The 135,607-nt window shown below is 45.6% G+C and overlaps 20 protein-coding genes, 3 long non-coding RNA genes and 1 pseudogene across 33 annotated transcripts; 17 read left to right on the top strand and 7 right to left on the bottom strand.

The window, feature by feature from the left end:
- The first annotated feature begins 47,493 nt into the window (after window positions 1-47,493).
- LOC9662366 (antimicrobial peptide 1) lies at window positions 47,494-47,950 on the top strand. Its single transcript, XM_002982894.2, has one exon. The coding sequence runs from the start codon at window positions 47,570-47,572 to the stop codon at window positions 47,909-47,911; it is 342 nt and encodes a 113-aa protein (XP_002982940.2). The 5' UTR covers window positions 47,494-47,569; the 3' UTR covers window positions 47,912-47,950.
- A 70-nt stretch (window positions 47,951-48,020) lies between these two features.
- LOC112350896 (putative pentatricopeptide repeat-containing protein At3g01580) lies at window positions 48,021-51,327 on the top strand. The gene is made up of 2 exons (XM_024687916.1): window positions 48,021-51,163; window positions 51,227-51,327. Exon 1 carries the CDS (start codon window positions 48,031-48,033, stop codon window positions 51,148-51,150), a length of 3,120 nt encoding a protein of 1,039 aa, XP_024543684.1. The 5' UTR covers window positions 48,021-48,030; the 3' UTR covers window positions 51,151-51,163; window positions 51,227-51,327.
- A 55-nt stretch (window positions 51,328-51,382) lies between these two features.
- Window positions 51,383-53,851, top strand: LOC9662365 (monosaccharide-sensing protein 2). The gene is made up of 5 exons (XM_002982893.2): window positions 51,383-51,487; window positions 51,555-52,121; window positions 52,182-53,014; window positions 53,075-53,262; window positions 53,322-53,851. Exons 1-5 carry the CDS (start codon window positions 51,409-51,411, stop codon window positions 53,761-53,763), a joined length of 2,109 nt encoding a protein of 702 aa, XP_002982939.1. The 5' UTR covers window positions 51,383-51,408; the 3' UTR covers window positions 53,764-53,851.
- Window positions 53,852-58,606: 4,755 nt separating this feature from the next.
- On the top strand, window positions 58,607-59,403 carry LOC9662055 (outer envelope pore protein 24, chloroplastic). Its single transcript, XM_002982892.2, has one exon. It carries the CDS (start codon window positions 58,624-58,626, stop codon window positions 59,347-59,349), a length of 726 nt encoding a protein of 241 aa, XP_002982938.1. The 5' UTR covers window positions 58,607-58,623; the 3' UTR covers window positions 59,350-59,403.
- A 144-nt stretch (window positions 59,404-59,547) lies between these two features.
- LOC9662364 (endonuclease MutS2) lies at window positions 59,548-62,814 on the bottom strand. The gene is made up of 20 exons (XM_002982769.2): window positions 62,718-62,814; window positions 62,499-62,628; window positions 62,317-62,439; window positions 62,094-62,261; window positions 61,958-62,041; window positions 61,859-61,909; window positions 61,743-61,802; window positions 61,610-61,689; window positions 61,436-61,562; window positions 61,311-61,370; window positions 61,070-61,264; window positions 60,933-61,019; window positions 60,734-60,881; window positions 60,554-60,681; window positions 60,457-60,504; window positions 60,274-60,401; window positions 60,129-60,211; window positions 59,973-60,076; window positions 59,847-59,917; window positions 59,548-59,794 (listed from the first exon to the last, which is right to left on the bottom strand). Exons 1-20 carry the CDS (start codon window positions 62,795-62,797, stop codon window positions 59,647-59,649), a joined length of 2,103 nt encoding a protein of 700 aa, XP_002982815.2. The 5' UTR covers window positions 62,798-62,814; the 3' UTR covers window positions 59,548-59,646.
- Window positions 62,815-63,319: 505 nt separating this feature from the next.
- LOC112350886 (pentatricopeptide repeat-containing protein At4g02750-like) lies at window positions 63,320-65,221 on the top strand. Its single transcript, XM_024687866.1, has one exon. The coding sequence runs from the start codon at window positions 63,320-63,322 to the stop codon at window positions 65,219-65,221; it is 1,902 nt and encodes a 633-aa protein (XP_024543634.1).
- A 391-nt stretch (window positions 65,222-65,612) lies between these two features.
- LOC9662363 (light-inducible protein CPRF2) lies at window positions 65,613-66,611 on the top strand. The gene is made up of 2 exons (XM_002982891.2): window positions 65,613-65,944; window positions 66,000-66,611. The coding sequence occupies exons 1-2, from the start codon at window positions 65,725-65,727 to the stop codon at window positions 66,500-66,502; spliced, it is 723 nt and encodes a 240-aa protein (XP_002982937.2). The 5' UTR covers window positions 65,613-65,724; the 3' UTR covers window positions 66,503-66,611.
- Window positions 66,612-66,987: 376 nt separating this feature from the next.
- Window positions 66,988-68,273, top strand: LOC9662362 (uncharacterized isomerase BH0283). Its single transcript, XM_024687942.1, has 6 exons — window positions 66,988-67,088; window positions 67,169-67,369; window positions 67,424-67,693; window positions 67,757-67,918; window positions 67,994-68,077; window positions 68,132-68,273. The coding sequence occupies exons 1-6, from the start codon at window positions 67,038-67,040 to the stop codon at window positions 68,246-68,248; spliced, it is 885 nt and encodes a 294-aa protein (XP_024543710.1). The 5' UTR covers window positions 66,988-67,037; the 3' UTR covers window positions 68,249-68,273.
- A 13,165-nt stretch (window positions 68,274-81,438) lies between these two features.
- LOC9662361 (protein FRA10AC1) lies at window positions 81,439-84,042 on the bottom strand. Its single transcript, XM_024687977.1, has 12 exons — window positions 83,896-84,042; window positions 83,770-83,837; window positions 83,227-83,305; window positions 83,075-83,158; window positions 82,985-83,024; window positions 82,884-82,929; window positions 82,765-82,823; window positions 82,562-82,629; window positions 82,411-82,500; window positions 82,294-82,358; window positions 81,814-82,246; window positions 81,439-81,765 (listed from the first exon to the last, which is right to left on the bottom strand). Exons 1-11 carry the CDS (start codon window positions 84,033-84,035, stop codon window positions 82,185-82,187), a joined length of 801 nt encoding a protein of 266 aa, XP_024543745.1. The 5' UTR covers window positions 84,036-84,042; the 3' UTR covers window positions 81,439-81,765; window positions 81,814-82,184.
- Window positions 84,004-85,108, top strand: LOC9662053 (smr domain-containing protein YPL199C). Of its 3 annotated transcripts, none has more exons than XM_024687976.1 (4): window positions 84,004-84,361; window positions 84,439-84,737; window positions 84,818-84,887; window positions 84,954-85,087. In XM_024687976.1, exons 1-4 carry the CDS (start codon window positions 84,015-84,017, stop codon window positions 85,015-85,017), a joined length of 780 nt encoding a protein of 259 aa, XP_024543744.1. In that variant the 5' UTR covers window positions 84,004-84,014; the 3' UTR covers window positions 85,018-85,087. The 3 variants fall into 3 exon arrangements, with proteins under 3 accessions (XP_024543744.1, XP_024543743.1, XP_024543742.1); XM_024687975.1 differs by having other exon boundaries at window positions 84,948-85,087; XM_024687974.1 differs by having other exon boundaries at window positions 84,818-85,108.
- A 249-nt stretch (window positions 85,109-85,357) lies between these two features.
- LOC112350923 lies at window positions 85,358-86,247 on the top strand. Of its 2 annotated transcripts, XR_002993942.1 has the most exons (5): window positions 85,358-85,369; window positions 85,437-85,561; window positions 85,618-85,745; window positions 85,808-86,037; window positions 86,108-86,247. It is a non-coding gene; the product is annotated as an uncharacterized LOC112350923 (long non-coding RNA). The 2 variants fall into 2 exon arrangements; XR_002993941.1 differs by lacking the exon at window positions 85,358-85,369 and having other exon boundaries at window positions 85,376-85,561.
- A 309-nt stretch (window positions 86,248-86,556) lies between these two features.
- LOC9662052 (pre-mRNA-splicing factor srp2) lies at window positions 86,557-88,202 on the top strand. Of its 2 annotated transcripts, XM_024687973.1 has the most exons (3): window positions 86,557-86,975; window positions 87,059-87,620; window positions 87,668-87,785. In XM_024687973.1, the coding sequence occupies exons 1-3, from the start codon at window positions 86,644-86,646 to the stop codon at window positions 87,677-87,679; spliced, it is 906 nt and encodes a 301-aa protein (XP_024543741.1). In that variant the 5' UTR covers window positions 86,557-86,643; the 3' UTR covers window positions 87,680-87,785. The 2 variants fall into 2 exon arrangements, with proteins under 2 accessions (XP_024543741.1, XP_002982933.2); XM_002982887.2 differs by having other exon boundaries at window positions 86,560-86,975; window positions 87,059-88,202.
- Window positions 88,114-90,023, bottom strand: LOC9662359 (probable E3 ubiquitin-protein ligase LUL2). The gene is made up of 3 exons (XM_002982766.2): window positions 89,257-90,023; window positions 88,647-89,172; window positions 88,114-88,582 (listed from the first exon to the last, which is right to left on the bottom strand). The coding sequence occupies exons 1-3, from the start codon at window positions 90,021-90,023 to the stop codon at window positions 88,274-88,276; spliced, it is 1,602 nt and encodes a 533-aa protein (XP_002982812.2). The 3' UTR covers window positions 88,114-88,273.
- A 108-nt stretch (window positions 90,024-90,131) lies between these two features.
- Window positions 90,132-90,625, top strand: LOC9662358 (NADH dehydrogenase [ubiquinone] iron-sulfur protein 6, mitochondrial). Its single transcript, XM_002982886.3, has 3 exons — window positions 90,132-90,263; window positions 90,327-90,411; window positions 90,477-90,625. Exons 1-3 carry the CDS (start codon window positions 90,162-90,164, stop codon window positions 90,584-90,586), a joined length of 297 nt encoding a protein of 98 aa, XP_002982932.2. The 5' UTR covers window positions 90,132-90,161; the 3' UTR covers window positions 90,587-90,625.
- A 101-nt stretch (window positions 90,626-90,726) lies between these two features.
- On the top strand, window positions 90,727-91,893 carry LOC9662357 (nuclear transcription factor Y subunit C-2). The gene has a single exon (XM_002982885.2). The coding sequence runs from the start codon at window positions 90,999-91,001 to the stop codon at window positions 91,788-91,790; it is 792 nt and encodes a 263-aa protein (XP_002982931.2). The 5' UTR covers window positions 90,727-90,998; the 3' UTR covers window positions 91,791-91,893.
- Window positions 91,894-92,112: 219 nt separating this feature from the next.
- Window positions 92,113-96,694, top strand: LOC9662051. Of its 7 annotated transcripts, XR_002993937.1 has the most exons (13): window positions 92,113-92,225; window positions 92,772-92,834; window positions 93,113-93,747; window positions 93,914-94,104; window positions 94,202-94,343; window positions 94,607-94,807; window positions 94,903-94,985; window positions 95,072-95,185; window positions 95,237-95,415; window positions 95,486-95,666; window positions 95,754-95,963; window positions 96,030-96,435; window positions 96,508-96,694. It is a non-coding gene; the product is annotated as an uncharacterized LOC9662051 (long non-coding RNA). The 7 variants fall into 7 exon arrangements; XR_002993938.1 differs by having other exon boundaries at window positions 93,113-94,104; window positions 94,607-94,764; XR_002993935.1 differs by having other exon boundaries at window positions 93,113-94,104; window positions 94,903-94,960.
- On the bottom strand, window positions 96,674-101,525 carry LOC9662050. Its single transcript, XM_002982765.2, has 2 exons — window positions 97,906-101,525; window positions 96,674-97,344 (listed from the first exon to the last, which is right to left on the bottom strand). The coding sequence occupies exons 1-2, from the start codon at window positions 99,175-99,177 to the stop codon at window positions 96,826-96,828; spliced, it is 1,791 nt and encodes a 596-aa protein (XP_002982811.2). The 5' UTR covers window positions 99,178-101,525; the 3' UTR covers window positions 96,674-96,825.
- On the top strand, window positions 97,253-97,780 carry LOC112350922. The gene is made up of 2 exons (XR_002993940.1): window positions 97,253-97,362; window positions 97,427-97,780. It is a non-coding gene; the product is annotated as an uncharacterized LOC112350922 (long non-coding RNA).
- Window positions 101,526-103,473: 1,948 nt separating the features above from the next.
- LOC9662356 lies at window positions 103,474-107,792 on the bottom strand (annotated as a pseudogene).
- A 168-nt stretch (window positions 107,793-107,960) lies between these two features.
- Window positions 107,961-109,447, top strand: LOC9662049 (UNC93-like protein 1). Its single transcript, XM_002982883.2, has one exon. It carries the CDS (start codon window positions 107,999-108,001, stop codon window positions 109,385-109,387), a length of 1,389 nt encoding a protein of 462 aa, XP_002982929.2. The 5' UTR covers window positions 107,961-107,998; the 3' UTR covers window positions 109,388-109,447.
- A 107-nt stretch (window positions 109,448-109,554) lies between these two features.
- Window positions 109,555-111,626, bottom strand: LOC9662355 (equilibrative nucleotide transporter 3). Its single transcript, XM_002982763.2, has 9 exons — window positions 111,468-111,626; window positions 111,275-111,379; window positions 111,051-111,206; window positions 110,781-110,924; window positions 110,610-110,715; window positions 110,379-110,554; window positions 110,166-110,320; window positions 109,848-110,106; window positions 109,555-109,781 (listed from the first exon to the last, which is right to left on the bottom strand). Exons 1-9 carry the CDS (start codon window positions 111,516-111,518, stop codon window positions 109,674-109,676), a joined length of 1,260 nt encoding a protein of 419 aa, XP_002982809.1. The 5' UTR covers window positions 111,519-111,626; the 3' UTR covers window positions 109,555-109,673.
- Window positions 111,627-112,032: 406 nt separating this feature from the next.
- LOC112350847 (pentatricopeptide repeat-containing protein At4g02750-like) lies at window positions 112,033-114,687 on the top strand. The gene is made up of 2 exons (XM_024687778.1): window positions 112,033-114,249; window positions 114,407-114,687. Exons 1-2 carry the CDS (start codon window positions 112,089-112,091, stop codon window positions 114,454-114,456), a joined length of 2,211 nt encoding a protein of 736 aa, XP_024543546.1. The 5' UTR covers window positions 112,033-112,088; the 3' UTR covers window positions 114,457-114,687.
- A 758-nt stretch (window positions 114,688-115,445) lies between these two features.
- Window positions 115,446-118,107, top strand: LOC9662353 (F-box/kelch-repeat protein At1g55270). The gene is made up of 3 exons (XM_024687978.1): window positions 115,446-115,928; window positions 116,000-116,630; window positions 117,271-118,107. Exons 1-3 carry the CDS (start codon window positions 115,745-115,747, stop codon window positions 117,983-117,985), a joined length of 1,530 nt encoding a protein of 509 aa, XP_024543746.1. The 5' UTR covers window positions 115,446-115,744; the 3' UTR covers window positions 117,986-118,107.
- Window positions 118,108-124,222: 6,115 nt separating this feature from the next.
- On the bottom strand, window positions 124,223-125,962 carry LOC112350884 (pentatricopeptide repeat-containing protein At4g02750-like). The gene has a single exon (XM_024687865.1). It carries the CDS (start codon window positions 125,960-125,962, stop codon window positions 124,223-124,225), a length of 1,740 nt encoding a protein of 579 aa, XP_024543633.1.
- Window positions 125,963-135,607: the final 9,645 nt, after the last annotated feature.

The following is a 135,607-nucleotide window of genomic DNA, read 5'->3' as shown; positions in this document are numbered from 1 at the left end:
AACTTATTATGGCATGGGGTTCCATGCCATTGTATTAATATTAAAAGACAATTCTTTGAGAGGATTTGCATTATACTAGAAGTGTTACAGCATGTTATTGGAAGTCTACGAAGTTGTTTTATTAATAAGGGGAAAGTAAAGATTGAATGGGGACTTGGGCTCCACCTAGACTCGCAGCAACTGAGCCAATATTAAAAGGATGGAAAGAAATTGGATGACGATGACAAGGAGAAGAGAAAGGTGAAGCAGTGGCAGGGGGAGGAGAAGTGATTGAGTAGACATTTCCTTGTTTTAAATAAAATGGCATGTGCCTCAATGCAGTTGAATTTTGTTATATTTATATACTATATAAAGGTTTGGAAACCTTATTTTACAAGTGGGATAATGACAATTCCCACTTTAACGAAATAGAGCTTTCAATGGTTTGATACTGAAGGCTCACCATGCCTTGCCCATCCTCTAAGGAGCATAGTCTCTCCAACTTAGAGACTCATTCGACCACTTCAGCCAAGTCTCGTGAGCATGATAGAAGAGAGTTCCGCTCTGCCTGACAATGGTGTAGTTGTAGAGGTATGATCCCCCAGGTTGGATCGGGCACTGGGTGACATAGGCAGGTCCATCGGCCCAGCAGGAGAAGAGTTGCCGGATGCCGTGCCTGTGAGAAATCCAGCGACTTAAGTTCACGACGAGAGAAAAGGATCTCTACGCGGGGAAGGAGCTCACCAGTGCATCGTGATGTTATACGGTCCATTGTTGGTAACATTGATGAGAAGACGGTCACCTTGGTTTGCAAAGATGACCAGACCGGGGTACCGAGCTTGTTCTTTAGCAAAAGGGAATACCTCTTTGCTTGCCTGCTTTTGTGACTTTGCTCCAGCAGTAGTGACAAGAGACTTCAAGTTGCAAAGTCGCCTCACGTTTGTCGACCGGATCTGAGCAGCAGCAGCAGCAGCAAGACAGTGTCACTACTGCTGGAGCAACAAACAAAAGCAGGCAAGCAAAGAGGTATTCCCTTTCGCTAAAGAACAAGCTCCCTTATAGTGAAGTTGTAGACACGAGTTGTGGAAGTAGTAGAGTCGGCGGCGCTTGAAACACCGGCTGCAACGAGCAAGCCAATTGCTACGACGAGAATGCGGGTGTGGATCTCCCTTCCGGCCAAGGTCCATAGTAACTGAGACTAGATGTCCCCATCTCATTCACCACATCCTTGGTGCCCTTCGCACCAAAGTGTTCAAGTTAGATATGCTGAGCCACACTAAGCAATTTAACCGTGCATCACGACTCCGGAGCATCCCCCGTTTGGCGGTGTGCCCAAGCCAGTCTCCCCACTGAGAGTCCATGACCACCGAAATATGAGTGTCCTCATATTCTAAACCATCACCACGCCCTAGTGAGTTGGGATTCGAACCCAAGCACTAGAGGGTCGGGACTCGAACCCAACCTCCGTATATGCATCTACAGACGGCATCACACAGGATGCCTGGCGTGTCTCCCCACGCTGGTGCACCAATTTATACTTAAAGCACGCTACAAATCACAGCTTAGGAACCTAGTTCCATTGCACTGCCAAGTCCTCTCACTTGACAAGTCTGTGATCATGCATGGACTCCTCCATGCTTGGCCTATGGGCCACCCCTTTGAAGTTGGCTCCTTCAACTAGGGTATTCGTTCCCTCGACTTGCCAATCTCACTTAGCAAGTCATCCGGCCACCGTAACATAGTTCATGCATAAGCGTGAAAGTCTTTAACCATCGACTTTCGTTCAAAGCCCTCTCTTTGAACACTTGGGAATTACTTCCCTAACCTTGATAGCCTCACATCATGGCAAGCTTCAAGACCACGCTCTTGCTATGCCACTCTGATTTCGCGCGCTCTATAAACCATTTACACTTGGATGTCTAGGTACTTATCTACCTAGGGGAACGTTCAAGGAACTTTGTTCCTTAGCTTGCTAAGGTCTCTCCTTTCGCAAGCTTTTCAATAGCCATATAGTCTAATATGGACTATCCCATGTTTTAGACTATCCATGGCATCCCGATCGCTAGCAACAACATGCTTGAGCACCTATTGCTTGCACTCCACTCCCAACTTGCATAACCATGCTCACCGAGATACTGAGATGGAGTTTGTCTACGCCTGTTCAGTTCGTCATCGGGTGGCGGTTCTACGTCGGGGCTTATAATGCTCTACACCATGGTTCGGCCAACATCGACGTTCTCATAGCTCTCGGGACAAATGCTGCGGACTTCTACTCTGTCTACTCCGCTTTAAGATCTGCGACGACTCATTTGAAGGGACAGACTTTTCGAGACGAGTTCAATTCTCATATCTTTTATTCCACTAGGGAAGTTCCTGGAGGTTCTGGCCAAAGGGAAAACGTCTGAATCCATCGCGAAGCTTATGAATCTCACGCCTGATACAGCCATTCTCCTGATGCTGGACGAGAAGGGAAAATTACTTTCGAGCGAGAAATCATTACGCAGCTCGTACAACGGAATGACGTCGTCAAAGTTTTGCTTGGTTCCAAGGTGCCAACTGATGGAGAGGTGATTTGGGGACAGAGTCATGTGATCGAGAGCATGATCACTGGTGAAGCTCGGCTGGTCGCAAAACGAAGTGGTGACAAAGTCATTGGTGGGACTCTGAACGAAAACGGAGTGTTACATGTCCGCGCAACGCATGTTGGATATGAGACAGCTCTTGTGCAGATAGTTAGACTGGTCTCTTGGTTATGCCTATCAATTCCTATGGTCCGGTTCTATCCTTTACTACTTGTTTTTTGGCCTTATACATTTCCTTCGGTCATTCTCCTCTAGGCTAAGAAGATAACTTTGCACTTTCTACTATGCTTTTGGTAAGTATTCATAGGGATGAACCTACCCTACAGCCTAGGGAGTGGTTCCTCAATCCGGGTTTGCTCACCTTGTAATCCCACACATTGGGATCACTGTTGCTACTTATGGGACTTTATATGCCCATCACTAGCCTTGCTAAAATTCTTTTTTGGCTTTGTCTAATTTGGGTAGATGGACTTCTCTCGTCTCCGCAACCTTGGACATTTGGATAGCACCTTCTATCCATCATTTGCTAAGAACTTTATCCCTTGGGCATTATCCATTGCCTTCATGATCCCAAACACCACCTCTTGGTGTTCTAGAGTGCTTGGGTATCCCAATGATAGCCTCTTTGGCAATGAGTATTCCCTTTACGACATTGATTTAATATCTCGCAACATAAGCAATTTATCCCTCATAAGGGTATATCTAACTTCTTTATCCCAATAAGAAGTTAGTTACCGTCTACTAGTTTAACTAATTATTTTGCACTTTTTGCTTAGTTGCCTCATAGTTGTTAAGTCCTACAACTCATTGCTGGTGCTTCCATACCTCTATCATTATCTAGGTCACCACACTCTAACCACATGCCTTCCAGCTTATGCTATGCCATTCCCATTTCTATTGGGATTCCTTTAGAAGGGGTTCTTACGAACCGTCAACATGACCTCAAGGCAATACGCCTTGGTATGTTTGGTGTCTCTACACCATCAGCTCAATGAACCTACTTTTATGACACTTCTTACTTGTGTCTAGGTCTTTTGCCAAGACCACTACAATTGTCTCTTATGCCAACTATCCATTAGCACTACACCATACAGTTCACGCACAACTTTTAGCCAAAGTTGTGTTCTTCCAGGAAACTCTTTCCCACAACTTTAGCATGGCATATTTTGCCACCAATGAGATACCCATTGTTCTCATACTTGGATTTTAAAATCCTCCCCATCTTTTGTGGGGCACCACACACCTCAATCCAAATGTTTCCATCAATCCCTTGGGATTATTCCTTGACTCGATTGGAGTTATCTTGTTTTTTGGACTTGTTAATCCGACGACCTATGAGGTCCTACTCTTAAGGTGCCAGCACACTAGAATACAACTCCTTGTATTCATGTCCTACTCACAAGGACCATCTTTGCAAGTATTACTCTGACACTTGATTTTGTCCTTTAGGGGTAACCTTTTGCCCCTTATGACCACTTGTCCATGTGATGAGAATACCAACTCCATAAGTCTAATTCAAGACTTGGGGCGTGATAGCCCAGAGAATGGCATCCATGCCACTCAACCTTAGCACTTGGTCCAAGTGCTCCATGTGTCCAATCCCATGATCGACACCCCAAGGTACCACTGACATATCAACCCGTTACGCTAAGGCCATGCCCATTTACCTTGGTCATACTGGTGGTCCAACAACACCTGCTTTACAATCCCATCTCTCAAAGATTGGGTCATCCGTTCATTGAGTGATCATCCCAGATTCACTCCTTAGCATCCTTAGGATGCCCGCAGACATGGGGAATAGCCTTCCCCAATATCTCTTTTCCGGTCCCCACTCAGTCCCTTTCCGTCCATGGCCGTGTTTGCCAATACTGCCACTAGATCAAGGCCCACAGGCCTGACCGCTAAGTCCACTAGCCTTTGGGACTGCCTCACTGTGCGACTGTATGCTTTAGCCTCAAACAGGTATGTCCATAGTATGCTTTAGCCTCGAACACTTTGCCCATATATTCAACATCTAACACTGACATCCACAAAATGCAAAATGAGCATCCAAGGCTTGACCACGAAGACCACAATCTTCGGATATTCACATTGCACTAACGCTCTTCTTCAACCACTTTCAAGATCCAATATGAAGCTAAAACACTTTAAAAAAAAAAAATGACATGAAAAATCAAGATTTAAAGAAAATTTCCTCTTCACTCGAAATAACAATGCCACTTCCACTAACAGAAGTGCTAGTAATGTCAATGCCTCAACTATACATTTTCTCCATCCAACAATCTACTTCAAGTGCTAACGGATCAATTGACAAGCTATAGCAAGTGAATGCTACAACCTTTTTCTAACACTTTATGGGCAAACCCTCGAGAAAATAAGATACCAACTTAGGCTTAGCATAATGGATCACCATTCGAGAATCTAGTCAAAGCTACTATAATGCTACTTTGTGCAAATAGACTAGCTTCACCATCAACCACTTTAGGGTTGATCATCGTTTAACTAAGCAACTTCGTAAACACATTGCTCACTATCACATGGATATGATATAGAAATCATAATGACTTGATCATCAATTGAGCAACACTAAAAGCAATACCCATGTCATTACTTTAAAGGTTTATGTGATTATCAAGTGCCAACTTGATTCAACAAAATGCAACATAAATGCTACACCCCATCAATAGAGATTTACAACACCTAACACCACTAACTTTTGTTCACAACACAGACAAGCTCATGCCACTCTCTTTCTGACCAAACTCAAAACTAATCAAACACCAAGCTATTCAAGGAGCAATAGCAAGGTTCCCCAGAAAAGAATTGAGCATTGCAACTCAAGTCTTCAATAGCAAGCATAGACAAGATGGTTTAGCACTTCACCGCTATCTATCCCATAACTCACCATTTGTAAGACCATCATAACCAACATGCATCAAGATAGGGACTTTTGATTGCATAATGTGAACACGAGCAATGAGTCACACTTCGTTGCAAATCATATCTCCAAGGAGAGAAAATGATTTACGTGTTTGATCCTTTGTCCCCGATGACTCTTTTTTCGGTCTCTACTTTGACTAAACTTCAAGCTTGCATTCATATTGCCTTCAGTCCAATCCATGAAAAGTTTATGAGAGAGCACGGTAATGACTACTTGAATTAATAGACTCATCCCTATAGTCTTGATTGATACACTTATAATCATGCCTAGGAAGGATCCACTAGTGCCGTGCTAAATAGCTATGGACCAGCCTATTTGCCACTCATTGCAAACCCAGGGAAAGTTTACTTTCACCTACGGTACATGGAACAACACACGGAACCATTGGAATAATGTAAGCGATTAATTTTTCCATTCTACTTTAGTCACTTAACCACACCTTTGACCACTTGGAGGAGTCTCATTCACAACCTCCATAAGTCCCATTTAAGACTTGGGGTTTGCTAGCCCCGAGAATGACATCTATGCCACTCAACCTTTGCACTTGGTCCAAGTGCTCCACGTGTCTGATCCCATGATTAACATCCCAAGGTACCACCGACCTCTCAGCCTGTTACGTTAAGGCCATGCCCATTTACCTTGGTTACACTGGTGGTCCAACACCACCTGCATCGCAGTCTCGTCTCTCAAAGACTAGGCCATCCATCCATGAGTGATCATCCCAGATCCACTCCTTAGCATCCTTAGGATGCCCACAGACATGAGGAATAGCCTTCCCCAATATCTCTTTTCCCTCTCCCCACCAAGTCCCTTTCTGTCCATAGCTGTGTTTGCCAACACTGCCACTAGATCAAGGCCCACAGGCCCGACTTCTAAGTCCCACTATCCTATGGGACTTCCTCACCATGTGACCATATCCTTGGTCACTGCACTAGAGGATTGCTCCTCTTTTTTTTCACAGTTTGAGACTGTGGGACAACATTTCGGAACACTGTGGCCTTACGCAAGCCTCATGGGTACTCTCCCCATCTTCCGCCTTTTGGTGCTCTACCCATGGGTTTAGAGTGAGGTTCCGTTGAGCCACGCCAGGTATCCAAGTAGGTAGTGCCACCCACACTTGGACTGGGAGCATCGACCATTCGATCTCCCAGGGGAACTAGAGGATGCTCTTGAATACTTCACCAAGTTACTTCATTTGTCGGTCCGTATTCACTCTAGCCTTGGACTTCCCAGTGGTTATCCCATCACCCAACACCTAAGTATACCCGTCCTGGGCCAAACTGGCCTTTCCTAGCCAAACTGGCTCCACTGGAGTCCTCCCCTTTACTATACTTTTGGAGCTCACCAAACCCCTAAGGGTTTGGGAGACAAACGCTTTGGGCTTTCACCTTTTAGCCATTGCACTTTGGAACTTTTGGTCTTGACTTCTTAATGACCACTCGAATCCAACTCAACTGCGATAAACTCACCAATGCATTTAGCTAGTACCTCTGAGCATGCCTTGAAGAGGCTAGCTATACATGATCAACACCCAGTTGAAACTAAAGTGAAGACTATGAGATAAATTCATATTGGTACACAACCTCCACTTAGACAAAGCTATAGTATGGGTACCAACACCTTAACTGCAAAAAACTAAGTTGGACATCACTATCCTCAGCCAAGGTGTAGGGCCACCAAGACTAAGTCAAGATCAGTGAGAGTTCACTACTCTCATAGAGTCTAACGAAATGCAAGGTGCAACCTGCCACCAAGCATAACGCTACAAAAGAAAAGCACAAGGGTCACCCTTCTTAGAAAAGCGCAACGGCCACTTTTCTACACCAATTCTAGACTCTATCCAACTCAATTGCCTTAGCCTCAAAAGTTAGCATCCCTTTCGGGTCGCATCATACAAAATACTTACTAAGGTCTAAGCCAACCGAAGTCAACTCCAACCTTTCCACTAGTTTGTACTAGCTTACGAAAACGGAATGGTTTTTGAGCAAAATGATCAACAAATCAGCCATTGGAAAATTCTAAGAAAATTTGTGAAAAGTTTTCCATCCTAGAGAAAGAATAACTCTAAGTCCAGGAATACAAACTTTCAAGACTCAACCAACTTCTTCCTACCTACTACTTCACATAGATTCACCTCAACACAAATTCTCATGATCCATCAATATGCTTAAGTATCGAACATCTTTTGCCTATTTTTCCGATATCCAACACTGACATCCGCAAAATGAAAAATGAACATCCAAGGCTTGATCACGAAGACCACAACTTCGAATATCCACATTGCACTAACACTTTTCTTCAATCACCTTCAAGATCCAATGTGAAGCCAAAACACTAACAAGAAAAATGACATGAAAAATCAAGCTCTAAGGAAAATTCCTCATCACTCAAAATAACAATGCCACTTCCACTAACACAAGTGTTAGCGATGTCAATGCCTCAACTACACACTTTCTCTATCCAACAATCTACTCCAAGTGCTAACAGATCAACTGATAAACTATAGTAAGTGAATGCTACAACCATTTTTCCAACACCTTATAGGCAAACTCAAGGAACTAAGGAACTAACTCAAGCTTAGCATAATGAGTCACCATTGAGAACTCAGTCGAAGCTACTACAATGCTACTACATGCAAGTAGACTAGCTTCACCATCAACCACTTTGGGGTTGATCATCGTTTAACCAAGCAACTTCGTAAACACATTGCTCATTATCACATGGATATGATATAAGTATCACAATGACCTGATCATTAATTGAGCAACACCAAGAGCAATGCCCATGCCATTACTTCAAAGGTTTATGTGAGTATCAAGTGTTAACTCGACTCGACAAAATGCAACATAAATGCCACACTCCACCGATAGAGATTTATAACAGTGAACACCATTAACTTTTGTTCACAACATGGACAAGCTCGTGCCACTCTCTACCCGACTAAACTCAACACTAATCCAACACTAAGCTACTCAAGGAGCAATAGCAAGGTTCCTCGAAAAAAAATTGAGCATTGTAACCCGAGTCTTCCAATAGCAAGTCTAGACAAAATGGTTTAGTGCTTCACCGCTATACATCCCATAACTCACCATTTGTAAGACTATCATTTCCAATATGCATCAAGGTAGGAACTCTTGATTGCATAATGTGAACACGAGCAATGAGTCACACCTTGTTGCAAATCATCTCTCCAAGAAGAAAAAAGCTCTATTTCGTTAAAGTGGGATTTATTCAGTAAAATGGGACTAGGTACAAATTTTCAAGTATTTGAAAATGACGTGAAATTATATGTTTTTTGTCCAGGGGCTAGACATATCTAGGGCATGGTGACTAGCACGGTGACTTTGTGTCCAGACTGAGTCCATCTGGTTGTATAATAAATCTCATTGTCAAGGTGAACAAGCCGAATCTGAAGCTAAAGAAGAGCGATGGCATGCGTGCACACACTATTTGTTTGTTCATTGAGCGTGTGGTGAGCTTTCCAAGATGAACGTCATTCCTATTAGCCAGACATATAACTTAATGGTGAGAACATTTAGATATTATTCAATGTTATCTTTTTCTAACGAATCTAATTGTGAAGGTGTAGCAAGAGGCATTGCTAGTCTGGAGAAGTCATTTAACTCATTTGACCCTTAGTGTATTTTCATGAAACTAAATAACATTCATATTATTAAGGAATTTCTCTAGTACCTTTTTTTTACGACATAGAGGCTTGCATTTCTTTCAAAGGTGATTTAGTAAAAGGCCTGAGGGCAAATGCCATTCTATTTCTCAGACCGGTATTAAGATATACTAGTGCAAAGGGAAAAAGGTATTTGGTGATCAAGTAAATGGCATGAGGGCACACGCTATTATAAGCCTAAGCGCTAGTGGACACCTCCTTTTTGGTACTCTCAGCGGTACTATCATTCTTCTCCGGGTCAGTTGTTTTGCTTTGGATTGTTGTCTCTGACGTTACTGGGGCGTTTTCGATAGTTGTTAATGTTGCCGTTTGTTCAGAAAAATGATCACCTGGAGTATAGTATGGGGAGTTTGGAAGACTTATATATTCTACATCTTCACCTATCTCCTTCTCCGTCTCCTTTTCTGCCTCACTTACAGATTTTGTGCTTGCCATGAGAACGCTCTTCACCCTAAAATATGGAGTTCGTTGTGTTATAAAAGGAAACCAACACACACGCTGCAAGGGAATGATGGTACATAAAGCACGTAAGCCCACAATATGGGTTTATGTGCCATTAATATGGGCCACACGCCATATTATTAGATTTATGCACCTGTGATTGGTAAATACATATGTCACATCATCTTTGTTTTACCTCACACACTATATCAGGCCTAATAAACCATATCACATGTGCGCACATGCTATATATATGGAGAAGTATTATGCAAGGATAGAAAAATTCAATGCATGATTGTGGAGAGCAATGGCATGAAGCCACATGCTAAATAACATTTTAGAGAAAGAATTAAAATAAAAACATGCAAACAGTACTGAGTGGACCAAGACTTAGAAGTGCACAATTGAATGAGGTATTTCTAATAAATATTTCACTCACCTCATATAGGAATGGCTACCACTCTCAAATGGCGTATCACCTCATGCCATCACCTCGCAATTTGTTATAACAATCCGATGAATTCATATTCGGCTTGTTCACCTTGAACTTTAAGTAAGATTTGCTAGAACAACTAAGAATTTATACTTGTTATTTGTATCATCTCACCTAGGAATGGCGTAAGGCCACATGCCATCACGCCTCCTCTGATTCAGATTCGGATTGTTCACCTTGAAATAAAATACATTAGAAACTTAGTAAAGGAATATTAATGAATCTCACCTTGAACCCGGGTTATGAATGCTCTTGCTGCATCTCTTGCATGGTCTGGCAAGGTGATGGTGGCACTCTGCTTCCACATCCAACCATGCACAACATTATCTACCGATATGCTCATGTTGGGATCCCTTGGATTCAGCACCCATCTCTTTTCTAGGCAATCCTTCGTATATCCGGAACTTGGCTTGAACCACTCCACAGTTACATTGAAGGAGTTAGTTTCCGCGTCCTCCTCTGCATAAGTGATGCAGCGCCCCACCCATATCATTTGTTTTCTATTACTGGGTCTGACAAGCACGACCAGTCCTTTGCAGACCTGTACTGGATTGAATGCTGAATCCGGCTTCTTGTTCCTTGGCCCACAATAGTGATCCTCAACATTGTTATCTGTCACTGCATTTCCAGAGGACATTGTTTCGCTACTATCTGGTGCTCTGGGTTCTGGCCAAAAGGACTCTTCCAATTCTTCATATACAACCGGCCCATTTTGGATAGCAGATATAATCTTCTCCCAGTATTCGAGCAAAGGCTTGCACCTCTGAAAATAGGATTCTCCACCAAACACCAACCCCCTCTTCCAGAAGGCAATATGCTATCTAATCCCGGCCACTATACTTTCTTGGTCTTTGAGTCCATCCAGGTGCATCGGCCGTGGGGAACCCTGAGGAATCATAGGTTCCCCAGTTATGGGATCTCTCTTGAAGAGTTCAATGCCGTCCACTGGCAGCCACACTGTGTCCCATTCTCTCATCTTGTACCTCATCACTGGAGCACCGTCACGCATGCTGAAATGAAACTGAAGAGGCTTGGAGTGGCCAATCAGCGTTTTGGATCCGTCCCTGATGTAGCCTCTTACAAACCCCTTAAAGTCTGGAACCTCTGTCACAAGGGCAGCTTCAACAGTGCCTTTGATGCAATTTTGGAATTCATCGTAGAGTTGTGGGAGGGTGAGGACATTGGATCGCCGGAGGGACTCTGCCAAGTGACTGAACATGGCATCGACGTCTTCATGAGTGTGCCCAACCATGAGAAAGCCAAGTGTAACTGTCTCAAATATGCCTTTGGCAACAAGCATCACCAAGTACGCGAAGACGTACATGTTTTTGTTCTCACTGCCAGCATTGTCTGTTTGGAGCAGAAGATGGGGTGGAAGGCCATATCAGCCGCAAGAACTTCCTTGAGATTCTGCTTCGTTTGGATGAGGCTGTGCATTCACCGGGCAACCAGCCTCGTCGGAATGGCATGAGGCCTCACGTGATAACCCTACAATCTGACGGCCAACATATTCACTGGGATGGCATGGGGCCCCACGCGATACTGCAAGCCTTTGCTCCTCCTCCAGCTAAACCCTGTATGGGGTTCGATTGACAAGGGCCGTTCAGCTCAGTCTACGCACTTTGCAGAGACCTTAAGTGTTTTGCTAGGGATGCAATCATCATGTTTGCACCCCCGCCACCCCATAGAGGTACAAAGAAGTTCCCATAGTTCTGGGCACCATGCCCATAAGTGATTATGCCAAACAGAGACACAGGCAGCTGCATGGATGAAGAGATTGCCTTGGGGGCAGGATTGAGTCGAGGTAAGCACGTCTTTTTCTGGTCCATTTTGTCATGGATGATGCAGAGGTAAGAGTTAGGTCTCTCCATGGAGAGAATCCTGTTATGATAATATGCAGTCCTGCAGCTTCTTTGCTCGATGTTGTGGTTGAGCCGCCTTCTAACCAACGTCTCTCGCTCTTGAGCGATGCAAGAATTCTTCGACAAAGCCATTTTCATAGCAGTGCACTCGTCACACTTTGAAAAGCTGGAGTACTTTCCTATACTCACATCCCTGAACTTGTTGCTCCACAATCTACTAAATCTAGATTGGCTCAGCTTCCTGTAGCCATTACTCTGGAGTTCCCGATTCACATCTTCCAATATGGCCCCCTTGGTATACATGGAAGGGAGAACTCGTTGGGTGTCTCGAGTTCCATCTTCCAAGAGGCGGGTTTTATGTGGTTGCTGCTCGCTACATGTCTCGACAAACCTCTTGAAGATTGCCTCTCCATATACAACATGACCCCTGGTTTTGTGAGTACCGTCGTTCCCATGGACTGCCTGTTGAACCCTTTGTTCCTCGAACTCAGTTTTGATTCTGTAGAATGTGGTTCGAGGGACTCCATAAATGATTCTCCATGCCTTCATGCAGACCAAACCCCTCTGGAAGACCATGCCCCCCACCTGATGTTCTGAAGCATCAACAGATGACCGTAATGCCTCATACACAAAATTGCGAGCTGCCTTCCAGGACAATGTCTTGTATCTTGCTCTCTCCTCTTCAATAGCATCCCAATCAGCATGTTGACAGCACCTCCTTTTGCAACAAACAACTGTCGAGACCATTCGAACCTCCATCGCCATTTTCTGCCTTTTCGGTTCGTTTCTTAGATCCCTTTGGCTGCGCTTTAGGAAGGTGTACTTTCTTTTCCCATGAAGAGATGTTCTGTCATCAGTTGTAGTGGTGTTTGATTGTGAATCCTTCACATTTTCAAACACTAAGTGCCTCAATTTCCACCGCACAATGCTTCCAATAGTCAGACTGTTTTCTTTTGTGTCAACAACCTCTAAAATCGCAACTCCAATATCATCCCAGCCCAATTCTTGATTAGCAACTGCATCTCTTGGATCGACAACTGTGGCTAAGCCCTCAGCTACCACCTCCCCCTCGGGGTTGTTTAGAAACACCTTTGCCTGAATCCATGTAGCACGGTTCTTAAGATCCACGGAGGGAACATGCCTCGCACTTGCGGAGGCCATTCTGAAAGTGCAGAAAAGAAGTTAAGACTATACAAAAAATGATGGGAGAATGGCCTAAATCATAACATACCAAACAACCTTAATAGCATGAGGCCACATGCCATTATTCAAACATGCTATTGACACCCACGTGAAATTTCGCATTCACAAAATTGGCATGAGCCCTCATGCCATCTTGATATACACACAGCTGCAGGCAAGTAAAAACATACATGACAATACGCTAGCCATGAAATTGCAAGGGCCCAAGATGGCATGTGGCCTCATGCCATTTCTAAATGTGGTCCTAAGCCATTCCATGGTGAACATACCAGGAAGCACAAGTGCCGAATATCAAGAGGAAGCGGTAGCCACACCAAAGACAGTGCCGCTCGCAACACCGCAACTACTCATAGCGCCGCTCGCAACACCGCAACTGCTCGTAGCGCCGCTCGCACAAACTGCCACTCGCATAAACTACCGCTCGCAATGGCGCTCGCAATGCCGCAACCGCTCATAGACGCATAAACCACAGCCCACAACGCCGCTTACACAAGTAGCGCTCACTGCGCTCAGCGGAACCAAGAACATGGCGCACAAAAATGATAGACCTAGGAATGAGTTTGAGAATTCAAAAATAACACACGCTTGAACGTCACATCAAATCCTCTGACAAACCAGATCTTATAATTCCTCTGACAAATTTCAAACTGAGTAGCTTCTAGACTTTGCTGTCGGAGGTTGAACTTTGTCACATCATGTCCTTGCCTCGATCCAGCTGTGCCATGTCAGTGATTCGAACTTTGCCATGCCATGTCAGCGATCCGTGCCAAGATTATTCGCCGTGTAAAGGAATAATTATGCTGTGTGTGTACGTCCATTTATGGCAATATAAGGCCACACGCCATTCAAAGAATAATGCTAGTCGAGCATTTTTTGGTGCATTTTTGGGTTCAAAATTGCATGAGCCCACACGCTATAAAGTTTACCTGTACCAAAAATAGAAACAGCTTTATTTACTTGGGAATTTAAGTGGTTGAGGTATTTTTAAACTTACAAACACATGCCCTACTTACATTCCTTTGGTTGCTTAAAATTCAAAAATATTATAAACCTTTCTTTTTGCATTTTCAATGTTTTCAATTATGGTTTTTGATTTTCGCAGGACTAGCCTAGTAATCTATTTGCATCCCGTCATGTTTATAGCTAGCTTTCGTTTGTCCCCTTCACTAGCCTGAGATACATCTGCTCAGCATCTGCCTCTTACAGCATTTGCCCAGAAAGGGCATCTTTCTTCATGCAGCATTTGCCACATGTTTAGGGTTTAGGGTTTAGCAATTCAGTAGCTTGATAAACATGCAAATACAGAACTTGATGTAAAATCCTTTGATATGTCACAATGCCCCTAGAACCATAAACACATTTCAATAGAGAGGGTCCTTTTATTTCATAACAGGTTTCTTGTGATCCCGCATCTGATTGTGATGTCCCTTTGCAGTGTCGATGGAAAGGTCAATGCACACCAAACTGTAGAATCTTGGAGCAAAATAACGGTCAGATCTGTGGCAAATGCCCCTGAAACATTGTAAGGCTCGTGTGGTCTCATGTGGTGTCCGATCCAGATGCTTCTTTGCAGGGTCATCAAGAAGGACATTGTATACCATTCTTTATTTAGTTGAACATCTGGCATTTTTGGAAATACAAGATGCTTTGGAATATCCAATCATGCATGGTATAAATATAGCGAGGGTATTAAATGATATCCCAATCATGATCTTTCTTTTGGATTTCGCGTGCATGCAGTCCGAGGAATGATGACGTTGCGGATTTCTTTTGGATTTCACGTGCATGCATGCGCGCGGCGATCCAGAAATTAATGGTGGCGCCCAAGTCCGAGGAATGATGTAGCGCATGTGATCATGGGATGAGATTTGGATATACTGTCACCGTGGATCCTTGGAACCTTGGGGGATAAATGGGGATAAAATAGCCACTAAGGGCTCTCTCATCAAGCAATTGCCCCTTTTCCAGTTGGCTTAAGGGGAGAGAGATAAGGTGCGCTACAGTTGGTATCAGAGCAAATGGCACGGGTTCGATTCCCATTGATTAGTGGCTATCTAAAATATAATATACCCTTGAGCAAGGTATATTCCTACCCCTAAATTTGAAATCGTATGTAGTGAACATCCATGCGTACGTCCTTCCTCTTGTGTGGAGTATCCACGGACGAAGGTATCCATCGTGGGACTGCGGTACGGGTGGATGACTAGTTGCCTCACATGGAATAGCTGGTCTACACAATGGAAGGATTGGTAGATTGAGTGCGGAAATGGAGGTGCTGGTTCCCCTTGGCTCAGTAGGGGTTGTTAGTCAATAGTCAATGAGGACATTGACATCTCTAAAGGGGGGGTGAGTGTAGCGCATGTGATCATGGGATGAGATTTGGATATATTGTCACCGTGGATCCTTGGAACCTTGGGGGATAAATGGGGACAAAATAGCCACTAAGGGCTCTCTCATCAAGCAATTGCCCCTTTTCCAGTTGGCTTAAGGGGAGAGAGATAAGGTGTGCTACAAATGATGACGTGGCGGGATTACCAACCGTCGTGACATTTCGCGCGTGTGAGGTTAGGTTTTGCATCGTACTCGCGCTCGCATCGCGCTCCCACTCGCGATCACGCTCACATTCGCGCTCATCTACCTTCTCTACAGGTTTCTCGTGTGCATTGGCGTCCACTCGCGCTTGCATCACACTCGCGCTCGCATCGCACTCGTGTGCATCGGCGTCCACTTCAGTTTGTAACTTTGCCGCCAACTCCGCCGCCCACTCCGCCACCCACACGCAGCCCACTTGGCATCCCGGGAGATTTCAGCGCCACTCTCCAACTGTAAGTGGCAGAGTAGCCTTGCTGCTACGATCCGCTGCACACACAGTGCACATTCGCCAGCGAGTCTGGCCTTGATTGTCACGGCCTCCATTCGGCTTCAAATGGTAAGTCTTTTAGGCCAAGTAGAAAATGGCATGAGGCCACATGCCATTCAGTAGCAACATTGGCATGCACCGATTGGGCTCTTGAGTGCAGTCCGGTTACAGATGGCGTGTAGCCTCATGCCATCTTAGGATGCAGCCTCAAGACATCTGATGCAGTGGTGAATGGCGTGTGGCCTCACGTTATTTCCAGCTGCTAGCTTTTCATCTGTCAGCTCTAATTGTTGTGCATTTCTGAACAGGCGAGGAATTGCGTTCTTCTTCCAGCCACTGTCAATGTGGATGCAGAGAAGGGGGAGGAGCTCACCAGTTGGACTTTCGGGATGGAAGGCGAGGATCTGAGGCTGTACAACACAGATGGTGGGAGAAAAGAATGCATGGGGATCCTCATCCAAGTGACAGACACTCCATGCAGTTCCATGCAAGAATATGGACTGGCACTTGTGGTAGAGACAGCGTCCGCCTTCAAGATCCACCTTGCACATCCTAGCGGCTTCCCGGAGGGGGGCAGCGGCTATGAGGAATTCCTAGAGGGAGCTAGGGAGAGGTTGTCCAGGAGGCCCACAATTTCAAAGACGCTGCGGGTCTATGAAGATCACATGGAATCCACGGACCTCACCTACAGCGATGTTCAAAAACTATATTCCAACATTGAGCCGTTGAGAGTGCCTCCAGTTCGCGAAGCGAAGGGGAAGGGGGTCGATCTGGAAACTACCCCGAAGCAGAAAAGGGTGGTCAAGCTCAAGCCGACGTCCGACTCTCCTGCTCCAAAAAAGAAGCTACTCGGTGATGCCATTGCCTCGGGTTCGAACACTACACCCACCAAAAAGAAGAGCCGCAAAGAGCAGAAAGAGCAAGAAGAGGCAGCAAAAATCGTCGCAGATAATAGTACTTGTTACTATTCCAACAAAGTATATACAATCGACGTGAGCCGTATCGACATCCAAAGCAAATACAACCACAGGCTAGTATCTGATGAGTGGGTGGAGAAACTGAAGCAGAAGATGCTGGCAAGTCCAGTAACACCCGACATCGCAGACGTGATCCCCTACTACCGAACAATGAAGGGCGAGACGAGGTTTCCAGACTTGATCAATAGGAAGGTGTTGGACGATCAGAACATCCGGTTCTATGCCGTCTCCGGGCAGCATTCTAGTTTGGCGATGCAAGAGATAGTTGTGGATATTATGGTGGGCGAGGAGGTGAAGAAAGTCTTCAAGACAAGAGTTGTCCGCCTGATAAAAGGCAACTCGCCCCTCCGATCTATCATATACATCTCCCACACGCAGAATGTCAAGCAAGAAACGTGCTACAAATCGGGTCTGCATGAGACATTGGCACGAACACGGAAGCTCTGGGTTCAACTGAAGAAGCCACAAAAACTAGGACAATGACGTGCATTAGCAACTAGCGCTTGGCAGGTAAGCCTCGTTGCATGTGGCATAGCATGTGGCCTCACGCCATTTCCATTGCAGGAATTCTCGAGTCTTCTCTCGAAAACATTGGGGGTCAATGACACACTCAGCATCCATAACATTCTACTCGCGACAAAAGTTGTTTTTGACAAATGGGTAGATGTGTTGAGGAGGTACCGTGATGGGGAGTTGCTAAACTCAATGGGTGTGGAGGACGGCCGGAAGCTCAATGATTTGAAGCTCAACGCCTTGCATTTCTCGCGGTCTCTAGACGACGACGACCTTCTGACAGTGGCTAATGCTCTTCTACGTGGTGAGGTAGTCTTCAACAAGACCAAAATGACTCCCGGCCATATTGTGACATACGAGGACTTGTGCACGACTCTGAGAGCTCGTGCGCTATTGAAGGATTGGATCTTCGAGCAAGTGGCCGTGGAGAGGGTGAGCATCGACACCACGCAAGAGATGATGGAAGAGTTGGAGTTGTCAAATGAAGACATCGACGAGTACATGAAGGGGGCCCCCAAGTTCATCGATCTGCTGCGGGATGCCACGAAAAGTAAAGCTGAGAAGTTGGATCAGTATCCAAATTTCATTAAGAGGGATGTCGACTGCCGGCTTCAGAAACAGCTCGACCCCGCAGCAGAGGCCTATCGAGAACCTTACCGGGTATACGTGAATTCGGATGAGGATCAAAGGTGGAGGAGCATCGTTTCCCGCGGAGATGAGCAGGTCAAGAACATCTTTTGTGTGATGGACTTCACAAACGAGGAGATCACTCATGCAGACGAAGTCAGCTCCATCATTGACTTAATGGTGGGACTTGCGGAGGTGAAATCTTCAGTCCACTATATGATCTACGACTCTGAATCCTATCACAAGTTCTGGAAGGCCTTGAACGAGGTGAAGGCTCGGTTGAAAGGCAAGGAGATGCGGGAGATCCATGGGATAATGGCTAAGAAGAAGATACCGACGAATGTCCGCATCTTCACACTCGCCCTTGTTATTGGTCCTGCAGTAGAGTGGGACTGGAGTGACTTCCCAGCTTCGTTCGACAAGGCCGATCGAATTGATCTGAGGGAGGTCAATTTACTCGTGCCTGAGGAACTGAAGACGGCTATGGAGCTTTCGAATCCAGAGAAAGCTCCAGGTGCAGCCTGGGAAATGCTCAGCTGGGTCTTCAACGCAATAGCGGGTGGGTCACTTGCTTCCGACTCTAAGGGCAAATGCGTTGTCGAGTACAACTGCGGTGGACTATTCTTTCGAGCTGCACTACTCAAGGGTGTCCCGTGTGTTGCGGTGACAAACTCCATTGAAGAGGTGACTTCAATGGAGCATATAATTACAGTTGCCAAAGAAAAACAGTATCTTCTCTGCGAACCTGGTGAGTACGCACTTTAAGTTTAAATGTTATCTCACAAGCTCTGTATGCAGGAGCGTGGCCACCCCCAGATGCTGAAACGGCGTTAACAGCTACTGTTGAAGATACCCATGTTGGGCCGAGCTCACAACCTGCACAAGGTAAGGTCACGTGAGGCCTCACGCCATTTTGATTATAGATCGTTGTGAATATTCAGACACGAGGACTGAAAAGCGCACTGGTGGCGCGTCGAAGAAGGACAAACAGACAAGCAATAGGAAAAAAGGAGGTACAAATTATATTTGCAATGGCGTGTGGTCTCATGCCATTCCTTGCAGGAGACACTTCTTCAAAGGCAAAACAGGCAAGCACCAGCCAAGCTCAAACTGACAGTGGTCATAAAAAGCGAAAGCACGTTGGACAGTCGTCGGGATCAGAGGCGTTTGATTCGAAAAGGAAGAAGGGCAACGAAAATATGATAGGTAATGCCTCGCGGTTATGGCGTGTGTGCTCATGCCATTCATTGCAGATCAAGGGCTGAGTGAAAGCAGCCAGTCACCACCTCCTGACTCAGATTCCTATAGCGGACTCCCCTTCCCCAATCTCAATGGAGAGGTACAATGGATGAGGGATGCTTTTCAAGTCAGGGCTACGTTTTTCTCATCTCGTCGTCTTCAAAGGGTGCAAGAACGTGCAGAAACCATGTTAAGACAGTCGAGTGAGGATACGGTCCTAGGTCACGCACTAAAACAGGCTATGGATGTCTTGTATTTTGAGATGGAGACTCGGCCAGATGATTTTCCCAAGATGGTCCTGGAAGAACAAGCCATCCAGCCTGAGCAGCCTATGGAAGAAATGCAGGAGGGGGATGAGGAGCCAGAGAAAGATAATGAGCAGGAAGAGCAGAAGGACGAAGAGGAGGACAAAGAAGAGGAGGACGAAGAAGAGGAGGACGAAGAAGAGGAGGACGAAGAGGACTTGGATGGTCCTCACAATGGTGATGATCACAATAACGACGACGACGATGATGACGACAATGGCCAGCCTGAGGTGGCCAAAGAGCAGCGGAGGAAGGTCATACAAGACAAACCATCAGGTAAATAATAGTACATCCATTCCTAACCTTTTACCATTTCTAACATTGTCCATGTAGGTCGCAGAGCAAATGGTAAGTAGAGATTATTCAGTTGAATTAAGATACAAACTCTAGCCTTTAGTGTCGAGGAAGGATAGTGCCAAGCAAGGGTCGAAACGTATGTCCAATCCTTCAGAATCAGCAGTGCGCCCAAGTGATATCGGTCCTATTTCCTCAATAGCAGTTGATGGTAAATATAGTATAGTCGATTCAATGTGCTAATGAGTTTGTTTTTAGTAGCCAGTAGGGAGGATACCATCTCAATCGAAGGGAGATATTTGGACATGCATATGGATCCGCCAGTGGACTCTACTTGCCTGCAAGAGTCATCAGAGCTGGTGGAGGCTACTATCCATATCAACGCCAAGCAAGCTGACCACGCTCCACTTGATGCTGCCTATACCACTGAGTTAATCTTGTCCACGTATCCAACTGACGGTGACCAGGTGCCATTGGACCCGCATGAGGCCGCCCCAGCCGCCGAGCCGGTCATATCCTCATTTCCAACGGACTCAACGTGTGCCCAATCGTCTGACTACGCGCCGTTGGAACCTCCCTACACCGCCCCTGCTGCCTGTTCGGTCATGTCCACTTTGCCAACGGAGGCACCAGTTGAAATGGCGTGTGATCACACGCCATCGGAACCACCCCATGCCACTGTTGAGCCAGTTGTACCAGAGTCTACAGCTGAAATGGCATGTGCCCACACGCCATCGGATGCGATTGACCCCATATTGCAGAGGAGAGTATTTCCGCCCTTCACGTTTCCTCGACCAAAACCCTCTCAACGACCATCGGGAGCACCATTCGCTAATATTGTAGATGGTAAAATTGACTTGTACCACGTTTTATGCTGACGCATTTCATTTCAGAGTCACGGCGAAGGTACTGTATCGTTTTTGATCTAAATGGTGTCCTTTTCTCCCATGAGCGTGGTTCGTCCTCGAATGTCACTGCACCCTCCAAAGCCTGCGGTCGCAAGTTGGTCAAAAGAGACAAATTCACATTAATCACATGGGAGAAACTGCGAGATCTAATAATGACCATGCTACACTTAAAACAGAGGGCTAGGTTCAATTTGCAATTGGGAGTTTGGACATCCATGATGCGCCACAATGCATTAACGTTGCTACAGATGATGCACGATCAAACACGAGTAATATTACCATTTGACTTTCTCCTAACGCAGGAGGATTGCTTGACTATGGTCCATGTGAGGGGTAGCAAGCCCATCTTCGTCAAGCCAGAGGCTTTAGTGATGAACCGGACTGCTAGGTCAAGTGAAATCCTCATCATCGATGACTCGCCGATTAAAACTGCAGCGAACACGCACATATATGCAGTGCACCCCATCTCTTGCAGTATGGAAACTAAGGAGAAGAAACCGTATGTTCTGGGGGACCTTGCAAAACGGCTTGGAGCGATGGTGATAGAGAACCGGCCAGTCCAGGAGGTGGCTGCAAAAATCAACCAAATGGCAGATGGAACGGTATATCAGAAGCCATTTGATCAGACAGACACCAGCCATCATTTATGGCATGTATATTGTCTAGCCAAGCACTATCCGCATCTCCATAATCTGCTCAACCGGATGGGTTCTTCGACCATTGAACATGAGCATGGACGTATTAGAGAAAAGATGGCATTACTATTGGGTTTAAATCCTGATAGTGTGGAGAGTGATGAAATTCCAAGATTATTGTATAAGCGTTGGAGGCAAAAAATAACAGTATAAGATGGCATGTATTTATTTAAAAATGTAACTTATTATGGCATGGGGTTCCATGCTATTGTATTAATATTAAAAGACAATTCTTTGAGAGGATTTGCATTATACTAGAAGTGTTATAGCATGTTATTGGAAGTCTACGAAGTTGTTTTATTAATAAGGGGAAAGTAAAGATTGAATGGGGACTTGGGCTCCACCTAAACTCGCAGCAACTGAGCCAATATTAAAAGGATGGAAAGAAATTGGACGACGATGACAAGGAGAAGAGAGAGGTGAAGCAGTGGCAGGGGGAGGAGAAGTGATTGAGTAGACATTTCCTTGTTTAAAATAAAATGGCATGTGCCTCAATGCAGTTGAATTTTGTTATATTTATATACTATATAAAGGTTTGGAAACCTTATTTTACAAGTGGGATAATAACAATTCCCACTTTAACGAAATAGAGCTTAAAAGACGATTTACGTATTTGATCCTTCGTCCCTGACAACTCTCTTTTCGGTCTCATCTTTGACTAAACCTCAAGCTTGCTTTTGCACTGCCTTCAGTCCAATCCAAGAAAAGTTTATGGGAGAGCACGGCAATGAGTACTTGAATCAATTGACTCATCCCTACAGTCTTGATTGATTCACTTATAATCATGCCTAGGAAGGATCCACTAGTGCCGTGCTAAACAGCTACAGACTAGCCTTTTGCTACTCACAGCAAACCCAAGGAGGTTTGCTTTCACCCACGGTACAAGGAACAACTTATGGAACCACCGATAGGCTAACATTAATCCTGCGAACTCAAAGTGTAACCTCGAGTTGCTAATGTGCCTCACTCACGAGCCCAAGCGCAAACTCGTGCAAAATGGTACACCTCAAATCCATCTTGCCAACTCAATCCCTCTTATGAGCCCAAGAGCAAGCTCACATTATTATGGTACAAAAAGGTAACCAAATTCATACCTAAGGAACGATTGCGAAGCCTTTTGCACCCAAACGTGTACCCACTCGGATCATTGTTTTCATTTCTGTGTATGCAACGAGACTAGTTGCCCAATCTCATTGGCTGAGACTCATCCTCTGATACCAAATGTAGCGCACGTGGTTTTTACCCTTTATCCTATAGTGGTTTACCATAGGATCACACCACGAAGCGGAACCTAAACCCTCTTTATGCCACGTGTCAATGCCACGTGTCCATAGGACAGTGGTGCAGAACCCGAGGTTCAGGGCCTTGGGCCATTGAACGAAGGAATGGTGCCAAACTCCCAAGCGTGGAGCCAAGGAGTGATGGAATCGAACCACGGAGCAACTCTGGAGCATAAAGCCCAAGGAGCAACTCTGGAGCATAAAGCCCAAGGAGCAACTCTGGAGCATAAAGCCCAAGGAGCGAAGGGACAGGAACCCGGAGCGACTTGGAACAGTCCTAGAGTAACTAGCATCCCAATGCCAGGACTAGCACGCAAAACGGAGCCAAACAGAGTTTGGCGCTATTTCGGCATACCGGTGGCCTAACGTGGGCTTAGACCCAAGCCGGACGCAAAACAAGGACAAGCACGCAAGTAGGAGCTAGACTATGCCTCAGGTTGGTCGGCCATGCCCGATCTACCCACTATCCCTACTATACATTTGAAACCCCCCATAGCCCCCCCCCCCCCTTGAGGAACACATGCTTTGGGCTTTCACCCCAAGCCTCCTTTAGTATCAAGAGTTAGTCTCTGGGATAAGTCCGAAACTTACTAAATATGGAATAGCGTTAGATTGCGAATTTGGACACGGGATGAACACCATTGTGTTCAGGCCGATCTCTACATTCCGTAGATATGCCAAATGAGCAAATCTGGACACTTTCCATAAATAGCACTTGCGACTGAATTGAGACTAATGCTAAGGGCATGATAGCGAGGGTGTTTGGCAAACACGGTAAGCTATCATTTAGCGAATATTGAGGGACCAATCTCAATATCGCGGGGGTTCCCAACACTAGCAAGTGCATCATCACCGTGTCAAGTCTGTTTGACAAATGACAACTTAAGATTTCCTTCCTTAGTGCCCTTCCGGTCTAAGTGCACATGTGATGACCAGTTTCTCAACTAGCTTAGGCAGAGACTAATAACGGGTCCAGCAATACCGACCTCTTGCCATCGTGGCAGTAAGGAAAGAGTGTCCATAAGGACTAGCCGACAGGTAACTTTCGATACCTGAAGTCACATTTGCGACACTCTCTTGTCATAAATCATAATGTGGAAATACAAAAAAGTGCTCCTTACACAGCCCAAGGCATTAGAGGTGGTTCCCAACTTTAGTGTCAAACACTTGATCTTTTGCCTCTTTAAGCTTGAGTGAACATGTTGACTCATAGTAGATAGAAGAAAAGTTGAGGGGCAAACTTGTCCAATCCATGTGCAAAAAGTCAACCATGCTATACCAGCAAAACGATCTTCTCTTTGGCACTATATGCATTTGCTGCAAGCCTTTAATGCAGCTACAAAAGTTTGAGAACCAAGCCTTTCCTCTGAAAAAACTAGCACAAACTTCCACCTAGTTCCCCAGATCCACTAGCGAGCTCCCCACAAAGACCTGACCAGCCTTTAAGATCTAAGCGTGTAGAGCTTTTGTTTTCTCCAAGAGATTGCTTTTGTTTTGATCTCGTCTTGGAGTTTTCTTCTGGAATATATGTTTAAAGACAACCTTACAGGTGAATGGTGTCACGAATGTGACTTTGGGTATCAAAAGATATTTGTCGACCAATCTTTATGGACACTCTTTCCTTACTGCTACGATGGCAGGAGGTTGGTACTGTTGGTCCCTTTTATGGTCTCCACTCAACCTAGTTGAGAAACTGATCATTGCGTGTGCACCTGATTAGTTGAGCATAAGGACGGAATTCCTATATGCTATTTGTCAAGCATACTTAACCTGGTTAGAGAAATTCATTCGTTGACTTGCACTTGCTAGTGTTGGGAACCCCCGCGATATTGAGACTAGTCCCTCAATATTCGCTAAATGATAGCTTACTGTGTCTGCCAAACACCCTCGCTATCATGCCCTTTGTGTTAGTCTTATTTCAGTCCCAAATGTTAATTATGGAAAGTGTCTAGATTTGCTTATTTGGCATATTTACGTAATGTAGAGATTGGCTTGAACACAATAGTGTTCATCCCGTGTCCAAATTCACAATCTAGCACCATTCCATATTTAGTAAGTTTAGATTGCATGTCCGACCACCTGAGACATTAGTTTGGCTCCTGCTGGGCTGTGTTGCTCCTTGTTCTGCGTCTAGCTAAGCTCAAGCTCCATGCTGCTCTAGTCGGTGGGGTACCCTCCTCCTCGCGTTAGACCATCGGTATGCTAAAATTGTGCCAGACTCCATCTGACACCATTTTGCGTGTAGCTGTTGGATACGGAGAGCTGGTGCTCATAGGATTGTACCAGACCCTTGTTTTGTAACATAACGGGCTTGGAGTTCAGCACCAAATTTAGGTGCGCTACATTTGGTATCAGAGAAATTGTCTTAGCGATTCCTATCCAACTTTTGTCAAATTTTCTAACTCAACTTGCATACGCAGAGACTTTTCTAGTAGATCCAAAGCAACCTGTGTAGGATTAGTTGGATTGCACCATTTGGTAATAATGTTGTATGCATGTTCAGTTATTGATAGAGGCATGCATGCAACTAGCGGGATGGTGAAAAGGAACCGTGCTGATGACACTGAAACCTCTAGATGGGCGAATCTAGAGGAGGAAACTCCTGCTAGAGATGCTGCAAAAGAGGCTAAGGCCGAGTCAGAAGAGGAAGAGCCCGATGCTGCGGCACTGCAGCGTATGGCTCAGGAAGTTGAGATCGAGAATTTGCAAAGGGAGATTTGCAAATTGAAGAAGGAGAACAAGAAGAGGAAGAAAGAGGCTGAGGCGGCTAAACCAGCTAAGCCTAAGCAACCGGATTCCTCCTCAAGTTCTGAGGACGATGAAGTTTGCAACCGCCCCCGGTTGCATGAGTTTCAAAGTTCAAGCCTCCGAAACCACCCAACTTCAGAGGCATGCGAGACTATCAGGTTTTGGAAGACTGGGTCTACAATATGGAAAACTATTTCATAATGGCAGACGTAGATGATCATACGAAAGTTGCGTGCGTGCAATCCTTTCTCACCGATCATGCCAAAACTTGGTGGCGCTAGATGTGTGCTAAAAAAGGGCAGACTAGAAGTTGGACCAAGATGCGGTCTTGTATCCGTATGGAATACTTGCTGGATGAACTTGGTCTGAGACTTTGCGCGGAGCTGCGGTGGTTAAAGCAGCAAGGGGACCTTATGCATACGTTAATGCGTTTGCTCAAAAGCGCATAATGATTGCAAATATGAGTGACGAAGACGCTCGGAGTTATTTTCTGGAGGGTTTAAGTTCACTTTCTCGCAATGAGATTTTGAAGTTTAAGCCGAAGACGTACCTGGAGTGTAAGGAGGCAGCACAGCAAGTTGCCTTTAGTCACTCACTCATGGAACAATATCAGCAACCATATGCTGGTAACTCGAATAAGAATAAAAATTCTGGGAATAAACAAGGTGACCGGAAACAGAAAGTGGAAGGCAGATTCCGCCCTGGAGGCTTACAAGCAACAGTTAACAAAGGTGGTGGTGGTTGGAGACCACCAGCAACTTCTTCTGGTCGTAGGCTCTCTGTTCCTCCTCTTGGTGGGTACAAGCAGCAACAACTTGCAAAACCTGCTCCTAGTGGAACAGGTAGTGTGGGTCATTGCTTCCATTGTGGAGAGTCAGGACATAAGTCCTCAGAATATCCCAACAAGCATAAGACAAGGTCTCAAGTTAATGTCATGAGGGAAGACGGTGGTGGTGAAGCTGAAGGGGTTGACGAGTTGGTCAATGCAGACTATGAGGAAGAGGAGGTGAGTTACTTTCATTGCTTTCCTCAAGTTTTTCTTGCAATTAATGCAAACACTGATCCATTGATGTTTTTGGTAGGCTTTGTCTGCGGACACCAAATCCGAGTGATGATTGACATAGGAGCTACGCACAACGTGATATTTGAAGACTTAGTTAAGTTGTTAGGATTGAATGCTGAGCAAATGTCACCTATGCACTTCCAGTTTGCGAAAGGTGGGCAAGTAGCTAGAAAGTTTATGAGTGATGTTCCAATAAAAATATCCAAGTGGAAAGAAAGAGTGGACTTGGTAATGTTGAAGATACCAGATTTTCATATGGTCTTTGGTATGGACTTCTTCAACAAATATATAAAAAGGATTTATGGTGCTAGACAAAGTCGTATCATGTTGAAGTCAGAAGGACGTCCCGATGTGTCTTTTCAGTTGCCAAAGCGTTCCTCAAAGGATTGGGATGCTAAGTTCTTGACTGCGAGGGCCGCTCAAAAAGCAACTAAGAAGGGATGTTGGACCTTTTGGGTTTAAGTGATGGAAGCTGAGAGTGTTGGTGACTTAATTCAAATCGGCGATGGGGTTGATCCTGTACCAAAGAAGATATTGGAGTTGTTGGCGAGGAATCAGGATATCTTCCCCAAGGATTTGCCACCAAGGCTACCTCCTAGCCGTGAGGTTGATCATCGGATTGAGGTTATTCCGGGTTCTAAACCACCTATGAAAGCTCCGTATCGTTTGAACATCAAGGAGATGGCTGAACTCAGGAAGCAACTCACGGAGCTTCTTGACAAAGGTCATATCCGACCAAGCAAGTCACCCTATGGAGCACTAGTCCTTTTTGTTATGAAAAAGGATGGAACCATGAGGATGTGTATCGACTATTAGGCACTCAACAAGATCACGGTCAAAAATAGTTATTTTTTCCCTCGCATTGATGACTTGTTTGACCAACTCTTAAAGGCTAAGTATTTTACACGACTTGATTTGCGGTCCAGTTATCATTAGATACGGGTGGCAGATCAAGATTGTGAGACACAAAATCCCTAGGCCCCAAAGTGGAGCTAGAGGGGTGCCATGTGGTAGTGGCCGAAGCGAAAACCAAACGAGCGTAACACGTTTGGACTAAAAACTCCGACTTGAAAGGTCAAGAGCGGGAGTGGAACTCCCAACGAAGTGCTCAAGGAACAAGCACGAAGCAAGCAATGAGTGAGCCTCTAGAAAAGGGACACAAGAGGACCAAAACATGACACATGGAAGTGTCCGAGGTGGACCCAAGATGGATCTGAGACGGAGTCCAAGATGGACCCGAGACGAAGTCTGAGATGGAGTCCGAGATGGAGTCCAAGGTGGACCCGAGACGGTGTCCGAGATGGACCCAAGATGGACTCAAGATGGAGTCCGAGATGGACCCGAGATGGAGTCCGAGATGGAGTCCGAGATGGAGTCCGAGATGGACCCGAGATGGAGTCCGAGATGGACTCGAGATGGAGTCTGAGATGGAACCAGGACCGAGACTGAGACTGAGACCGAGACCGAGACCGAGTCCGAATACTAATACAGGTAGTTGGGTGAAAGCCCAAAGCGATCGTCCCCTAGGGGGGGGGGGGGGGGGGGCTCCAAAAGTATAGTAAGGAGAGTGTGGGGGTTGGAGCTCAGTGGAGCCAGTTTGGCTAGGAAAGGCCAATTTGGCCCAAGAAGGCCATGATACCTAGTGTTAGGTGATGAGCTGACCACTGGGAAGTCCAAGACTAGAGTGAATATGGATCGACAAGCGGGGTAGCTTGGTGAAGTGTTCAAGAGCTGGCTTTAGTTCCCCCGAGAGATCGAATGGTTAATGCTCCCAGTCCAAGTGTGGGTGGCACTACCTACTTGGATACCAGGCATGGCTCAATGGAACCTCGCTCTAAGCCCATGGCTAGAGCACCCAAAGGCAGAAGGCGGGGAGAGTACCCATGAGGCCCGCATAGGGCCACGGTGTTCTGAAATGTTGTCCCAAAGTCCCAGACTGTGGAAAGGAAGAGGAGTAGCCCTCTACTGTGGTGACCAAGGACACAGTCACATGGTGAGGAAGTCCCAGAGGACCGTGGGACTTAATGGTCGGGCCTGTGGGCCTTGATCCAGTGGCAGTGTTGACGAGCCTGGCCATGCACAGAAAGGGACTTGGTGAGGACCGGAAAGGAGATAATAGGGAAGGTAATATTCCCCAAGTCTATGGGCATCCTAAGGATGCTAAGGAGTGGATCTGGGACGATCACTCATGGATGGATGAGCCAGTCTTTGAGAGACAGAACTATGATGCAGGTGGTGTTAGACCACTGGTGTGACCAAGGTGAAGGGGCATGGCATTAGCGTAACGGGCTGATATGTTGGTGGTACCTTGGAGTGTTAGTCATGGGATCGGACACGTGGAGCACTTGGACCAAGTGCAAAGGTTGAGTGGCATGGATGCCATTCTCGGGGCGAGCAAGCCCCAAGTCCGGAATTGGATTTATAGAGGTTGTGAATGAGACTCCTCCAAGTGGTTGGAGGTATGGTTAAGTGACTAAAGTAGAATGGAAAAATTTAGTCGCTTACAACTTGGTATCAGAGCTGTTCCTTAATCTGACTCTTATTGATGGCCAAGTATATCGCCACTTGTATTGGAATTTGAAGGTCCTAGGTGTGGACTTATCTGCAAGGAGTAGCACGTCGAGAGGACATGGCTCTCCACTCAAATTCATACATGAACTTGTGCATAATGTGGTGGATGGAAAAGAGCCAGTAAGGGAACAACTTTGGGATCTTGGGAATAGTATAAAATTTCCCTCAGAGAGTTGAGGATGTGATTCGGATGAGCATTTGGCTTAGCAAACTAGCTAAGGTAGTTGTGGTAAACAACTATAGTTGGGATCACGGGGAAGATAGAGACTCCAAAACAATAAAGGAGTCACAAGATTATCCTTACATAGTTAAGGCTGATGCTCATGAATGTGAGATCGGGATTGACGACTGTGAGAGGTCAAGTACGGATAAGGACACGAGTCCTTGAAATGGTAGCTGGGGCTACCTTTTATAAATGCTGAAACAAACCCAAGGAATTGGGGTGTGCTCAAAGGATGAGTCGGTATTCTCATCATATGGACGGATAGTCCTAAATGTCAAGACCCCTGACAAGATCAAGACTGGAAAATGCAAAAAGACAAAGAGAAAAACTAGTGGAAACAAAGAAGAGGCCTTAGACTGGTGTTGATTCAGATTGTGGAGAAATGGAACAAGGCTAACCTATATATACTATAGGTTGATGAAGCTCCACCACTCTTGGATCGAGGACGGCCTAAATATAGCTGAGGTCGAGGAGGCGCCACATCATCATCAGGAATGTGGCCTGAGACTCAGGAATCGGGAAGTGTCTCGAGAGTCAGGAATAGGGAAGTGTCTCGAGAGTCAGGAATAGGGAAGTGTCTCGAGAGTCAGGAATGTGGTCTGCAGGTCAGGAATCCGGCGAGAGTCAGGAATGTGGCAAGAATTGGGGGATTCCTGACAGCACCCCCTCCTCAAGAACGAGTGGAACGAGGATGTGAACGAGAACGAAGAGGAGGATGAGATGAGCGGCGAGGGATGGGAGATGGAGAAAAAGAATGAGGACTGGGACGAGAAGGATAGCGGCAGTAGAAGTCCTGAACAAGGTCAGGAGAATGAATCAGGTTGTCCGCAGGTTCCCAAGTGCATTCCTCAGGTCCGTAACCCTTCCAGTCCACTAGATAGTAGAGTTTAGACCGTGAAATCTTGGAATCAAGGATGTCCTGAACCTCGTACTCAGACCCATCCTCGAGCTGCACTGGTGGAGGCGGAGGAATGACCCGATTTGGAATAGGACTGGGAATATAAGGCTCAAGGAGAGAGGAGTGAAAAACGGGGTGAATTTGATATGAGGAGGGAAGTGCAAGGCGTTAAGTCATAGGATTAATGATGGCAGTGATAGGGAAAGGACCAAGGCGTTTGAAATCGAGTTTTGGACAGGGCCTGGTGGTGGAGATATTTCGCCTGAGGAGCCAGACTTTATCCCTGATATTGTAAGGGGGACAATCCTAACGATGGACATTGGCAAATGTTTTATGAGATTCCTGAGCACGATGGAGGTGGAAGGAGATGGAGTTGTGGATTTCTTGGAGGTTGGAGATAAATGCCTCAGAGCGGGGATTTGAACAAGAGGATTCAGATGGAGAAGGAAGTGAGAGATTGAATCGGGGATTTCGGCCAGAGTTCGCAAAGAAGGGGGAAACTCAAAGAGAGGAGTGAACAGAGTTGTTATAGGAGAACTCAGCAAGGGGAAGGACATCGAACCAGTTATCCTGATGATAGTTGATGAAGCACCTCAAAAATTGTTCCAACGTCTGAATCGTTCGCTCGGATTGCCCATCAGTTTGAGGATGATATGCCGAAGAGAGGTTGGCCTTCACTCCAAGCAGCTGCAAAAACCGTTGCGAGAAATGAGAGATGAACTGAGGCCCCCGATCCGAAACCACATCTGTAGGAATCCCATGAAGTCGGAAAATTTCCCTGAATACCAGTTTTGCCATGTCCTCGCCCGAAAATTCCTTGGTACATGGCAAGAAGTGCGCCATCTTTGTGAAGCGATCCACCACGACTAAAATGTTGTTGAAGCCTCCAGAACTCGGAAGATCACTCAAGAAATCCATGGAGATGGATTCCCAAGGACCTGAAGGGACCGGAAGGGAACGAAGCAAACCTGAAGGAAAGTGGCGAGGTACCTTATTCCGGGCACAAGTGTCACAGGAAGTAACAAAAGCTTTGATGTAGTCGTCCATGTGAGGCCACCAAAAGTCCCGTGCAACTAGCTCATAGATTTTCGCAATGCCGAAGTGACCAGCAGTCGAGCTATCGTGGTACGCCATCAAGACCAACCTTCGAGCATCACCTTCAGGAACGTAAAGCTGCTCCCCACGGTACAATAAGCCATCTAAGAACTCGAACTCATCAAATCGCCGGCAGTCGGGAGTCACTGGGTGTCCAACCTGAAGATGGGGGAAGATGTCGCTAGCGAGATCATCGAATTGAAGATCATTTCGGATTGCATCCATCAAGGAGGAGTCCTGAGGCGCCAGGGAAATTGCCATAACTTGAAGCCGATCAGGACCGAGGATAACTTGATCCTGTTGATCGAAGGCAGGATTACCAGGCCTGAGACTGAGATAGGAGTGCCTTGAAAGAGCATCAGGAAGGCCTTGAAACTTTCCAGGTCTGTACTTGATAACAAAGTCAAACCGACTCAGGAATTATGCCCACCTTGCTTAACGACGGCTTAAAACTCGGGAAGTGGCAAAGTACTCGAGATTTTTGTGATCCGTCCAGACTGTTGTTTGATGGCTCGCCCCCTCCAAGAAACGGCGCCACTCTCCAAAGGAATCCACGATGGCAAGGAGCTCCTTGTCGTGGATTTCGTAATTGATCTTCGCAGGCTAGAATTTCCGAGAATGGAAAGCGACCGGATGAAGTTCGTGATCCGCTCCGAGTTGAGACAGCACAGCACCAATGGCAAAGTCGGAGGCGTCAGCCTCGATGAAGAAAAGTTGTGAGGAATCAGCATGGATCAAGACAGGAGCAGAACTGAAGGCCACCTTGAGTGTGTCGAAGGCCTGCTGGGCAGCAGCAAACCAAGAGAAGGGAACATCCTTGCGAGTGAGATGTGTGAGAGGAAGGACAATGTCAGAGTAGTGATCAATGAATTTGCGGTAGAAGTTGGCGAAGCCAAGGAAAACCTGAACGTCCGACATTGATTGTGGAGGCTCCCATTCGAGAATAGTCTTGACTTTGGCAGGACCCTTCGTGATACCCTTAGGAGTGACAATGTACCCAAGGAACTCCACAGACTACTGATCAAAGGAACATTTCTCAAGCTTCGCGTATAGGCCGTGTTCTCGCAGCTTTGCTAGCACCTTGCGTACATGTTCGTCATGCTCCTCCTGAGTTTTTGAGTAGATGAGGATGTCATCGAGGTAGACGATCACCATCTGATCAAGAAACTCTCGAAAGACGTCGTTCGCCATGTGTTGGAAAACTGCTGGAGCATTTGTCAAGCCAAATGGCATGACAGTGTACTCGAAGTGGCCATAGCGGGTTCGGAACGCAGTCTTCCATTCATCACCAGGCCGGATCCGGATCAGGTTGTATGCTCCACGGAGGTCGATCTTGGTGAAGAAGCGGGCACCGCCGAGGCGTTCCAACAGGTCCGAGATCAGGGGCAGCGGATAACGGTTCCGAACAGTCACCTTGTTCAAACCTCGGTAGTCGATGACTAGCCGCAAGCTCCCATCCTTCTTCTTGACAAAGAAGACAGGCGCTCCAGCCAGGGACTGCGAATGCTGAATGTAGCCCGAGGCAAGATTCTCATCCATGTACTCTTTGAGGGCCTTAAGCTCGGACGGGGATAACCCGTAGATAGGCCCTACGGAGGTGACGCTCCTTCCTGTAAATCAATGGGACAATCATAAGGCCGATGAACAGGCAGTACACTAGCTTTTTTCTTGTCAAACACATCCCCAAAATCATGATACTTCTCAGGAAGACTGACAGGAGAAACATGCAAAGCAAAAAGAAAAAGAGGTTCTTCATGAAGGAGTTCTTTCATAGTGATTGTGGAGATAGGAGGAGGTGTACGACTAAATGGAATGATGAGACGAGGATACGGTCCAGTGTAAGATGGAAGAGAGGAAAAAGAAGAGGGTGAAAACTTTATAGAGTCAGGAACAGAACCCCGATTTGAGTTTAGGGAACTTTTCCTGATTTGGACTCGATGAACAGCAGGGGAAGCCGTGGGAGAGATGAGCTGTAATTCCTTCCAACAGATCTGAGGCTGATGTAGTTGGAACCATGGAAGACCAAGCACCACAAAGGAGGACTTGTTGTTGATGATGTTGAAGGCGATATCGGTGACGGTGGACCCGATGTGTACTCGAACGGGCAACGTTTCCCTAAGTCCAGAAGATGGAGACACAAAATGCCCGCCGATGCCTTCAACCCTCAAATCCCGTATGGTAGGAGAAAGAGGAACGTGATGTTGGGCAGCAAAGTCCATGTCCATGAAGCAGGAAGTTGCACTTGAGTCCAGTAACGCCAGAGCCTTGAGTCCTGATTGTCCGGTGAAAGAAAGGAGACATGGGACGTGGAAGTTGCGGGAATTGGTGGTGGCTTTGATGAAAGGTGGTGAGGAGCTTGATAAAGAAGAAAAGTGATTTTTATTCGGGGAGTCCAAACAGACAGCTCCTACTCTGTTTGGACAGGGTCGTTTCCCGACTGCAATAGAGGTGGACTTTGAGGCAGAGTGAACTCGAGCAGTCGAGGAGGCTTCTTGGGACATACAGCTGCTTTGTGATTAGGATCAGCACAATAGAGGCAAAGATTATGAGATATTCAACATTGCTTCTCAGCAGGACTCAACTTCCCTCTAATGAGTCGGGGAGTACCAGAAATATCCATCGGAACCGGAGCAGTAGGTTCAGGAGTATGCCCCGAAGACTCAAGCTGGGATTCCTGAGTCTGGGACAGAAAAACAGCGGCGCGGCGACTTTCCTGACGATGTTCAAAGAGACGATTGTCACATCTAACAGCTTTGTTGATGGCATCCGACAAGTCCTTGGGATCCTCCATGGTGAGCAACAAATCCTTGACACCGTTGTTGAGGCCGAAACGAAATTGGTCAATCAGGGCCCGCTCATCCCACTGAGTGTCCAAAGCAAGGAGTTGGAACTCTGTAGTGTAGATCGAAGCAGGACGAGACCCTTGAGAGAGACATCTCATCTTTGTGGTAGCAGCCCGAACCCGATCCGTCTCGCCAAAACATGCTTCGAGCTTCTCTTTGAACAATTGAAGATCCATCAGCTCTGGAACCACGATCCCTTTCATGCTCTTCTCCAGAAGAGGAGAAAACCATGACAAAGCTGCACCTTCGAGCAATGTCCCAATCGCGCCGATTTGAGACTCGGGAGTAGGGTACCGCCGATGTTGAAGTGCGAAGATCAACTCCATCTGGTTCAGGAATTCACGAAGCTCCGAACGCTTGCCTGAAAATTTTGCCGGGAAGCTCACCTTCGGTTCAGGAACTTTGCTGGATCCTTGAGCCGAAAGTGAAGCAAGCTCCTGCTGCATGCGAAGAAGGGTCGCCTTCAGCTCGGTATTCTCAGACTGGATTTTTGCAAGGACTTCAGCAAAGAAATCAGGATGGCTTGGAGACTCCATTGGCAAGAAGAAAGAAAAAAGGGGGAAAAAAAGGCAAAGGTAATCAAACAATCAAAACGAGCTAAATCAAAAAATGAAAAAACACAATCTGAATCAAACTGTCAAGACCCCTAACAAGATCAAGACTGGAAAATGCAAAAAGACAAAGAGAAAAGCTAGTGGAAACAAAGAAAAGGCCTTAGATTGGTGTTGATTCAGATTGTGGAGAAATGGAACAAGGCTAACCTATATATACTATAGGTTGATGAAGCTCCACCACTCTTGGATCGAGGACGGCCTAAATATAGCTGAGGTCGAGGAGGCGCCACATCATCATCAGGAATGTGGCCTGAGACTCAGGAATCGGGAAGTGTCTCGAGAGTCAGGAATAGGGAAGTGTCTCAAGAGTCAGGAATGTGGTCTGCAGGTCAGGAATCCGGCGAGAGTCAGGAATGTGGCAAGAATTGGGGGATTCCTGACACTAAGGGGCAAAGGTAGCCCACAGAGAACTGAAAATAATAAAGTGTTAGAGTAACACTTGCAAAGATGGTCCTTATGGGTAGGACATGAATACAAGAAATTGTATTCTAACGAGTTGGCACCTCAAAAATGAGACTTTATAGGTCATCAAATTAGTGAAGTCCAAAAATGCGAATAGAGTCAAGGAAAGACCCTAAGAGATTGGGAAAAAAGCATTTAGATTGAGGTGTACTATGCCCCACGAAGGATGGGGAGGATCTTAAGATCCAAGCATGAGAACCGTGGGTATCTCATTGTGGCAAAATGTGCCATGCTAAAGTCGTGGGAAAGAGTTTCCCGGAAGAACACAACTTTGAGACAAAGTTATGCGTAATCTCTATAGTGCAATGCTAATGGATAGTTGGCATAAGAGACAACCGTATTAGTCTTGGCAAGGACCTAGACACAAGTAAAAAGTGTCATAGAGGTAGGCTGGTGAAGCCAATGATGTGGAAACACCAAATGTGCCAAGGCATGCTGCCTTGAGGTAAAGTTGGTGGGTCCAAAGGAATCCCAATGGAAATGAGAATGGCATAGCCTAAACTGGAAGGCATGCGATTAGAGTGTGGTGACCCAGGTAATGATGGAGGTGTGGAAGCACCAGCAATGAGTTGTAAGACTTAACAACTATGAGACAACTAAACAAAAGGTGCAAAATAATTCATTAAACTGGTAGAAGGCAACTACTTAAGACTTCTTATTGGGATAAAGAGGTTAGATATACCCTTATGGGGGATAAATTGCTTATGTTGCAATATAATAAGTCAATGTTGAAAAGAGAATGCTCATTGTCAGAGAGGCCATCATTAGGACACCCAAACACTCTAGAACATCAAGAGGGGGTATTTGGTGTTGTGAGGGCAATGGATAATGCCCAAGGGACAAAGTCCCTAGCGAATGATGGATAGGAGGTCCTATCCAAATGTCCAAGGTTGCGGAGACAAGAGAAGTCTGTCGACCCAAATTGGACAAAGCCAAAAAGAATTTTGGCAAAGTTAGTGATGGACATATAAATGCCCCTAAATAGCAACAGTAATCCCAGTGTGTGGGATTACAAGGTGAGCAAACCCGAATTGAGGAACCACTCCTTAGGCTATCGAGTAAGTTCATCTCTATGGATACTTGCCAAAGCATGGTAGAAAGTGCAAAGCTACCTTCCTAGTCTAAAGGAGAATGACTGAAGGAAAAGTATAAAGCAAAAAGACAAGTAGTAAAAGGATATAACTAAATCATAGGAATTGACAGGTATGACCAAGGGTGGTTATGCAAGTTGGGAGTGAAGAATCAAGTGAGCATTCAAGCATGTTGTTACTAGCGACCGGGATACCATGGAGAGTCAAAAATATGGGATTGTCCACGTTAAACTAGGTAGATAAGTATGTAGAAATCCAAGTGTAAATGGTTTATGGAGCACGCAAAATCAGAGTGGTGCAGCAGAAGCGTGGTCTTGAAGTTTGCCAAGAGGCAAGGCTATCAAAGTTAGAGAAGTAGTTCCCGAGTGTTCAAAGAGAGTGCTTTGAACGAAAGTTGATGGTTAAGGACTTTCACGCTTATGCATGAACCATGCTACAGTGGTCGGATGACTTGCTAAGTGAGATTGGCAAGTCGGGGGATCGAATACCCTAGTTGAAGGAGCCAACTTCAAAGGGGTGGCTCATGGGGCCAAGCATGGAGGAGTCTATGCATGATCACAGACTTGTCGAGTGAGAGGACTAGGCAGTGCAATGGAACTAGGTTCCTAAGCTGTGATCTATAGCGCACTTTAAGTAAATGTTGGTGCATCGGCGTGGGGAGTCACGACAGGCATCCAATGCGATGCCATCCGTAGATGCATATACAGAGGTTGGGTTCGAGTCCTGACCCTCTAGTGCTTAGGTTCAAGTCCCAACTCACTAGGGCACGGTGATAGTTTGGAATATGAGGACACTCATTTTTCGGTGGTCATGGACTCTTAATAAGGAGACTAGCTTGGGCACACCACTAAGCGGGGGATGCCCTAGAGTCATGATACACGGTTAGATTGTTTAGTGTGGCTCAACATATCTAACTTGAACACTTTGGTGCGAAGGGCACCAAGGACGTGGTGAATGAGATGGGGACACTCAGTCTCAGTTGCTATGGACCCTTGGCCGGAAGGGCTGGCTTGGGTGCACTGCCAAGTGTGGGGGATGCCCGGTGAACAACTTAAAGGTCTGGAAGACCTAGTACCTATTGGCAAACCTGTTAAAGTGCCAAGGTTAGATCACTAGGTGATCTTATGGCTAAAATAAGGACAAGGTCCTTGTGAGGTTAAGGGATAAAGTTCCAAGTTCAAAGTGTTGATTGGAATTATGGATGATAGTGTGGTTTGGTCAAGGTGACCAAGTGGGAAGAACACTTAAGGAAAATGAACTATGTCAATGCGATGGCATAGGAAGTCCGAGGAAAGTAGTCTCTATAAAAGATCTATGGGAGGGTCTCAAAGTTGAGCCGTGGATAAAGCCCACAATAGAAAATGTTAAAGAGACGTACTAGGGGTGAACACCTTCTGGGCTTGGCAAAGCAAAGTGTTTGCTATGGAACCGAAAAGATACCTCGAGAATGGAGGTAGCGATCCTATGTTGTTAGGTGCAACAATCAAGGATAGGAGCAAAAGACTAATGGTTAAGAAAAGAGCCACAGGAATCATGGAAAAGAATCCAGATGGCAAAGTTAGGCCAAGAACACTAAGGTGTTGAGTGCTAACGAATTGTGGGAAAGGCAATGTGTTTCCAAGGATGGATTCCCAAATTCTAAGGGTGGGAGCGGTAAGGTAGCCAAATGATAGGGCCATGAACAGCTTTAGCACAAATTATGATAACTGGAACTTAGTGCCAAATGTGGCACAAAATCGAAGAGAGGATGATGATGCCCTCAAGTGGAGAACTTCCTAGGATGGGGAAGTAAGGTTGCACAATATGTGCAATGCAAAGTGTTGGAGACACCCAGGAAATTGACTTTAATTAGTTCGTGCTTGCCCATGAACCTTTATCTTGTACTTGGGGTATTATGTTCATATTGGACAAGTGTGTAACTCAATGGCATGAGTTTAGTGTTTGGGTCTTGTGAAGGCAAGTTGAAAGGTGATTGTTGGTTGTTTTGCGAATTAATGATTACTTGTAAACTTTGTCAAGGACTTTTGACACTTGCTTCACTCGATGAAGATTTAGCAGTGGTTTGCTTGCTTGACCAGATGGTGTTGCGGAGGATCATGTCATTAGACTTACATGGGTTTTCCATGTTGGCATGTCAACTCTACCTCTGTCGATATCATTTGGTTGCATTTAGTTCATAGTGTTGGATTTCATTGAGTCTTGGATGTGGTGAATCATTCTCCTTGATGATGTGTTATCTGTAATTGGGTATTCTTTAAGGTTTAGTCTCAGATATTGAATAAAGTATCTTCGACTATGGTTAGCTTGGTTGCAAGAGAGTTTTGAGTGGTGATTCACTCTTGCTTTCTTCTAGCTTTGTTATGGTGCTGATGGCATTGAAGTGATGCCTTGTCATTAACATTGTGATGTTGAGGTTTGAGTGAAATGAGATGTCTCTCCATATGATTGATATTGAGTTTCATTAGTCTCGATGAAGATAGTGTTGATGATTTGGTTATGGCTTTGTGTTGTTAGCATTCGTGCATTTGCTAGTTAGCAACTGTATTGACGTTCAAATGAACTAAGTGGCAAGTTGAGCTAGTTGTGTTCTAGACGAGATTGTTTAGTAGGGGATGAGCTTTAGCTTTCCTTTGAAAAGTGATTTAGTCATGGACAACACTAACTTTACGAGATGAAGAATTAGTGATTGATATAGAAGATGTTTGAATCCTTCTTGGATTTAAATTGAAATATATTGATCATTGATGTTTCTTTATGTGCTTGTTATGAAGTGAGTTACGTCTTGTTATAGATGGATTTATGAAGGATCAATTAGATGATCACTTATTGAGCATAGTTTCGTTATGCTTAGCTTTTGGATTGATGCAAATATGCTCTTCATTAGCTCTAGCATTATGAAGTTTAGCTTATAGATATATTGAGGAAGATATTGTGGGTTGTACCATGATTTCTTCTTTAGCATTGAAATTAGTTCATGTGAAACTCGTGATCATTATTAGGCAAGACTTGGCTATAGGCTTCTTTGAGCTTTTGGTTCTTTGAGTTTTCATGCTCATTGTTCCATTTGTTAGAAGTTGTTGGGGACGGCATTCTGGCTCATTAGCTTCGATGAAGTTAATATTTTGCATTTTGGCAATCATTAGCGATGATTGACTATCATCTAGGGTAGTTGATTATCTTTATCAAAGGTTTTGTTTGATTATTGTTGATTTAAAATGATTTGTTGTTCTTCGGGATAGTGGATTCTTTTTTCAATGATAATTATGTATCACTGCATTGATGGGATGATTGATGATCTTTCATGATAGTTAGTTGTTCTCTTTGATAGCTTTTGGCTTTTCGCAATACCACATGTTCTTTGTGGTTTGCTCTGGATTGGTCTCTTGGGTTTGAGATATCGATAGGATGTTACTAACACTTGCTTGAGTAACTCTGGTTCCTTGGTATTGTTGACCGGGATCTATTCAGATTGGCTTGTGCAATGGTTAGCATGACTAAGTGTTTGTTGGTCATATCACATTCATTCTGTTTTGTTAATTGTTGCTCGAGTTAGTTCTGATAGATTAGGATGTTATTTCCTTTGGGTGATACATTCGCAAGCATTTTGCTTACCAGTCAATGATACTTTGTGTTCTTTAAGTTATCTTTTGTAAGTTGTTTGGCATTCTATCTACAATCTTTAATAGTTAGGTTTTGTTATTGAGTTTACTTGATGATATACTTGCTATTACATTTTGTTGGATGGTGAATCTTATGTTTTCCAATAGTGATGATCTTGGTGGTTCTTATACTATAATACTAGTTTATCGGATGATAACTTAATTGAACTACTTTTGTGTTCTCATCTAAGATTTATTCACTGATAATTAAGTCTCTCAGATATCTTTGTCTATGACTTTGATATTGTCCATCTATTAATCTTTAAGTTTGGGCCAGTATACGCAGACTGGCTTCGACACTTCGTGTGCATGGTGAAATCTTTAGTCATGGGGTAGCTACTGTCAATTGGTCACATAACCCGCCTCTCTGTCGATGTTCCTTATTCCGTTAAAAGGGCGTGACCGTGTAAACAACTCTAATTGCCTGTTTATAGTAGTCTATCTAAACCTTACCGACGGGTTTAGTTTCTTTGCTCATGAGAGTTGGGGCCTTTGGCTTCTTTCTCTATGACCCTGCGGGCAGAGCGTATCACACTTTTGTAGCTGGGTGACACCCAGAGAAGCAAGGGTGGCTGACTCTGTTGGTCATTTCCTTGTCAGCGACGGCCAAAAGGTGTCTGAGCTGGTAGACAAAGAGGTTACCCCTAACTCATTTAAGTTGGTGCATTTCTCACATAGTGTGAGTACTGTGAACTTTTTCTAGAGTTGTTTCCTTGGCGGTATTCTAGACTCGAGTATGCATCGACGAGGACGTCGATCTTCCCAAGGGGGGGAGAGTGTCGCGAATGTGACTTCAGGTATCGAAAGTTATATGTCGGCTAGTTCTTACAGACACTCTTTCCTTACTGCCATGATGGCAGGAGGTCGGTATTGCTGGACCCGTTATTAGTCTCTGCCTAAGTTAGTTGAGAAACTGGTTATCACATGTGCACTTGGACCGAGAGGGCACTAAGGAAGGAAATCCTAAGTTGTCATTTGTCAAGCAGACTTGACACGGTGATGAGAAACTCATGATGTTGACTTGCACTTGCTAGTGTTGGGAACCCCCACGATATTGAGATTGATCCCTCAATATTCGCTAGATAATAGCTTACCGTGTCTGCTAAACACCCTCACTATCATGCCCTTAGCATTAGTCTCAATTCGGTCGCAAGTGCTATTTATGGAAAGTGTCCAGATTTGCTCATTTGGCATATCTACGGAATGTAGAGATCGGCCTAAACACAATGGTGTTCGTCCTGTGTCCAAATTCGCAATTTAGCACCATTCCATATTTAGTAAGTTTCGGACTTATCCCAAAGACTAACTCTTGATACTAAGGGAGGCTTGGGGTGAAAGCCCAAAGCGTGTGTTCCTCAAGGGGGGGGGGGGGGGGGCTATGGGGGGTTCCCAATGTTTAATAGGGAAAGTGGGTAGGTCGGGTTGTAAGCGACTAATTTTTCCATTTCACTTAGTTTCCATTTCCATAGTCACTTAACTGCACCTCCGACCACTTGGAGGAGTCTCATTCACAACCTCCATAAGTCCCAGTTAGGACTTGGGGCTTGCTAGCCCTGAGAATGGCATCCATGCCACTCAACCTTTGCACTTGGTCTAAGTGCTCCACGTGTCCGATCCCATGACCGACACCCCAACGTACCACCGACATACCAGCCCGTTACGCTAGGCCATGCCCATTCACTTTGGTCACACCAGTGGTCTAACGCCACCTGCATCATAATCCCGTCTCTCAAAGACTGGGCCATCCATCCATGAGCGATCATCCCAGATCTACTCCTTAGCATCCTTAGGATGCCCACAGACATGGGGAATAGCCTTCCCCGACAACTCTTTTCCAGTCCCCATCAAGTCCCTTTTAGTCTATGGCCGTGTTCGCCAACACTGCCACTGGATCAAGGCCCGCAGGCCTGACTATTAAGTTCCACTATCCTTTGGGACTTCCTCACCATGTGACCATATCCTTGGTCATTGCATTAGAGGCCTACTCCTCTTCCCTTTCACCGTTTGGGACTTTGGGACAACATTTCGGAACACCGTGGCCTTACGCAAACCTCATGGGTACTCTCCCCGCCTTTCACCTTTAGGTGCTCTAGCCATGAGCTTAGAGCGAGGTTCCCTTGAGCCACGACAGGTATCCAAGTAGGTAGTCCCACCCACACTTGGACTGGGAGCATCGACCAGTCGATCTCCCGGGGGAACTAGAGCCGGCTCTTGAACACTTCACCAAGCTACCCCACTTGTCGGTCCGTGTTCACTCTAGTCTTGGACTTCCCAGTGGGCAGCTCATCACCCAACACTGGGTCCGGCCTTCCTGGACCAAACTAGCCTTTCCTGGCCAAACTGGCTCCACTGCAGTCCTCCCCCTTACTATACTTTTGGAGCTCACCAAACCCCCCAGGGTCTGAGAGACGAACGCTTTGGGCTTTCACCCTCTCAGACTCGAACTCGGACTCGGTCTCGGACTCGGACTCGGACTTGGACTTGGACTCGGCCTCGGTCTCAGTCTCGGTCCCGATCTCGGTCTCGGTCTCGGTCCTGGTCTCGGTCTCGGTGTCGCGAATGTGACTTCGGGTATCGAAAGATACTTGTCGACCGGTCCTTACGGACACTCTTTCCTTACTGTCATGACGGCAGGAGATCGGTACAGTTGGATCCCTTTAGTAGCCCCTCTTGTGCTAGTGGAGTTAACTGGGCATTTCGAGTGTACTTAGACCGGACGAGCATAAGGACGGAATTCCTACGTGCTATTAGCTAAGCATACTTAGCCCGGTAAGGAGTTCCCGTCTCGTTATGTCTTGCACTGGCTAGTGACAAGAACCCTCGCGTATTGAGACTAGTCCCTCAATATCGCTGGATGATAGCTTACCGTGTCTGCCAAACACCCTCGCTATCACACCCTTTGTGTTGGTCTCGTTTTGGTCCCAAATACTAATTATGGAAAGTGTCTAGATTAGCTCATTTGGCATATCTACGGAATGTAGAGGTCGGCCTGAACACAATGGTGTTCGTCCCGTGTCCAAATTCGCAATCTAAGGACATTCCATATTTAGTAAGTTTCGAGCTTGTCCCAGAGACTAACTCCTGGTACTAAGGGAGGCTTGGGGTGAAAGCCCAAAGCGTGTGTTCCTCAAGGGGGGGGGGGGGCTATGGGGGGTTCCAAATGTATAGTAGGGATAGTGGTTGGAATGCATGTCCGACCACCTGAGACATTAGTTTGGCTCCCGCTGGGCTGTGTCGCTCCTTGTTCTGCGTTCAGCTTGGGTCTAAGCCCAAGCTCCACGCTGCTCTAATCGGTGGAGTACCCTCCTCCTCGCGTTAGGCCACCGGTATGCCAAAATTGTGCCAGACTCCGTCTGACACCATTTTGCGTGCAGGTGCTGGATACGGGGAGCTAGTGCTCGTGGGATTGTACCGGACCCTCGTTTCGTAGCGCAACGGGCTTGGAGTTCGGCTCCAAATTCAGGTGCGCTACACTCGGTCTCGGTCTTGACTTCGGACTCCATCTCGGGTCCATCTCGGACTCCATCTCAGACTCCATCTCGGGTCCATCTCGGACTCCATCTCGGACTCCATCTCGGGTCCATCTCAGACTCCATCTCGGGTCCATCTCGGACTCCATCTCGGACTCCATTTCGGGTCCATCTCGGGTCCATCTCGGACTCCATCTCGGACTCCATCTCGGACTCCATTTCAGGTCCACCTCGGACTCCACCTTGGACTCCATCTCGGGTCCATCTCGGACTCCATCTCAGGTCCTTCTCGGACTCCACTTCAGACTCCATCTTGGGGTCCATCTCGGACTCCACTTCAAACTCCATCTCGGGGTCCTTCGCGGACTCCACTTCGGACTCCACTTCGGACTCCAACTCGGGTCCATCTCGGACTCCATCTCGGACTCTTCCACGTGTCATGTGTTGGTCCTTTTGGGTCCCTTTTTGGAGCCTCGCTTATTGCTCGCTTCATGCTCGTTCCTCGAGCACTTTGTTGGGAGTTCCACTCCCGCTCTCGACCTTTCAAGTCAAGGCTTTTAGTCCAAACGTGTTACGCTCGTTTGGTTTTCGCTTTGGCCACCACCACATAGCACCCTTCCGGCTCCACTTTGGGGCCTAGGGATTTTGTGTCTCACACGGGCATGGCTGACCAACCTGAGGCATAGTCTAGCTCTTGCTTGCGTGCTTGTCCTTGTTTTGCGTTTGGCTTGGGTCTAAGCCCAAGCTCCACACCATGCTAGCTGGTGGAGTACCCATGTCCTCGCGTTAGGCCATCAGTATGCCAAAATAGCGCTAGACTTCGTTTGGCTCCGTTTTGCATGCTGGTCCTGGCATTGGGATGCTAGTTACTCTAGGACTGTTCCAAGCCGCTCCGGGTTCCTATCCCTTCGCTCCTTGGGCTTTATGCTCCGAAGTTGCTCCATGGTTCAGTTCCATCACTCCTTGGCTCCACACTTGGGAGTTTGGCACTGTTCCTTCGTTCAGTGGCCCAAGGCCCTGAACCTTGGGTTCCGCACCACTGTCCTATGGGTTTAGGTTCCGCTTCGTGGTGTTATCCTATGGTAAACCACTATAGGATAAAGGGTAAAAACCACATGCGCTACAGAAAGCCACTCTCCAAATGTGCCACCAAAATTATATTGTCCTCTAAGTTGAGCATGTTTGGAATCTCAAAAACCTTACCTCTCTATTAGCAAGCATATAAGTTTTCCAGCAAAACCAATAGCTCCTAATCTTGTGGAAGACTAAACCCAACAAGCTAAGATGAAGTTGCAACCATGGCCACCAAATGGGACCACTATGAGCACACATCACTCATATTTACATTGCTGAGGGAGTTTATGGTTGTGGAGCATGATTTCTCTTTCCCCCTTGTACTAATTTTGCCTTTATAGGAAAATCTCTAAGTCATATGTACTTCACTATGTGGCTTTGCAAGCATCCAAGAATATATATTTTTATTTGCTTATAGATTTTTTTTAGCCATGACTTTTTCTTCAAACATTCTACAAGCCTCTGCCATGGTACACAACACTTTGGCACATCCACTAACAAGGTGCACAACATTCTTGACCAACAAAAGGTTGCCACAATAACAATTTTTACATGATTAGCTATATTGTTTTAGTAGCTTATTATCCTTTTCACAAACTCTTTAATATGGCCATTTGAACAACATATTGAATATTCAAATGTTTTATTTTTTATACGAGCAATGAAAGGCCAGGCCCTATCTCCACCTCACGGAGTAAATAAAATAACGTTAAAAGTAATGGTATTTCACTTGTGCCAAAGCTTTCATTCAGCATCACAAGTGAGTGCAGCCATCACCCATCAGTCACACACAGGGAGAAAACTTTGCCATGCTATTCAATGAATTTTATGGCCTAGTGAATTTTCTTCCTACCTTTATTTTGTAATCAAAAAACTTTTCCTTCTTTGTTCCTTGCCAAGTCCATTTTGTAGAATCTCATGCCAGCTCTTGGATCTTTTACTGCCTAAACTAATATAGCTTGGTGATATACCCCTCTATCATTGCTTGATCCATTTTGGAATCTTTTTCTTTTCATTTTTACTACCCGTATTGGTTCAACCGTTGTCATAGCAAGCCTTAAGCTCTCAATTGGTATTTAAATGGTAGTAGTTAACATGCTAGACCTATATAAAAGATACTGCACTTGGATTGCTTTTGTGTAGTTGTGTATATGACTTTCCTATTTACCATCCACACCTTGTTTCTTTGACATCTGTCATAGTTTCTTAGCAGTATTGTCAAAATTCAATAAAGACTAACTAGAACTCTTTTAAGCGATGAGTCAAAATTTCCTACCATAAAACACTCTTAACATATCCTGATTTTTGGTTGTTTCATCTGGTTTGATAAACAAATTTGCCTTTACATACATCTCTGAGAATAGTCATGTGAAAAATATGGTGCTAAATAGAGACACATATTTTGGGAATGTGAGAGTCCATAAGATGTGTGGAGAAGCACATGTTAGCTATTGCAATAATACTCCTAAAGACAAGTGAATCTTATATATAAAGCTACTTGAAAGTATTTATGATTAACATAGTAGAAAAGACTCCCATTGGATTCTTTGGTACAATTTAGGGAGAAGTGGCTAATAGGATGAGAAACTAAACAAATTGTTAGACGTGGTTTTCAACAAGAGATGGTAGCCAGGGTGTTCTATGAGTTAATAGACCTAATGAGAGGGATCATGTGGGAGATCTGGAAAGCCTAATGTAATAGTATCTTTAATAAAAAACATGAAGGCCCAAAGGTGGTGGTTACATGGGTATGGGCATTGATAATCACTGCAGCTTCTATGCCATAGCTAGAAAAAAGAAGAGGGCAAAATAGACCAGAGAAAGCATAAATCTAGCATTGTTTTTAGAAGTTAAGTGAGGCAGATACTCAGTGAAGCAATTTAGCTTCAGCTATCAATAGAAACTCTAACTTACAAAGATAATTAATATTGTAGGTGCTTTTATGCCACCAAAAAGACCCAATTTCAGCACTAAACATAGAAGATTAGGGTTTTTGGTGAGAGAGTATCCAAGAAATAGGGAATTTTGATCTAAACTTTGAGCAGCAGCTCCAAAGGTCCCACAGTGACAATGCCTATCATAGATTAGGTGAGGGAGAGATATTTTTGGTTTGCTTATTGGTTACCTATAGGGGGACTGGGATGGTAGTGAATATACCTAGAATATGCTTGGATATTCTAGGATATTCTACCATCTAACGGTTGGTATTCATTTAGATTAATCTGGTATTTATAATTTATAAACATGTTTATAATTTATAAACTTTCCTAAACCCTTTCTAGTATATTCTTTTTTATTCTATTATCTAATGGTTGATATGCAATAAGATTAATCTTGTGTTTATAAATTACTAACATGCTTATGATTATAAACTTTATTTGATCAATTAGATTAATAAGTAATAATAAAACTACCATTAAGCAAACCAAGCATTGCTACATGCAACGCGTAGCAATTTTTTTTCTAATTGATCCTGCCGCAAAAAAGGCAATCACTCCAAATGGGGATCCAAAACGACCCCCTTTTCTCTCTCTCTCTCTCTCTCTCTCCCTCTCCTTTTTAATCACACACCTTCTGTCTTGGTTGATCGAGAATAATGCTTGGCACAGGCTTGCCAATGGAAAGCGGCCTTTTCCACCATTTTTTTCTACGTACAATTCGCCAAAGGTTTCAATATGCTTGTCAAATATTTTGTCGTTAAAAGATATATTTTAGGGCTTGTGCACGTGGTTTAGGGTTAAAAAAATTTTCTGCAAGAGCTGACTTCTCGTGTATAAATCTCACTGTTGTGTGCTCTTAGATGTTCATTCGATCTTCCTTGGAAGAGTTTTCATTTGATTGACGATCATAGCATAGCTTTGTGTTTGTGTGACAATGGCAGGAAAAACGGTGCTCGTTCTTGTCGTGATCGCTGTTGTGGGATCGATGATCATGGCCAATGCAAGCTACTTTGATGCTTGGGCAGGGCCCGGGGGTAACAATCGGCTGGAGCGCTACCGTGCTTGTGGATGCACCAATGTTGGAGCCTCGCAGCACGGCGGCTACAGCGTTGTGTACCTGGGCCATGCTGCTGCGGCCTACAACACGGCAAACTGCCAAGGTGTGGCACAGAGATGGTTTAGGAGGCACTGCTCCGGCTTTAGATGGAACAGCATCTTCATCCAGTGCTCAAGCTCCATGGCTCCAAATCCCGGCTCCATGGCTCAAGCCAAATAAATGAGAAAATCTTCCATGTAATACTACATTGCAGCTTACCTTTGGATGGAAGAGTATTTACTTAAGATGCTTTAAGAAAGAAATTCCTGGGCATTGGGCACATATTTTAGGGCGGGTGAATGCGATGGCGCGCTCGCGAGGGACGAGCAGCGGTAAGCAAGATCCACGAGTGGAGCGGCAATGCGCTGCAAGCATACGATTCTCAGCGGCGCAGCAGCCAGGCGCCGGGCATGGCAGCCACTGTCGCGGCGCTGAAATATTGCGCCAGATCGAGAGACATTGGGAGCGGGAGGAGGATTCACTGCGATCTTCGGCAGAGCTCGGCGCTTTCTCGATCGATCTTGCTGGAGAACATTTTGATCGACATGTATTTCAAGTGCGGTGGGGTTGGGGAGGCTTGGCAGCTCTTCCAGGAAATGCCTCACAGAAATGTCGTCTCGTGGACTTCTATGATCCTTGGGAGTGTCGACAGCGGCGATCCGGAGGTGGCTTGGAAGCTCTTTTCGCAAATGGAGGAGCAGGGTGTTGTTGCTGATGCTCGGAGCTATGTCGCTGCGTTGAAGGCTTGCTCCAGCTTGGTCTCTAGACGAAAACCCCAGGATGAGAGCGGTGGTGATCTCTTGGAGAAAACGAAGGCACTACACGCTCAGATCTTAAAGGCTGGCCACGAGTCGGACGTCTTTGTGGGAAGCTCGCTGGTGGATCTCTATGCCAAGCTGGGGAACTTGGTGGAAGCTCGTCAAGTCTTTAGCAGGATGGAGAGCCGCGACGTTGTTTCGTGGAATTCTATCATCTCCGGCCATGCACGGTTTGGGGAGGGGGAGCTAGCTCTGGAATTCTTCGAGAAAATGCAAGAGCAGGGATTCAAGCCAAGTGCTCGGACCTACGTAGCTGCTGTTCTTGCCTGCTCGAGCTTGGCAGTCCGGGAGAAGGGAACTCTAGTTGACGGCACAGTTGTCAAAGTGGTTTCTCTGAGGAAAGGTTGTGCGTTACACTCTCAGCTTGGCAGAGATGGGCTTCTGTCGCAGCTTATAGTCGCGAACTCTCTTATTGATTTCTACGTGAAGTGTGGGAGTATGGAGCTTGCACGGGAGGTCTTTGACAAGATGGCAGAGACCAGTGTAGTTTCGTGGACGTCTATGATCACGGGCTATACTCACTGTGACCAAGGCGAGATCAGTCTCCAGTTTTTTGAGAGGATGCAAGAGAAAGGCTTGGTCCCGGACGCTCGGACTTTCGTCGCTGCATTAAAGGCCTGCAGTAGATGCGCCGACGGCGCCAAAGAGAAGATCGTTTTGCTGGACAGAAGTCGGAAAATCTACTCTCAGCTCAAACAGGCTGGACACGAGACGGACTTGTTCGTTGCAAGCACTCTGGTGGATCTGTTCGCGAAGCTGGGCAGCATGGTGGACGCACAGCAGGTTTTCGACGCGGTGAACCGTCCTGATGTTGTGCTCTGGAACGCTATAATCTCTGCTGCAACTCAGTGCGGAAAGCACGAGCTAAGTCTGGAGCTTTTTCACTGCATGCACGACGGGAGCGTGGAACCAAACGCTCGGACTTACGTCGCAGTTCTCGGTGCTTGCACTGGATTGGTAACAAGATCAGAAGTGAAACCTGAGGACCAGCAGCAGATGGCGACAATGCTGTGCTTGACAAAAGCCATGACCATTCATCAGCAACTTAGAAAAACTGGATTCGAGACGGATAGTTTCGTGGCGAGCTCTCTGGTAGACTTGTACTCGAAGTGCGGCAGCATGCCCGAGGCACGAGACGTCTTCGACAGAATGGCCAGCAAAGACGTGGTCTTATGGAACTCGATGATCAGGGGCTACTCACAGGATGGTCATGGCGATCTGGCACTAAAGATGTTCGCAGAAATGCTCGGGGATGGATTGGAACCAAATGCTAGAACTTACGTTGCGGCTTTGAACGCTTGCTCGAGCCTGGCCAAGCGAGAGCTCGGGAAACAGGCCGACGAGGAGTTTCTTCTACTCAAGGGAAGATCCATCCATTCCTTGCTTGCAAGAAGCGGACAAGGAGAAACAGATGTGTTCGTCGGAAGCGCATTGGTAGACATGTACTCCAAATGTGGGAGCATGGACCAAGCACAATCAGTTTTCGACAGGATGACGGAACACAACGTCGTGTCGTGGACAGCACTTATATTCGGGCATGCTTTGAACCAACGAGGAGAGGTTGCTCTGGATTATTTCCGACGCATGCAAGACGAAGGACTAGAGCCGAATGCTCGGGCTTACATCGCTGCACTCAAAGCTTGCTCCAGCCTTGCGATTCCAATGGTGGAAGTTGACGAAGAAATTACGTCACGGAAGGTTGCTGGCCTCCACTCTGAGATCATCCTCAGCGGGTACGAGTCAGAGATGTTCGTGGCCAGCAGCCTCGTCGATGCTTATGCCAAGCTGGGGAACTTGCGAGAAGCCGAGCAAGTCTTTTGGAAAATGCCTCAACGTAGCGTTTTGGCGTGGAACTCCATCATCAGAGGCTACGTCCAGTACGGCAAGAGCGAGCGAGCTTTGCAGCTTTTCGTCCAAATGCAAGATCAAGGATCCAGGCCAGACGCTGCCACATTTGTCGAAGCATTCAAGGCTTGTGGAAACTTGGGAGTTTTGGAAGCAGGACGAGAGATTCATCATCAGACTCGAGCAGCGGGATTGGAGTTATGTCCAGGCGTCGCGGCTTCTCTGGTCTGGTTTTACGGCCGGTGTGGAAGCATGGTCGAGGCTCAACAGGTTTTCGATTCGGCTAAGCAGGACTTGGTTGCTTGGAGCTCCCTCATCGCAGGCTACAGCAACCAAGGTGACGGGAAAAAGGTGTTGGATCTTTTCGAGAGAATGCAGAACGATCAACAGGTGGCACCGGACAGAGTGATTTTTCAACATGTTCTCTCAGCGCTGAGCCATGGTGGACAAGTTAACGAGGCCAAGGAGTGCTTTCGAGTGATGTGCTCTGATCACGGTATAGTTCCGGATGCCGAGCACTACGCCTGCCTGGTCGATGTTCTTGGTCGTGCAAACCAGCTCGAGGAAGCTGTGGCTATGGCGGAGGAGATTGGCTTGGAGCCAAATGTGGTCTTTTGGAAGACCATCTTAAGTGGCTGCTCTAAATGGAGAAACGAAGAGGTTGCAAGGATTGCTGTTGAGAAGATAGCTGCATTGGATCATCGAGGAGCTGAGAATTATGTGTTGGTGGCCAACACTTTCGGAAGTTCCGAGTGAGAAAGATCTCCAGGTTTGTCTTCTTTTTCTTGTTTCACTTAAATGGCTAACATCGATGATCAATCCAACGGCTCAGGTGCAGCAAATACTGGCCTTACACGTATGACATTGTCGTGACTACATCGAGCTACGTAGACAAAGCAGACTTTGACACCTTTGCAGGCTTGTCATTTGTGACATGCCTCGAGAGAAGTCTGGATAATTGTGAGATTCTTTCAGAGGTATGCTGTAGTCAGCTCTCACAAATTTGGGATTGCGATGCAGCCACCAATCTTCATCGCGGCAGCTGCTTCCATTGGAAATTTTCTCCAAGGTTGGGATAATGGTGCCATCGCAGGTATAGCTCTTGTGCTGCTCTATATTGGAACTGAAAAATCATGTTTTTTTTTTCTTTCCTTTTAAAGGTTCTTTGCTATTCATAAAACCAGCCTTCGACTTGGAAGAAAGTCCGGGACTAGAAGGAACTGTGGCTGCTTCTTCTCTTATTGGTGCTTTCCTGAGTACACTCTGCTCCGGACCTGGTGCGGATTGGCTGGGTAGACGCTCAATCCTGCTCGTGTCGGCAGCTCTCTATATTCTCGGTTCTTGCGTGACGATATGGTCACCCAACGTTGCGGTGCTTGTTCTGGCAAGGCTGCTCGTTGGTGCTGGGAGTGGAATCTCGGTGACTATAACTCCAATCTACATAGCAGAGCTTTCTCCAGCGGAGATCCGAGGCCAGCTTTTGACGTATCCGCAGTTCACGGGTTCCGGAGGTCTTCTTCTTTCGTATATCTATTGCTTCTGCCTCTCGCTGATGGACACGCCGAATTGGAGGCTCATGCTGGGCCTTCTGCTCCTGCCCTCAGTGCTATTTCTACTTCTGGGAGTGTCCTATCTGCCAGAGTCTCCGAGATGGCTTGTTAGCAAGGGAAAGATGCTGAAAGCAAGGGGCATTCTACAGAAACTCAGGAACAAGAACGACGTTGCTCGTAAGTTTCTGTCTTGGTTTTTCTTTTCTTTGGAATTTTACGAGCTAAAGTTTGATGCAGCCGAGCTTGCACTTCTCGTCGAAGGACTCGGCGTTGGAGCAGATACTTCACTACAGGAATGGGTGCTGGAGCCAGCCAGCGAGACCACTTACTCGAGAAAGAGCTCGGTTCTGAGCGCTCCAGAATCAGGCATCTCATGGCTCGCTATAAGCAAGCCTGCCGAATCGCTCTCTAGGCACACAACTGCAGAACCCAGCAAACTCCAGTTGGTTGATCCGATGGTGACAATAATTGGAAGCCTCCAGTCCACACACGACATCTCGCAAGCATCAGACACACGCAGCGAAGGTGGTGATTTTGACGACGAGAAGCCTGAGGATGATCAGACGAGTTCCCGTTCCCTTGCAGAATTTGACGACGAGATCCTGAAAACACCATTCATCAGAAGGAAGTCTGTTGAAGACGAACTTGGACAGAGTGGAAGGTGCCTTTTACAGGAAACTCGAAGTTTCTACGGGAGTTATACCGGTGGCGAGTCTTTGGTTCCTAGCGTTGGAATCGGCGGTGGCTGGCAACTGGGGTGGCAGTGGCAAGAACAACAACAGGGAAGCACCAAAGACAATGTGGTCACCTTCAAAAGAGTTTTTTTGCTGCAAGATAGTCCCGAGAAATCGGCAAACTCGCTCCCGGGTGGTGGCGAAGCGATTCAGGCCGCGGCTCTTGTTGGCCAGCCAGCACAATCTTGTGGAAGTCTGCTCTCAAAGTCTGCCGTTGGTCCAGCTATGATCCATCCCATCGAAACAGCTCTACAAGGCCCTGCTTGGTCGGATCTACTCGAAGGTGGAGTTCATCGTGCTCTTATGGTGGCAGTAGTTTTACAAGTCCTCCAACAGGTACTTAAAAAAGTTTGTTTCTTCCTAGTGTTTCCTCATTCACGCTGTCTGTCTTTTCAGCTTAGCGGAATCAATGCTGTTCTGTACTACGTTCCACAGATCCTCCAGCGGTGCGGTGCTGCTCAAATCCTAGCAAACGCGGGATTAAACCCAGACTCAGCCTCGATACTTGGAAGTGGACTAGCGTGTCTCTTGATGCTGCCTGCGATCGTGGTGGCCATGCGACTTATGGATCGAACAGGAAGAAGGTAAGGCAAAAAGCTTGCAAATTACATTCATATAAACGATTTCTTTCTCCTTTTTCCAGGCGATTGTTGCTCACGACACTTCCATTGCTGCTACTCTCGCTAGTGATGCTGATTATCTCCAATTCCATACGAAAAGGAGTCGTCCAATCGACCATCTCATTCATGGGAGTTGTGCTCTACGTGTGCACCTTCGTCATGGGCTTTGGTCCCATTCCAAACATCCTGGCCTCGGAGATTTTCCCAACGCGAGTTCGTGGAGTGTGCATTGGGATCTGCCAGGTGACCATGTGGAGCTGCAGCATTTTGCTCACGAACCTCTTCCCAATGCTGCTGCTGGAGCTGGGAGTGGCGGGGATCTTTAGCTGCTTTGCGGTGCTTGTTTCGGTGGCGTGGTTCTTCACGCTGTTGAAAGTTCCAGAGACCAAAGGCATGCCTCTGGAAGTAATCACCGAGTTCTTCGCAATGTCTGCCAGGCCCAAAACTCTGGAAGCAAAAGCTTAGGAATTGTATGTCACCTTCCAGTAAAGAAAATTCTTACTGACTACTAAATTCAAATTAAATTAAAATAAAATGTTGTAAGGTTTGTAGATACATATATTACACTGGTTAAGTAATATGCTAATTATAATACTATAACATATAGACTGTCTATTTTGAATGGAATTTAATCCATCCATTATTGTATATAAGTAAAAATTTAAACTCTAATTAATATATTTATTCTTATATCATTTACATTGGTGGAAATGAAAGGCATTATAATTTGTCCTTGAAAAGCAAAGTTTTTTTGGTAATGTTTTGCTCTAGTGTTTGAAATTGTGTTTTTTATTCTTATTTCTTCATTCTCTTTTAAATCTAGATTTGTATCAACTTTTTGCAAGATCTAGAACACTAGTTATTGCTTGTTTAGATCTACTTTTTTTTTTTAATCTTCATTGCATTCTTGTCTCTTACCAACTATGTTGTCATCAATCAAGGAGTATGTCACTTAAGGCTGCTAATGGTGCTCTGTTAGATCAAGTTTTTGGTGCAGTGAGGTATGATCATGTTGATATTGCACCCATCCTTTGTGTGTTACAGTCTCTAACTTTTGTGAGATGTGATTATATGACTTATTTTGTTCTTGGTATTATGCCATCTCTCATGATTGTGATATCAATTAGTGAGCTATGGATGATGTAATTTGGTTCTTAGAGAATGTTCAAGGATCAAATTTATAGGAAGATGATATGTATGAGCTTGGGTGGATTCCAAATCGTTTTGACAAGTCTAATTATTATGGAGATAGCTTTAGAGATGAAATAGAGATTTCATAAGGTAGGTATCAATCTTTCAATTTACCATTTGATCCTTTATCTTTACCTTCTGTTTTTTCCAACATTTTTTTATTTCTTAGCCTAAATGTTAAATATATGCATGAAGGTGAGATTTTTGTTTTTATTTTGTTGGCAAAGTCTTTGATCAATTTTGGTGTTGAATATTTTTTTATTCCAAAGGTTGAGTCACTTTAGCCAAAGTTTTGGGTTGAGTGTGTGTCCTCATTTGTTAATGATATTGAGAGCTTTTATTTTTCCATTAATGTTGAGGAATTTATGTATTCCCTTGAGAGTGTGAATATTATTATTAATTTTCTTGTCTCAATAATTGAGTTATGTGTTGAGGAGGTTGAGCAGTGTAAATCTTTTGTTTATATTGTGGTAATAGAAGTATTTTATGATATGAAGTTCTTTATTTTCCAAGCTTTAAGCATATATCTTTCTTTGATTTCCCTATTTTTGCATTGTTAATTGTTGTAAATTCCTTTTCCAATGCTTTTTTATCCATTTTTTCTTCTTCTACACTATTTCTTTCTCCTCTTTGCCCTGATGCTTCAAAAAATGTTTTTTTCAAAGGAGAGGGTAAAGGGGGCAGATGGGTGTCTGGCTTGATGATAGAGTAATGATGAATAAATATAATAGTGGAGCAAATGTAAATGACATGGATTGTGGGATAAGGATGAATATAATAAATTCAAATGAAACATCTAACCCTAATGTAGTGAGGCTATACAAATGTGATAGTGAAGTGAGTGTAATCAACTAAAGGGAACGACTCAAGAGACGATCCATAGGGGTTCAAATATAAAGGGAAAGGGCCCATGAACAAAAGTGCACCTTTTTTTTTAATTGATTAAGGGTTTTGGGATATTTGAGGTTAAGCATCCTTGGGTTTGAATAGTACTGAGCTAGGTGACTTCCCAAGAAGTTCAAATTCAAAAGCTTACAGTGAGGCTTTAGAATGAGGATGAGAATTTGAACAGAGCTAGTGCTTAAAAAAAAATCTTCCTTCAAAGAGGGGATAAAAAGGATGTGGTGGACAAGTGGAATGAGTCCAATCTTTTATATATAGTGCTAGATAAAGACAAAGAGGTAAATTTTACTTATGGTCATAAGTTTGAGTTAATAGTGGTCTTGGAAGATTATTAGCAAGAAGACTTAAACACGGGATGTATCATTAAAAAGGATGTGGTGGACAAGTGGAATGAGTCCAATCTTTTATATATAGTGCTAGATAAAGACAAAGAGGCAAATTCTACTTATGGTCATAAGTTTGAGTTAACAGTGGTCTTGGAAGATTATTAGCAAGAAGACTTAAACACGGGATGTATCATCTATTGCAATGATATTTCATGGACTACAGCAGTTCTTAAAGTTTTTGCTTTTATTTAAAATTATGGATTTGAGGTTGGTTTAAACATTTAGCAGTTGCATATGAAATTACAATTAATTCATTGAGATTTATAGTCAACTGATGCTTATGCCATAGCTTTAGATTTTATTTCAATCATGGTTGTCAAAAACTTTGTTAATGGTTTTGTGGGAGCTTCAAATTCTTATAGTAATTTATAATCACTTAGCAGAAGCTCTAAATATTCCATCTGACTTATTTTTATCACTTTTTTCATCTTCTAGAGGGGAGGATGATATCAAGTTTTTAAATACATACATACATACATATATATAGAGTCAGAGAGAGAGAGAGAGAGTTGTATTACTCTACCTTAATAATACATTAATTATAGTACTATAACATATGTACTGTCTATTTAGAATTGAATTTAATCCATCCATTTCTATATATAAGCAGCCAAATAATATATTTATTCCTATATTTTGAGCACATATAGTGTAATATAATTTAGCAGAATATCTAAAAAATTTCATGTTTTCCTAAAAACTAGATATATATTATTTATTTGTGTTCTAATTTAGCTAAGTTAAAAAAATTAAAATATTTATGAAAAACTTATGTCATACCATTTATCTTTACCACAAATTTAAAAATGATAACTTGGTTCGGTTAAAGTTTTAGATACTGAAATTGAATGTTGAAATATTTATAACTATATTAATTATAAAATAGCATTTTGGATACATGCAATAAAATTTATTCCACTATTTTAAAATATCAAGCAATTTACACTCTTTTGTTCAAAACTAAATTAAATAAGTTTTCACTAAATTAATTAACTATAAATAAAAATCTATTTAAAATTTAAAATTTTTACTTATTTAAAAGTTATTATCTTGAATTTTTCACTTCTAAATAAATTTTTTTTAAAAATAACTACTTTGAAATTTATTCTAAGTGGGACATACTCTATTGTCTTTTAATAAATTAAAAACTTAATGACTTAAAAGTTGATTATATCTTTCTAGCAAATCAATTTAAATGTAAATTAATTGTATTATATTTTTATAATATTATTTATTTATTTATTTCTAAACACTATTATAATGTAAATGATCATTTCTATTGTTTATTATTTCAAGTTGTGAATATATAAGATATAAATATACTATAATAAAAAATTTAAAAGAGGATTGATTAAAATTAAACTACAATATATATATTTCAAATATTTATGTTATTATTTATTATTTTTAATATTTATAACTAATATTTCACTTTGGTGACCCAGTGTTAAAAAAAAATAATACAATTATATATCCAATAAATTGATAAAAATACCTATATGATAAATTAAATAATTTTTTATTGTTTTAGAATAAATACTTTTACAAATAAAGTTCATAAAGAACTAAATGTTATTAAAGAAATGGTAATTAATAGGGTTTATTATGTGAATTTTACATTCTAAAATTTATACTTCCAACATTTAAATACTAAATCCTCCTTTTTGGTTGCCATAAGAGTTTCATCTCCTACATTATTTATCAAAAAAAAAAAAAAAAAAATCTTGATTAGCAATTAATTATGTCTTTGAATCCCAAGTCCACTTATTAAAATACATAGGAATTTTTAAAATAGTTTTAAGAACAATAAAAATATTTTTTATGGCACTACTATTCTTTTTTATTGCAACAGTGAGATAAATTAAAAGGATGTATTATTTTATTTTTTATCCTTAATTAAAATTAGTTCTGAATAAGGTGAGATATATATTAAATAAAATGTTACATCATATGGTAATAAAAGAGAATATAAAATCAACTAAATTTTTTTTTATTTAATTAATTTACATACTACAACAAGTAATTTGTTATTTGTTATTTAACATAGACTACTTTTAAAAGTTATATTGCTTCAAAAAGCAATATATATCAACTAACTTTCTGATCTTTATGTAATACTGGTTGTACAAGTTAAAATAATTATCCATCCTCATGAAGTTTCTTAAAAACTTTATACTTGCTTTTAATTTGTATACTTCATTTGCCAATAGCTATAAAGTTTGGAGTTTCTATTGTGTTTTGGATCCTTTTTAATTTTTTAAATTCAAAACTTGAAAGGAAGAGGTCATTTAAAAGTGACTACTCATAAAGAAATTTGTCCAACTGAACAAATTACTACAAAGGCCATCAAAAACTTTTCAAAAGCCTTGCAATTCTGCTTTATCTCTTCTTTCTTCCTTAGTCCCTCAAGATTGATTACCTGGTTAAGTCCAAACTGGCAATCACATCCTTGTAATCCTTCTCATGTTTCATGGTTGTATCAATCAATCACATTAGTAAGTTATTAGGTCACATTTCTCCCTGATAACTTTGCCAAGGAGATCTCTCTAAAGAGATTTATGATGGGACTAAATAGTTCTTGTGGAGAACGAGGCCAGGATGTGAAGAGGGAGAAAATTTCTCTCTCGCTCTTTCAATGCTTACTGCAAGCGTTGATCCAGGAGGAAACCCTAGTGGGAGGACGGGGAGGATGGCGAACTTGGCCGGAGAAATCCAGGAGGAAATCCAGTGTCCCATCTTGGATAAAACTAATAATCTGAGAATATTCAGCGAACCAATCGGATATTCGTTACGAATGAATGTTTAAACCCTAGGCATGCGCTCTAGGGCTTTAGGGAGCGAGAGAATGGCGTGGGGAAAGGCCGCGAGCAGCGGCACCGACACCAGCGATGGCGGTGAAGGCGGCGGCGGCGGCATTCGCTTCCCACGGGCGTGTTTCAAGACGCGAATCGATGCGGCATCCAGGTCCGCGGTGGGCGTCCTCACGGTCGAGGCGGGCGATTTGCTCCTCCGCGCCTCTTGCACCGACGACACCTTCGCCAGCGGCCCATCCCTCGACGGCCTCTCCCTCGGCGTCGAGAAGCCCGGCTCCTTCCTCTTCGACTACGATCTGGGCTCGCGCTCCCCAAAGTTCCACTTCTCCAGCACCGCCAGTGTCATGGGCTCCAGGACGCTCAATCTCTGCTACACCCACCACCAGAGCGATCCATCCTCCACCGCGGTCGAGGCGGCGCTCACGCTGGATCCCAAGAACAAGCTCGGCCTGAGCTACGATTTCGCGTCCCAGGCGGGGAGAGTGAGGTACTCGTTCGTGCACGATCGATCTGGGGCTTGCTTGGAGCCGGCATTCCACCTGGGAACCAAGACGTGGGATTTTGGAGTGTCGAGGAAGGTGAGCAAGGAGGATAGCATCAAGGCGACGTACAAGGGGCTGGACAAGAGCATTGCCGTGGACTGGTCGAGAGCGAGCAAGGATGGAACTGGGCCTTTCAAGATCTATGCGGACATTCCACTCGCGAGAGAGAGCTCCAAGCCGCCAAAGCTGATGATGGAGAAAACTTGGAGCTATTGATATTCCTTCGTTCGTTCATTCGATCACTCTTGATAAAGCCTAGTTTTTTTTTTTCTTTCTTTGAGTTAAATAGTTTTTTCCTTCTTTTTTTGAGATAGTAATGGAGAAATCTGTGGATGGTAGGCACTAAAAAAAACATTTGGAGATGGGAGGTATCGATCCTCCTACCTATGCCGATCGTCGTACATCGCTCTACCATTTGAGCTACATCCCCTTGCTTTGACAATTAGAATTAGATTAGTCTAAACAAGGATAATAGGAAGTGTTCTTCGCTTGGAATTCCATTTCCAGGGAGCGTTACGAATGATAGAGTTTGTTAAGGTCGCTTCGTGCCGCTGCTTCAGCCACTGCGAGCTGATCGTTGGCATCCAACGCAGCCGTCTTTCTGTACTCCTCAATCTCTTTCTGAGCAATCGAGAGTGCACGATAATGCCTTCTGGTTTCCCTGCAAACACCAAGATACCAGGTTGATCGATCAGGAAAGCGTGCTTGCTTACCCCAAGAGTTTCTGGCTCTTGGACAAATCGTGCTCAAACTTCTGCCGAGCTTGTTCCAGCGTCATGATCACCTGGAGTTTACACGTAAAACTTGCGGATTGTCACCTCCAAACTCTGGGAGCATACCTCGTTTAACTCGGCATTGGCTGCTCCGTGCAAGCTTCGGGCCTCCATTATGATTTCTTCGGGCAGGCCCAGCCGTGCTGCAATGTTTAGAGCATTCGAACGTCCTGCAAACCAAACAGTACGATACTACACGCTCCATGAGTTACTACTATTCACCTGGAATCCCCCAAAGAAGTCGGTAAGTTGGTTTGAGCTTCTCTTCGTCAAACTCTACTGATGCATTCTCGAATCTATCATCACTGTAACAAAAGTAAAAACCACAACTGAGGCGCTTATAAAATGCCTGTTGAATAGCACTTGCCTATATTTGAGCATCTTGAGTTCTCCATGATGTGTTGTGGCCAAAGTGAGAAGACTACCAGCTGCAAATGACTCCAGCATTGCCATTCCTAAAGCCGCGCCTTCCACAAAGTCTGTACCAGTTCCAACCTGCAAAACCTTCGAACATTTATCCAGCACTAGCTAAATGTTGCAGCAAACCGACCTCGTCCAAAAGAACTAGAGAAGAGCTCGTTGACTCCTCTTTGATGCGCTGCAAAAATGTGTAAGCTCGAAAACTCTGGCCGCCTTCCCATACACACCTTGATTCTGAGCAAATGTCCGGAGAACGTTGATAAAGACTGGCTTAACGATTGTTGATCTCCTATATCAGCAAGAACTCTGTCAACCCATGGAATTAGAGCTGGTTCTTTGGCTAAAACGTAAAGTCCTGCGAAAAGGAATTTTTCTAAGGAACAATAGGCATAAACACTGAAGCTTACCTGCTCTGGCCATTAGCACAGCTAATCCAAGCGTTTTGATAGCAGCAGTCTTGCCTCCCGTATTCGGTCCAGTAATGGTGACAACTTTTGTTTCTCTCTTGATAAGGAAGTCAATGGGAACGGGTACGGAGGCCTCCAGCTCCGCAACCTAGCTGATTGAATGTAAAAGTTAGAGACAGCATCTGAAATCGATGATTACTTCTTCTTCAGCTTTGGTAATAGCTTCCTCTGCCGCTTGATAGTCCTGAGCACTGGTGAAAGCCCGTGACTTCATCCTGTTAAGAATCTGGAGAAGCTTTGTGGTGAGTGTGCAAAATAAAAGGCAAATATGTCAACCTTCCGTTTCGTGTTCAGTTTTGCTTTCGCGTCACGTAAGTTTCCACGGTGTTGTTCTAGTAACAGAGGATGTCTGGCCCCTTCCAAAAGAACTAGAAACTCGTCCAATGTACTCTCCGATTCGTCTCTTTCCGCATGTACAAATGAAGGTCTGGTCGCTCCAATAGAAGAGCTGTATCTTCCACGAGCCAGCACCTACACAGATCCAACAAGTTAAGGATAACAAGGCAGTGAAGCTTACCACATCAAAATCTGCAACAATATCCAATGTGAAAGAAAAATTGCTGAGAAAAGGTCGCAACTGAAGTATCCACAAAACCAGACTCAGGAAGCTATAGCAACAGCGGAGATGTAAGAAAGGAAGACCTTCGTCGTGAGATCATCCAGAACACGATATTCAGCTTGAGCAGCATCTGCTCTAGCCTGCGACAAACTGTTGTTTAATGCAACAGCTGCAGAAGGTTCTACGTAGGAAACTAATCCTCCAGCAGAACTGCAAAAGATGTGATATGGAAAGCAGTCGTTGCAAGACAAGATTACCTTTGCAAGAGTAGACCCGGCACTTTCGAATTGTTTTCAGTAGAAACTGCCACGCAAAGCCTTCCATCAAGGCTGGCAACCTGATAACATTCAACATGATTTTCACCTTCTGAAGACAGCGTAATAAACAAACCTGACCATTAGGATCGCCAGCAAGCCTGTCGATGACAATCCTCGTCATAAGCTCTTGAAGCTGTTATAAATCATACATCCTCTCCACGGTATCCAAAAGCATTCAATCAGTAGTACCTTTCTCTCGCACGAGGCTTGTTCCATTCTCGCAGTTCGTAGCTCGGGGCTCTGCAATATAAACGTCAGCAGCAAGGAACACTAGTTCAATCATTATACCGCTGAATCTTTCACCGAACCATCGTCGTTAACAGCGTTCCAGATCGTCTTTGTAGTATCAACGTCGGCATCAATGGAGCAAAGCTGACAAGCAAAACGTCGCAGTTAGCTTGTAGAAAAGTGTGTCCATGCTTACCATATCATAGATAGGACGCAAAATCTCTTGTTTCTCCTTGTTTTCTTGAAACGAAGAGAAAGCAGCATGCCTGAGAGAACGAGCTGCTTCAAGCATAGCGGCAAGGGCAGCAGCTTCTTTGCCCGATAGAGCAACTCCTTTGCTAGCACGAGTCAATCCAACTTTAACCTGCAGGGAAGAAGAAAAATAATTCCTACAGCAATCGTATCAAACTTTGTGTTACCACATCTGTTTGGATTGCTCCAAGGTCACAAGAATTCCCACGAAGAGCTTCAAACTCCAATGCGCCATGAGTCTCCGAGAGAAGCATCTCACTGGCACTCTCAGTGCTGGGCAGTTCGAGAACCTGGAGAGAACGCACGCCTCAAAGTATCAGCAAAAGCTAGAAATTTTCCTTCAAGGAACCTGGAGGCGTTCCCTTCCCAGCGCAGTGCTAGCAAAGCTCGAAACAGCACTGGACAGTCTCTTCCATTCCAGCACCTCGAGAGTCTCTTGCGCAGCGCTCATTCGCGCAGCAGCTCTCACGATCAAAACCCTGCGCAACGAACGCTCAATCCATGAAATGCGCAATCCGATTCAGCTCAAATGCTCAGTGCTACACAAGAGATTGACATCTCAGCTCACCGATTGAAAGAAGAAGAGGCGGCATTGAAGCAGCAGCGCCTCGGCAATGGCATGGCGCCATAGCCGAGCGCCAAAGCCATTGGCGATAACAAGTAGCCCTAAAACCTAAAAAAATGGAGATGGGAGGTATCGATCCTCCTACCTACGCCGATCGTCCGACATTGCTCTACCATTTGAGCTGCTTGAAAATTAAGAATAGACTAACATAAAATAATAGAGGATTAGAAAATCTTAAAGGAAAAAGAAAATGGAGATGGGAGGTATCGATCCTCCTACCTATGTCTATCGTCGACCATCGCTCTACCATTTGAGCTACATCCCCTTGCTTGAAAATTAAGAATAGATTAACATAAAATAATAGATGATTATAAAAATCTTAAAGGAAAAAGAAAATGGAAATGGGAGGTATCGTCGACCATCGCTCTAATTTGAGCTTTGAAAATTAAGAATAGTTCAACATAAAATTAAATAATAGAGGATTAGAAAAATCTTAAAGGAAGAAAAAATGGGTACCTATGGCTATATCGCTCTACCATTTGAGCTACATCCCCTTGCTTTGAAAGTTAAGGTTAGATTAACGATAATACTTTTCGTGTTCTTGGATGAGACACCAGGAATGCGTAGAGCTCATCCAATCTTGCCGATCGATCAACGATGTGAAGAGAGCGCATTCTCTCCTCCAATCTCGTCTCGATCTTCCGCGCGAGGGATTCGTCTCCAACAAGCTGCTCGAGGTGTACGGTAGATTTGGACGGGTGGATCATGCCCGAGAGATCTTCGACTCCCTCGCGCGGCGCGATGATTTCTCCTGGATGCTCATGCTCCATGCCTACTCCCGGAATGGGTTCGTGGAAGAGGCGCGAATTGTCTTCCGCGAGATGCCCAATCCATTCCTCCCCTCGCACAACGCGATGCTGGCGGCATTCTCCAGCAAGGGGCAAATCGAGGAGTCCATCGAAGTCTTCTCTGCAATGCCGCAGCGCGATCTCATCTCCTGGAACTCGATGCTCGCGGCCTACGCTCACAGCGGCCAGATCGATCGAGCACAGCGCTTCTTCACCGAGATGCCCGCCTGGGACCTCGTCTCCTGGAATTCCTTCCTGGATTGCGCTTGCAAGAACGGAGAGCTCGATCGATCCAGGCACATTTTCGAGATCATGCCCACCCAAGACATCGTCTCCTGGAATTCGATCCTCGCGGCATTCTCGCGAAATGGGCATTTGGAGGAGGCCAAGAACACATTTGATACAATGCCGGAGAGAGATCTCTTCTCTTGGGCATCAATGCTTAAATCCTACGGAAGCAGTGGCCAAATCGAAGAAATGGGTCTCATAATCGTACAGGTGCCCGAGTGGGACGGTGTTCTTTGGAATGCCGCCATTGCGGTATATGCCCAAAATGGACATCTTTTCCGCGCAAAGTCAATGTTTGATTCCATGCCAAGCTGGAACACAGTGACGTGGAACTCCATGGTGGCAGCGTATATCCAGCACGGGCATTTGGACCGAGCAAAGAATCTTTTTCACACAATGCCAGAGAAGTCCCTAGTATCCTGCAACGCTATTGTCGCGGCATATGCCCAGAGTGGGCATCTAGGAGATGCCGAGCGAATCTTTGAGTCCATGCGACGCCACGACGTGGTTACGTGGAACTCCCTGCTGACTGGGTATGCCCACAAGGGGCATGTGGAGAAAGCAAAGCGGCTGTTTGATGAGATGCCCCAAAGGAATCTGGTGACGTGGAATGCCATCGTGGCAGCATATGCTTTGAACGGCCACGTCGACGAGGCCGAGCAGATGCACAACCAGATGCCCCAGAGGAATATAATATCGGCAACATGTATGCTTACGGCATATGCCCAATGCGGGCATGTATTTTCAGCAAAGCGAGTTTTTGATGAGTTGCCACAGCAAAATCTAGTGTCTTGGACCTGTATGCTAGGTGGGTTTACTCAAAATGGAGAAATTAGATTAGCGAAAAGGATGTTTGATGGGATTCCACTGCAAGACGCAGTTCTTTGTAGTGCTATGCTTGCCGCATATGCCCACAAAGGGCATACGGAAGATGCCAAAAGAATGTTTTTGGAGATGAAGCTAGTGATTGATCCTGAAGAGACTTGCTTTGTTTCGATGCTAATCACTTGCAGTCACGATGGAGAGCTCTACACTGGGAAATGCTGCTTTTCTTCTATGAGACAAGATTATCTTCACAATCCAACGAAACAACACTATGCTTGTATGATCGATTTGCTTGGAAGATCTGGATATCTAGATGATGCTCTGGGCCTTATAAACACAATGCCCTTTGTTCCAGACACTGTAGACTGGGTGTGCTTTCTTGGATCTTGCAAAAACCATGAAGATGCGATAGATTATGCTAGATTAGCTGTAGACAAGCTGATAAGCATTGACCCAAGGCATGGAGCTGCCTACATTTTGTCCTCAAGCATAAAAACAAAAGTCGTCAGTTCTTTCCAAGTGGAAAGCATATGCCAGTGGAATTGAAAAGGTTGAATTCTACACGTTTTTTTGCAGGTATCTTTGCCATGGAATCTTCGTTGGTTTAAAAATCGTTGTTGCCTACTATTGACTAAGACTTTGAGTAACTATCGCGACGCAAATGCCGGCGAAGGGCATCTTTTTTGTTCCCCGTAAAAAATGCCTCCCATTGGCTGGCGGGCTTGCTAAAGGAATCCCATCTATAGACGAAACCACGGCGAACGCGATTAAATAAAATTTAATAAGAATCCATAGCAAGGCAACAAGTATCCAGAGAAATTAATTGGATCCATTCCACATGGACGATCCAAAAGGTGAGGAGTGGATAAGTGCTGTCAGTTGAGTACGCCACCACTCCAACGGCCGCGATTCGGCCACGCAACCACGACAGCCCCATCCATTCTACAGCCGTCCATTAACCGACGGCTGCGCGACGTCCACCTGTCCACAAAAGCGCTAGCTACAAGAACCCTAATCTTCGCTTTTGTCCACATTTTCACGCAAGAAGAATGGGCGCTTGGGACGATGCCGAGGCTGGTGTTGCGGGGATCTACGGCGGCGGCGCTGGATCTAGCAAGGAATCGGCGCTGCCGAGGACGCCGTCGGTGGATGATCTGTTTGCCCCATTGTGGAGATTGGAGGTCCAGCAGCAGAGCCTAGGTCAGATCCAAGATCTCGGCGCAGCGAATTGGAAGAGCGTCGATCGCGTCCCCAAATTCCCAGCCGGGGGTAAGAAAGATCCACTGTTTTTACAAGCTCTGATCGAGAGTGATCAATGTTCCAGGCCCAGAGAGGGATTTCGCTCCCGGTCCGGCTCTTCCAGCTCTGGATCACTCTGTTCCTCCGTCGACCTCCACCTCGGAAGAGGACCAGCAGCTCCTGGGCGTGGACGACAAGAAGCAAAAGCGAATGCTTTCCAACCGCGAGTCCGCGCGTCGATCGAGGCTGAGGAAGCAGCAGCATATGGAGGAGCTGCGATCCCAGCTGCTGGATCTGCGAGCGCAGAACAGCCACATTCTTGGCAAGCTGAGCGTGGCATCGCAGCAGTTCTCGCAGATCAGCCATGACAACCAGCTCCTTCGCTTGCAAGCGTCGGAGCTCGGCCGCCAGCTGCAGCGATTGCATCGCCAAGCGAGCGTCCATCACCCGGATGGGCTTCACGCGTTTGGATTTGGGACGAGCCATTTGGATCCACCGGGCGTGGCTCTGCGACCCAGCTCGCCCCCTCCTCGCTCGGCCTACGCGATTGTCACGGATGTTCTCCAGGGATCAAGCTTGTGCTCGTGAGTAGCTCATTGCGATCGATCGATCGATCAAGAATTTTAAGTTCTTCCATCGATGGAAGAACCGAATTTTCGCCTGTACATCTAAAAGACTCCTATTCTTTCGTGCACAATCGTGTGCTTCCTTCTCTCGGATGAGAGATCTGGAGGAATTTGGGAGTTCTTTCTCCAGTTTCTTCGTAGTTCTCTCGGATCTGTGCTAGGATCAACGAGGAAATGTGATGGCAGTGGAATTTTTCCTAGTTTTCTCGGATTGAGATGAGGAAGGTCTGGCGAAGGAGAGGCTTTGAGTGGCTGCTGTGCAAAAGCGTATGTTCTTCCAGCATACGGTTTGGATACGATAAGATACGCTCCAGCTGCGCTGTCGTTTTGTCCGGTGCGAAAGCTTTTCAAGTGAAAGGAAAGGGCAAAGGGGCAAAAGAATAAATCTGCTTTAACTCTTTTATCTCTACAGTGAAAAAAAGTCAAAAAGGAGGGATAAGAATGATTCTGCCCTAATTTCTTTCTCCAAGTTCTTTGAATTTCTTGTCGATCTAGCTATGGCGCCCGCGGAGTCCTCCGATCTCGGCAGCGGCAACCAATGCGTGATGGTAAGCTACCGCTCGATCGAAATTTCGGTGGATTATCTCCTCTTCTTCCTTCTCCTCTCTCCCTCTCTCTCTCTGATCAGGTGGATGCATTCACTGGCGAGGGTCTGAGAGGGAATCCAGCGGCGGTTTGCGTTCTCTCCTGTGAAGCTGATCCCATGTCGATGCAGCGCGTAGCGACGGAGCTCAATGTCTCCCAGACAGCGTTCCTTGTGAAGAACAGCAGCGAGGAAGAGATTTCCCCTTTCGACTATGAGCTTCGTTGGTTTTCTCCTCGATGCGAGGTAACTTTAAATCAAGCTTATCATTGTGCTTTTTAACTCTTTTCTTTCCTATAGGTGCCTCTATGCGGTCATGGAACTTTGGCCTCGGCTTATTACCTCTTTGCTACAAAGGCTGTGAAGGGCGACTTGATTCGATTCAATACAAAGTCTGGAGTGTTGCCCGCTCGCAAGATCGGGACGTCGTCCAGTGAAAGTTTCCAAGTGGAGCTGGATTTTCCCGTCATGACAACTTCTCCTTGCGACAATGCCAACTTCGTCTTGACTGAAACTCTGGGTGGTGCCTCGGTTGTCGCCGTTTCAACGTCTGGACGGGGAGATCTCATTGCAAGTAAAGGCTTCTTTCCTGATACGTATCAACAATGTGTTTGTTTGTCGCTATTTTTCCAGCTAGAGCTCTCGTCCGAAGAGCACGTACGGGGCTTAAAACCAGACTTCGACGAGGTTTTGGCTTGCTCTGATTTTGGACTTCTCGTGACAGCAAAAGCCAGCGCTCATTCAGCGTATGATTTTGTTTCGCGGTTTTTTGCTCCGAGATTTGCCATCAACGAGGTACAGCATCAACATCGTGCTCTTCCCACAAGAGAAGTTTTCCGTTCTCTTTAGTAAAAAGCGTTTTGCTCGCAGGATCCAGTTTGTGGAAGTGCTCACTGCGCATTAGCTCCATACTGGGCGAAGAAGCTGCTCAAGAACACGCTCTCGGCTTGTCAAGTAAGAACAACACTGGATAATGCTGAAACAATTGCTAATGTTGAACAAATCCAGGTATCTGAGCGTGGTGGTAAGCTTGATTTGCAAGTCAACTGGGAGAGTATGCGTGTTTTAATGCGAGGAGAGGCTGTCATTAACTATGGGTATAAAGAATATCCTTTGAATATTTAAGTGCCTGCCACCTTTTTGCGCTTTATAAGCGGTTTAGGGTTCCCTTTCTTTGTGACATGGAGCTTCCGTTTTGGAGGAGTGGTGGACCGAGCGTGAGGGAGATGGTGGTCGAGATTGACGCCTTTCTCAGGCGGTACGAGTCTCTAGCGCCCGAAAAGAAAGCCTGGGCAAGGCTATGGCGGAGTTTCTCTACCAAGTCAACCACATCGAGGGCGAGGGGTTTGAGACGCTGGAAGAGACGCAGCGGGCCATCGCGAATGGAGCTTTGCAAGAGGAGGAAGGCGGCTGGAAACAGGACGATGACCGGCTGGAGCATGTCTCTTGCCTCCACCGGGCATTGCGAGCTTGGTTCCCGGCGTCCGCCACCGAGCGAGAGATGCCCGGGCTGGGCACCAAGAAGCTGCTCGAGTCCCACAAGTGCATGCTCGAGACTGTGGATCCCGAGATCGCTGGAAGGATGCGAGGTGAGCGAGTGTACATGTACACAATTGATGGTCACAAGCACTACTTCCTGGAGCCGGACAAGATCAAGAGCGCCCTCATCGCGCTGATGAATCGATCCAACAAGGAGCTGCGGGACATCTTTGCGATGCCCAGAGGTTTGGAGCGGGTGGAGCGCCTTGTCAAGTTTGCCGGGCGCTTCTTCTGGGAGTACGAGTCCATCCATCCCTTTGAGGATGGCAACGGAAGGACGGGAAGGATAATGCTGGCGCACGTACTGAGAAGCATCACCATCTTGGCTCCCAATATTTTGTTTGTGGATAAGTCGAGTGGGGTGGAGCCGCCGTTCGTGGAGAAGGAAGTCTACTCGAGGTGCTTTGAGAGGGCTAGATTATCCTGCGACCCCGCAGATCTCACGGCACTCATTGTAGAGGGCGTTTATGTCGGATGGAAAAGGTTCTTTGAAAGCCTAGAATAATTTAAAACTAGCTTTGCAACTATGAGAGCGTGATTGAGCATATCGGGAGCGACTTAGATTCTACCTAAACAAACAATAAACTTGTAGCCTATCGTTATTCACTAAATATTACACAAAATAATTGAAATAAAAATATCGTTGCAGTTCGCTTGAGGATGATTAAAAGAAGGCTCTTTGTTCTTGCGCCAAGGTAGCTAAGACGTCTCAAACGACAGCAATCCATATGTAGGACTGAAAAGCTGGCGAGGTTTGTGTGATTGTAAATAATGCACTGGACTGTCCGTGAAAGCTGAGATGGGTAAGTTATAATCTCAATTGTCTGTTTTTGTTGTTCAAAGCAGAGTGGTATAATATTTTTTGCGTCTTGATTGTAACGCCGGTCTGCAGTTTCTCTACAACCAAGAAAATGGATCGCTCAACAACTGCAGCAATCTTCAAGGGCATTAGCGTGAAAGAAATGCTTTCACTTATGGGAACATCGTAACGAAGAATGCATGCCCAGCGCCATCATCACTATGGCCAAAGCGTGCTTACTCGGAGCCGCTTGAAAGACATGAAGCCTGGTTGGATCCTCAAGGAACACTTGATCCCTGGAATCAAGTGACGAGCTCACGTCCCAGGCTCGAAACACAAACATCCGCTCCTGGGCACTTGTGCGACGACCAACGACATCCTTCACCACCCTCACCAGTCGCCTCCAGTTGATAGTGTCAACCAAAAAACTCGCGGAAAGACTCCGAGTTCCCGGTGCAGAAGATAACGAGCTGCTTCACCACCACCGGGTACTCGTCGTCCTCCCTCTTATCCAAGCACACAAAGTCTCCAAAGCTCTCCAGCATCGACGGCTCAAGCAGCCGCTGCAGCTGACCATCGCCACCGCCTGGCAGCTTTCTTGAGCTCCCCCAGGCTTGGAATGCCGTTATAGGAAGAGGCAATTTTTTGATAAAAAAAAGCCCTTTGATTTCAATTTCACCCAAACTTTCCACTCGTTGTCCAGCCTCTCTGTGGGGGAAAGCTTGTAAAACTGCGCAGCTCTCACCACCATCCGGCGCAAGAAGCGATCCTCTCCAGCCGCCGGCGTCGCATTGATCTAGGCATACGCAGTGACATCGCAGACAAACGAGTCCAGCACGGACGTGGGCATCTGTAGAAGTCCGCACCACCGTGTCTAGCTAGCGGCCGAAAGCTCTCCTCTATGAGCACGCTCAGCGCCCGCAAGCTTTGCTCGCAGGAGATGGAAACCGGAGGCGTTGGCGGTGACAAAGACGACGCGCTCCTTCGGTGTAGCTGGCCCGTCTCTGGCACAAGCGAGGGGGTAACACTGGAGAGGTTCCACCACCGCATCGAACTGAATGGCTCCACCTTGACGTCGTCTTTCACGGAGAGGGATTTCAGGGGAGCATGCCTTTGATCCGGATCTTGGCGACCTGGGTGTAGTGCAAGAAACCTTTTAGCCTTTGCGCTACTGGGAAGGCGGCGGTGGCGATCCTGGCGATTGCGGATGCGTCGCAGATCGAATCAGTTCTGCTGGGTTAGAATGCATAACACAGCACCCGGTTTGCTTATTTGGATTTATATCACCTCTTCTAATATATTAATGTTAATTATTTTTAAGTATTTAAAAGTACAAAATCAATTATACTATTTATTCTACTATAAAGCATTATCCTGATTATGAATCTTAATATGACTATATAAATATTAAATGTAGTTTCTTTTATTTCAAAATATATTTTTCGCCAAATATATTTTTGAAAGTAAAAGTTGTATAATCCTTTTATTGTATCATAGCAAGGAAGGGATCTTTTCACTGCATTCCATATCAATTCAATATGATTTATATGAATTTTAGTCATGGGATCAATAAAATTCTAAGAGTGGTTGACTATATAATAAGTAAAGTTCAATTGATTCAACCACTATGAATCATAACCAGCCCAACAAACATTATAAAAAATTAATTATATGAGTGCATGGAATATGGAAAGGGAATACAGAAATGTGCATATCAATTAACCCAAAAACCCTAGCTTATATACAGGAGCGAGTGGTCCGGATTGAAACCAATCCGACGGCTACCAAAATCCACTACATTAATATTAGTATACGGCATCGTAACCGTACACTTGGCCCTCACATCATCCCCTCCTCTCGGAATAATGGAAGGCCGTCAGGGTTCTCTTGTAGATGGGCCGGGATCTGGAGGAACGTCAGGAGGAGGCATCGGCGGATCTGTAGACGGTATTAACTGTTCCTGATCCCTTTGTATGAAGCGTTTTAACCGCTGCACATGCACAATCTCCGGAGGATTGGCCTGCTGAACGTCATGCCGAACCTCATAAACTTGCGGTCCAACTTGCCGCAACACCCGATACGGTCCTTTCCACTGCGCAAGGAGCCCCTTAGATAAACCACATACCGTAAGATGGGGAAAACAGACTAACACCAAATCATCCACTTTGTACTCCGCAAATGGACGATGATAGGAGTTGTAGCACCGTTGTTGTCCCACTTGTACGCGGCCTAAGTGTTCAGCAGACTCTGCTCGGACAAGTGGAAGAATGCTTGTCAAATACTGATCCCATGACCTAGCATCAGGAGCTCGTGGCAATCGCGAAGGTAAACCCAACTCTGTTGGTAATATTGGATCATGACCATATAAAAGTTTATATGGTGAAGCACCAACAGAACTCTGCACCCCTGTGACATAGGCATATTGAAGAGACGGCAAATAACCATCCCAATCCGAATGCTGAAAGTTCACATACTTCGAAATCATCCCTTTGAATGTCCGAACGAGCCGTTCCACCAGACCGTCTGATTATGGATGATAAGCACTCGTAAAAGTGTGGCGTATCCCCAACCGAGATGTCAAAACATGAAATACCTCAGCCATAAATGCAGGACCATTATCCGAAAGAATCCGCTCTGGACAAGAATGCTGGAACACCACTTGATTGAGGAGGAAGTATCCAACAGCAGTTGCAGAGGCACTAGCAAGAGCACCAACTTCCACCCAACGAGTCAAGTAGTCAGAAGCAATAGTAACATACTCATTGCCAGCAGTCGATCGTGGAAAAGGTCCCATAAAATCAAACACCACCAACTCAAACAGACGGGAAACTGCAATTGACTCCAACCGTCCTTCCGCAGCACAAGGGGGAGTATTACGAGCTTGGCACCAAACGCAGCTACGCATATACCGGATAATATCACGTCGCATCTCCGGCCAATAGAAAGACCTGCGCAGCTTCTCGGTGACACGACGGTGTCCCATATGCCCACCTAGAACAGGAGAATCATGGTAAGCATGGAGAAACCGCGGAATAAACACTGAAGGTACCACCAATCGTAAATGATCATCAGGATCCGTCCCCACAAAATAAAGAAGGCCATCTTCAAGGCGATATTGAGAATATAAATGCCGAAAAGGCAAGTCATCAGCAAATGATGCAGGATTCTCAAACCCATCTCGAAGCCTTCGAATCCACGGCTCAATCTTCTGAGCCTCGCGAACCTCCTCAAGAGAAGGCAGATCTTGCTCTGCACCCTGTGGACACTGAACGTCAAGGGCAGCAACCGCCGATGGCACAGAATCCTCATCTAGAAAATCCACAGATGCTGGAACAACAGGTTCATCAGAATGATGAGAAGTGAGTGAAGAAGGAAGAGGAGCTCGAGAAAGGGCATCAGCATCAGCCATAGAACTCCCTGGGCGATGAACAACATCGAAATCATATATCTGAAGCTTCAAAGCCCATCGAGCCGTACGACCAACCAGGTTCTTCCGCTTCAATAATGAAGTAACAGCAGCATGGTCACCTTCAAGTAACGTCCGAGAACCATGTAGATATGCATGAAGTTTCTCGAAACCCCAGACTGCTGCTAAACACTCCTTCTCTGTCGTGGAGTAGTTCATCTCCGCTGGTTGTAATGTACGGCTTATGTATGAAATGGGATGGCACTGACCAGGCACACTTGAACTCTCTTGCATCAACACACCTCCAAGACCAATGTCAGAAGCATCCACGCGCAAAATAAAAGGTCGAGTGTAGTCAGGATATGCCAAAACCGGAGGAGTTGTCAATAGCTCTTTGAGATCCACAAACGCCCGCTCACAATCCGGAGACCAGATGAAAGATGACGTTGATGACTTCAGCAACGCTCGCAATGGTGTAGTGCGATCGGAAAGATGATCCACAAAACGACCAAGATACTGCACCTTACCCAAAAAGCGCTGCACATCATTCACACACTTCGGAGTAGGGAACTTTAAAACAGCCACAAGTTTGTCAGGATCAACTTGCAAACCCTCACGAGAAATACGGTACCTAAGATAAGTTGTGTCCTTGGACCCAAACACGCACTTCGACCGCTTCAGCTTTAAACCAACGTCATGTAGCCAATCCAACACTTTACAAACATCAAGAACGTGCTCCTCCCACGTCCCCTCCGAGTGGATCAAGACATCATCAATGAAGTCAGCAGTCACCTCCGGCATATTGCAAAGAACCTCGTCCATCATCTGCTGGAAAGTTGCTGGAGCATTTTTCAAACCAAACGGCATCACCAAGAACTCGTACAAACCAAATGGTGTACGAAAAGCAGTCTTAGGAATATCTTCTTCGGCCATTGGTACTTACCAATACCCAGAAGCAAGATTTAGCTTAGTGAACCAACGACTTCGCCCCAGACGATCCAAGTGATCAGCAGTGTGAGGAAGAGGATACACATCTGGTATGGTCACTTCCTTTAACGAACGATAGTCGATGCAGAAATGAATACTCCCATCAAGCTTCGTCACAAGATGAGGTTCACATGCCCAAGGACTCCGCGACTTTCGAATAACACCCTTTTCCAACATTTCCTTGACGTTTGCTCGTAAAATTTTGATCTCCTTAGGTGACCGATGACGAACAGGAACCTTGATTGGACGAGCATCCCCGGTGGGAATTGGATGACGTGTGGCAATCTTGGCCCCAGACGATAGGTCAAATTCAAAGAGATCAAAATACTCCTTCATGAGCCGATCAACTGCTGCAACACAAAGATCGTCGGAGGGATCGGAAAAGGGAAAAGCAGAACAAGATGGAAACACAGAAGGAAAGAGTGGGGAAACAAAAGTAATGGAAGCAGAGGTAGAAGTAAAGGGACGAAAAGGTATGGAAGTGAGAGGAATGGATGAAACATAAGGAAGTATGAGACAAGGGGGAGAAGCCTCAAAATCACACTTGGCATGATTGCGTTGCAACCAATCCATACCAAGAATGAGGTCAAAAGCTTGACTCGGCACCACCCACAACGACTGCAACTCAAGCTCGAGATCGCCCACACGCACAACCAGGTCCACCTCATCCCGTGCACATGCATGTGTACGGCCGTTGCCATAAAGAATGAAAACTGGTTCTGCCGCACGACGCAAGTGTAGACGACAACGTGTGGCAACAGGTCGAGCAATAGAAGATAAACTCGAACCTGTATCAACCAACACGGAGAGAATAATAGGAGACTTCTTGTTATAAAAACGAGCTTGGAAAGTAAACACTGGATGAACTGGTGCCGAGTGAACCCCTTGATGATACTCCCGAAAGAAAGATGGAGGGGTCACTGATTTATTCGCGCAAGGTCCCTCCATTACTCGCGCGACTCCTCGTTTCCCTGATGCATCTCGGTGTCCAGACCTTCCACTGTAGCAGCACCCAGGGGACGTTGCTGACGCCAAGGTCTCCACCCAGGAAATGGAGGTCGCCAATCCGGAAAACGATGGCAACGCCGATAAGTATGACCAACTTCATCACACGCCCAGCAGCGAACATCACGGCCACGACCACGACCACGTCCTCGCACTTGTCCTTGGACTCGAGTAGCAGCAGCATCAACCTCCATTGGAACAGGACCATCACCCATAGGAAGTGGAGTGGAAGGACGTGCAGCGAGAAGTGGAAGAGGCGACGTCTCATAATGTTGTGCCAAGCGAAGAGCATCGTCAAGGGTGGCAGGAGCAAGTGCATGCACAAGTCCGACAAGATTTTGACGAAGTGCTGGCCACAACATTCCTAGCTTGATCCGCTCCGACATATTTGGCTCCGCACGAAGCAAAAGACTTCGGAAACGAACGCCAAATTGCATCACCGACTCCGATAGCCCTTGGCGAAGACGATGCAATTGTTGGAAAGCATCATCACAATCATCGGCATGTCCGAAGGCGCGTTTGAAGACGTCCGGGAGAACACTCCAATCCCCACGAGTAGTTGCGCTCAAACCATTGTACCACTGCAATGCCGTCCCTTGGAAACACGTGGGAAACTCACGCAACCGTCGAGCATCATCCCAAGAATGATATGTGGCAATCACCGTAAAGTGATCGAACCAATGGTACACATCATCCCCAGGATTCCCGCGAAAGAACTCTGGCCGAACGCGAGGATTGGCACCAAGAGCAGGAGGAGTTGTACCATGTGCCGTGAACGCCGCCATCAACTGAGTTTGGTTGTTCAATTGCAAGCGCATAGCATCAAGCAATTGAACCAACTGCTGCTCTAGAGTCAAAGGAGGAGATTGCGGATCGGCCATGAAGATGAACGAAAAAGAAAGAGCAAAAGAAGAGAAATGACAAAAAAGCTGGAAAGAAATGGTAGATCTAGACAATGCAAAAAGCTAGATCGAAACCAAAATCCTGAAAGGAAAGAACAAAAGAAAGAAAATGGAAAAAGCTAGATCTAGACGATGCAAAAGCTAGATTTAAACCGAAATCCCAAATCCAAGCACTCCCCAAGGACAATCAAAGGTGCCCCTCATCTCCACCAATGTGAGTGCATGGAATATATAAAGGGAATACAGAAATGTGCATATCAATTAGCCCAAAAACCCTAGCTTATATACAGGAGCGAGTGGTCCGGATTGAAACCAATCCGACGGCTACCAAAATCTACTACGCTAATATTAGTATATATATATATATATATATATATATATATATATATATATATATATATATATATATATATATATATATATATATATATATATATATATATATATATATATATATATATATATATATATATATATATATCAACTAAAGTTTGTGATACGATCGGCCACCAGAACCATAAATATTTAATCTGAATCATGCTCAATTCTTCCAAAGGTGTATTGACCTTCTACTCTTTACCACAATTATATTTCCACTTATTAAATGTACTTTTATCAATTTCCACAATTCTTCTTGGACCACCAATCTTTTGATTACCTTGTTGTAATGTGATAACACAAATATCACTACAAAAGTTGTACCAATTTGTTATTATATGCTCACTTTTAATATTACACTTAATATGAGTTTGATCTTGTGGCATTTTAATGCACTAATAATACATCATTCTAAGAATTTGAGCAAATGTGAAATTATTATTTGCAAACCAAATACTAATTCTAAGAGATCTTGTGGTATTGCAATTTTTACAATTCCACTTCAGACCATTTTTACAACCTCGATTATTAGATTGATATCTTATTGGCTGATGACATTTTTCACATTCTCTCTCTTCTGGAAGAAGACCAACTGTAATACAAAAAGTAAAAGAATTTACTTTACTATTAGTTCTCTCAATAAGATCAGAAAAAGAAAAATTACTATTTTAAGCATGATCTACATTTTCCAATCTAGCCATAATACTAAAGGGAAAACCTAAACCAAGTGTAAGTTAAATACTTATAAATTATAGCCGTTCATTCACTTAATTATAAAATTATAGTCATTAACATATCTGTTAACAACATCTACTAATTAAAGTTTAATGTTATTAATTTAGTGTGCCATGGAAGGAGGAGTTAGCGTGTAAAGGGGTAGCCATGTAAGAGAGGGGGCAGGTAGAGATTGCTTGCATTACTTTTCCATCATGGCCAGCCTGAAATACGAAATATAATTCAAGTGTATTATACTTATCCTAGCGATTCTCGAGTGTGGGAAACACATTTGGATTCATGTGCCCTTAGCCTTTGCTTGGTGTACTAGCAGCTGTCTAGCAACGAAAAAAGCAGCAGCAGCAAATTCTCCCCAAAAAGTTGATCCAAAACATCTTTCAATCAAATGGAAGATGATCTCTTAAAACTTTGAAACAACCAATGGGTTTTGTTAGAGTAAAAATTATATAAATTCATTTTTAGAAAAATTATTGTGCATTGCACTTAGTTTGCTTAATAGTAGTGTTATTTTTATTTAGTATTTTAAAATAATCTAATTGATCAATATGTTTATAATTTATAAATCAAGATTAAGGAATTTGAGGGTTTCATATTTTAATTTATAATACAAATTAATCTTAATGAATAATAGTATAGTGAGTTAAGGGACCCTTGGTAAAGTATTCTAAAATAATCAAGCATATTTTAAATATACCTTAATTCCCTTTGATTTTTCTTTTAGGTAAACCAAAAATCGTCTTAAAGGATATTCTCGGCGCGGGTGGGTTTAGGGTTCTTGGGACAAGAATTAGGGTTCTTCCGTTCTTACCAGATTGCACGAGAAGTAAATGAAGAAGCTCATTTAAGAACACATAATATCAATGTAAATTTTATTACCAGAAGATTCTAAAATAAATTCAAAAGATTCTATTGTAACTAACTGGAACCCTACAAACGGTCAAGAAGCAATGTGGCAGGGCGATGGAGCTCGGGAGCTGGATTCTTTTCGACTACTCCTTGGCCATCACTACACTAGGAGCTCCGGATTCTCGCGCATGGAGATCGGCAGGGCCTGTCTAGGGTTTGATCCAGCTCGTTGAAGGATGTGATCGAGGTAAGTTCTTGGTGAGTAGTCGCGGATTGATGGAGCTATCCTCTTAGGCGCGAATGGAGGTGGATCAGCAGGGCCAGAGATCTTCGTCCGGTGGTCTGCCGCTCAGCTTCTACATCCGCAGCGCGAGATTGTGCCTGAAAAAGGCGACGCTAGCTCGGCTCCAGCCAAATTCTCCCGAGAGCAGCGGTGGCAGCGAGGAGGAGCTCCAGCATTTGAGAAGGTTTGAGGCTCTGGTAGCGTGCGCTTTGCCGGCACACAAGGAGTACTGCGAGAGACGTGGTGACAAGGCGGTGAGAGAGCTCCATGTTGGATTGGTAGAGGCACGGCGAAGAATCCAGGAGCTCTTGGAGGGCGTTGGAGAGAAATCTGGGAAGTCGCAGTCACAGTCACAGAAGAAGAAGGCTGTATCATCGTCGACATCGCCTACGAAGAAAGCAGCGTCTCCAAAGCGAGCGGCTTCTCCGACCAAGAAGGCTGGATCTCCGAAAAAGCTCGCTGGTTCTTCTCCGAAGAAATCCCGGCCTGGCTCTCCGAGAAAGTTGTCGTCCTCGTCGAGAGCTCCGAGCCGGCCCAAGGCAGCAACCACGGTGGAGAAGAAACTCTCGCGGCCAGTTAAGTCGCCTCGAGAGACACCACTGCTCAAGCCTCAGCAGCAAGCTTCGAAGCAAACCAACGCTGCGAAGCGGGCAGAGTCGCCGGGGAAGAGGAGGCCTGGCTCTCCAAAGAAGAAGACTGATCACTCGCCACCATCGCCACCAGGTGAAAATGGTGGTAAGCTAGAGTTCGAGGAGACTGAGGCCACCGTGGATGTTTCGAAACTCAGGAAGAGGCCCAAGGGAACGGCCTTGAAGGATTGGGAGGCGAAGCTACACGATGTCTACACGTTTGCTGACGAGAAGCCGCCGGTTTACTACTTGCCAAAGAAACTACCGAGTGCTCTTCAGAAAAATCGAAGAACGGTTGAGAGCAGTGAGTCTGGGACTGCTCCTCCTGCGAGGCTTCCAGCTTCTGGAGTCCGGGACTCGACGCGTTCTTTGCCGACAGGTACTTCACTCTTCCATTCAAGTTTTGTTGCCTTTTAACGTGGGATTGGATCCAGGGAAGTCGGATAAACTCTTCAGTGATGCCGCGGATCAGAGGAAAGAAAGATCCGGCCAGTTTGATCTCCGAAAGAGTTACGACGATATCGGCAGCGCACGCCGTGATCGTCACAAGCTCTTAGATGATACTGACGAGTACTACAGAAGCAGGACAGAGGAGTCCGAGCCAGTCTTGCAAAGAAGCCGCAGGAACTCGGGGTTGAAAAGAGGTTTTTTGGACAGAGGATCAGGGAATACAAGAGAAGATAGAGTCTGGGACAACTTCGTGTATGAGAAAAGCCAGAAGCTGGACGCTCGAGCTCCTCCAGGGAAGGTTTCGGATGACAAGTCACTCTCGTTGTCATACGATGGTGCTGACACTTCAGAGAGTCGCACTGTTCTTTACGATGAGAGCAAGAATGGGAACGTCAAGATTGTTAGAGATCTCCGAGGCTCGCTAGATGGTTTTAGAATACGTCTCGAGGAAGAAGGGAAAAGATGGCGGGGACGAGTTAATGCGTTGGAGAAAGAGATAGAGTTTTTGAGGGATGAGACCGAAGGCGATCTTGTGGTTCTTCGGCGGAACGTACAGGAGGAAGCCAAGAAGCGCGAGAACTTCTCGCACAAGCTGGTGAATTCGGTGGATGCTCTTGAGGAGAGTATAGTGAAGGACATGGACGGGCTAAGAGTGGAGATTTCGAAGAAAGGTGACAGGCACTGGATGGAAAATGTGATCAAGGAGACGGTGGAGAAGTGTCTCTCTGACAGGACGGAGACGAAAGAGAAGCCTTTGAAAGACGAGCTCCGTCTTCTCAAGGCGGAGGTGGAGCTACTTTCGAGAGGAAGGGTGGAGCTCGAGAGTCACTTTGAGCAGATCGCTCAAATCGTGGAGAACGACAGGGAAACCATCAGCACGGAGCAGATAAACATCAGGACCGAGAATGGCTACTTGAGGAAACAGCTCCAGAGCATGAAGAAGGAGGGACTTCAGGCAAGAGTGGAGGCGGACGAGTTTCGAAAAGGATGTGAGTCGGACATGGACGAGCTAAAGCACGTCCTCGGCAAGCTCAAGGACGAAGCCATGCAGATGAAAATCGACTTCCAAGGCTTGAAAGGCCTGGAGGAGACGTTCAAAGTCGACAGGGGGAGCATGAGAAGATCGGCTGACAGGATCCGGGACGAGGCCTCGCAGGAGAAGATGCTGATCATGGACCGAGTCGAGAATCTGTCCAAGCTCTACCTCGGCGGCCTGGACGAGGTGAGAATGGACGTGTTGAACGTCAAGATCAAGTGCCAGGACAAGGTGGAGGAACTGGAGGACCAGCTGAGGGAATTCAAGCAGAGGCAGGAGAGCGTTCCGTGCTCTAGATCTTCTTCCAGAGGAGCCGCGAGTTTCGAGGAGGTTGAGTCAAGGATGGCTCACTTGGAGAGCAAACAGGAGCTCATGCATATGGCCGGGCTGGAGGAGTCGAGGATGGCGCTGTTCAACCTCGACATGAAGTGCCAGGACAAGATCGAGGCGATCGAGCAGCAGCTGAAAGAAGTGAGGCGACGCTCGATAGATTCTCCCGCCGCAAGCCGGAACACTTCCAGGGACATCATGATCGACGACTTGGAGTCGAGGCTATCGAGCATGGAAAGGAAGCAGGACACGCACAGATATATGCTCGAGGACGCGGTGGCGATCGCCGAGAAGGAGAAACGTTTAGCATCGGCAGCAGCGTCGGACGCAGCAGCAGCAGCGATCAAGGCCGAGGAAGCTCTCTCGGAAGTTTTGAAGCACTCCGACGATTCACTCACGAGCAGCAGATACAGGCGGACTGGGAGACTCCAGGAGAGCCTGGCGATGGAGAGGGACTCGTTCTCGGCGGCGGCGTGCGAGCTTAGGAGAACCAGCATCGACATGACGAGAGAGACCGAGTCGGCGGTTGAGGCAGCCGCAGAGGCCAAGCGAAGAGCCGAGGAGCTCCAGGAGCGGCTCAGGGACGCCGTGTGTGAAGTTGATAGGCAGAGGAGCATGGCTGCCGAGTTTGCTGCCAAGGCGTCCTCGGTTTCGTCCGAGGCTCGCGACTTGCTGGACGAGATGGCGGGCATGAGGAAAACTCTGGCCGAGAACACCAGCAGTGATCATATGGACAGCGACCGGACGCACGAAACCGCGAAGCTCTTGACGGACTTGGAGAAGAGGATGGACGCGCTGGAGCAGTCGAGTAGAAGCAAGAGCGCTGCGCCTGTGGAGAAGGAAAAGGTGGCGAAGTCGCAAGTGAAAGGAAAGCTCTCGAGCACGACCAAGAGAAGGCTGGAGAACGAAGAACTCCGGCTGGATACGAGAGTCACAAGCTTGGAAAGCCATCTAGAACACGTAGCTTCAGCGACGTACGCAAACATCAGGTACGAGAAAGAACAATCTTCTCTATTTCTTTGCAAGAATCTCACAAGCTCTTCGAACAGGATGCTCGACACGAAAGTGGAGCACGTAAGCGTCAGCGCTCAGTCGGCGCTGGAGGGCGCCTCGGTCGCGGAGAGGAAATGCGGAGCGCTCGGGGCGGAGCTCGTCAAAGTGTTCCGGGTGCTAGCGTCGTTCAAGAAGGACAACTCCGAGAGGCAATCCAGCATCACCAAGTCCAAGGAATCCAGCAGCCCCGTGCGGCGTCCACACTTTGCGTGCGACTCGTGCAAGCGAGCAGCGTCCACCATCCTCCACGGCTCGCTCGAGTTCCTGCCATCCTCGGAAGTGGTCAAGGCGAGGGAAGTGAAGAAGACGAACCTGAGGCTGTCGACGTCGGATTCCAAGTCTTTGGAGATGGCCGTGAGGGAAGAAGCCGACGAGTGCCTGGTCCACGGGAGGAAGATCCAGGAGAGGATAGCAAAGGTGGAGGAGAGTATACAAAACTATGGATCGACGAGGAGGAGCTGGGGGACGAGCGTTGCGACGCTTCTGGCCGAGGAAGATGGAAGCAAAGGATTGGAAGACATGAACTCGTGGGGTATAAGCTCGCGGGGGATTTGCGTGACGCAGGAGCCGGAACTTTGCTAGAGTCGGGAGCTTCTTTTTTCTTGTTCTTCCACCCAATTTTGGTGGTTCTTTCTTCTTCCAAGTGTACAGTGATGCAAAAACAATAGTCAGTTAACCAGTTTCTATGAAAACATGCCTTTGAAGTACTCGGCGTACTCGTCTTTGTCTCGCTCCTCGGATGGGCCTGTGCGAGGATGGGGGATTGGAAAAATAGAAAGAACTCGTGCGTACCTTGAGCAACGTTTTGATCATCGCCGCGAGGAGCTCTTCCGGGAGTGTCTTCCTCTTCTGAAACTCTGCAAGGACAATGTATCTTAATGACTAGCTATTGAAGAGCGAGCTTCTCACCTTCTTTTCTTCTTGGTTTCTTCTTTCTGCTCCTTTCTCATCTGCCGCTTCTTCTCCTTCTCCTTTTTGTAGTTAAGCTTGTACGCACAGCTGAGCACACGAAATGCACTCTTTAGCTGGTATCAAAAGATTAAAAACCATCTTATCTTACCCCGGACAGAGACGCAATTTTACCAGTGCTTGCTTGCTTTCACCAGCCTCCTTGTAGACAAAATTCACCTGCCAAACAAATGGTCGATATCCAGAAAACTAGAGGACCAGAAAACCAACAGCAAAGTGTGATCGGATCAAGCACAATGACAAATCCCAAGAAGGCTGCTACCTAAAGGTCTCCAAAAGGTGAGCTAGACGTGCCTCATAGCTGCAAAGCTCCTCTTTAGCATTGCAATCCTTGTTTCCACAGATAAACTGGCCTGGATAGTACAAAATGAAGATATTAGCTAAACAAGGTTCTACTTCGAATGTTTGCTTACCTTTCCCAGCGATGACTTCTTTCTCAGTCCGCCACCTCAAGCCCACCTGTGATTGTAGAGCTGTGTTATTTTTTTTGCTTGGCAAGAGAAGTAAAACAAACCTTGCTTTCTTTGTAGCGGGACATGTCTGCTAAACAATATCTAAGGCAATGGTCACGATTAGCCAGCGAAAACGCATTCAGCAAACATACTCTTTGAAAAGCTTGTCATAGTAGCGTTTAGCAAGCCGCTGCTCCCAGCTTCTTTCCGAATCGTCTTCTTCCGAGCGTATGAATCTACAGGCCATGGAAGCAAGCAACAGTGAGTTCTGATACCTGCACTGAAAAGAAAAATGTGAAGAGACCTGTAAGTTTCTCGCAAAGTGTCTGCATCGGTTTTTATCGGCCGGATGGGCTGCTGCGATGGAGCTCCATAATGGTGAACTGTTTTGCAAAAGCAAGAGAATTAAACACTAAGAAAAATTGATATGAACAGAATTTTCGGAGATGTGTAGCCCTCTGCCAAAACAATATTGGCGAGCGTTGTTCCAACTCCAGTGACCAAGTGTTGAGATGAGAAGAACAACAAGAGCTCACAGCTCAGGAGCTCTTTCTAAAGTATCTCTCATCTAACTCTCTCGTAAAACTTCACGAGAAGAGCCAGCGCAACCATAGTTCTCACATTGAAAAACATTCGCAAGTATAGCTCTATCGAAATTTATATCACAAGCACATCTACAAAGGAAGAAAAAAATCGAGACATTCTAGCACGAGAAAGGAAAAAAGAAATCTCAAGAACATATCATAATCTCTATCGAAACTTAAATCACAAGCACATCACTATACGAAGGAAGAAAACAATCGAGGGACTCTAGCACGAGCAAGGAAAAAAATTCCCAAGAACATACCATAATCGCGCATGAACTTCTTGTGCCGCTCGTAAGCATTCAATCCCTTGATGTATGAATCGAAGTGCCTAGAACAAAGAATGCCGGAATAGATCAAGGAAACAAGCAAGATAAGATCGAGCTCACTGCTTTCGTTGCTGGCGAGCGAAAACCTCCTCCTGGAGTGCGCCGAAGGAAGCCATGACGATCGCGCTCGATAATCTAGGGCAAAAGAAAAAAAGCCCTAGAAACAGAGTAATTTGGCTATGGCCGATGATGGGCACCATCGACCACAAGGATGGTCTTCTTACACGAAAACGATGTACGGTATGGGCATCGACCAGGCTGCCATTGATCCATTCCCGCCATTAGGTACGGCACATTCTAGGGCGAGCCAAGCAGAGGAGATTCCAGCGAGCTACGCCAGCGCTGTGGATCCTTTCAATCGCGGCAGCGATGGAGAATCCGCGCCATTGCGCGAGGAAGAGCTCGCGGTGGGAGATTCGCAGGGCGCGGCTGCAAGCTCCTCCAGCTCCACCAGCGATTTGGCTATGGCGTCGAGCAGCGGCGATTCTTATCACCAGCTTCGCAAGGATGCGATCAAAGCGTCAAGGTAGAGCGATGCCGCTTCTAGATTCTGGATCGATCGACTCGAAATATTTTGATGTGTTCTTGGATTGGATCGAGCAGGCTGATGAGCCGGCACGCGCGATCCGCCGCCACTGCATTCCAGCGCGGCGATCATCACAGGGCCAAGGAGCTGTCACGGCAGAGCCGGCAAGAACGCGCGCTCGCAGAGAAGCTCAACTTGGAGGCCGCCGCGGAGATCATGAAACTCCGGAACCAGGAGGCCGCGCTTCCGGCAGGGACGATCGATTTGCACGGGCTCCATGTTCGCGAGGCAGTGGCTGTTCTCCAGCAAAGGCTAGCGGAGCTCGAGGATCAAATCTCTTCCTCCTTACACAGGAGCCATCTCACAGTCATCACAGGTAAGTTACTTCTTTCTAATAGCTTGTTCGTTCTCTTGCATCCATTGATCTTTCTTTTTGGTTCTCTCTCTCTTTTCCAGGAACTGGATCGCACAGTCGCGATGGGCCTGCGATTCCCACTGCCGTGACCAACTTTCTCATCACTAACAAGTATCACCCTCGCACCACACCAGCTCTTTGTATCTTTTCACACCTTTTCTCATCTCACAGCTACAGATACACGGAGCCACGACCCGGAATGATCTCCGTTCAACTAAAAATAAGGAAAGAGATTCTCTGAAGTTTCTTAACTTACCATGTACTCTTCCAGCATCATCGCGACTTGTATACATACGTAATCGATTTTCTCAGGCAAGCTGATTTTTTTCTCATATTTTGATTTTTGTCTTCATAGCGCAAGTGTCTCAGTTTCGATTCTTTGACGCTTTTCTTCTAAGAACGAAAAGAAAGAGCTTCACTAACATTCAGCTAGTCCAACATTATTCGTAATCTAGTTTCTCAGGTAAGCTGAACTTTTTCCTCCACCCGCAGATTATCATCTCGTCGGGAGAGTCCGTGTGGATAAAGCTTGAACGAGCTTCCATAAGCTGTGAAGATTGATCGAACCAATCCAGTTAAAGCTTGCAAGTCCCGTGAGTTTTTCCTGGTGAAAAGTTCTACAAACCTCTATATACTTGTGAAGTGCTTCAAGCTTTTCAGGGAAAGCGAATCCCATAATCTGGCCCAGTGCTACTCGAGCGTGTCGGAGCTTCGGTGCTACAGTGAAATCCGAGTCTGTTGGCTTTTCTCCAGCAATGTATGGACCCTTTCACCACTCGATCCATGTAAGTGTTCCCAAAAGATTTGATTTCATCAACTTACTACTTACATGCTTTTGCAGGTGCTGATTAAACGATAGGAGTTCTTTTATCAGATCCTGTTTGGCTGGATGAGCTTGGTCTTTGGACTTGAGCCACTCGACGAACGTAGGAAAGATTCCCGATCCTCTGCGAGAAGAGAAAATATGCGGTGAGAATGTATCATTGTGGCAGTCGAACTTACACGTCTTTAAACTCGTCCGGAGTCTTTAGAGCAGGATTTGGAAACTTGGCCTCCAAGTGCTCGAAGATCCTCTCCGAGTCTTGGATCCATTCGGAGCCATCTCGCAAAACAGGCATAAGACCCGAGGGGTTCTTCTCCATGAACCTGTTGGCCACGACGATCTAACTAAACAAGGTGAAGCTGCAAATTCTAGTGTACCATGCAGGCTTGTCAGGACCTTCTTGAATGTACGTGGCTTTGTAAGGCAGCCTCTTCTCTGGTAAGAAGAAGAAAAACCAAGCCTGTTTATATCTCTTCTCCTTCGATGCTTACCTTCCAACTCCATGTAGATTCGCTGCGAGAAGGGGCCTGGAATCCATCAAAAACGATCGAGAACTAAGTATCAAAATCGAAGAGCTTACAATCGCCTCGCTGTGTGCTAGGATTCCCAGTTCCAGTGGCGGCCTTGCCGAAAACTTCGAGATCCACTCCAGCACTCGGTACAGCATGCGATGGCGGCTTGAGCGCATCGCCGTCAGCTCTATTCACCTCCTGGACTCTGGAAAAACGCGACGAATCTTGAGCGAGCTCGCGGAGAAAGAGATAAAACTCTCGAGCTTTTGGTACCTGGATGGCTCGGGGTGATACATTCTTTCAAGAACTCCGGAAGTTTTCACGCCAAGAAATCTAAGTAATTAGAGTTAAAGCTAAATAAGTACTAATTTGTCTTGAAATCAATCAAAACCTTAATTAATCGTTTGTTGCTAAACGCCTTTGTTAGCTACAAACTAGGAGTTAGGGTTCTTTCCTTGCTAGGGTTTCCTCCATGGCGCAATCCAGGCGACAGTGAGGTGGGGAGAGCTCTAGGTAGAATCGCGCGCTGGCTATGGCGGCCAATCAGAATGTGGATCTTAGCAGCGAGGTGCTGCGATTGATGCAGGCGACCGCGTCGATGAATGCCGCCATGAGCGCGCAGCAGCAGCCCTCGCCGTCGGCGGCCGCGGTCCAGGCCATCGCCAAGCAGCAGTTCCAATTCCAGCAGGCGCTCATGGTCCAGCAGATGATGGCATCGCAGCAAGCCGCCGTCCGCGCCGCCAATCTCAAGGTAGCCTCGGACCTTGCGGTTGCTCGAGCGGCATTGATCAGCAAGCAGCTCAAATCCGACGACCCTAGCGCTGGCGATGAGGAGGAGAAAGCCGCAGCTGCGAGCAAATCCAAGTAAGCTCTCTCTCCCTCTCTCGATTTTTCCTTCCTTTGTTCTTCGAGGACTAACCGGGGAAAGAAATTTTTTGTTTCCACAGGCAATCTCCAGATTCGTTTAGAAGTTCCAGATCGAGGTCTCGGTCTCCTGCTCGGCACCACCACCGAAGAAACTCGCCGCCGCCTCGTCACAGGCGACGATCACTCTCGGGTTCTCCAGTGAGGTACCGAAGCGAGCGTTTCGGAAGGAGTGGTCGCTACCGCGGTAGTGATCGAAGGTACTCGTATCATAGAGGTGGTGGCGAGGATCACTACAGGGGCAGTCGTTCTTCGTATAGACCATCCAGGGACAGGGACTATAACCAGCGGGCTTCTACGTCCCACCGGCGGTCCCGGAGGAGTGTGTCGCCACCGCACAGGAGAGACGATGGCAAGAGGCGGAGGCACCGTTCTGTGAGCCCAGAGGATCGCAAAAGTCCTCCCTTGAAAGACAAAGAAGAGGTGGAGAACAATGAGAGAAAGCCCGACTCTCCTCGAAAGGACCCAGTGACTTGCGATGAGACGATCGGGAACGAAGAACTCCAAGGGAAAGTGGACGATGATCCGAAAGTGGTAGCAAGCACAGGAGGTCCTCCTGACGAGGAAACGATGGCTTCTCCAGAGGTAAGTTTGAGGTCTCCTTTCCTTCCAAAGTCTGCTGACCGGCACAGAGGAAGCAATGAGAGAGCGGAGATGGTTTGCGAAGAGCCAGATAGAACTCCGCCACCACCACCACCAGCGGAACTACACGGTAGTGGTGATGCTCTAGAGAAGCAAGAGAGCCGGAAGCACCAGCGAGACGATGGAAAGCATAAAGACGATGGAAACGAAAGGGAACAAAGGAAGAAGCACAGGAATGGTAGCTCGGCGTCACAGGACGGATCCAGCAAGCGACGAAGGCCAAAGTCTACTCCGGTTTCCAGCTCTACTTCCGATGGCTGATCGAATGAATCTCCAGAAGGCTTCGTCCGCCGATGATCGAACGAGTGGCTGCATGGAGGTAAGTTCCCTGGCAATTTTTTGTGATCTTGCGGAGCGTCGTTCTCTTCGCAAAGGTCGCTCGTCACCACCTCCCTTGTACATGAAAAACCCAAGTTAAGTGGAGTAGTATGAATCGTTTCTATGAATCGTTTCGTCTGCCAGAGACACAAGCTTTAATGCTGGCAATGTACCGAGATTTATATGAAACGATGGTTCGTGTTCTGTGTATCATCACAGCTCTCAAACCAGAACGAAATAGTAACGGACTTTGAATGAAGCAACATAGGCTTACATGACTAGGATCTTGTGTCGTGTGGTTTGGACGTGGCTTCTCCTTCTCTGGTACTGCTATCGCAAGTGTTCTCTGTGGGAGCTGGAGCTGGAGCTGGAACTTCCGCGCTAGCATCTCCTCCTCCTCTTTCGTCACTGTCCTCCTCGGACTTGCTAGCTGACGTTCTATAGCTCGATTCAACCGGTTCTTTACTTTGCTGCTCCGCATCATTCTTTGGAACCTTGATCTCGAGCAGTCGCTCCACAGGGCACCTACAAATCGGGCAGCGGTTCGTCTGGAACCTCAGCACTTTGGCGCACTCGCTACACATACACTGCAAGAAGAAAAAAAAAAAAAAAAAAAGAGCTATGAAAACCAGAAGTATATAGCCAGCCTACCATGTGTCTGCAAGGAAGAACTGTCGTGTCCCTGGGCTCAGACATGCAAATCACACATTCTTTTCCCGAGTCGTCAAAGTTGGCCCCGCTGCCACCACCGCTATTCTCGATCCCGTAAATCTCCTGGAGCTCGTAGCGCACACCCTCCACCCAGATGATCTGCTTGATCACCCGGACACCATACTCTCCACCATCTTTGCGCTCCACAACGGCATGAGTCGTCTGGGAATGGACCCATTTTGGCAGAGGAGCACCCAGCGGCTCGGTGTCTCGGGATGGAGCATCAGCCGGTGGATCTCTGGAATAAGTCTCGGCTCGCACAACGAGGGCATAAGTTTCGTCCTGTCCCTCGTGAGCTAAGTCCTCGTCCTCGAAAAGAGACAAGTCTATCCCTGTTCCAGGTGCTTGCCGGAATTTTTGTCCCAGACCTTTGTCAAAGGGGACCTTGACAGGATCAAACACTTGCGGCTTCATGGGTGTCAAGCTGCAATTCACACCTTCCTTGGCCACAAAAAAAATACATATACTGCATAGCAAACACAAACAAAGTTAGCAAAGTGATACCAAAACGAAGTTTCTAAAGAAGAAAAGAACAAGAGCTTTTACTTACTTGCCAGGAACCGTGGCATCGAACGAGAAAGCTACGAGATAAAAACCCGGATTTTCCTCGTCCTTCTCGATTCTCAAGGTGGCCTTGCGGAGATTGACGTCGTTGCGAATCGTGTTTGCTTTCTGGTGATGGGCGACTGGGATAGCGGCGGCGGCGGTGGCGCTGCCAGGAATTTGAGGAGAAACTCCCACCGGACTCACGGGACGATAGCCTGGAGGAGGAACGTTCATCATGTACTGCCCATTGCTGGGCATGAATCCCTGCTGGTAGATTTGCGGGCCCATGGCTGCTGGAAGAGGTCCATGGTAGCTGGGAGAATAGAAATATGGCCCCAGCGATGCCGGGCCAGAGCTTCCAGCGATCGGCAGGACGCCGCCATGCGGAGGAGATCCTACCCTTGGATGCGGCTGCTGCTGCTGAGAGCTGCGAGAATTCCTCCTGTTGCTGGGACCGTTCCCCATCGAGGAAGATTTCTTTGCTTCTTCACGACGCTCGCGCTTGATCCTCCTCCTCAGCTGCAGCGCCGATCGCCGCGGCGAGCTCCATCGCTCTCCTCCACGAACCCTATATTTCGGGAGTACGATGGCGATCGCGTGCAATCCAGCGATGGCGACGAGAGAGTAGCGAGGGAGGGCGGCATGCGCCGCGACGAGGAGCTCCCGCTGGAAGGATGGATCGATCGTGGAAACCCTAATCTGGCGAAATGAAGAGACTGAGACGAAAGGCCGCAATGTGGCGATACAACATTGTAAATTCCATGCAAACATTCAAAGAATACAAAGATGCCGCCACTTATTATCGCACCGACTAACAGAATCTGCCCTATACTTCTAAAGAACATTCCGTGAAACTAACAGAATATTTCTCTCTTTCAGGTCTTTCCATTTCTAGGGTTCTTGGGCGAAATGGCTATGGCGCTGTGCGCGAGATTCATTCGCAGTTCAAGGGCGTCCACGCGCAGCATCTCCACTGCGCTGGATCTGGATCACACCTCCAAATGGATGCACGTAAGTGTGGCTACATTCGATTCTCTCGATTCTCCCTGAAATTCTTCTATGGAAATCTGATAGAACAAGGAGAAGAAATCGCCGATGCAACTCATCAGCGAGGTACCACCGATTGTTGTCCACGATCGAATCGTAGCTTGCATAGGAGGTATAATCTCGCGGCACCGCGATAGAATTCTTCCAGTTTTCTCATGGATTCCTGCGTTCTTCCAGGGAATAATTTAGCGCTAGGGCATCCGGTGGAGTTTATTTGCTTGGATCTTCCACATCCCCAAGTGTGCAAATACTGTGGCCTTAGATATGTACAAGACCATCACCACTAGTAACAAAGGGTAAAAGGGAAATAACCATGATTCTTTGGATATACTTTTTCCGTCAGTTAGCGATTCTGCCTGGATATTCTGTGAAGGTGAGGCGTGGAGGCATCCAGGCCCTTCATCTTCTCACTGTCGTGTCATCCATTATCGAGCCATCGACGAATGACACGCGGCCACGTTACTGCGCAGGGATTTGCTATGGAGTTTTTTGAGCAGCTTGGCGCCGAGAGCTCGGGAGCAAGGCGCTAGGGTTCTTGGAGAAATCTCGCGACGCGCGCTCGACCGGTAAGCCACTCCCGGACGCCTAGCCGTGGAAATTCTCAGGAAAATCGTGGCAATGCGCGATGGATGAGCCACATCTGGTGAGGATTATCGCGTGAAACCGGTGAGTGAGGCAGGGATTTCGTCGCCGCTGGGCATGGAGCAGCACCAGGGCACGGCGCCGGCCATCGGGCAGCCGATGCAAGCGGGATTTCCAGCGCCGCCGGGCGGGGGAGCGCCAGGAACTCCCATGGCGGCTGGTCAGGTTCCAGGAGCAGCGCAGTCGGCCGTGGCATTCCAGCAAGCGCTAGGTTACCAGCAAATGCAGCAGCAGCACCAGCAGCAGCTCCAGCAATTCTGGCAGGGACAGATGCAAGAAATCGAGCAAGTGAACGATTTCAAGAACCACCAGCTTCCACTGGCCCGGATCAAGAAGATCATGAAGGCCGACGAGGACGTGAGGATGATCTCGGCGGAGGCACCAGTGCTCTTCGCAAAGGCGTGCGAGATGTTCATCTTGGAGCTCACGCTGCGCTCCTGGATCCACACCGAGGAGAACAAGCGGCGGACGCTGCAGAAGAACGACATCGCCGCGGCGATCACTCGCACGGACATCTTCGACTTTCTGGTGGATATAGTTCCCAGGGACGAGCTCAAGGAGGAGACTCTGGGAGTGACTCGAGCAGCCATGCCGGTTGGGCCTCCAGGGGATCCAATGCAGTACCCGGGGTTGTACTACGTGCCTCCAGCGGCGCAGGGACAGGCGGCGGCGGGGGCGTCGCCGCTTGGATCGCCGGTTGTGGGAAGACCAGCAATGCCAGTTGATCCAGCGATGTTTTCTCAGCAGCGGCCGCAGGGAATTCCCGGTCCTTACATGACCCAGCAGCAAATGTGGCCGCAGCAACCAGCGACCTCGAATTCGTCCGGGGCTCCGGCATCAAGCTCCTAGAATCCACCAAGTAAGCTTCATCCTTCCTCTCTCGTTCGTCTCTTTGTAAGGTTTCTCGCCATTCTTCTCTTTGTAAGTTTTCCCGCCATTCTTCTCTTCTTAAGTTCTTTCTCTCTCTTTTGAGTTCTCCATGGTACTTTTCATATCTCTTTGTGAAGTTTTCTCTCGTTCTTTTGTCTTGACATTCTTTTCTTGTCTCTATCTTTTTATCGTCTGTTTTTCTCCCAATCTCTCCATACGTGTTCTTCCTTTAAGTTCTCCATTATCCCATGGAAGTTCTCATCTCTCCTCTCTTGGATTGACAAATGGTGGCGAGCAGGCTATTGGCAATAACTCTAAGACAATGATATAAACTTCTCTAATACCATACTCCATTTTAAATTTGCCATTGGCGGGCGCTAGGGTTTTAGCAAAGAGGAGCGGCGCCTTGGATCGGTGAGTGTCTGTCTCTTGCGCCTCGATCGCAATGGCGCTGCGCGATTAGCCGCAAGCGCTGGGGTTTTAGCTAGATCTTGGCGCCGCTGTGAGATTTTCGAGCATTCGAAGTCCCGCCTTCTACTGCTCTTGAGAGATTTTAGTCCCTTTTGAGAGATTTCTCGAGCCTCGTGACGAAATTTTCTTTTGACCTTAGTGGATGGCTAGCTCTTTGTTTCACTAGCTTCGTTTACACGTAGATGAGCTAAAGTTCTCGGTCTTTTGGAAATTTCTACAGCCTCGTGCCGAGAAATTTCGTTTTGAGCTTTCCATGGCTAGCTCTTTCTTGCTTCTTTTTCGTTCTTCGCATGAAGACGAGCTAAAAGATCTCGGTCTTAGGACTAGTGCTTTTCCCTTCTTGCTGCATTTTCATTTTAAGACAGCACTTTCCCAGTGTAAGTCTAGAGTTTGTCGACCATTAAAGGTGAGGTAGAGCTCTCGCTGTGCATGGGTTTTGTTTCATCCTGTTCGCTGCGCTCCATAACTGTACTTTGCTTTTGCAAGCAGATCGGCTTCTGGGAATATTGGCGCTGGTAGTGGTCCCGAAAAGGCTGCGGATATCTCAATCAGGTTTGGGTGGTGGTGAGTGTGGCTCTCTCGATTTGATATTTCTGGAGAGCGATAGCTTGAAAGTTGGTCCCTCCTGGCTGGAGGGGCATTTCTCCAATTCTCTCCAGCTTTATGCTGTGTGTTTCTCTTTTTGTTTTCTTGCGATTAACCATATGCAGCAGCCTTTCCAGGCGTTGCAGATTGAGTGCATTTGCCTCGATTCTTCTTTGCTTGAAGCATATCTACTGGGTGATTGTAGAAGATACAACTACTAATGTCTCATGACATGTATCTGGCAGGAACTTATTACAGCGACGACTGCTGGTGGCTCTGGCAACAAGCGCGGGCGACATGGTGTCGCAGCTGCAACTCTGCAGGGATTACTAATGTGGCAAACAGATAAGTAGCGAAGCGGCATCTCTTGCTTGCTCCATTCCATTTTACGTCCAGTCTTTATGGGCACAGCGTGATGTTTACGTCTTTGGTACTACTCTCTGTCTATCTGAAGTCACCAAAGTCTTTTCTTTTTTCTTTTTTCTGAAGTGTTTGGGTGGGAAGCAAGAATAAAGGACAAGGACTAGTTGTGCTTTAGCCATCCTTGTTGGGGGTCTGTCTATGTCTAAACTTGTGGTTTAAGTGGTCCGGTGTGCTACTTGAACTTTGGATTTTAAGTGGTCCTGTGTGCTACTTGTGCTTTGGACTCTACTGATTTGAGATTGTGTTGGTCTTTGCAGTAAAAGTTGGCTGGTCTAAAGGTGCTCTGCCATGTTTGTCGTTTTTTTTTGCAAATTTTTCTCTCACGTTTTTTCGTTTTTTTCTTTTTCTATTTATCTCATTGCTGCATTCTGTCTGAATGTTCTTCATGTAAACGCACTTTTCTAACTTGAGGCTCGTCCGGCCGCGTCATTCATTCTGGCGCAAATAAAGATACCAGGTCATTGGGCTTTTGCCGCTCCGCTTCCTCTTCTTGAAATATGCTGCATACGTACGCATATCGTAATGCTTGTTTTACAAGTGGATCTGCCTGTTAAGGGATGAACCGTATGCCATGCGTGTTGCTAGCTTCCTTTCTTAGTGGCTTTGCTAAAAGCGTGGTTCAGGTGCACGATGTCCGAAAGGTTGGACCGTGAAGCAGCGCTTAAACAGTTCATAATGGTGTTACGGAGGACACAGCAAAAGGGCCATTCTGTGAGGCAAGGCAAGCATTATTTCTTTTCTTCTTGAAACGAGGCAAGTAAATTCTGTATTCCAGTAACTGGATCCTGTTCAAGTTTATGAACTGATCCTAAAGGTAAGATTCATGCTATAAAAAAAGGAACTTCCAATTTAGTGCTTTCTTTCCGCGGCTGTGACTAACTTTTTCTCCTCTTCTTTTTTTAATAAACAAGAGAATAGCATGATATGGAAATGTCTTCCTCTCTAAAATTCAGCCAGGGATTGCAGAGTGCCAACAGATATGAGGAAGACTGGCTGATGTTGTCGAACTGCCAGACCAGGCACTGCCATGGCAAGGACGATTGAAGAAGAAAGGTAAGCTTGTCTTTCCATTAACTCAGTTTTTCTTTTAGTCTAGGAGGAAGAGGTTCCCCTGGGCAGGGAGGGAGACCTCTGAAGTAGCTGTCTATGGTTTGGAATTATTACCGAGGCATCGCTTTGCATGCATGACTTTTCAGTGTGCTGGTCTGGTGTGACCGTCACGTTCCAAAGCGTGGTCCGCAGGATTTCTCCATGTCTTTTGTACAAATGCCAAAAGGAAATGCAGGCTGATGTGAGCTTGGCTTTGCTTCCTGCAGGGATCGCAATGCTCGCTGCAGTGACGATGCGATGCCGATGAGATGAGAGCTGCTTTCTTTCTGGGTTACAATTGGACATATGCGATGCGACAAGCGTGGACAGAGGCCGCATGCTGATTCCCAATGCGGATGTTAAATCCCCAAGCTTTCTAGAAGAGGTGGCTTTCTTTATTCCTCGCTTGTGTTTGCTGGCCCCAATAGGTACTTTGAACTCGTTGTTCGTCACCTTCCTTTATTCACTTGGTCACTTTGCTTTTTATTTTACTGATTCTTTTTTCTTTTGTTTTTGTGTCCAGGAATCGATCATGCTACTGGCTCCTGTGCTTCCTTCGGATTTGAAAAGCCTTTGTAAAGGTGCGTGCCACTGCTTCACCAAATGGTACAGCCCCTCCCCTCCCTTGTTCCACTAACTTAAGCTCGGATTTTGTGGATATCACGACTGACGACAGACGTGTTTCGTTTCAGGACACTCGAAAATCATGGAGTTTACTTTGTCCAGATGCCTTAACGCGCAAACTCTCAGATGCCTTAAAGCATCCATTTGGTTTCCATCATCGTCTTACAACAACAGGCTTGTCGGTAGTATTTTATGGTTCGTATGCATCTCATCTTTCCCTGGTTTCCTGTCAGTGGGTTATAAGTGGATTTGGAGAAGATCCTGCTCAAAGGAATCTTACACAAGGTTGAGCGTGACTGGAGCAGTTTTCGAGTGACATATCGCCCCAAATGCTTTCTAAAGCTTTGGACTATTCGAGGACCACTGAGTAGTTAACAGAGATGGGTGGACAGCTACCAAAGGGAGACGGGGGGTCAGTTGTCTCTTTGTTTTTTATACGCAACCAAGATCGTGTCTCTAACTCTGCTAAATTGCGGCCTCAGGATCGGCATCTCGTGAGTGTTGGAATTGGAAGATGCCGCTGCTGCTGAAGATAAGACTTGCGGAGGAAACGAGCCACGTGGAAGAAGCGCAATTGATGGTTTGTCGGCCATGCTTTTGTCAAACTTGGGAGATTCGGCTTTGAAACAATTGAGCTGAGAGATCCAGTCCAGTGAGCAAAAGGTGAGTCGTTATCTTCCGAGGATCTAGCTTGCAATGGATTACGGTTCATGAAATTTCACCTTTTCACTTTGCTTTGTTGCCTCACAGGGAGTTTACTCGCAATGTGGACGTAGTAAAAGACACGGAAAAGCAATCAAGCTGGTGAACTGCAAATTGTGTGACCTTACTCGATTCATACTGCGCAAGTTGCAACAAGGAGGGAAATGGTCGGTGACTTGACTCGCCCGAGGAGGAGGACTCCGAGTGCGTGCGGTGCGGCCACAAAACTCGAGTGTTATCCTCGACGCTGCTTTAAAGGTATGCCAAGTACAATGACAAATCTCCTCATGCTTCTGTGTCTTGACAAGGGTGACAATTCAACAGGTAAACAAAGAAGAAGACCCTTCCCTACGTGTGCTGCGCCGGGCGGAGCTCAAAAAACAGCACACACTCACACACACAGACACGGACGGTCTGCCGACTGTTCGTACTGTGGACCAACTTGTGTTGTGTGTGTGAGTGTGGGGTGGTTTTTATGAGCTCGCCCACGCACACACCCCACACACTCAAAGAAATGCCACTGCTGCTGGCTACACTACCGCTTCTGCTTTGCACTGAACTTAACGAGGGGAGAAGCAACCTTAGATTTGCCTTTTGCGTGGAATGAAGAGGAAAGAATAATATTTTATAAGGCACAACATGGATCATTTACTATGTGAGGTATATATATATCTATAGGTGCTTGGAGGTACGTAGAAGGCAAGCAGCTTTAAGTTTAAAGCTGAGAGAGGTACATTCTCCACTTTGTTTGTTGCATTTTTCGTTGTTGTTTCTCTCACTCATGCCCTGTTTTGTTCTGTAGTTGTCATTTCCCAGCTCACCTCGTCGGCGGAGGTACGGAGTGTTCGCCATGGACGCCGACAAGCCGAGATTTTGAGGATTTTCTTATTTCTTCCAGTTTGACTCGGGGAGGCATGGTAAAATCTTTCGGGCGAAATGCTCTGCCCGTACTTTCCTAGGCTTGGAAATGCTCACAAAAGTTCCTTTCTTGTTCTGTATCGGTTGCAGAATTAAGGGGAGTAAAGGCCGCTTGCTTGCAGCGACCACAAGGAAGCCGAGAAGGAAAAGGAAAAAATCCAGATAAGCGTAGTAAGATCATCGTAAAGGAGTGCTCTAATGGCTAGCTGACCACAGATACCTCGTCCTCGTCTTGCTCGTCGCCATCGTCGTCATCGTCGGACGCTGTGGTGGTGGTGGCGGTGGTGGTAACCGCGGCGGCCGCAGTAGCCGCAGCCGCAGCCGCACGCCTTCCAGCGTCGGCCCCAGCGTCGGCCAGCGCCGCGTGCCCGAGCCCAAACGCGCGGATGTGATCCTTGAGCGAGCGCTTGTGCTTGAAGTCGGAGCCGCAGATGCAGTACCACAGCTTGCCGCAGTTCTTCTCGTGCGTCCGCCAGTCGCCGCGGACGGCAAACGGTTTGCCGCACTTGCGGCAGGGGAAAGGCTTGATGCCGTGCTTGCGCTTGTAGTGCGTCTGGAGGGTGCGGAAGTCCTTGAGGGGCTTGGCTCGCGGGTGGTCGACGTGGTTGCGGCACCCCACCGCGCAGCAGTAGCAGGGCAGCCGGAGCATTGCGGTGGGCTGCGTGCCGCGCAGTGACTCGGGGCCGCGGCGGTACTGGGATCCATGCCCCCACATATGCATCTGTTCAGTCACACACAGGTAAGAGAAAAATGAGATTTTTAAGTCATGGATACGTATATAATTTTAAATTTTTTTTCTTCAGAAAAATGCATGCTCTGATCATGGAAGACCCAATCAATCAATCCAGCAATCATCAATGGGGAATGTTTGTCTCACCCAGGCAAGCAGCTCAAGCAGCTCAAGAAATCTCAAGCAGCTCAATTAGGTGAGCTGTTTATCTTTTCTTTTCTTTTTTTCTGATGAAAATGGAAAGGTGATGGAAAGATTGGACACACAGAGTGATGTATGAAAGAAAAAAAAGGCAGATAGATACAGCCTTGGAACATCTAGAAAGAGAAGGAAAAGAGAGAAAACAATAGCAATGCCAATGCAATGTCACATTATACATCAACTGAAACCAACCAATGGACATGGATATGAACTGTTCAAGATTCAATCTTTCAGTGTTCAGAAATGTTCAAGCGCACTATGAACAATGAAGAAAAAAGAAAAAGAGAAAAAAGAACAAAAAAAAAGAAAAAAACACACACACACGCACAAGCACACTACACAAGTCCATACCTGCATGTTGTTGTAGCGGTTGAAGGTCTTGCTGCACACGGGGCACGAGAACTGCGTCGGGCCGACGAGAATCTGCGCGGGCGTTGGTATCCAGTAGTGGCCGTGTGGCAAACGAGATCTCGACTCCCGCAGCAGCTGCTCCTTGTACACGGGCACCGTCTGGTTCTCCTTCTGCTTCTGCTTGTTCCCGGAGCTGCAGCTGCTGCTCCCCACTCCACCTGGACTAGCGCCCACTCCTCGATGATGATCATATCCACCACCTTGGAAACTGCCATTGCTGCTGATTTGGAGCGGTGATGGCGCTATTGCCATGATCCCCAAGCTGCCTCTGCTACTACTGCTCACCACCATCTTGTCACCACCACTGGGATCTTGGCCTTGCTCGCTCTCCGAGTCGGACGACGAGGACGATGAATCGTCGGACTGGACAGGCAAGATTGCAGTCTTGATCATGACTGGTTGGTGCCGATGCTGCTGGAGCTTGTATGGTATGGTGTCCTCCTCCTCCTCCTCCGTGGTGGTGATGGTGGATCCGGCGGAAGCGCTGGTAGCCAGGCTCCAAAATGGAATGGGCTTTGTTGTGACGACGAGCTGACGATCTCGAACATGGTTGTCTTCTTTGTCTTGGGCAGCAGCAGTGCCATCTTGTTCGTCTTGTCGGAGATCTTGTTCGTCTTCCTCTTCTTCTTCTTGGGAAGCGTCGCAGGGAGGACAGCACTCGCCATCGTCGTCTCTGGCCAGCAAATTCAGCTCCTGGGGAGCTTGCTGCTGCAATCTTGCGAACGGCAGCCAATTGCTATAGCAGAGATCGAATTCCCGGCCGCTGCTGCTGCTTGCGCTGCTGCTGCTGCTGACAATGGTGGTGGGACTTGGATTTGGATTCGCTATCAACGCCGCTAGCTGTGGTGGCGACGAGGAGCTGAGCTTTAGACCGCTCCTCACGAGCGCTCCGCGAGACGAGGCCTCCATGAAGGGAATGGCGACGGGGAGAGTGGACACGATTGCCGGTGCCTGCTGATGCCCCAAACCCAGCTTGAATCTCTCCGACACCCCGAGTGGCATCACCATATAGCCCTCTCGCTCGCGCTCTCGAAGATGATCATCCTCGACTTCTCGCCTTTGCGTATTGTTCTTGAGCTCTCCATGATGGTGGTGGTTTCCAAACTGGTGGTGATGCACAAACTCTTGCTGCTGCTGCTGCTGCTGCTGCTTGAGCTCGAAGTGATGGAGCTGCTGTTGCTGCTGCCGCTGGTAGCTCATCTTCACCCACATCTAAATCTTCCTCTCTATCCGAGCTATCTGTCAAAGATACCCCTCGATCCCAGCCAGCTTAAGTTGGCGCTAACCTTAAAGATCAATCAATCACTTGTCTCACTCTCTCTCTCTCTCTCTCTCTCTCTCTCTCTCTCTAGAAACAAGAGAACTTCCTCCATTTTAAAAACATGCAGGGAAGATAGCGGACGAACCACCTTCGGATTCCTCACAACCGCTCACTTTTCTTCCTTGCTTTGTGTGTGTTCTTGTTCCGCTTTCTCTCTATCTCCCTCTCTATCCTTGGATCAGTACTCCTCTTTCATGAATTGGCGGCCTTGAATGAAGAATGAGAACGTGAAAGAATGGAAGAAGGGAGCAGCAACAGCTCCATGAATCCGAGAGCCGGGCATTTTGTCGACACGTCCTTGAATTCCTCTCTCTCTCGCCTTTCACTCACATCCCTCTTGTCGATATTCCTCGGCCAGCCGCCTCTGCACAGCCAGCGGCAGAACAAGAACAAGGATGAGCAGTCCAAGGAATAAAAACTCCAACATGGACGTGGAGCTGTTGCTCGCCCTTCTCTATCCATCCATCCTGCCTTGGAGTCTCAAAAAATTCTCTCTGGGACCAAAAAGAGCAGTAAGTACTCAGACTACTATGCAAAGTCGCTCTCTTTTTCCTCCCTCACTCTCTCTAGACTTCCGTTCTTTGAGTGTGAGAAAGAATGTGTGCGCTTGAGAGAGAAAGAATGAGTTTTGTGTTTTTGTGTGTCCAGCAGCTATGGATTGAGCAAACCCGCCATTAACAACCCAGAGAGGTGGATCAGTAATGGTTTAAGTCCAAGCCCGCATCTTTTGTTCCTTTCTTCTTCCTTGGTCGCTGTCATGGAGCTCTCTTTATAACTCTCCTCCATGCCAGATGAACGCGGAGCTGTGGTGTGGAGAGGGGGTGAAAGAAAGAGCTCTCCATGGCTGACTGAGGGTGGAGAAAATTCTAACACGTTGTGCTTGTGTTGCCAACATAAATTCCCTCGTATCAATCAATTTCCCGGTCCTAATCCATCAGAGTTGCAGGCGCCATAGTACTCGAGACCAACACAGGCAGAGCAGGGAGAAGAAAGGATGATATCAGACACGAGCACACCCGGAGCTCACACACCTCGCTGGAAAACCACACAAAACGAACGAGGAAGGAAGAAGGAAGTATGAGTAAACCTTATGTTAATACCTCCCATCAATCAATCACTCGCATATATCAATATCAATCGCTCGCGGAGCAGCGAGAACTCCGAGCAAGCAAGCTTTTTAGACGAGAAGAGAAACTTTTAAAAACGAAGGAAAGACGACGACTTTTGGAGTGCAGAGCAGAAGTATGCGATCTCTCTTCCGGTGGGAAGATCGCAAAGAACTTAAATGAAAAGATAAGGAGAGATTGATTGGGAGAGGTGAGAGCCAAGACCAGAGAGAAAGAAAGAGCTGCAAGCTGCCAAATTGAAGAGCGACCAATCTCAAATCATACGACAAGTGATCAGAGATGGATCAGAGCTGGGCTGAGCTGCTGCTACGCAAAGTACCACCTGCAATGCGCATGAGAATTAAAAAAGCTCCCCTTCTCAATCTCGCAACAGTCACGCCATAGATCAAAGCACAGTTGATCAAGCAAAGAACACACATACACGAACTTAGAGGTAACAAATCCACACAATATCACACAGAGACAAGAGTATACGAGCTCGCTCGGCGTGAATCAAGCTGGGAGGAAAGGAATAAGCTGAGAAAGAAAGGAGCCAACTAACAAGCTATATGCCTATGGACAAAGGCAACCAGGAAAGAAAGAAAAGAGCTCTCAGAGAGGAGGACAGTGTGAGAGACAGTTTCCCAAAACACCCAAAGCTACATTCGCTCACACGAGCCTAAAATACCAGCAAGGCAACAAAGAAAAAGAAGAATACACATTCAAGCTGGGGGCCGTATGGGCGTAGACAAAGTGGCTCCCAGCTTTAAGAGGGGCATACAAATACGATACGAATACCGGCAATTTGTGGAAAGGCTATACGGGAGATCTCTCTTTCACCCGGAGCTAAAAGTGGGACTGTGCGTACTTGAATGTATAAATTACTTACACAAGCCACTGCGAGACTATGTAAACAGTAGATGAATGAATGAATGATCACAGGACACATAACACAGCGCCGACGATTCGGAAATGGCAAGGCATGTTAACAAGCAAGTGCCTGCGACTGTGAAGTTATAGTAATGCGACTCATTTATGGAGAGATGGGGAATTGGGAGGCAAAGCGGCAAATACAAACAAGCCAGAGGGATGATGGGCGATGGATCAGAGCTCGACCCAGTTGACGATTTGACGATCGAAGACAACCCACAAGCACAAAACATCCAATTCAATCGACCCACCAGGTCAAACAAAATGCCCCTGCGCGGCACTGCATGCCTTACCACAGTGGGCGCGAGGTTGAAAGGAAGGCTATTCCCTCTTTGCTATATATATATACAAATTACACGACACAGCCAGCGGCGCCGCTACGGCATCTTTGGGCGGCGCCGCTGCAGAAAAGGTGACAGCTGTGCATTTACACTGCAGAAAGGTGTCGTATCGCTGTCGCGAAGTGTTTTTTTCATAGTTTTGGATTTCTTGGTGTTTTTCTTTGATGCTGTTTCACAGGCATGGAGAACCATGATTCGCTTTTTCTGATCTGGGTCCGCCATTTCCTTTCGCTCTATTTCTTGCACACCATGAATGCCGCTCTTCGGCATTTTGCGCAATCCTTTGGTTGGAGCCAAAAACGAATAAATGTGTGAGTCCAACGTTGCCGTTGAGCCATCGGTGTGAGCAAAAAGGAGAGATGGGTGGATTCACTGGGAATCCTTTCCGATCCCTGGACGATCCTTTCCTCCACTGACAGCAAGTTCCTGTTTATCACCCAATCTTACAAAAAAAACTAAGAACTTGAAATAACCTCTTTTTCCTCGCACCAGTACTGCTTCTGGTTCTTCAAGAGTCGTCTCGATCGCCATCCGAGGCCTTCCACTAACTTTCACTTTCGATTTATAATCCTCTTCACCAACAACGTCTGCATCGCACATTCAATAACACAACCTCTCATCAAACTTCATACAAATCTTACTTTGGTCCCGGATTGTTTTTCTCTGGCGACCGTTGGTTTGCTTGGGACCATCGCCGTACGAGTGCCGTACTTGGCAGAGCGAAAGAGATGATCTTGGCTCCCACCGAGACAGGAACGACTATGATGATTTTTTCCCGCGGCATATTCACCGAGCCTGCAGAAAGCTTCGCCCTGCTTTTGACTCGATCAGATCGCGGCTTGTCGATCTCCACCACAAACTTCTAAAAGAACAAAAATAAAAAGAAGAATGAAAAAACGAAACTTTGATATCGTTCTACTTGCTTGCCTCTTCCTTTTGTTGTTTTCGACGATGAGTGGTGGTGGGATCAATGAAGTTACTCGTCATGTGGGATTTGTCGGCGAGGGTGACAACGCCGCGGTCTTTCTCCTTTCACTCTGCGGTCCTTGGATTGGATGCTCGAATCGAGTTGAGGTCACGCATCGTCCTGTGCTGTATTGCTCTCAGCTGCTGCTGCTGGCTCGAGTTTAAAGACGCTAAAGAGAGCATGAACTTCGCTGGCTGTGTGTCTCTCAGGGATACGTAAAGTTCCGTGCCAACCTGGTACTCGCAGAATTAAACAACGATAAGGAAACAAGTCAAGCTTACCTGTGTTCCAAGACGACCGGTCGGGTAGAAATCCTTTCGATCGTCTCTTCCACTGCTACGCCAAAGGCATTTATAAAAGCACCCCTGGAATGTTTTCCGAAAAACGTGCAAGTTAGTTGCTAGTTGGACTCGCTTCGCCTTACCTGACGTTAAGTAGGCAACTGTCGACACTCACATTGACAACTGATCGGTTTTGAAATGATCTGCAAGGATCCCGACTGCAACACACAAGCATTGATGGCATTCGGGAAGTTCTTAATCCCACCCCTTGGTACTACAGTTCTATCTAAAAGCAATATAAAGGCAAAGGTTAGAAGGATACATCTCCAATGACAACGAGAGAAAAGCTACGTACCTGGTCGCTGATGAGCATTGGGACATACTAACAATCAGTGGCCCATCCATCTTTCCTTCCACTATACTCTAAATTGTAACAAATCCTGCGTATAGTGACACTACTGGAAAATCCTATCTAACCGTTCTTCTGTCGCTGTAACACAAAAGCACTGCAAGCGATCAAAGTATAAGCTCGTAAAGAAGTAGCGTACCTTCCAAACTATCGTCAGCCAGTGTTCCGCATACCAGCAGCTATGCCATTTATCGAAATGAGAAGAGCATCACGAAGCCTCTGGTTGCTCTGATCCTGTCTCAGACGCCTCAACACCTCCACTTGTAGCATGTTGAGAGGCGTCAAGTACGGCAGCCTGCTCTCGATCAAACGTCTCAGCGTTTTATTGTTCTCCGCTAGCCTGTGATGCCCACTCACTTCCAAAACACACCTCTCTGTCTTGTGGAACTCGTCCCGCAGCTCTTGTCCGAGTGTCTGCCTGGCTGGATTCACTAACCAGTCGTCATAATGCTTCGCAATGGCTATGTCTGCTTTTGCCAACCCCATCTCAATAAGATCTATCGTAGACTGGAAAAACGGCCACTCGCGATACATGGCTTGAAGTTCCTGTATATATCCCTGCGATATGACTGCCTCCAGTCCCTTCCCCACCCCCAGCCATGCCGGAAGAACGAACCTGCTTTGCGTCCATGCAAATATCCAAGGTATGGCCCTCAGCTGTCCAATGCCACCAGACTTCTTTCGCCTCGTCGGCCTGCTGCCGATGTTCAAGTTTCCCAGCTCGGATTCTGGGGTTGCCTCCTGGAAGTAATGCAGAAACTCCTTATTCTCGTAGACGACATTGCGATAATGTTGGCGACTGACGTCGGAGATCTGTTCCATGACCGTTCTCCAGCAACTAACCCGGGGCGAGTCTGGAGGGTTTAAGGTTGCCAAAAGAACAGCCGTCGTGTAGATTTCCAATTCACGTAAAGCAGTCTGTGGAAGGCCAAACTTCGCCTGCACCATCTCTCCTTGCTCGGTTATACGCAGAGTTCCCTGATATGGATCACAAGAGAGAAATGAGAACCTTTTAGCAAAGCCGAGGATTAACTTACAATTACGGAGCCAGGAGGCTGTGATTGAATAGCGAGGTACATAGGCCCGCCACCCCGTCCAACGCTTCCTCCTCGGCCATGGAACAGAGTCAATTTTATCCCGTAGTCCTTGCATGCAGCGACAACATCTTCCTGAGCTTTGTACAGTTCCCAAGCCGCCGTGAAACGGCCAGCATCTTTGCCAGAGTCAGAATAACCCAGCATCACCTGTGCATAGTGTCTCAGCGATACAAACAACAAGTGAAAGTTGGTGCCAACCTCTTGGTGTCCCTGGTGATTTGTAACTAAATGATCACGGTACCACGGAATAGACAGAAGCCTCCTAATTATCGTGCCTGCGTCTCTCAAGTCTTTTACAGTTTCAAACAATGGAACTACCCGAAGCCTGTAAATGCAGTCCGGATCGGTGGGAAGATACAACCACATAGAAGCAACGCTTACGATGTTCCAGGACAGGGCTTGCCAAGCTCGCCGCTCACTACAAGACGAGCTTCCTTCTGGAGCAGCTCAACAGCAAGAACGTCACTAGCCTGAAAAACCATCAACAGCCAATTTATTGTTCAAAAGGTCATAAAAAAAAGACCTCAGATGTCATTGAGACAATGTATGCTCCAAGGGAGTTACTTCCTAATTCTGCTGCAACCCGAAAGGTGTTGAGAACTTCTTGAACCTCCGAAGAAACCTGATCAAAACACGCGTGTGAAACGCCTCAGATCTGTTGAATCACTTACTGCAATCGTTGGCGGGACAAGAGGCCTTTTCCCTTTGAGCTCCTTCGTTAGGAAATCTAGCTTTTTATCTTCATCCCACGCGCTATACGTTCCCATGTCGAGAAACTTTGTTATTGCGTCCAAAGCCTCGGAGTGTTTCTCAGCTTCCTAAAAGAACCTTAACGTAAGTACAGCTGAAACAAGAACGCTCCCTCTAACCTGACGTAAATCGAGTTTCATCAGTGTCATTCCAAATATTGACACACGCCGAATAAGATCTGTAAGGCGCCCGTCCGCTAGCACTTCGGCTTCACAAGACTCCTACACGACACGCATTTTCAGTACAAAACAACACAACACACCAACTAGTACCATTGATCGGTGGCAAAGCATTAATGGCTCCAAGAGCTGTTCTGGAGTTTCGTAGAACTCGCTAGGATCATAATCGCAAGGTAAGTCGTCCAAGAGCTCCTCCATGCGACGGCGAGTATTCACGAGCTTGATAACGTCAAAGGTTTAGCATAGGATGTACAGGCTCAATAAAAAAATGTATATACCTTCTCTCTGATGTGACCAAGCACCACTCTATATGGCGCAATATCAGGCCGACCCGTCGCACTAGGATTCAGTAGTTTATCAACACTAGATTTACTGATTGAATCTGTGCCTGTCCTTTTCCGAATGCCAGCCGAGATGGCCGCTGCGAGAATGGTGGCTGCTCTAGTTGGCGATGCCGGTGATTCTTGATCGTGCTGAATACTATCCCTCATTATCTCCGCTTTCACAGCACTTGGAGATGACTCATTCGACTGTAGCGCTGTTGTGGTGTTGGAGGAAGCCTGCACCAACCTTATGAACTTTTGTTTTGTTTCAAAAGCAATAATTTATTGACCTGGTAAGTTGTTTGCATGTCTATGTCGTCCTTGATTGGAAGTTCTAGAACAGGCAGTTCAGCAACACCGTCTGGATCTGTAATAACTTGATAATGAGCAAAATAGAGAAATAGAAATTACAATTTAAAAAAATAACAAAAAAAAAAAAAAAAAAAAAGGCTCACCAGAGCATGCGGGTATATCTGCACCAGCTGGGAGATTGGAGTGGACACTGGATGCAAACAACTCTCCGTGCCTTCCATACGCCCTGTGGTAACATCTTTCATGATGTTCATCATGGTCGTGCTCATGTTCGCGATCTGAGTTAATAGACGTAAAGCAGGAAAAACAATTAAAAAACAATTGAATTACCTTTTGCAACTATGTCATATGCAAATTGAGCTAGCTTCTCGTCACAATTACTCACGGACAATTCGAACCTCAGGCTATCCACTTCCCTCAGGTAAAGGTCTGCAGCTATCCATCGCGCCAAGTAGCAAACATCTCGGGTCACCTGGGAAAACAAAAACTTGTAACACTCACCTGCAACATTATTTTCTTTTACTTACTTTTGCAGTCACATGTGGATTTCCATCTCGGTCTCCGCCCATCCACGAGCCAAACTTGATTGGCGTCGACGATAGAGGCAGCGGTCTTCCTGTATGCTGCAAAACATCGCACACCACGGCTGCGTTAGACCAGTTGTCTTTGCCAGGCCACGACCACACACTCGCTGCAACAAAATTTTAGTCCCGCACTTTCTTCAAGGCCGTGCTGATTCTTCGTAAATATTGAGGAACCGCCCGCCACAAAGTCTGCTCAACGATGTGCAACCCTGTAGATCTATAACGAGTCAACTCAAAAAGCGTGAAGAATACAAGATTTTGTTGAGCACCTCCGCGAGCTTCGTCCAGAGGTGTAGGCCTTCGTCGCCTTAACTCGTCCGTTTGCCACAGAGAAGTGATCTCTCTCACCTAGAATTTTTTTGAGAAAGCATGCACTCCAGCTGTCTGACAACGCTAATAGATTACCAGATCTTCAATAAGCAGCTCCTTCTCTTCATGAGTTAAATCCTGCCGATCGTTTCTTTCCAAAAGATGCTGTAAGAAATAGACAAACGAGAATTAGAACAAAGAAATCGTTCAAGCTTACCCCGATGCGACGTGTTTGTATTGGAGCGTCCGCCTGTTGATTTGTGTTGGATGAGCCGTCAGTACTATTTCGACTTCCTAAAGAACTCATTGACCGAGAAATAAGATTAGAATAAAAGGAAAAACAGGACATAGTCACCTGATTAGACACCGCATTGTATATATCATCTTGAGAAACTCCCGATTGGATGAGCCTTTTAAAAACATCGTCACACGACTTTGATGGATGGGATGCCATCCTATTCCTCCGGACGCTGCAAAGAACAAGGATCCCAAACAACAAATAAAAACATGTCATGGCATAGCAACACAAGAGAAAAAGAAGCATTTCCTACCGGTGATGCGTCTCGGCGATTCCCATGAGACTCAAGTGATGACTAAAGGCTCTTGCCAGCGGCACTGTTTCATCCACAGACATATTCAAGAGCTCCTTCTCGATTTGCTTCGAGAGCCACAGCGCGGCCTCCTCGACCCCAACAGTCCGCATGTTGCACACGCTCTACACAGAAAAATTTCGGCAAAATCCACGAAAATCCATCCAGATACCTGCGCTAGAAGCCGCACGCGCTCGACCTTCTCCATAAGCCGCGGCCCGACCTCGCGCTGGAGGCAATCGTTGAGCAGATTCCCCAGCAGATGACAATCGTCATCAAACGCCTGGAAAGAGATCTCCTCCGCAATGTCATCGGTCGCATCCGTCATGGCGCCGGCCGTGCTCCGCTCTAGATCGATCGATCGATCGATCACTGCGAAATATTTCTCCCTCCGCCAAGAACCCTAAACTTTGCCCTTACTTTTGCGTTTTCCCGCCGTTATGCTACAAAGAATATACCCCCCATGAGTTTCTTTTCGGGAATTTTAAACTTGGCGCATTTAGGGCAGAAACGGGGGAGCTTCGCTCGAGCGCTATGGCGCTATGGCGCACCGGGGGAGGAGCAATGGCGCTGCTTCCTCGCCTACGAACGCCCATGGGACAGGTGATTCTCGTCGGCGCGGTGTGCTTCTGCTGCCCGGGGATGTTCTCGGCGCTCACAGGGATGGGCGGCGGCGGCCAGGTCGATCCCCACGCCGCCAATCGAGCCCTCACGGCGCTCTACGCGGCATTCGCGATCTTCGGCCTCCTCGGCGGCGGATTCAACAATATTTTGGGGCCGAGGATCACTGTCCTGGTCGGCAGCGTCTTCTACGCGCTCTACGTCGCCTCCTTCCTGCGCTACAACCACAGCCACGACGAGAGGCTCGTCGTCCTCGCCGGGGGATTGCTAGGGTTTGGGGCCGGGCTTCTCTGGGCAGGGCAGGGATCCATCCTCATGTCCTATCCTCCGGAGCGAGACAAGGGCCTCTACATCTCCATTTTTTGGAGCGTTTTCAACATGGGTGGCGTGGTGGGCGGATTGATCCCATTCTTCCTCAACTTTAGCCGCGATCGAAGCTCCTCTCACTCCGTCAACGACACCACTTACATCGCATTCATCGTGGTGATGCTGTGTGGGAGCATTCTCTCGCTCAAGCTCGTCCAGCCGGATCAAGTGGCGCGCGAGGATGGAACCCAGGTGATCTCCGCGCTCCACACCGATGTTGCGACCGAGTGCTGGGAGATACTCAAGCTCTTTCGTGATCCGAGGATGCTAGCGTTCGTCCCGGCATGCATCGCCAGCAACTTCTTCTACACTTACCAGTTCAACAACGTGAATGGCTTGCTCTTCGACGTGAGAACTCGCGGCCTCAACAACGTTGTCTACTGGTCGGCACAGATGCTTGGCTCGGTTCTAGCAGGAAGAGTGCTCGACAAATCCAGCCCCAGCTCTCGATCGCGCGCTCACCTGGGAATTCTCCTCGTCGCGGCCGCCTCGACGCTCATCTGGGCTGCCGCGTTCGTCAACCAGACAAATTACTCTCGCCGTCGTCTTCCGCATGGAGTCCCGCTGGATTTCACCGATGGCTTCCAGTTCCTGGGCCCGTTCGTGCTCTACTCGTGCTTTGGCCTGCTCGACGCGATGTTCCAGACGCTGTGCTACTGGGTCATGGGGGAGATGAGTGGGGAGGTCCAGACTTTGAGCCGCTATGGAGGATTTTACAAGGGTCTCCAGAGCGCTGGAGCGGCGGTGGCTTGGCAGCTTGATGCGAGCGAGATGGCTTTGATGCCTCAGCTGTGCCTCAACTGGATTCTCATGTCACTCAGCTTTCCACTGCTGTGGATTATGGTGAGGGATTTTAAGGACGAGCGACATCACAGGAAGGAGGACAAGGAGCACCTCTTTTTGCTCGATAGCTCGAGCACCAATTCAGAGGATTGAGTAAGAAGATTAGACATGGGCCTCTAAAAAGAAGAGGCAGTATGATCTTTTCTTCCTGGTGTAGATTATTATGTAATGCTGGCCACAGCTTCAGCACTCTTCTTGGTGTTAGTTGTAATTTTTAATGCAGGCACAGCTTCAGTAAAGAATTTAAAATAAATCAGAAATGACCAATTGTAAAGTTTGTAAATATATATATGTATATACATATATTACCTTGGCTATATGGACTCATTTGGGACTGATCTTAATGTATACAGTATGTACATATATATTTGAATTAATGTCACCAGCCCTTCCCAATTAGCCACAGCCAGTCAAGGGTTACACCCGCAAAAATTCCTCCGAGTAGAAAAAACACAAGAATGTTTCCAATAGCATTTTGCTCCGGTCCCTGAAAAAAAAAACACAGAGAGAAAATTTAAAAGGAGCAAACTTAAGAGACGGAATCGCTACATACCTTGTAGCCTCTGGGGGCCTCAACAAGAACACAAACAGTGAGGTGTCCATTGGTGATTCCGAGAAGAATGCACAGCATGAGCATCCATCCTTGGTCACCATACTTGGCCGTGAGATAAAAGGCAGGTATAAAAGCAAACCTCGCCACCACGGCCGCCAAAATTCCCACTCTCGACTTGATCTTGATGGCTTTGATCAAAGGAAGATATCTTCCAACCAAGTCTCCCAAGTTATACATCGTAATTAGAACAACAACGTACCTGTAGATGTTTGTCGTGAAGTTCCACGAGAGATTGGAAAATCAAAGCAACCAGCTTACCATGATCCCAGGCTGTGTGATCCCGTATCCTCGGCTAGAAATCCCGGGAAGATCGATAGAGTTAAAACGTAAATGGCGAACAGATCAAATGCGTAGTCGACATTTTGTGAGAGAAGAGCGAGGCTAGAAAGCCTGGTGTTTCCTTTTTCGGAGTCCTGATGATTCAGAGAGATCTTATCAGTATCTAGCTTTGCGATTCAAACGAAAACGAACCCTTTCGAGATCATTGACGACGACTCCGGCTGCAGCAAGATCAGCGTTTACTGTGGTGGCACCTTCCAAAGCCGCAGTTTTCCGGTAGTGTTTGACCATGTCAAGCTTTGGGAAAACCACGGCGTAGAGGATCAAGCACAGGAGCTCGAAGAAAGCCGAGATGAAAAAGAAAGTCACTGGAAAAAGAAAAGAGATGGACCATCAGATGACACCGACTTTATATGAACTTACGAGCTCCTTTGCGAAGTCCAACTTTCGTGTCTGGAAACGAAGCTTTGGTGATCAATCGTAGGCCCGAAGTGGCAGCACCAGAAGCAGCGAGTCCTGCTGAGAATGACTGCAAGAAAATCACCAAGAAAACATTGCAAGGATGAGAAAAAATTCGAAGACATATGATTTTACCTGAAGGAAGTTTGGATGCATGTAAGATAAGTCTCCAACAATGCCACCTTGAACGAATGCATCGGCAAGGCCGAAGCAAGCGCTCAAGGCGCACACTCCAATGTAAGGTCCGATGCCTCCATGGCCGGAGGTTGCCAAGTCCAGCTTCACCACCGACACACCCACAAAATATCTCAGCACTGAATCATTGAAAGTCCATACATTTTCAACGAATCTTGAGTAGAAAAAACGCAAACCAGAGAAGACAAATCACAATGGTCGGTCACTTACAATAGGGACGAGCGTCGAGGATACGAAGAACACCGAAAAACCAAACAAGATCCTGAATCGCGTATCGACTTTAGCCTCGTAGTATGTGAGAATTCCCACTGTGATGACAGCAAAGGGCTGATAGACGAGCGTAAGAACACGCGAAGGATGATAGTCCTATAAGACAAAAGAGAGAAAAACTGAAGTTAGAGAGTCCAAGCTCCAAAAGGAGAGCTCCCACAAACCGGGAAGACGTGGGAGTAGTAATCCATGACTGTGAGCATACTGTTCCAAGTAAACAAAGATCCAAGTCCCAAAAGCCAGCACATAAGATACGCAGCACTCCTTCCCTGCGAGCAACATCGATTGAATCGAACAATTCCAGTCCAAGAACATCACGGCATTGTCTAAACTCTAGATCCAAAATCGCCGAGATACCTTCGTGGGTGGCTTGGCAGTGATCAAATCCATCTCCGCCGAGGAAGGCATGGCCCCCTTTTCTCGCCAAAGCCGCCCGCTCCCTCTTTCTCTCTCGCTCTCTTTCTCCCAGGAGAGGAGGCCTATTTCGTGCTACTGCTGTTTGCTTTTTACAGTACTCCTTTAAAAATAAGGATTTGTTTCTGGGAGAAAGCGTAGTCTATGTAGACGGGCGATTGTCAAATGTGTTTGCGGTCCCTGGTCTACGACTTTTCTAAAGTTTTTACGTCGAGAGAGAGAGAGAGACAGAGACAGAGAGAAAAAGAGCCCACATTCTTTCTTTTGTACACACAAAGTCTCGACTTTTGAAAGCCAGATCAAGTACTTGGCTGATTTTGACAACCCATTAACAGGAATAAAGCAGAAAAGTGAGATTCGCTCTTCTGTTCTTCTTTGCGTGTGCACTAAGAAATTAAGAAAATTAAATATCTACTTAGGGGAGGGTTAGGGCTCGCCCTGTTCTAGGGCACTTTTCCTTTAAAATAATGGAATCTATCTTTCTTTATATGACCTAAAATGAGCATTGCTTTGATCCAGTCTTGCAAATCCTTGCATGAGCTGAAACGCGTCCACGAGAATCTCATGGAACGGGAGATCGATCCCAAGGTGGCGAGCTTTTTGATCCAGGGCTACGCCAGATTGGGAAGCGTCGAAGATGCCAGGCGCGTTTTTGACAACATCGTTCCTTCGAGGAGAGATTCCTTTGCATGGGTGGTGATGATCTCCGCCTACGCACAACTCGGCGACACCACAAATGCCCGGTCCGTTTTCGATGAAATGCCGACCAAGGATCAAATCTCCGCCACTGCCATGCTCTCTGCATATGCCCGCGTTGGGAATCTCCGGGAATCTAAGAGAATATTCGCCAGGATGCCGACCTGGGACGTGCATTCCTGGACTGCAATGCTCTGTGCGCATACCAAAAAATCCCAAATCAAAGAGGCAAGAGAAATTTTCGATTCAATGCGAGAAAGGAATCTCGTAGCCTGGAACGCGATGCTCTCAGCATATGCCCTTTCACGGCATCTAGAGCAAGCTAAAGACCTCTTTAAGAGAATGCCCGAAAGAGATACTATTTCATTCACTGCTATGCTCACCGGATATGCCCTATCTGGTTATCCAAATTCAGCGCTTCAACTCTTTAAATCTATGGGTGAATGGAACCATGTCTCTTGGAATGCGCTTCTTTCGGCATTTGCCCATAACGGGCATTTGCAAGACGCTAAGCGCGTGTTCGATTCCATGCCCCTTCACGACCTCGTGGCGTGGAATACCCTAATCTCCGCATACTCCCACCAGGGCTTGATCGACGATGCCAGGGCGCTGTTCGATCGCATGCCGGAGAGGAATCAATCCTCCGCCACGCTCCTCGTCTCGATGCTCGCGCAAGCCGGCCAGATCGACGCCGCGCGCGAGGTTTTCGACAGCATCGCCCAGCCAGATCTCATTTCCAGGACGGCGATGGTGGCGGCCTACGGCCAGAGCGGCTGCCCGGCACAAGCCAGGGAGGAATTCGATCGAATGCGGCAGCGCAACATCGTCTCCTGGAACGCGCTCCTCACCGCGCTGGCGCTCAATGGCCTCGTCGAAGACGCGCGCCATGTCTTCTTCGCCAGGATGCCCGAGTGGAACCTCGTCTCGTGGTGCGTCATGGTGAGCGGCTACTCGGAGCTCGGGGATTTGGAGGGCGCCAGGGAGTTCTTCGATCTCATGCCCGAGCGAAGCCTCGCGTGCTGGAATGCGATGCTCTCGGGGTATGCCGCGGGGGGATTTCTCCGCGAGGCCGAGGGGATCTTTTGCAGGATGAAGGAGCTAGATCTTGTTTCGTGGACTTGCATGGTCTCTGCATATGCCCAACACGGGCATTTGCGAAAGGTGGCGGAGATCTTCGATACAATGCCGGAGAGAAATCTCGTTTCGTGGAACTCGCTCCTGTCATCCTTCGCACAGAATGGCGAGTTCGAGGAGGCCAAGCGAGTGTTCGATCGGATGAAAGAGTGGGATCAAGTCTCTCTAAACGCGATGCTATCCGCGTATGCCCAGCACGGGTATGTGGATCACGCGAAAGCTTTCTTCGATCGAATGGCGCACAGGAACACCGTCTCCTGGAACGCGATGCTCGCTGGCTACGCCCAAAACGGGCATCTTCACGAGGCCAAGGAGTGCTTCTACGCCATGGAAGCTCCGCGCGATCTCGCGTCATGGAATCATCTTCTTGCCGCTTACTCTCACTCGGGAAACCTCCACAAGGCCAGGGAGATCTTCGACACTCTCGAGCAGCAGAACATCCTCACCTGGAACTCGATGCTCGTCGCCCTCGCTGCGAATGGCGATCACTTTCACCTGGCGCTCGAGATGTTCCACACCATCTTCACGACCGATGCTCCGGACGGGATCTCTCTGACTTGTTTGCTGCTGGCATGCAGCCATCGCGGCCAGCTCCGCGCCGGATTCCGGTGCTTCCACACAATGGTGGCGGACTGCGGATTGAAACCCGAGAAGCAGCACTACTGCTGCATGGTGGGACTGCTGGGACGAGCGGGGCGACTGGATGATGCCGAGGAGCTCCTCGCAAGCATGCCCTTTGTTCCAGATTCTCTCGACGTGAATTCGCTCCTCGCGGCTTGCAGTGATCACAAAGATGCGAGGCGAGGTGCTCGAGCGACTCGGTCTTTGGGTGTTAACTTGAATTCCAAGCATGGATCGTCGTACGTACTGCTAAGCAACATGATACAGCTCCAAGGTTCTTCTCCCTCATTGATAAGAGTTGACGAAGCATAGAAAACTATACGCATTTGCCAACTTGCTTGTCCAAGAGCATCCATTAGTCAATTTTGTAATCGTTTCAAGCCGTCTTTCCGTGATTTTTCTAATGCTTTTCTCTGGATTCTTATACACAGATCATGGTGGTGCTGGTGGAAGTTTCAACACGGAGTATATAATTATATGATACATAATTTAGTATTTGGACCTGGATAGCGATAAAGAATCCTAAAGAGTTGGAAGCATGATGCAGGGGCGGTTTCCTAGTGCTGGAATATTTTTTAGTTATTTACTTTTATCTATTTTCTTTTGTTAAAGCCGCGAGCAGCAGCAGCCTGTGCACACGCAGGTGAGGACACACACATTGGGATTATAATATGTTTTTCTAAGTATAAAGTAGGGAAGGAAAGAAGAAATTTGTGTCTTTGCCGCATTGACAAATTTGACATTTGGATCCTCAGGTCAATCAATCAGTCACCTCTTTGCGTCTCTTTCTGCTTTGTTTTCTCCAGAGGGGAGTGGGCTTTGTTTAACTCTTTCTTTTGTTCAGGGATTGATGAATGAGATCAGCGATGATCCATCAAGCTAAATGTCAACAAATGCAATAATTGCAGGTTCATGATGTGGAGATCTTGTCTTGTGAGCTGCAGTTTTTTCTGACTAGGGCTCGAGGCAGGGGAGTTTAGTACCATGCAGAGACTTTATAGACGGTGATTGTGATGTCACACTACAAGCAGCATTTGGACGAGCAGGATTTATAGCAGAGATGGAGACCCTTGATTCCTGTCTGATAAAATCTCCCGCAAGTTGCAATAAACTGCAGAGTGGGTGGAGTCGGCATGGTCAATTTCTTCTGAACCTATTCTGTTTCAGCAACTTTCAATCTGTAGGACTAGTGGTTGCTGTTGCTCTTTTCTTTGCTAAGGCATGTGTAGAGCTGGGACCATCAGAACCTTGCTGTTTGTTTCTCGCTTTTGGGGCAAATGTGGTGCAAAGATTTAGTGTTCACCATTTGGTGGTCACTATCATGCAATCTTGAGATTACAAAATAGGTGCCCACTTCTCAAATGCTATGCTATCCTCTCTCACTTCTGAAATGCTATGCTATCCTCTCTCTCTCTCTCTCTCTCTCACTCACACACACACACACACACACACATTTATAAGATTAAATGGTTTTCAAAAAATTTTAGTGGGGTATGTGGTTGCTGACTTGATCACCACCTTGATTCTTGAATAGTCAGAGAGGGATATATTCCATTTATCATCACCACCAGCAAAGGACAATGCCCATAGAAAAATTCCCATGGTTTCTTTAGGGTTCTTCCTCTCCATCCCTCTCCAGAGGATCCTCTCTTCTCTTCCTTGCTTGGCGCTCTTGGCTTTCATGTGATGTTCTTGCTCGACCTCTTGTAGCGGCGCGGATTTTGGGGCGCCCTTGCTACATTCTTGATGCTGCTGCCGATCGAAATCGAATGATCCAGCAGGAGATCTTCGATCTGTCCATGGGTTTGGCCATGTCTTCGTCCCAGGCACCGCATTCCTCGTGCCTGGGGATGAGATTCCAGAGGCGATTGCACAGGCAAAAGCTCTACATCCGGAAGCGCGCCGGGCAGCTGTGGAGATTCGTCAAGAAGCTCCGCGTGAGATTGTTCCTAGGTCAGTCACTCTCGATCGATCGAAATATCTCTCGTCTCACCCTCTCGGATCGATTGATCCATCCATCGCAGGCGGCAGGGGCGGCAGGAATCGCGTGGTCGCATCCGAGCAGCACCAAGCCCCGGCGCCAGCGCCAGCGCCGGGAGGAGGAGAATGCAGCACGCCGTCGCGCAAGAATCCGCGCAACAAGATCAAGATCGTCAAGAAATCCACCTCCATTCTCTTCGAGGAGGTCCAAGCTCCAGCCGGCGAGTGGTCTCTCATCCCCGGCCTCCCACACGACGTCGCGCTCCAATGCCTGGCTAGGGTTCCTCGCGTGGAGCACTGCCTCCTCCGCGCGGTGTGTCGGTCCTGGCGATGGATCGTGGAGACGCCGGATTTCGTGGAGCAGCGCCGGCTCCTGGGATGCGCCGAGGATTGGCTCTATCTCCACGTTGGGACGTCCCCGCATCTGGACGAGCGCCGGGACCGCGATGGATCGTCCAAGAGGGGGAGTAGCAGCGGTGGCAAGTGGCAGCTAGTCGGGGGATTTAGCTTGTGGCACGCGCTGGATCCTTACAGATACAAATGGCACGCTCTTCCGCCAATTCCATACGATGAATCGGTGACGGGGGGCCAGGTCGTGCTGGGCGCTACCTCGGTGGTGATGAACGGGAATCTCTTCGTCATTGGAGGAGCTCCATTTGGAAAAGCTGCCATCAGGTACTCTACTCTACCTTGTTGTGTTCTTGGGAATTGGTTTGTTTTTCCGTATGTTCTTGGTGGTTCTCTTGTCAGTGCTTTGTGGTCGACTTGACGATTGTTTGTGTTTGAGAAACAATGCCCTTGGTGGTGTGCTTCTCTTGTCAGTACTTTGTGGTCGACTTGATGAGTGTTTGTGTTTGAGAAACAATGCTCTTGGAGGTGTGGTTCTCTTGTCAGTGCTTTGTGGTCGACTTGATGATTGTTTGTGTTTGAGAGACAATGATCTTGGTGGTTTTCCTTGTTCTATGTTTGTTTGGGTTGGATGATGATTGCTTGCACTGGCATTGTGCTTCTCGAATTATCACTTTGGTCGTCGTAAGCTACAGGAGGGTGTCCTTTTCTTCCCGTCCAGCATTGTTTCTCTATGACGCGTTTCAGTCTTTGTCATTGCGCGTTCTATCGTTGGTATCTTCCTCTCTTTGATGCATTATTTTCTTCTCTTCTTTTTTGGACTACACTCACTTGTGACCCTCAGGCTTTCTCTTTCGTTAGTCCCTGGCATCTTTGCTCCGCTTACTTTACGTGTTTGTCACTTCATGTTCGTGCTGTGGGAATTGAGAGCTAGCACCAAACTGACAATCTCACCTTTACCTCTTAGGGACGTCTGGGTTTACAACCCTCTACGAAACCGATGGAAGCGAGCGGCACAGATGATCACCCCCCGCTTCGCCTGCCTCGCAGCTACAATCAAAGGCAAGCTCTACGTCATCGGTGGCTCGGGAATCTGTCACCTCACAGGCTACTCCCTCCCGTGCCTCGAGGTCTACAATCCAAAGACGGATAGTTGGAGCTACAAAGCCAGTGCTCGGGGAATCGTCACGGCTCATCCATGCAGCCCGCTCAAGTACATCGCCGTAGTGGACGACAAGCTTTGCGTCATAGGACCACAAAACGTGACCGGAAGAATCAACGCAGGGATGTATGACCCCGAGTCGGACTCGTGGCTGGAGATCAAGCCGGGGCTCAGATCGGGGTGGGGGAAAGCAAGCACAGTCATGGATGGTTTGCTCTACACGCTCGACTTTGGGTGCTACCAGCAGTACGTTGCCGAGAAGGATAGCTGGCTGCCAGTCAAAGGGAAGAACGCGGACTCTTTGCTCGAGTGGGATCCCAGGCTGGTGTCCGCCATGGCTGGGAGTAACGGGAAGCTCTACATGGTTGGGACGATGGGGCCGGCCTTGATTGTGGTGATCGCGCCGGTTAGAGGCGGCAAGGTGAACCAGAATGTTTGCTGGCATACCATGAAGTTGCCGAATGGTGTGGACTTTCTGGGGGACTTGGGACATTGCTCTTGTCAAGTGATCACATTCTAAGGAGTGATCCACTCGCGATTTTATTGTGTAACAAGTAAATAAACGGAACAAATTGAGAAAAATCACTGTTCAAGCTAACATAACGTTGGTCAAACTTAATATAAAATCACTAGTTTTAGAAATACATTTTTAAAAATCATAAAATAATAATATTTTTTTGGTATTATTTCAACATATGAAATACTAATGTTTTAGAAAAAGTCATGCACCCCTTTTCAAAAATAATTTTTTTACTCCTTATTAATAATTATTTTTATAAAGAAAATATATTTTAAAGTGTAAATAAAAGTTTTATGATACAGTGAGGTCAAAGTCTTCCATAAATATTTTATTTTAAATATATATTTGTGAGAGCCAAGTGTACGGCTATGATGCTGTATACTAATATTATCATAGTGAGATTTTGGTAGCTGTCAGATTGGTTTCAATCTGGATCACTTGCTCCTGTATATAAACTAGGGTTTTTGGGTTAATTGATATGCACATTTCTATATTCTCTTTCCATATTCCATGCAGTCACATTGGTGGAGGTGAAAGGCATTCTTAATTGTCCCTGAGGAGTGTTTGAATTTAGGATTTTGGTTTAGATCTAGTTTTTGCATCGTCTAGATTTAACTTTTTTCCATTCCCTTTCTTTTGTTCTTCCCTTTCAGGATTTTGGTTTAGATTTAGCTTTTTTGCATTGTCTAAATCTCCCATTTCCTTCTTGCTTTTTGTCGTTTCTCTTCCTTCACTCTTTCTTCGTCTGTCTTTATGGCAGATCAGCAATTTCCTCCTTTGACTCTGGAGCAGTAGTTGGTACAATTGTTTGATGCTATGCACTTGCAATTGAACAACCAAACTCAGTTGATGGTGGCATTTACGGCACGTGGTACAACTCCTCCTGCTCTTGGTGCTAATCCTCGTCTTCGGCCAGAGTTCTTTTGCGGGAATCCTGGGGATAATATGTACCATTGGTTTGATCACTTCATGATGATTGCCACATAACATTCTTGGGATGATGCTCAACATTTGCATGAGTTTCCCACATGTTTCCAAGGGATGGCGTTACAATGGTATAATGGTCTGAGCACAGCCACTCATGAGGATTGGAGTGTTCTCCCGGATGTCTTCAAACGTGCCTTCGGAAATGCCGACGATTGTGATAATGCCTTCCAACAATTGCATCGTCTTCGCCAAGGGCCATCTGAGTCAGTGATGCAATTTGGTGTTCATATCCGAAGTCTTTTGCTTCGTGCGGAGCCAAATATGTCAGAGCGGATCAAGCTAGGAATGTTGTGGCCAGCACTTCGTTAAGATTTTGTCAGACTTATGCATGCACTTGCTCCTGCCAGCCTTGACAATGCTTTTTGCTTGGCATAACATTATGAGACGTCACCTCTTCCATTTCTCGCTGCACGTCCTTCAGCTCCACTTCCTTTGGGTGATAGTCCTGTTCTAATGGAGGTTGATGCTGCTGCTACTCACGTCCAAGGACAAAGTCGAGGACATGGTCGTGGCCGTGATGTTTGCTGTTGGGTGTGTGATGAAGTTGGTCATACTTATCGGCATTGTCGGCGGTTTCCGGATTGGCGACCTCCATTTCCTGGGTAGCGACCTTGGCGTCAGCAATGTCCCGTTGGTGCTGCTGCAGTGGATGGTTTGGACACTAAGATACATTCGGGAAACGAGGAGTCGCGCGAGTAATGGAGGGACCTTGCGTGAATAAATTAGTGACCCCTTCATCTTTCTTTCGGAAGTATCATCAAGGGGTTCACTCAACATCGGTTCATCCAGTGTTTACTTTCCAAGCTCGTTTTTTATAACAAGAGGTCTCCTATTATTCTCTCCATGTTGGTTGATACAAGTTCGAGTTTATCTTCTATTACTTGACCTATTGCCACACGTTACTGTTGACACTTGCGTCATGCGGTAGAACCAGTTTTCATTCTTTATGGCAACAGCCGTACACATGCATGTGCACGAGATGAGGTGGACCTGGTTGTGCATGTGGGCAATCTCGAGCTTGAGTTGTAGTTATTGCGCGTGGTGCCGAGTCAAGATTTTGACCTCATTTTTGGTATGGATTGGTTGCAGCAATCATGCCAAGTGTGATTTTGAGGCTTCTCCCCCTTGTCTCATACTTTCTTATGTTTCATTCATTCCTCTCACTTCTGTACCTCTTTGTCCCTATACTTCTACCTCTGCTTCCATTACTTTTGTTCCCCCACTATTTCCTCCTATATTTCCATCTTGTTTTGCTCTTCCTTTTTTCGATCCCTTCGACGATCTTTGTGTTGTAACGGTGGACCGGCTCATGAAGTAGTATTTTGATCTCTTTGAATTTGACCTCTCATCTGGGGCCAAGATTGCCACACATCATCCAATTCCAACTGGGGATGCTCGTCCAATCAAGGTTCCCGTTTGTTATCAGTCACCCAAGGAGATCTGGATTTTATGTGCAAATGTCAAGGAGATGTTGGAGAAGGGTGTTATTCAGAAGTCGCGGAGTCCTTGGGCATGTGAACCTCATCTTGTAATGAAGTTTAATGGGAGTATTCGTTTTTACATTGACTATCGTCCGTTAAATGAAGTAACAATCTCAAATGTGTGCCCTCTTCCTCACACTACTGATCTCTTGGATTGTCTGGGGCGAAGTCATTAGTTCACCAAACTAGATCTTGCTTCTGGGTACTGGCAAGTACCGATGGCCGAAAAAGATATTCCTAAGACTGTTTTTTGTACACCATTTGGTTTGTATGAGTTCTTGGTGATGCCGTTTGGTTTGAACAATGCTCCAACAACTTTTCAGCGGATGATGGACGAGGTTCTTTGCGATATGCCAGAAGTGACTATTGACTTCATTGATGATATCTTGATCCACTCAAAGGGGACGTGGGAGGAGCACGTTCGTGATGTTTATAAAGTGTTGGATCGGTTACACGACGTTGGTTTAAAGCTGAAGTGGTCGAAGTGCGTGTTTGGGTCCAAAAACACAACTTATCTTGGGTACCGTATTTTTCGTGAGGGTTTGCAAGTTGATCTTGACAAACTTGTGGCTGTTCTAAAGTTTCCTACTCTGAAGTGTGTGAATGATGTGTAGCGCTTCTTGGGTAAGGTGCAGTATCTTGGTTGTTTTGTGAATCATTTTTTTGATCGCACTGCACCGTTGTGAGCGTTGCTAAAGTCATCAACATCATCTTTCATTTGGTCTCCGGATTGTGAGTGGGTGTTCGGGGATCTCAAAGTGCTGTTGACAACTCCTCCGGTTTTAGCATATCCTGACTACATTCAACTTTTTATTTTGCGCGTGGATGCTTTTGACATTAGTCTTGGAGGTGTGTTGATGCAAAAGAGCTTGAGTGTGCCTAGTCAGCGCCATCCTATTGCGTATATAAGCCGTACATTACAACCAGCGGAAATGAACTACTCCACGACAGAGAAGGAGTGTTTAGCAACAATTTGGGGTTTCAAGAAACTTCATGCATATCTACATGGCTTTTGGACATTACTTGAAGGTGATCATGCTGTTGTTACTTCATTATTAAAGCGGAAGGACTTGGTTGGTCGTACTGCTCGATGGGCTTTGAAGCTTCAGATACATGATTTTGACGTTGTTCATCGCTTAGGGAGTTCTATGGCTGATGTTGATGGCCTTTCTCGAGCTCCTCTTCCTTTTCCATTCTCTTCTCATGTTTTTTATGAGCTTGTTGTTCCAACCTCTGTGGATTTTCTAGACAATGATTCTATGCCGTTGGCGATTGCTGTACTTGACGTTTAGTGTCCACAAGGCACAGAGCAAGATCTACCTTCTCTTGATGAGGTTCGCGAGGCTCAAAAGATTGAGCCGTGGATTCGAAGGCTTCGAAATGGGTTTGAGAATCTTGCATCACTTGCTGATGACTTCAGATATATGATTATCCGGTATGTGCGTAGCTACGTTTGGTGCCAAGCTTGTAATACTCCCCCTCAGGCTGCGGAAGGACAATTGGAGTCAATTGCAATTTCCTGTCCATTTGAGTTGGTGGCGTTTGAACTTATGGGAGCTTTTCCACAGTCAACTACTAGCAATGAGTATGTTATTATTGCTTCTGACTACTTGACTCGTTGGGTGGAAGTTGGTGCTCTTGCTAGCACCTTTACAACTGCTATTGAATACTTCCTCCTCAATCCAGTGGTGTTCCAGCATTCTTGTCAAGAGTGGATTCTTTCGGATAATAGTCCTGCATTTATGGCTGAGGCATTTCATGTCTTGACGTATCAATTAAGGATATGCCACACTTTCATGAGTGCTTATCATCCACAATCAGACGGTCTGGTGGAATAGCTTGTTCGGACATTCAAAGGGATGATTGTGAAGTATGTGAACTTTCAGTATTCGGATTAGGATTGTTATTTGCCGTCCCTTCGGTATGCATATGTCACAGGGGTGCAGAGTTCTGTTGATGCTTCACCATATAAACTCCTATATGGTCATGATCGAATATTACCAATGGAGTTGGGTTTACCTTTGCGATTGCCACGAACTGCGGATGCTAGGTCATGGGATTAGTATTTAATGAGCATTCTTCCACTTGTCCGAGCGAAGTCTGCTAAACACTTAGGCCGCATACAAGTGGGACAACAACGGCGGTATAACTCCCATCATCGTCCACTTGCAGAGTACAAAGTGAACGATTTGGTGTTAGTATGTTTTCCCCATCTTATGGTATGTGGTTTATCTAAAGGGCTCCTTGCACAGTGGAAAGGACTGTATCGGGTGTTGCGGCAAGTTGGACCACAAGTTTATAAGGTTCGGCATGACGTCCAACAGGCCGATCCTCCAAGAGATTGTGCATGTGCAACAATTGAAACGCTTCATACAAAAGGATCAGGAGCAATTAATACCATCTACAGATCCGCTGATGCTTTCTCCTGACGTTCCTCTAGATCCCAGCCCGTCTACAAGAGAATTCTGATGGTCTTCCATTGTTCCGGGAGGAGGGGATGATGTGAGGGCCAAGTGTACAGCTACGATACTGTATACTAATATTAGTGTAGTGGGATTTTGGTAGCTGTCGGATTGGTTTCACAATCCGGACCACCTGCTCCTGTATATAAGCTAGGGTTTTTGGGTTAATTGATATGTATATTTCTGTATTCTCTTTCCATATTCCATGCATTCACATATTGTAATTTTTAAAAAATTTAAATACATAATGTAAAATAAGTAAGTAACTTTTTCTTTAAATGGTTTACAAATTAATACTATTAAGTACTTATGGATTTTAAATTTATCCTTAATAGGAGGTATCTAAAATAAATATATTAATATGGCTGAGAAAAATATTTTTACACCATAAATTTAAGTATTAGAGAAAAATTAATTAGCTTAATATATTAAAGTAAAACTTTATTTTTATGTCAACAAATGTTTTTTTATAGATTTTAAACAATGATTTGGGGTTAATTATAGAGTAATTCAGCTATATGGTAATTTTCTTTTTAAATCTTGATGTGACTTATAAAATTGCAAATATAGAGGTACTAAGATAATAATAAAAAATTATTTTTAAAAAAAATTAATACTAATATTTCAATTTTAATTTTATTTGAAAAACCTCGACATAAAATCTAAAATATTTACTGTATTTTATATTAAATTTTCTAAAATGTGTATAAACATATTTCTAAACCAGATCTCGTGTTTTGACAATATTTTATTAAAATAAACTTCTTTAATTCTTAAACAGTACTAAATAAAATAATAAATTAAATAACTACTTCCAAGTTCTAAACCTGTAAGTTCTACATATAGATTTATTTTATTAGTTCAAAAAATTTACAAGTTGAAGTGATGTTCACAATTATCAAATTCTCAAATGTGATATCAAAAGGTGTTAGAAGCCTACCACCAAGCTGGCACTATCATTGAAGATGGTTGATATTTTCTACTCCCTAGTAAGAAGTCACTCCTAGATTTGCATTCCTTGCATTAATCATTTGCACTACTTGGTAGCTAAAGTTTGAAGTGCGTCTGGTATGCTGGTGCATTCTATTGTTAGCATTAAAACTTTCGGGATTCTCACGAACGCCTGAAAGTTTAGCAATTGACGGAAATAAAAATTACGGAAAACCAAAACAACTAACGGGGATTGTTGTTCAGATAAACGTCGTCTTGATCAGTAACACCTTCCCTAGCTCCCTGTTTCCTTCGAACTCCAAAAAATTTCCAAGCTACCATTCAACGCTGGTCAGCTAGCATTCACTTGAAAGACTCTATACACAAATGCCCAGCAATGCTTTCAAAGGGGTGGACGCACAGGGCTTGCTACGGAGGATCATATCAGCGGCACGACCTCCACAGTTGGGATTGTTGTGGATCTTGCATCCAGCCAGCAAAGTTCCCCACGCAATTTCATCCGGCAAAAACGGCATTGTTTCGATGAGCTCCTCGGCATCTTCGATCATCCCAACTCGACTTAGAACATCCAGCATGCACCAGTAATGCTCCCTGTTCAATCCAAGATCATAGTCCCGTGGTATCGACACGAACACCCTCCAAGCTTCGTCGATCAATCCCTCATGGCTGCAAGCAGCAAGAACGTTTAGCAGAGTTATCTCCTCCGCCTTGAAACCCCCGAGCTCCATTTCTCTCCACAGGTCAATCGCGTCTCGCCCACTTCCGTATTGAGCAAATGCCGCCACCATCACTGCCCATGCAACCGTGTCCCTGTTCTTGATGCGATCGAAAGTTTTCTTGGCTTGCAGCATATGGCCGTTTTGGGCATACGCCGTGATCAAGATCGTCCACGAGACAACACTCTTTTCGGGCATCCTGGCAAAGAGTTCTTCGGTCTCTTCGACACAGCCAGCGTGAGCGAGCACCAGCAACATCGTGCTCCAAGTTACGTTGTTTGATTCTCGCAAGCCAGCAAAGAGCCTTTTGGATTCCTCCACGAATCCATTCTGTCCGTAAGCTGCGATCATCGCCGTGAATGTCACTAGGCTCCTCCTTGGCATGAAATCGAAGAAGGTTTTCGCTTCTTCCAGCTGAGCATCCTGTCCGTATGATCCCAGCATGATCGTCCACGCGAAAACGTCCCGCTCCGGCATGAGCTCAAACGTGTTCCGGGCTTCCGAGATCGACCAGTTCTCGGCATAACCCACGCAAAGAGTGTTCCACGAGATCAAACTCCGCAGTGGAAATCGATCGAACAGCTTCCTGGCCTCGTCAACGTTCCCCTTTTGAACAAACGCAGCTAGCATTGCATTCCACGAGATTAGATCTCGTTTTGGCATTTGATCGAAGCTCCGTTTGGCCTCCTCCAGGAGCCCAGCTTGCGAAAATGCCTGGCAAGCGGAATTCCAAGACACGAGACTCCACTCGGGCATTCTTTCAAACATCGCAGCAGCACTTTTCCATTTCTCGTTTTCGCCAAAGGCAGCGATCATAGTGTTCCAAGAGACTATGTCCCTGTGTGGCATTCTATCAAACATACTTTTTCCTTGACCCAGATGCCCCGTTTGAGCATATAATTTAAGCATAGAAGTCCACGAGACTAAATCATGCCCAGGCATTTTTTCAAAGCTGGTGCCTGTTTCAGAAGTGTACCCGACACAGGCATACCCAGATAATAGAGAATTCCACGAAACCACATCCCGCTTTGGCATTCTTTCGAAGAGAAACTTCCCTTCCACCATATACCCGTTTTGGGTATATGCACCAAGCATGATGTTCCATGAGATCAAAGTTCTCTCTTCGATGGTCTCGAAAACTTTTCGTGCTTCCTCGGGATAGCCACACCGACCGTACATTTGAACGATCTGGTTGCCTAGAGGAGCGTTTTTTTGTATCTCGCTTGGAAGGATTCGCGCGTGAAGGTATCGTCCCTGGAGAAGATCTTTGGCCTCTCCACAGCGAGCGAGAAGCTTGTACAAATCTTTGCTATCTGTGAGTAGAGCTTGTGTGGAGATTCCTCTCTGTGCTATCTTGGAAGAAGGTATACTAAAGTGCATAGAGCTAAGAACATTCTATAGGGAACTGTTCTTTCAAACTATCTGAGAAGAAAGAAAGATATGGAGTGACTCGAAAGAGATGGCGTCCAGTGATGCGATCGCTTCGGTGATGAAGATCACCCAATTGTCTCGCAGCCACGATCTCGTCGCGGCAGAGCAAGCATTCAATCGAATGCCGGAGAAGAATCCCCAGGCCTGGAATGCAATGCTAGCGGCCTACGCACGAAATGGCGATGTTGGTCGCGCCAAGCAAGTCTTCGATGGCCACCCAGCTCCAAATCTCATCTCCTGGAGCACGATCATCGCCACTTATGCCAGGAGCAAAGAAGAGAGACTCGTGGACACCGCCAAGCGCCACTTCGATTCCATGCCGAAACATCATCTCGTGGGATTCGATGTTGCTCGCGTACTCCGGCAGCTCCAAGGATCTGGCCCGTTATTGCTGCTGAATCCAGCCAAACACTGCTCCTTGAGTCATCCATGACAAGCCGTTGGCTGCAGCAGAAGTCTTTGTTGTCACCATCATCTCAGTGTCAATTTTTAAATGTGGTGCTGCAAGAGGAAGATCCACGCTCAGCTTTCAACTTTGCCTCTTGACATGCCCACACTTTCAACTTGTCCCACACTTCAAGTTGAATTTTTGCTTGATTCCTGGTTTTTCCTTCATGCTATTGGAGTGCTTATTTCCAAGTTGATTGAAAATAGAGCTCCTGCCTTCACCTACAAGGGTCTTCTCATGTTGCATGAGTTCAGCAAAAGTCTCCCGCTGAGTGATGTCTGTAATTTTATTGATATATAGAAGATGAGATTTCATAGCACGAGTTGCAAGTCCTTTAAAAAGAACTGCATTTAACTCTTGATCTGTGACACTGCCATCTAGATCGAACAGCTGACTCTCCACCACCTTACACTGGAGTCGAGTGATGTAATTTTGTACTTGCCCATTGGGTTGCTACTCCAAGCTGTAGAGTTCACTGTGATGAAGAATCATGTCCACATCCTCTTGCAGATCCATTCCTATAATTTCACAAATTCTAGCCCAATTGTGAGTAGAAGTCTTTTCCACATTCACATGGACACTCTAAAGAGGGCCAAGTCCTCCTCCTAAAGCTCCATTTGCCCTGGCATCTAGATCTTGCCACTCATTGTATTGATCAATGTTGTCATCCTTTAGTGAGCATTTTCTCGTTTCAGATACCATGGGCCAAAATCCCCACCTCATAAACCAGAACTATCCAAGGAAAGGAAATTAATCCATTGAACTACTCTGAAGAGGATGCCATCCTGTTTTAGCATTTAAGGCATTACCGTGCCAAAAAATTCTGACTATTCCTCTGATACCATGTGAAGACCTCTCAGCCTTGAAGACACTCCCAGAACAGACCTTTCCAATGGCTCTCAAGAAATGGCAAAGAAAAACTGAATTCAGACTTTGTACACCACATGGCTCTAACATAGATAGGCAAGAAACGAGACTTCTCTCTCGCTTCAAATTGAAGAATTGCTCCACAGTTTCCACAGTCAAGCATGTGTGGTATATTTCTAAGGCTCAACATTCCTTAGTGTCCCTTGGACAAATGATGGAACAAGGATTTGACTTGGAGTTTCGTGGTGGATATATGGCTTCTGCAAGCTAGATAGAATAGTTGTTTGGATTGCAAAGTTTGTGTCCCAAGGAAGCTACTAGCTATGATGATAGTTACTACAAGTTCATCTTTAGGGGGAGCTGCATATATGCAAACCTCAAGTGCAATTGGCCATGTGAATTACAAAATGATCCAGCAGTTACAGTGAGACCATGTGGTTGGGCTTTGAACCATGCATAATCCAGGCAAGCAACATCACCTGTTCAACTCTAGTGGGAGTGTTCAAATGACAAGACTTATGGATTTGCCAGTATAGGCAAGGATCCAAGGAAGCCAAGAATATTTTAAGAATATTCTGGCACACTAAAGAATATTCTGTTAATATTTTAGTATCAATATTTTTATTAAATAGGTATTTTAAACCAAATTAATAATTTTAATCATATTTAGATTTGTGTAAACTACCAGTATCTAATCTTAGTAGCAATAGTTGCTATTTAATAATTTATCACTCGTTTACAGAAAAAATTATTATTTTAATAATTAATAATTGTTATTTATACTAATTATTTAGGTAAGAATCCTCTAATTTATAATGTATATTTATATTAAATTTATTATTATTACATAAAATCCCATGCTATATGTTATTTTAGATGTAATTTATAAATATAAAAATTATTTAAAGTATATTAAATTCAAATACAATACCAATATCTAATTTCTTTTTCAATGTCATGAACACCTCATGTTAATACATTGCAAAGTGATGAATCCAAAGTTTAATATTTGAATCCATCCCAAGAAGCATATAATATACAAAATACATACTTACAACGGATGAAGACTTACTAAAAGTTTAACATTGAAAGAAGTGTGTAAGTGTAATTTGAAATTTAGTTGATTGTGATATTGTAAACTTTCATGTTTACAGTATTAGTTCTATAGCTAAGAATTGTATACTCATGATAATAATATTGTTGACACTCTTAACTTCTGCCTTCAACTGTAATGCTTTTGAGTATGTTACTTTTGCTTTCTTTGACCAAATATTTGTAATCTTCACATGTTTATTGTTTTTTATTTTCGGAACTTCTTGAGAATAGTGTTAAGGTTAAGTTTGTGGTTGTAAAATATTTTGTTCAAATTTAAAGCTCGCTTCAACCAAAGTTTGAAGCTCCAAATTCATCAAGTTCACCCCTTCTTCAATTGGTTAAGTACATGGTGCATGTTTTTGGATAATTTGTATTGCAACAAACAATGTGTATAAAAATTCTATTGGACAGAACCATATGAACTGATTACAATGTTGTGAAGGATCACTATATTGTTATCATCCCTAAAAACAAGGTGTCGGAGTGTGTAGGGTTTTTATAATAATTTTTCTTAACACATAATTTTCCTCCAATCCAAGCAAAACACTTAACTACAAATCTTGCTCTAGGTCGGCATATATCCCACTCAATTTTATGAATATTTTGTTCTTTGACTTAGAAGTATTTAAATTCTTGGTTTCTCAGAAGCACTGGTCCTCTTTATTCTTTAGTAACATACTTGTACTTAGAATAGTGCAAATCTATTAGCTGTATTAGCTTATTTGTTCATTGCTTCCTTTTTACAATTTCAAGGTTTTTAATTGGTTTTATAGCAAATTGAATTCTAAGATCATATAAAGTTGATCCTATCACCTCTGTGAGCTTATGACTAGAAAGTCATATCAATGTTATAATAGATAAGCATGCCACTAAATCCTCAAGATTTGGTCCATTTCTTATAACTTAGCCTTTCATATAAACATGTATAAAGGTTTGTTATAAGATAGAAATGACTAAGTTGTTTTAGCAATCTTCAAATAGAGGTACATGTTTAAAGCCACTTATTTTTTATAGCTACATTGCATAGTAACTCTCGATAAGATTTGTTGTTGGAATTTGGGTAACAATTGTTTCAGAACTTATCTATAATAGAAAGAAAATTAAAAAAAAAAATCAATGTTAATACTTATTCACTTGAAAAATAGCTAAAGTCCCTCAATATGGAAAACAAATAAACCACCATGCTAGTTAAGTATGTAGTCTTGGAATTGCTTTCTCATAAGCATTACCTTTAGCCCACCATAAATATATAAACTTATACTGCTTTTTTACATTTTTTAAAGTGTTTGTAGTTTTTAAACTTTGGCACAACTATCTATGTTCATCATGGTATTTAACTCATATGCATTTCTCCGTATATTCATGTAGACTCTACTCTTAATGGAAAAAGGCAACTCCTCTCTCGGCTAACTAAAACTTTGCCTAGACCATCATTGTATACAATTTTAATAGCTCATTAATTTACTTGTACTTTATCACTTATGAAACTATAAAACATTGGTGATGTTGAAGATTCTGTTTCAACTTGGTATCTTGATATTCCTGTTCCAACCACCCCCTCTAAAAGAATGCACACTTTGGGCTTTTACCTCAGTCCTAGAAGTTAGTTTCTAGGACAATCACAAAAACTTACTAAATATGAAATAGTGTTAAATTGTGAATTTGGATACGGAAATAACACCATCATGTTTAAAACAATATTTGTCATTTTCCATAAATAGCTAATGAGACTGAACAAAACCAACATCTGAGGCATGATAGTAAGGGTGTTTAATAAATATGGTAAGCTATCATTTGGCGATATTAGGGACTAATTTTAATATGCAAGGGTTCTTGTCATTAGTCAGTGCAAGACACAAAGAGACAGAAACTCTTTACCAAGCTAAGTATGTTTAGTTAATAACATATAGGAATTTTGTACTTATGTTCGTCTGGTCTAAGTACACTCAAAATGCCGAGCTAACTCCACTAACATAAGAGGGTTTGATAAAGGGTCTAACAATATCAATCTCTTGCCATCATAGCAGTGAAGAAATAATATTTGAAAACTTTCGCCAATTGCTAATTTTTGATACCCGTAGTCACATTCACAAACTCTCCCCCCTTATAGAAAATCCACATCCTCATTAATGCATACTCTAGTCTATACCATCGTCAACGAAACAACTCCAGAAAAACTTCATAATGTTCATACTCATATGAAAAATGCATTAACTTAAATGGGTTAAGGGTAACCTCTTTGTCTAATACAAATGTGCTCCAACTCAAACACCTTTCAGTTGTCATTGACAAAGAAATGACCAATGAAGTCAGCCACTTTTGCTACTCTGAGTGTCACCTAACTTACAAAAGATGATATATGTCGTGAATGTGACTTTGGGTATCGAAAGTTACTTGTTGGCTAGTTCTTTCAGATATTCTTTCCTTACTGCCACGATGGCAGGAGGTCAGTATTGCTAGACCCGTTATCAATTTCCCACTTGAGCTAGTTGAGAAGCTAGTCAATGATTGTATACTTAGATCGGATAAACATAACATAGGAACCTTATGTGTTTCTTGCCCTGTCATTGGCTTGCACTTGCTAGTATCAAGAACCCCCGTGATATTGAGATTGGTCCCTCAATGTCGCTAAATGATAGCTTACCGTGTCTGCCAAACACCCTCGCTATCATGCCCTTTGTGTTAGTCTCATTTTGGTCCCAAATGCTATTTATGGAAAGTGTCCAGATTTGCTCATTTGGCATATCTACGGAATGTAGAAATCAGCCTGAACACAATGGTGTTCGTCCCGTGTCCAAATTCACAATCTAGCGCCATTCCATATTTAGTAAGTTTCGAGCTTGTCATAGAGACTAACTCCTAGTATTAAGGGAGGCTTGGGGTGAAAGCCCAAAGCGTGTGTTCCTCAAGGGGGGTGGGGGGGGGGGGTTCCAAATGTATAGTAAGGATAGTGGGTAGGTTGGGCATGGCTGACAAATCTGAGGCATAGTCTAGCTCCTGCTTGTGTGCCTGTCCTTGTTTTGCGTTTGGCTTGGGTCTAAGCCCAAGTTCCATTCTATGCTAGCTGGTGGAGTACCTATATCCTCACGTTAGGCCACCAATATGCTGAAATAGCGTCAGACTCTGTTTGGCTCCGTTTTGCATGTTAATCCTAGCATTGGGATGCTGGTTGCTCTAAGACTATTCCAAGTTGCTCCGGGCTCCTGTCCCTTCACTCTTTGGGTTGTATGCTTGGGAGTTGCTTCGTGGTCCGGTTCCATCACTCCTTGGCTCCACGCTTGGGAGTTTGGCACCGTTCCTTCGTTCAGTGGCTCAAGGCCCTAAACCTCGGGTTCCACACCATGTTCCTTTGGACATGTGGCATGTGACACGTGGCATTTGTCATGTGGCACAAAGAGGGTTTAGATTCCACTTTGTGGTGTTATCCTATAGTAAATACAATATACCCCTGCTCATAATGACATAAAGAGAGAAACTAAAGGCCCCAACCTTTTTAAAAAAACAAACTAAACCTATCAGTAAGGTTTAGATAAACTATTGTAAATAATCAATAGAACAAAATAAATGCAATAAAATCAACAACATTGCATTAATCAATCTAAATAAATCCCCCTTAACAATACTAAAAAATTTAAGTTGCTCAAACAAACCCAATATACCAATCTAAAACAAACCACAAAGAATATGTGATAATGCAAAAAGTCAATTTATATTAAAGATAATAATTAACCATTGTGAAAGATCATCAATCATTCCATTAATAAAGAGATGCATAATTATCATCAAAGAAATAATCCACCTTCTGAATAATGGCAAATCATTCAAATTGCCATATGCAAACACCAACTTAAATATCAAAACTAATTGACCCAAAATACCTTCCTCGACAACCTTTAACAAATAGAAAAATGAGTATGAAAACTCAAAGAATTAGAAGGTCAAAGAAACTTATAGTCAAGTCGTGTTTAACAATGATTATAAGTCTTATATAAACTAACTTTAATGCCAAAGAAGAAATAATGGTACAACCCAGAATATCCTTCTTAAAACATTTATAAGCTAAACTTTATAATACAAATGCTAATGAGGAATATGTTTGCATCAATCCAAAAGTTAAGCACAATAAAGGTATGTTCAACAAATGATAAAAAGAATCCTCCATGAATTCATCTTTTATAGTATGATGTAACTCACTTCATAACAAATATAATAAAACTTACCAATAGTTGATATATCCTCAATTCAAATACAATAAGGAGCCAACAATTTCAATATCGATCATTAACTCTTCCTTTCATAAAGATAACAGATGTAAGCCATAAATTTTCATTTTCTAATTTACCAATTTGTTTCATCTATCTAACCATATTTGTTTTGGTCTTAGTTAAATTCCCTCACCAAAGTTCTTGCTTATTGCACTAGCTTTTACTTGGTTCTACTTGGATTCAATTACTCACTACATAAACAATAGTGTGTTATTCATCTATCCACAGATTCCTAAATTCTCTCATAATTCCCTTTTTCGGGTTATACTAAACTTAAAATTCGGCTACACTCTCTACAGGCATTAGCAACCAAGCATACCAAACATGATTCCTAACATCCTTTAATACAATAAAACTTAATCATGGGACCTTTTAAATCTTAAGTCTTAAGTGCATATTTTACTTTAAAACCTTGGGGGGAAAACACCATGGTCTAATAGTTTGGTATGGGTATCCTTACTCCCCCACTTCTTCCCAAAGGGAAAGCACAAACCCCTAGGAAGGAGTGAGGACTCAAGTGGTATGAGTTATATAGTATTTAAGTGGGGCACCATTTCATATGAGTTAAAAGCATCACAGTTAATTTCCCTTCCAAGAGTGAAAATTAGTCTTAAACATTTCTTTGGGAAGCCTTTTTGGCACCCCTCAAATTCATACTCATTCCCACCTAAGGTCACTAACCCCAAATCCCCACCTCAACTCAATTTAAAAGCACCACTAAAGAATTCTCTTAAGACTGAGTCTTAGGAGATGATTGTTTTGAGTTGTCACCCTATAACTTATATGAGTATTCTAACTCGGTCTCAAAATTGATTTTGAACTTGATCTCAGACCTGGTCTTGAACTCAATCTTGGACTCATTCCCAAACTCGATCTCAAATCTTAGACTTGGCCTTGAACTCAATCTCGAAGTTAGTCTTAGACTTGATCTCAAACTTGGTCTCTTCAATAAATTCTTTATAGTTTTAGTTATGATTTTTGGATCCTTTAGCATACAACACCTCAAAGAGTTTAGTTCCCTGTAGCATAGTCCACAATTAAACCACTTTTTAAAGAAAAGCTAAATCTCAACCTCTATTAAGCAATTGCATCTAGAATAAGACTAATTCAACCTACTACTCAATTTGTTTGAATGCCAATATAGTTGCTAATTAACAACTGCAAAAATGTTAACGACATAAAGTTACAATTAAATCATCAACACTATTTGTATTGAGACGAATGAAACTCAATAGCAATCCTATAAAGAGACATTTGATTTCACTTAAATCTTAATATCAACAATATCAATAATAAGGCATCACTTTAATGCCATGAATACTAAAACAAAGCTAAAAGAAAGCAAAAGTGAATCACCACTCAAACCTCTTTAACAACCAAGTTAAATAAGGTTGAAGATATTCTACTTAGTATCTGAAACTAATCTTTCAATAATATTAAACTCTAAATAAAACATTATTAAAAGTGAGTCACCATGTCCAAGATTGAATAAAGTCCAACACTATAAACTAAACGCAACTAAATTATATTGACAGAGGTAGAATCGACATGCTAACATAAGAAAACCATGCAAGGATAAAGACACAATCCTCCACAATACTATCCAGTAAAGCAAGCCCATCACTATTAAATCATCATTCAAAAAAATAAGTGTTAATAATTCTTAATGAAATCTACAAACAACCATTAGTCACAAAAGAACTAATAATTATTTGTTAAGTTGCCTTCAGAAGACCCAAACACTAAACCCATATTATTGATTTATGTACTTATCAAAGAAGAAGCTATCACTTTATGTATAATATAAAGGAAACTAAATGACCATTTGAATCTAACTCAATTGCAATAAACTCACTAATACATTTAGCTTTGAATATGTGTTGAAGAGATTAATTATGTAACACTTAATCAAAACTAAACAAATACTATAAAATGGACTCGTATGGTATATAACCTCTTAATAAACAAGGTTATAATATGGATACTAACACTTCAACCTCAAACAACTAAATTGGATATCATCATCCTTAGCCAAGGCTATTAAGACCAAGTCAAGATCAACAAAAACTCATTACTCTCATAAAGTTTAACAAAATACAAGATGCAATTTACCACTAAATATAACGCTACATAAAGATCACTTTCTAAAAAAATGTAACAACCACTTTCTTACACCAACTTTAAATTTTATTTAACTTAATTGCCTTAGCCCCAAAAGTTAATATCCCTTTCAAGTCATATTATATAAACTACTTAAAAGTCTAATTTAACCAAAGTCAACTCCAACTTCTTCTCACTAGTTTACAATAGCTTTCAAAACAAAATGATTTTTGGGCAAAATGATTAACATATCAATTATTAAAAAGGCTTAAGAAAATTTATGGAAATTTTTTATCCTAGAGAAATAATAACTCTCAATTTAAAAATACAAATTCTCAAAACTCAACCAACTTTCTACTCCATTTTTCATTTTCACCGAAGGCATTGATCATAGTGCTCCAAGAGACTATATCCCTGTGTGGCATTCTATCAAACATACTTGGCTTTGAACAGATGCCCACTTTGGGCATATAACTTAAGCATAGAAGTCCATGAAACTAAATCATGCCCAGGCATTTTCTCAAAGCTGGTGCCTGTTTCAGCAGTATACCTACTTGGGCATACCAAGCTAACACAAAATTGCACAATACCATATCACGCTTTGGCATTTTTTGAAGAGAAACTTCCCTTCCACGTTTTTGGTATATGTACCAAACATGATCGTCCATGAGATCAAAGTTCTCTCTTTGATGGTCTCGAAAACCTTGCATGCTTCCTCACCGACCATACATTTGAACGTTCTGGGAGCGTTGCTTTGTATCTCGCTTGGAAGGATTCTAGTGTGGAGGTATCTTCCCTGGAGAAGACCTTTGGCCTCTC

The sequence above is a fragment of the Selaginella moellendorffii genome, unplaced genomic scaffold (genome assembly GCF_000143415.4).
Source record: "Selaginella moellendorffii unplaced genomic scaffold, v1.0 SELMOscaffold_55, whole genome shotgun sequence".
In the NCBI taxonomy this organism is placed as follows: Eukaryota; Viridiplantae; Streptophyta; class Lycopodiopsida; order Selaginellales; family Selaginellaceae; genus Selaginella; species Selaginella moellendorffii.
Note: the sequence above shows the minus strand (reverse complement) of the source record. Positions and strands in the feature narration are given on the sequence as shown.

Bases quoted from the DNA above. Each gene is read 5' to 3' on its own strand.
- LOC9662365 (XM_002982893.2), top strand. From the start codon at position 51,409: ATGCAGCCACCAATCTTCATCGCGGCAGCTGCTTCCATTGGAAATTTT. The intron at 51,488-51,554 runs GTATAGCTCTTG...TTCCTTTTAAAG, and splicing joins GGATAATGGTGCCATCGCAG to GTTCTTTGCTATTCATAAAA. The intron at 53,263-53,321 runs GTAAGGCAAAAA...TCCTTTTTCCAG, and splicing joins ATGGATCGAACAGGAAGAAG to GCGATTGTTGCTCACGACAC.
- LOC112350896 (XM_024687916.1), top strand. From the start codon at position 48,031: ATGCGATGGCGCGCTCGCGAGGGACGAGCAGCGGTAAGCAAGATCCAC.
- LOC112350847 (XM_024687778.1), top strand. From the start codon at position 112,089: ATGGAACGGGAGATCGATCCCAAGGTGGCGAGCTTTTTGATCCAGGGC. The intron at 114,250-114,406 runs GTTCTTCTCCCT...TCTTATACACAG, and splicing joins CAACATGATACAGCTCCAAG to ATCATGGTGGTGCTGGTGGA.
- LOC9662364 (XM_002982769.2), bottom strand. From the start codon at position 62,797: ATGGCTTTGGCGCTCGGCTATGGCGCCATGCCATTGCCGAGGCGCTGC. The intron at 61,910-61,957 runs GTATAATGATTG...TTTATATTGCAG, and splicing joins GTTCGGTGAAAGATTCAGCG to AGCCCCGAGCTACGAACTGC. The intron at 60,882-60,932 runs GTAATCATCGAT...TCAATCAGCTAG, and splicing joins TTACCAAAGCTGAAGAAGAA to GTTGCGGAGCTGGAGGCCTC.
- LOC9662050 (XM_002982765.2), bottom strand. From the start codon at position 99,177: ATGTGGGTGAAGATGAGCTACCAGCGGCAGCAGCAACAGCAGCTCCAT. The intron at 97,345-97,905 runs GTATGGACTTGT...GTGACTGAACAG, and splicing joins ACCGCTACAACAACATGCAG to ATGCATATGTGGGGGCATGG.
- LOC9662052 (XM_002982887.2), top strand. From the start codon at position 86,644: ATGGCGGCCAATCAGAATGTGGATCTTAGCAGCGAGGTGCTGCGATTG. The intron at 86,976-87,058 runs GTAAGCTCTCTC...TTGTTTCCACAG, and splicing joins GCAGCTGCGAGCAAATCCAA to GCAATCTCCAGATTCGTTTA.
- LOC9662055 (XM_002982892.2), top strand. From the start codon at position 58,624: ATGGCGTGGGGAAAGGCCGCGAGCAGCGGCACCGACACCAGCGATGGC.
- LOC9662355 (XM_002982763.2), bottom strand. From the start codon at position 111,518: ATGCCTTCCTCGGCGGAGATGGATTTGATCACTGCCAAGCCACCCACG. The intron at 110,925-111,050 runs GTAAGTGACCGA...TCGGTGGTGAAG, and splicing joins CCTCGACGCTCGTCCCTATT to CTGGACTTGGCAACCTCCGG. The intron at 110,555-110,609 runs GTAAGTTCATAT...TTCTTTTTCCAG, and splicing joins TGGACTTCGCAAAGGAGCTC to TGACTTTCTTTTTCATCTCG.
- LOC9662366 (XM_002982894.2), top strand. From the start codon at position 47,570: ATGGCAGGAAAAACGGTGCTCGTTCTTGTCGTGATCGCTGTTGTGGGA.
- LOC9662363 (XM_002982891.2), top strand. From the start codon at position 65,725: ATGGGCGCTTGGGACGATGCCGAGGCTGGTGTTGCGGGGATCTACGGC. The intron at 65,945-65,999 runs GTAAGAAAGATC...TCAATGTTCCAG, and splicing joins CCCCAAATTCCCAGCCGGGG to GCCCAGAGAGGGATTTCGCT.
- LOC9662357 (XM_002982885.2), top strand. From the start codon at position 90,999: ATGGAGCAGCACCAGGGCACGGCGCCGGCCATCGGGCAGCCGATGCAA.
- LOC112350884 (XM_024687865.1), bottom strand. From the start codon at position 125,962: ATGCACTTTAGTATACCTTCTTCCAAGATAGCACAGAGAGGAATCTCC.
- LOC9662361 (XM_024687977.1), bottom strand. From the start codon at position 84,035: ATGGTGCCCATCATCGGCCATAGCCAAATTACTCTGTTTCTAGGGCTT. The intron at 83,838-83,895 runs GTGAGCTCGATC...TCTTTGTTCTAG, and splicing joins GCTCGCCAGCAACGAAAGCA to GCACTTCGATTCATACATCA. The intron at 82,930-82,984 runs GTTTGTTTTACT...CTACAATCACAG, and splicing joins CCCGCTACAAAGAAAGCAAG to GTGGGCTTGAGGTGGCGGAC.
- LOC9662053 (XM_024687974.1), top strand. From the start codon at position 84,015: ATGGCCGATGATGGGCACCATCGACCACAAGGATGGTCTTCTTACACG. The intron at 84,362-84,438 runs GTAGAGCGATGC...TGGATCGAGCAG, and splicing joins GATGCGATCAAAGCGTCAAG to GCTGATGAGCCGGCACGCGC. The intron at 84,738-84,817 runs GTAAGTTACTTC...TCTCTTTTCCAG, and splicing joins CCATCTCACAGTCATCACAG to GAACTGGATCGCACAGTCGC.
- LOC9662049 (XM_002982883.2), top strand. From the start codon at position 107,999: ATGGCGCTATGGCGCACCGGGGGAGGAGCAATGGCGCTGCTTCCTCGC.
- LOC9662358 (XM_002982886.3), top strand. From the start codon at position 90,162: ATGGCTATGGCGCTGTGCGCGAGATTCATTCGCAGTTCAAGGGCGTCC. The intron at 90,264-90,326 runs GTAAGTGTGGCT...GAAATCTGATAG, and splicing joins ACACCTCCAAATGGATGCAC to AACAAGGAGAAGAAATCGCC. The intron at 90,412-90,476 runs GTATAATCTCGC...GCGTTCTTCCAG, and splicing joins AATCGTAGCTTGCATAGGAG to GGAATAATTTAGCGCTAGGG.
- LOC9662362 (XM_024687942.1), top strand. From the start codon at position 67,038: ATGGCGCCCGCGGAGTCCTCCGATCTCGGCAGCGGCAACCAATGCGTG. The intron at 67,919-67,993 runs GTACAGCATCAA...TTTTGCTCGCAG, and splicing joins CGAGATTTGCCATCAACGAG to GATCCAGTTTGTGGAAGTGC. The intron at 68,078-68,131 runs GTAAGAACAACA...GAACAAATCCAG, and splicing joins ACACGCTCTCGGCTTGTCAA to GTATCTGAGCGTGGTGGTAA.
- LOC9662359 (XM_002982766.2), bottom strand. From the start codon at position 90,023: ATGTTTGCATGGAATTTACAATGTTGTATCGCCACATTGCGGCCTTTC. The intron at 89,173-89,256 runs GTAAGTAAAAGC...TTTGCTATGCAG, and splicing joins GATGCCACGGTTCCTGGCAA to TATATGTATTTTTTTTGTGG. The intron at 88,583-88,646 runs GTAGGCTGGCTA...TTCTTCTTGCAG, and splicing joins TTCTTCCTTGCAGACACATG to TGTATGTGTAGCGAGTGCGC.
- LOC9662353 (XM_024687978.1), top strand. From the start codon at position 115,745: ATGATCCAGCAGGAGATCTTCGATCTGTCCATGGGTTTGGCCATGTCT. The intron at 115,929-115,999 runs GTCAGTCACTCT...CATCCATCGCAG, and splicing joins CCGCGTGAGATTGTTCCTAG to GCGGCAGGGGCGGCAGGAAT. The intron at 116,631-117,270 runs GTACTCTACTCT...TTTACCTCTTAG, and splicing joins TTTGGAAAAGCTGCCATCAG to GGACGTCTGGGTTTACAACC.
- LOC112350886 (XM_024687866.1), top strand. From the start codon at position 63,320: ATGAGACACCAGGAATGCGTAGAGCTCATCCAATCTTGCCGATCGATC.